The sequence below is a fragment of the Lampris incognitus genome, chromosome 20 (genome assembly GCF_029633865.1).
Source record: "Lampris incognitus isolate fLamInc1 chromosome 20, fLamInc1.hap2, whole genome shotgun sequence".
NCBI lineage: Eukaryota > Metazoa > Chordata > Actinopteri > Lampriformes > Lampridae > Lampris > Lampris incognitus.
The window spans coordinates 20,230,206-20,362,083 of record NC_079230.1 but is presented as its reverse complement, the minus strand read 5'-3'; the positions used below and the strand labels follow the sequence as shown (position 1 = coordinate 20,362,083).

General features: G+C 44.4%; 3 protein-coding genes across 5 annotated transcripts in view; all 3 read right to left on the bottom strand.

Moving 5' to 3' along the window:
* Positions 1-11,324: 11,324 nt before the first annotated feature.
* Positions 11,325-64,559, bottom strand: LOC130130696 (inactive ubiquitin carboxyl-terminal hydrolase 53-like). The gene is made up of 16 exons (XM_056300474.1): positions 63,941-64,559; positions 61,019-61,111; positions 60,411-60,545; positions 58,247-58,357; positions 57,118-57,200; positions 56,735-56,819; positions 52,301-52,447; positions 49,903-50,052; positions 41,976-42,144; positions 36,659-36,805; positions 31,272-31,418; positions 26,658-27,453; positions 24,331-24,398; positions 14,551-14,617; positions 13,703-14,457; positions 11,325-12,778 (listed from the first exon to the last, which is right to left on the bottom strand). The coding sequence occupies exons 1-16, from the start codon at positions 64,082-64,084 to the stop codon at positions 12,702-12,704; spliced, it is 3,174 nt and encodes a 1,057-aa protein (XP_056156449.1). The 5' UTR covers positions 64,085-64,559; the 3' UTR covers positions 11,325-12,701.
* A 19,157-nt stretch (positions 64,560-83,716) lies between these two features.
* On the bottom strand, positions 83,717-96,206 carry LOC130130804 (myozenin-2-like). Its single transcript, XM_056300635.1, has 6 exons — positions 96,024-96,206; positions 95,037-95,126; positions 93,665-93,831; positions 91,830-91,974; positions 85,926-86,109; positions 83,717-84,306 (listed from the first exon to the last, which is right to left on the bottom strand). Exons 2-6 carry the CDS (start codon positions 95,116-95,118, stop codon positions 84,081-84,083), a joined length of 804 nt encoding a protein of 267 aa, XP_056156610.1. The 5' UTR covers positions 95,119-95,126; positions 96,024-96,206; the 3' UTR covers positions 83,717-84,080.
* A 1,804-nt stretch (positions 96,207-98,010) lies between these two features.
* LOC130130623 (synaptopodin-2) overlaps positions 98,011-131,878 on the bottom strand; it is a 34,355-nt gene continuing 487 nt past the window's right edge. The window contains exons 2-5 of one of the 3 annotated variants that reach the window (XM_056300369.1): positions 121,292-121,443; positions 115,536-116,302; positions 110,445-113,410; positions 98,011-101,691 (exon numbers count right to left, since the gene is read on the bottom strand). In XM_056300369.1, the coding sequence (XP_056156344.1) occupies positions 101,104-101,691; positions 110,445-113,410; positions 115,536-116,302; positions 121,292-121,443 (4,473 nt within the window). In that variant the 3' untranslated portion in view covers positions 98,011-101,103. Of the gene's footprint in view, positions 101,692-107,907; positions 113,411-115,535; positions 116,303-121,291; positions 121,444-131,878 lie in introns of those variants that run through there. The other 2 variants (XM_056300370.1, XM_056300368.1) reach the window with 2 other exon arrangements.

Here is a 131,878-nt window from a genome sequence, read left to right as displayed (position 1 = left end):
AAACCATTTTAAGGGCTAAAAAAAATCCCCTGAGCGTGTAAGAAGAGCAAATTTGCACGCACGAACAATTGATGAATGAGGCCCATAATGTTTTCTGAAAACCATTTTGTTTACAGTATATATTTTGCCATCAGAATACACGGTGCTCTCTGTAACATACGTATTTGAGCCAGGTCAACCTTTGCTGCTATCATTACGACAGTAGATGGTACTATCTGCGTCTGTTTCCACTGCCTTGTAGATTTGCCTCTTAAAGCAAAGGCTATGAGAAGGTAACTCAATTCAAATCCAAGAAGGCGCTGGCTGCAGGGCGCCCGATGGTGTTTGCAGCAGAAGAGCGCAATAGGATCATGAGCCTTATCGGACCAATGGCACAGACATCAGATGGCATGCAGAGGAACCACTCTGTTGGTCAATGGATGGCATCACTTGACAAGTAAGCCGTCCCTGCGGGGCAACCTCTTCATGTACTGAGCCCGCCGCACTACAGTGTACCACTTAGGAATGGGTTCTGAGGTCCAGAGAGAGACTGTTGGGTGGGGGGCACGACACCGACTGTCTTAACTACTGTGCAAGGCGTGAGGTGAGGAGAGCTCGATGGGGGAAGCACCTGCAAGAAGAGCTGGTAACAGACCAACTCAAGCAGCCTCCGTCTGTGACAAATAAGGACGATACTGTCGCTCTAATGCGGGCCTGATGGCCCACAGGCGCGCTTGCCAAGCTTCAACTGCATCACAGTCATCATCGTTTTTCGACGGACTGCCGAAGCAACATATTTGATTGTGAATTTATCTCATGTGGATTCGTGTCAGCGCTGCAAATAAAAAGGGGGGGGCACACTGCATTTAGGTGCGTTTCTCCATTACGCCACTGTTAACCTAGAAGGGAGGACAATGTCACGCAATACGACACAAAGGAATTTAAGAACAGAAATGAGGGGAAGCGCAAGAGCTGCATTACCGATATTCAGTGAGCAGATACTGGGTCCTTATAGCAACATGTCTGGGTGCAAGTCATGATCAACCCTCCTACTGTCACTAATTTCAATGCAAGTCCTGCTAGTGTGGCATATACCTCCTCCATTTTAGTCCTGCCGGCGGGGGGGGGGGGGGGGAGAAAGGCAAATATGGTGTCGTGTCTTACATTTCTTTTCAAATGACAGCTCTTCCCTCAGAGTCTTAAGCCGCTGTTTCTCTGCACCATGCAGTCATTACAGTGATTCTGTTTCATGCAGGCGAGCGGAAGAGGCACAGGAGTGGAAGTGGTGGCTCTGCCAAATAGCCTCCGGTCGCTGTGTTATAACACGTAACACTGCAATGCCCCCTAGTGGTCGATTGGGATAACGTCACAGGGACCTTCCTTACATTTCTATTTTCCTTATGTCAGTTGTTCGTTGTGCTTTATTATTTGCATAGATTGGCTGAATTAGTACAGTCGTTTTGTACAGGTAGCTTTCATAAGGGGGCAACAAGACGTGATGTAAAGGGTAAAACAGTCTACTACGCGACATGGCCCTAGCATACTCTCTGACCTCAAGTACCTTATTATCACAAAGCACACCACCCAGCGAATTAACACTGTTACACTGACAAACATTACTTCTAAAATTTGATGCTGGAAAACAGCAACTGTTGCCACCTATAAAGCATGCAGTCTCCTCTCTCCTCTCCCTCTCTCACCCTCTCTCTCTCCTCAAATCTCAAAATTTGGCAAATCCCTGCAACGGAATACACCTGCTCATATTTAGGATTCTACCGACCTCGCAGGCTGCTATATTTTAAATCTTCCAAAGCAATCAGATTTCACACTTTCTTCTGCCCCACGTTCAGGGGGCTTCAAACCATAATCCTGTTCCCACTGCTTGTCAGGATGACAAGGCGAACAGCAGGCTGTGGGCTGTGTGTGTGTGTGTGTGTGTGTGTGTGTGTGTGTGTGTGTGTGTGTACACGCTCACACATCAGGCGACAGGGTGCACTGCTAAAGAGGCAACATAGAAACCAAACCAGGAAATTCAGAGGACATGACTGTTATAAAAAACAACAACAGGGGAGAAAAAAAACAGGAAAACTTGAATCTTGTTCAGCGAACAACGACAATTGCCCTGAAATAGTTGAGAAAACTGGTTTTGTTGAAGGGTACCTAAAATATTTGGATGACCTTACATGGCAAATAGTGTGAAATGTATACAGTGTGCATTTTATCTTTCCATTTGTAACCCACTGACCTACTGACTCTGCAAATTAAATGCATTGTTCATGCACGTCCCTTCCAAGTCCTGCACTCTGCAGCTCCTACAGAATAGCTGCAACCTGCCGTCCACCCGCCCTGTAAATATGGACTCAGTGGAAGCGTGCCATTTATCCTCGTTCCCTGGTGGGAGGCTTTTGCCCGTTCTGAAAACGTAAAGCTTATAACTTTGCACACCTTTACCAAACTCTGTGAGCCAACAGAATAAATGTTATATTCACAGCAACCCGGGGGCGTCGTCAGCGAAAACCTCCATCTCAACCACAAAGACACGACACGTGTAATACCGTGTGCTGCTGAGCCACGGATGAATTACTGAACAGACCTCGCTTGCAAAGGCCTCCTCAAGGGGTCATCCAGGGGACCTGAGGAAGGACCTTGGCATGAGGGCGCGGTTACTGACTCCTGTCAATAACCGCATCCTGTAAATCCTGTTGAGGTACATGTGAATTCTTTGTTCATGTGCTGTTTGCTTCAATTGAGTATCTGTGATAGTGGTGGTAGCGGGGTATGTGTGCGTGCGTGTGTGTGTGTGTGGGGGGGGGGTTGTTTAGGCATCCGAGCCCAGGGGCCCAATGTCTTATAATCTGTCAACGACTGCAGCCATCGGAAGTCAGCATCAACATGATCACCTCAAGAGCAGGGTTCTGCTGGACCAGGCACCGCTGGCTGTCTTTTCAAAGTACACCCGGCTGTAAATGGCCTTGGACCCACTCACTTAGCCTCTCACAGTAACTTGAATCTGGAGGTCTTGCTTCGGTATGGAAGCTCCAAAACAGATGTGCACCACACACCACATCACATGTAGTGGTCAAAGGCAAAGCAGCCGCACAAGCAAATCACAAATGGCAAAACAAATTAACAGCATTACTCACCATTAGAGCAGCTGAAAGCAGCAGAGTGTCTGTGTGCGGGGGGGGGGGGGGTCTCTCCGGGACATGGTGTTTCCAACTCATCACTGTGTTTTTCGAAGACCAGCAGAAGCAACTGGACCAAGAGCAAGCTGTGGCTTCTTCAAATGGTGAAAAGTAATGACTTAAAACGTCAATATCAGTTCCCCCAAAGGTCAGCGAATAGGCCTGCGTCCGAGGGTAATCGATGGCCTCAGCACGGTGCAGCAGATTACTTTGAGGGGTTGAGCTCCTTCACAGTCACATTTCTGAACGCCCTTATCTGTAAATCGTCCATGTAGATGAAAACCAAGATTGTGACATTTACGCTCCCAAAACCATTGAAGGTAGTTAGTTGCCTGTGTAATCACTGCTCTCCCCCAGTCAGTTTCAGTCAGTGGTGTCATTAACTTCCATGAGTGTGTTGATTTTTTTTTGTACAGCTGTCCAGGCAATGACAAAGCTTTGTGCCCGTGACTGCGTTTGGGGTGTGGAACAAAACTTTCTGTCCTTAGTTAATCAGACTAATCAGCACAGCTGTTCCACACCCTACTTTGCCAACCGGTAGACGGAGAACACCTCCAACTCCTCCCACCACCTCCCAGAGGTTAGGTTAGGTTAGGTTACAGGTTAGGTTAGGTTACAGGTTAGGTTAGGTTAGGTTAGGTTAGGTTAGGTTAGGTTAGAGGTTAGGTTAGGTTAGAGGTTATGTTAGGTTAGGTTAGGTTAGGTTAGAGGTTAGGTTAGGTTAGGTTAGGTTAGGTTAGGTTAGGTTAGAGGTTAGGTTAGGTTAGGTTAGGTTAGGTTAGGTTAGAGGTTAGGTTAGGTTAGGTTAGAGGTTATGTTAGGTTAGGTTAGGTTAGGTTAGGTTAGAGGTTAGGTTAGGTTAGGTTAGGTTAGGTTAGGTTAGGTTAGGTTAGAGGTTAGGTTAGGTTAGGTTAGGTTAGAGGTTAGGTTAGGTTAGAGGTTAGGTTAGGTTAGGTTGGAGATTAGGTTAGAGGTTAGGTTAGGTTAGGTTAGAGGTTAGGTTAGGTTAGGTTAGGTTAGGTTAGGTTAGGTTAGGTTAGGTTAGAGATTAGGTTTGAGGTTGGGCTAGGTTCGGTTAGGTTAGAGATTAGGTTTGAGGTTAGGTTAGGTTAGAGATTAGGTTTGAGGTTAGGTTAGGTTAGGTTAGAGATTGAGTTAGGTTAGGTTAGGTTAGAGATTAGGTTTGAGGTTAGGTTAGGTTAGGTTAGAGATTAAATTAGGTTAGGTTAGGTTAGGTTAGGTTAGGTTAGGTTAGGTTAGGTTAGGTTAGAGATTAAATTAGGTTAGGTTAGGTTAGAGATTTGGTTTGAGGTTAGGTTAGGTTAGAGGTTAGGTTAGGTTAGGTTAGAGATTGAGTTAGGTTAGGTTAGGTTAGAGATTAGGTTTGAGGTTAGGTTAGGTTAGGTTAGAGATTAAATTAGGTTAGGTTAGGTTAGAGATTTGGTTTGAGGTTAGGTTAGGTTAGATGTTAGGTTAGGTTAGAGGTTAGGTTAGGTTAGGTTAGAGGTTAGGTTAGGTTAGGTTAGGTTAGGTTAGAGATTAGGTTAGAGGTTAGGTTAGGTTAGGTTAGAGGTTAGGTTAGGTTAGGTTAGGTTAGGTTAGAGGTTAGGTTAGAGGTTAGGTTAGGTTAGGTAGGAGATTAGGTTAGAGGTTAGGTTAGGTTAGGTTAGGTTAGGTTAGGTTAGGTTAGAGGTTAGGTTAGGTTAGGTAGGAGATTAGGTTAGAGGTTAGGTTAGGTTAGGTTAGGTTAGGTTAGAGGTTAGGTTAGGTTAGGTTAGGTTAGAGATTAGGTTTGAGGTTGGGCTAGGTTCGGTTAGGTTAGAGATTAGGTTTGAGGTTAGGTTAGGTTAGAGATTAGGTTTGAGGTTAGGTTAGGTTAGGTTAGGTTAGAGATTGAGTTAGGTTAGGTTAGGTTAGAGATTAGGTTTGAGGTTAGGTTAGGTTAGGTTAGAGATTAAATTAGGTTAGGTTAGGTTAGAGATTTGGTTTGAGGTTAGGTTAGGTTAGAGGTTAGGTTAGGTTAGGTTAGGTTAGGTTAGAGATTGAGTTAGGTTAGGTTAGGTTAGAGATTAGGTTTGAGGTTAGGTTAGGTTAGGTTAGAGATTAAATTAGGTTAGGTTAGAGATTTGGTTTGAGGTTAGGTTAGGTTAGAGGTTAGGTTAGGTTAGGTTAGGTTAGGTTAGGTTAGGTTAGGTTAGGTTAGGTTAGAGATTGAGTTAGGTTAGGTTAGGTTAGAGATTAGGTTTGAGGTTAGGTTAGGTTAGGTTAGGTTAGAGATTAAATTAGGTTAGGTTAGGTTAGAGATTTGGTTTGAGGTTAGGTTAGGTTAGATGTTAGGTTAGGTTAGAGGTTAGGTTAGGTTAGGTTAGGTTAGGTTAGGTTAGGTTAGAGGTTAGGTTAGGTTAGGTTAGGTTAGAGATTAGGTTAGAGGTTAGGTTAGGTTAGAGGTTAGGTTAGGTTAGGTTAGGTTAGGTTAGAGGTTAGGTTAGGTTAGGTTAGGTTAGAGATTAGGTTAGAGGTTAGGTTAGGTTAGAGGTTAGGTTAGGTTAGGTTAGGTTAGGTTAGGTTAGAGGTTAGGTTAGGTTAGGTTAGAGGTTAGGTTAAATTAGGTTAGAGGTTAGGGATATAAATAACAAGAGTATAGATGATCACCAACTACTGTATCGGTGGTGAGTATGAAGATTTGGGAGGTGGTGGGAGATGTTACAAGATATGTGGAGGAGTTGGAGGTGTCCTCAGTTCACTGCCAAAGTGCAGAGTATTGTTGTGAGTCAAGTACTTGACTTGAGTGCGGTGATCATGTCACCATCTATCCAAGTAACAACAAACCTATACACAGTCGACAAACTTATATAAACTTATTGTGACGTGTTGCACCACCTCACAATTACTTCTCTTTAGTGTTTTATTTTGAACACCAGTGTGCAGCGCTGTATTTTCTATTCTATTTTATTTATTTATATTTTGCCAGATGTAATATTACTATCACTGCTTTTGGGCCACGGCTTACAACTCTCCGTTCCCTGTCCTTTGAGTAAAGCGCCGAGTGTTTGTGGAGGGAGCATGGCCACAGGTACCAGTTTTCTTGTACACAAAACTCACAGCAGTGCCCTCTAGTGAAATGATGGATTTATACATATTTTGGAGAATTACACAAGGAATGTATGGAGGGAAGTTGGGTCACAACGACAGATTGTCTATCTGTCTGTCTGCCTGTCTGTATCAAACAATTAATCAGATAGATAGACAGATAGATAGATAGATAGATAGATAGATAGATAGATAGATAGATAGATAGATAGATAGATAGATAGATAGATAGATAGATAGATAGATAGATAGATAGATAGATAGATAGATAGATAGATAGATAGATAGATAGATAGATAGATAGATAGATAGATAGATAGAAACCTGCAAAACTTACCCTAGGATCACACAAATCCTGCACCTGAAAAATGGAAAATAATTGAAGAGGTTGGCTGAAAACATCAGGGAGGAAGGATGGTACACAACCAGGACAAGGGTAAATTTAGCAAGGAGGGGAAAGATTGAGGCAGGTTGACAGAATGAGAAATCACATGGAGAAGGGAGAGTGAGAGCGAGTGAGGGATGTTTTGCGCGGGGTAGAGAAAGAAAGAGAGGAGGGGAAATAGAGAAGGCGAAGCTTGACTCTGACAGTGCACTGAGCTCAACTGATGGCCCCTAATGAGGTAAGCCAGTTGCGGAGGAGGAGCCCACGCTGACAGGCAGAGTCCCCCCTCTGACGGATGGAGGAGAAAACACACATAGACATGCTGAGACACACACACACACACACACACACACAGAGCAAAGATTTAAGCATGCAAACAGTGACAGACGTCCCATTACAGTGAGCACAACCACCTTGACGGTAGAAGAGATAGAATTGAGCAAAAGATAGATGTACGGCGAGACGTGTATTTCCCCCTCCCACACTAATTTTCCATTTGTTTAGTGTTTACTGTTTTAGGAATGGGGTGTCCAGGGAGCGTGGCGGTCTATTCCGTTGCCTACCAACACGGGGGTCGCGGTTCGAATCCCTGTGTTGCCTCTGGCTTGGTCGGGCGTCCCTACAGACACAATTGGCCGTGTCTGCGGGTGGGAGGCCGGATGTGGGTATGTGTCCCGGTCGCTGCACTAGCGCCTCCTCTGGTCGCTCGGGGCGCCTGTTTGGTGGGTGGGGGGTAACTGGGGGGAATAGCATGATCCTCCCACACACTACCTCCCCCTGGTGAAACTCCTCACTGTCAGGTGAAAAGAAGCGGCTGGCAACTCCACATGTATCGGAGGAGGCATGCGGTGGAGGTTATGGTCTGCAGGCCTCCCCGGGTCGGCAGAGGGGGGGTGGAGCAACGACCGGGACGGCTCGGAAGAGTGGGGTAATTAGCCGGATACAACTGGGGAGAGAAAGGGGAGGCGGGGGAAATCCCCAAAAAAAGCAATGGCCATATCTCCATTTGGTGTATTATATCATGCACTCACTTGCCGTTTTAGTAAAACATGTGAACTGAATATATCTCCCACACTGCAACTGGACTGGTCTCAGAACAGTTTTGTCGGGATGTCGTCTCCGTGAGGCGGTGACACGCGTATGACAAGGCAGGCCGCTCCGTTAAGATGAATTCACTGCCATGCTTGTGGAGCCATTGGTTGGACGATTTCGGCCTGGTGGTAAATCGACGGCACGCCATGCTGCTGCGCTGGAGGGATGCATGGCTGTGGTGGCCATGTTCAGATAACCTGTGTGCAGCCAATCACTGCGCCACTTTTATCAGGGAGGTCCCCAAGTGTGCCATTTAAACACACACACACACACACACACACACACACACACACACACACACACACACACACACACACACACACACACACAGACGCTGCCATCATCCCCCTGCAGTTGTTGGCACATGACATGATGGATGCACAGACTCAGGGATTGCCCCCATAATGCAATGCTCCCATCAGCACCAAACAGGACTGGGATTCATCCGGCTTGGCCACGTCTCCCCCACATCCCTACAGCTGACAGTGTTTTCAATGCTTAGTCTGTGGACTTGTTTTTCTTGTTTTTTTGCAGGAAATTATTTCGCCTGCTTTCAATTTTGATAATGAAACTCAGGAAAAAAGAAAAGAAAAGAAAAAAGCTGGCGCCTAGTAATGAATAATCTTTATAGTTACTGTCAGAGATTAACTGTTCAAGGAATCATGCTAAAGTCAGTGTGCTAGAAAATGAAAATGTGCTAAAGTGAAATGTGGCTTTACATCACATTAAAGTTCCATCATTTTTTTATGACTATTATTATTTCATCAAAACACAGCCAAGAAAGTAAGTGAAGCATTTCATTCCCCATCCCGTTTCCCTCGTACGGACAAAGCTGTGATCTGTATGCCATTTCGCGAACAGAAATTCTGCAGGGAGGGCGCTCGTATTATTATTATAATATCATATACCTAATTTGTCAAGCTGCTGTCGAGATATTTGCTACAACGGCTCGACTAATACGCGAGGAAGGGTATTAAAATGCAATGCAAGATGGATCTCTTGATAAAGTGTCTGACTTCATAAGTTTGCTCTGGCTGAAAATGTCTGTGCGAAGTTGTTGGATAAAGGAATAACGTTTTGTTATATCCAAATTTAGAGCGTCTGGCCCTCGGTAGCAACATACTGGAGTCATCTACCGCCCTCTTGTGGACAGAGAAGGTATGAACATGTTATCTTTTAGAATAGAGGGCCAGAGAAAATATACTAGACTTTCAGATTGTTGAACGTGTGCCTTTACTACTACTACTACTACTACTACTACTACTACTACTACTACTACTACTACTACTACTACTACTACTACTTTCGGCTGCTCGCGTTAGGGGTCGCCACAGCTGATCATTCGTTTCTATCTCTTCCTGTCCTCTGCATCTTCCTCTGTCACACCAGCCACCTGCATGTCCTCCCTCACCACATCCATAAACCTCCTCTTTGGCCTTCCTCTTTTCCTCTTCCCTGGCATCTCCTATTCAGCATCCTTCTCTCAATATACCCAGCATCTCTCCTCCACACATGTCCAAACCATCTCAGTCTTGCCTTTCTTGCTTTGTCTCCAAACCGTCCAACCTGAGCTGTCCGTCTAATATACTCGTTCCTAATCCTGTCCTTCTTCATCACTCCCAGTGAAAATCTTATCATCTTCAAGTCTGCCACCTCCAGCTCCACCTCCTGTCTTTTTGTCAGTGCCACTGCTGGTCTCACAACCATCTTGTAAACATTCCCTTTAACTCTTTGCTGTTACCCTTCTGTCGCAAATCACTCCTGACACTCTTCTCCACCCTGCCTGCACTCTCTTCTTCATCTCTCTCCTCCACTCCCCTTTACTTTAAACGGTTGACCCCAAGTATTTAAACTCATACACCCTCGTCACCTCTACACCTTGCATCCTCACCATTCCGCTGTCCTCCCTCTCATTCACGCATAGGTATTCCGTCTTGCTCCTACTGACTTTCATCCCTCTTCTCTCCAGTGCATACCTCCACCTCTCCAGGCTCTCCTCAACCTGCACCTTACTCTCGCTACAGATCACAATGTCATCCGCGAATATCATAGTCTACGGAGACTCCTGCCTGGTCTCGTCCACCAACCTGTCCATCACCACTGCAAACAAGAAAGGGCTAAGAGACGATTCTTCATGTGCCTTTACTGTTATTCTTTAGTTATTTTTTGGGGGGACGGGGGGGGGCGTTTTTGTTTTCTATGAATGTCATTAAACAGGCCTAGATTGACTTCATTGTACATTTAATCCATCCTTAGGATAAACACTAGCATTTGCCTTGAATTTAGCGTTGGTGTAGCGTGGTTCACCCTCCTCTCCTTTCTCTCTCTCTCTCTCTCTCTTTCTCTGACGACATCAGACTCAAATGTGATCTGGGAGGTCTTGGTCTCTAGTCATTAACTACAGGTCCACATGTTATCACTTTATCAGGAAGGGCCTTTTCTTTGTCGAGCGTTTAAACCAGGTAACCGGAAGTGAGGTTTTCCTCATCAGGCGACTTCCTGTCTGCGTGTTGCCCCGCCTGTAAAACGGAAGGATGCGAAGCGTTCGCAAGTCTCACCCTTCCGGTTTACCACGGGCCCGTGACGGTTGCTAGTTTTACACACCGTGAGGTGAAATTATGGCTATAAACTTCTCACAGTGGCGTAAACCTGGCCATTAGATGTACCTCCGTGTAAAGCACGTCTATGTGTAGTTCCCTCCAGGTGTTTATTGATTAGTGGAAAAATATGAGGTTCAATAGGCGAAATAAGACAATATCTACTGCTACTTCCGGCTGCTACCGTTAGGGGTCGCCACAGCGGATCGCTCGTTTCCGTTTCACTTCCGCTTTTTTAATAAGACAACATGCTAACTGGTAAACAATCAAGGCCGCGCAGGTTTGAACGCAATTCGATCGATCGGCTGCGTTTCTACTGGGTGATGCAAATATCGACTGAATATCGGCCCAAGTGCACGCGTCAAGGTGGCGTGACTATCAACCCAACGGAAGCATTAGTGAATTGCGGGATTTGCTCCAGGAAAGATGCCCCAGGCAAATATCGAAAAGAGCAACCGTGGTGATGTTAAGTGCAACGAGAGTTCCCCCCCCCCCCCAAACCTGGAATGAATTGCAGGTGAATTTACCACAGTGATGCAATGTAATACACCAACCCCACATCTCATCCCCAATGCATTTAGATATTTGGGTCCGTGTACTCCTGCAGCCCTCCATCTCTTCCGGTAAGATGAACGACGTGTTTTTTTGTTTCACGTTACCTAAATGCAATGACCTTTGCCCCGCCAAACCGCCCAGCATCCACTGGACAGTATAAGGATTACAGTAATCCATTCCTTTTTTTCTAAATCCTATTTGAGACGCCACACAGTAGATGGCAGCCTAACACCAACTGTCCCCCAGAACTCGACCCACTTCACCATGGTGCTCCCATTTCAGGGCACCGAAACGTTACCAAACTTGGTATAAATACTGAACATGGTTCATATTTTTGCGGCTGTAAATATAACTGCAGGTCCAATGATCAGTATTCCTGTTGTATGACATTTAATCTGGGCCCCGAATGACGTCCCACACACTGGCACGGTTACATAAAGTTGTTTATTAAACAATTTTTATTAACAAAAATGAAATTAAGTGTTACAAAATAATCTCAGGAATGACAGAATTGTACAAATCACGGTTCCTATTTAAACTCATCTCGACATAGAAAAATACAAAGGCACTGTGCAGTCAATTCTGCTGAGGAAGATATAAAAAAAACACATTTAACAAAAATACAATATAAAAAAACAGCAATGAGATTGACTATTGTTTGCCAAAACGAACAATAACACAGGGCTGGGGTTCAGCAACTCAATCTGCTAAAAACAAGGCAAGCCTGTCTGCTGAAAATAAACCGTGACATTTCCGTATCTCGCCAGCGTGGCGTGATTTTTGATAGCCGATTCTGCAGGAGTGTGTTTTGACTAAGTGGAAAAGGAAAAGGTGATAAATGTCCCAACATTTGAGGGCAGACCCCAACATAAGCCGGGCAACAAAGGGAACGCCTATAACAGGAAGGAGTGTGAAGAGGAGACCGACTTCGAAACTCTGCAAGACACCTTAAAAGCCAAACACATCAAGTGTTGGGATGAGTGTGTGTGTGTGTGTGTCCGGCATTAGGAGTGCAGCAAGTCAATGTGCCAGATACTTGTTAACCAATGGAACAATAAAATTCAACACATTCGCCCACCACCTTGTACCCACGAGGACCCTTGGGATCCATTTTATTAAACTAGTGCTCACATCATAGACATATCCAATTTGTAGAATAACAGCTGAGAAACATTTTTTTTAAAATTATCTTTAATTTCAAGAATATTTCAGAATTTAAAAAACCTGCTTACACTGAAAAATGTTAAATAGGCAGAATGAGGGCCTTTGACACGGAAACGAGAGTAATTCACCAAAGAAAAAAACTAGCATTTCAAAGTCTGTGAGAACAGCAGGTTAAGAATGGGTTATTTCTATGTTATGTGTTCTTCTGTTAATCTCATCAGGGTTAAAGTGGCTTTTTCGGAGACATTCTTCACTAATCCAGCCCACAGATCACTCGCTGGCTTTTGAGTTACGCGACCTCCAAGCATTCATTAGCAGCAACCATTCTTCTTGTGTGCGTTTCTCCCTCCACTCTTTTTTTTTTTTTTGGCTTTTCTTACTGTGCAAATTCAAAAGTTCAGATGCTACCCGGCAGCTTAGGCAGCCAAACAGTGTTGCTGGGAACCTCCGTCCACATTCTTTCAACAGTGTTTCAGGACCAATCTCTTTGGCATCCAGATTTATGTCCCGACTTCATAAACTGACAGCTCTGCAAGTCAACAAAAACGCCCATCAGAGGGATTTGAATTGGCGAGCAGGCATGGCAGATAACAGCTGGTTTTGCCAATCCACTCTCGTAAAATCTCACGAGCTTCTTCAGAGGCTTTGCAAAAGTCATAGAAACCCATGTTCATCGAGTCCTTTCGGGGTGACGGGGTTCCACTTCACTATAGGCTTGCTGGTAGAATAACCTGCAAAATAGAGGAAAAAATGTGAATATTGCAGTTCAGTAATGTGATCATGAGGTTATGCGAGTACAAACCATTCTTATCCCATGGTGTCATACAACAATGCTTTTGAAAGAGTCAATATATAACGGGCAAGATACCGTTCTTAGAGACGCGCCGGGTGTTCAACAGACTTCGCCATTAACCGTTTTGTGGCAGTGTTGGATGCCCACACGTTTTACACGGCCACAATTTTTCTCATTACAATGGTTTGGCCTATTACATGAATAACAATGGCAAAAAGGTAGTGGTGGGGGCATGCGGGTAGTGCAGCGGTCTATTCCGTTGCCTGCCAACACGGGGCTCACCGGTTCGAATCCCCATGTTCCCTTCGGCTTGGTCGGTCGGTTGGCCCTATAGATATAATTGGCTGTTTCTGTGGGTGGGAAGCCGGATGTGGGTATGTGTCCTGGTCGCTGCACTAGCGCCTCCTCTAGTTGGTCAGGGCGCCTGTTCGGGGGGGGGGGGGGGGGATAGTGTGATTCTCCCACGCGCTACATCCCCCTGGCGAAACTCGCGGCTGGCAACTCTACGTGTATTGGAGGAGACGTGGTAGTCTGCAGCCTTCCTTGGATCAGCACAGGGGGTGGAACAGCAACCGAGACAGCTCGGAAGAGTGGGGTAATTGGCCAAATAGCTATAATTGGGAAGAAAAAGAGAGGAAAGAAAAGCCGCAAAAAAAAAAAAAAAAACTCAAAACAACAAAGGTAGTGGTGAAGTTTAGGGTTAAGGTATACGTAGTGGTTAACCTGGCACATCTCCATACAGACATGGAGGGTTACATTATTCTGACATAGACCGACACTGGCAAAATGGTCAATATGTGAGGCCATGAGATGAGAATGGACTCAACAGTACTATGGCACAAATTTGTATATTTTTACAAACCTGATTCTGATCTGCTTTTTGGAGGCTCTGGTGGTTGGACATCTGGTATTGGAAGCCCCTTCCCTTCAATATCGCTCTCCCCCGACGAAGTATCTTCCTTTCCTTTGGAGTCTGTCATCATGTACAAGGCGGGCCTTTTGTGGTATTTGGCCCGGTACGTGTCCGTCATACAGCTGTCCACAGAAAAGTACGTTGTGGGCAAAACCATTTCGGATGAAGCGGTGGAGTCTGAACTGCCACGGTCCTCAGGCTTTGGACTGGGAAACCTCTCATCGCTCTCGCTGGCCGACAGATCGTTCCTGTCCTGGTCTGAAGAGCCGGACTTGGAGCTGGTATCAGAGGAGAGCTTGTGCTCGGTGGGTGCCTCAATCCACCGACGGAGGGCAGTGCGCGACATGGAAGGTGGGCCGTTTTTGGAATCACCCCGTGGGCTCATCCGGGATGGCACCTCCAATTGTTGGGAATTAAAGCTGGCTGGGTCAGTGTGCCGCTGGCTATATGTCTTTGGTGGTAAAGGTGGGACGAGTTGAGGGTAGTTGTGCATGGAGGGGTCTCTGTTGGCAACGGTGGTAGTCTCTTCTTGTTCAGACAGCGGCCCGGCAAGATCATCTGAGCTGTTCCACTCAGAGCTGCTGGTCTTTACCAAGTATGGCGGCACTGGACTCACGGGGCTACCGTCTACATTTTCCTCTCGTTCACTATCAAGGTCAATGTTCTTCTCCAGGATGCCAGGAGTGTATCGGAAAGCTCTTCTTCTGTTGCAAAGCAAAGGCACAAAGATCAACATCACAATGGCTCACATGTAATTTCAATTTAGATTAACATATCTATTTTATGTATTGTTTTACCTTTGTAAACATGAACTAGCATTCACATTGGCATCTTGAAGATCCAAATATTCCCTTGCGTGTTGACCTGGAGGACACAGATGAAGCCCGGTGAGTATTTCACACAGCAATGCACTCTCATTTGCACACTAATGGTCAACACAGTCAGACAAGTCAAAAAAGAAGACTGGATAACATCTGTCAGAGGCTTCCATTTTAACGGGGGTAGCATGTTTTTTGTTTTTTCTGTGTGTCTCTCCAGCAAAGACATGTTATCTAACAGGGGTCACGGTGAGGGCCCTAGCCTGGCATTGGGAGAGGAAGTATCAAAGCAGATAGTCAGTCTGGCAGAGCGCCCTCAGGCCTCCCATGTACCAGCCTGACTGTGATGCAGCCAGAGAACAGGGCCCCTCAAAGGGAGGTTGGGTTGGCGTCCAGGCGCCGTTAGCTTTGAGCTAGCTAACAGTGCCAAAGATAAACACACTGGATGAATTCTCCAGCACGGATGAAAGGGAGCGTTGACAACGTCACGAAAGCAAAGCAGAAATCTTCGTCTCTTCTGCGATTTCACAGGGTTAATTTTCAAATTCAATCAATCCATTGAGCTGTCTGTGTATATCCGTCTATCTCTCTGTCCCCCAGTCCTTCTCTAGATCTGTTCATCTGGATAAATCAGCACTTTACACTAGATCATTCAGTAATGTTTCAACCATGTTGGATGCAACCATGTTGTATGCATGATGCAAGAAGAACGATGCACTTGTGACTGTGCAGACTATAATCAGGAATCTGGAACATTTATTTGTCAATATCCAAACTACAAAAACAAAAACAAAAAAAAACAAAAACACATATATCCAACATAATAAAAAAAAATGAAAAAATAAAGGATTCACTGTCCAAGAGAGCGAATGCCAGCATGTCTGTCGGAACTGCCAGTCTGCACAGGCTAGCAATTAGCTTAGCATATGTAATGGAGATGTTTATTCACAAAATAGTGTTTTGAAACAACACAAAACCTCAAAGTTGACCGGACGGGTGTGGTTTACAAGTGCTTGAGACAGACGACAGTTGACTAACAACACAGGAAAGGGAGAGAGTAGCAAAGGACCATCTGTGATGCGTCAGCACACCCCCCCCCCCACTCTCTCTCTTTTTTTTCCCGCTCTCTGGGAGCATTAGTGGCTAAATCCTTTGTGCTGGCATGCAATTACGCGAGGGTCCGACTCCAGACTCCCAATTCCTCCTACTCCCAAGCCACCACTGCGTGTTTAAGCCTCTAAGTCCATGTGGCAATTCACAATTTGATGCTGTTGATTTGCAATGTTGGCAAAGCAACTACAACAATATCATTCTCAAAAAACAAAAAACAGGGCGAGGTGCAGTTTGCAAGCCCAGCTACATTGCAACCGAGCAAATCCCCCTCGGTCTTTATGGCTGTGTGCACTGGTGCCAAGAGAGAGCTTGAGGGAAAGAAAGCAGTTGGATCATGACGAGAACTGGGACTATGCCGTATAAAGTTGGCATACTCTCTTACTGGAGAATTCTCTTACAGTTGAAATAGAAATATTCAGCCATCAGTAATCAAACATCTAATAATTGCTGCAATTTATTCTTAATTCGGTGCAAGTCACAGATATGAATTTCAAAGCTGCAGTCGGACTAAAACCCACAGCAGATACAGTAACTTCCCTGCTGCTGTTGCCAATGTCAGCAAAATAAGACCTACTCGGTGTATATCCTGCTGTTTATATAAGCTACTGTGCTTCCCTGCAAAACGCTGCAAGTTCTGGGATTTTGGGGGATTTGAATACGGTTTCATCTCATTATGATTCCTTGTACCAGCAAGACTAAACATGTACTTTACCGAGTATGACGTGTGGATTTTACAAATTACTCGATCAAACGGTCAGCTACGGCTTACCGACATGTTCACTACCGTGTTTACGGTCAAGTTGCATGACAACATGGAAAGTGAACGTGGATGACGAAATTTGATGCCGAAAATCTGTGACAGGCACGTCAATGCACTTCTGTTTTCCGGGGGGTCTTTTCCAGGGTTCCTACTCTTTGCAAGGAAATCCCTTTCAAGGACTTTTCCATGATTTTTGCTTGGATATACATGACAGCTGTTGCTGTCAGGTGATATGATCAGTGGAAGTCTCAACAGTGTCTAAATGGATTGTGTAACTTTTAGCTGGTCACCGAACAACACACCACCCAAGCTTCCAGCACTGATGTGCAATGAAATGTAACTAAAAATATACAATCTCAACGGAAAACTACACTATAAATATGGACAATCAGCAGGTAAATATACAAAATTATGGCCTAATGTTACAATTTTCCATGACTTCATTATCATTTCCAGGACATTTGACAAATTTCCCAGCTGTTTTCCATGAGTGGAATATTAAGTCTATAAATTTCCAGGTTCTCAATGACACGCGAAGAACTCTGCTTTTCATACACCATATTTCATCAGACCGCGGCACTTTGAATAGTCGTGAGCAACCAGTCAGTGGTTTGATTGACGAGGGCCCCCCTATATGTGCTGCTGCTATATATTCAGCAGCTAAACAGCCAAGGGGTGTAAAGATACTGTTTCTGTTGATGTAAATCACTGATAGGACCATCTCTGGTTCCGCTCCAGTGCGGAGGACTACTCGGAGCGAGCCAAGGAGGACACCTGTTTCGCGGGCTGCTAAGATACGCTAAAGCATCGTTCAGGTCACTTAAACGATCACAGGGAGGAATTAAATCTGACACCGCGTCAATTATTTCCTCTGCTGGGGGTCTGAATCTTTCAGATGGTGTGGAAAATTTGCTGCCGTGCATCCCCTCGGGGAGCAAATCTCGTCAGGGGTTTTTGGAACAATGACGTGAGCAAAATCCGTTTGACGGCTTTTTCATGTTTCGTCATGCGTCGGTCAAGGCAAGCACAACTTTCGCACGTTTCGGCTCCGAGGCTCCTGAGCAAAGGTTTTGCAGCTCTCCGCTTTCTGCTGATCGCGCTCCTTGAAAATTCTTGATCATCAATCACGGTAGCATGAATATTTGCAATTCATTTCCACACACGGGACCCTGTCGGGGGTGCACAAAGGGAGCCGAGGCAAGATGTCAAGCTCTCAACAAATTTAAATTCGATATGTTGGTGGAAAAAGCTCCTAAAATGTCACAAATTATTAACATCTAAATATATATATATATATATATGTTCACAGGATGTTGCAATGAAACCTTCGATGTAGAAAAAAAGAGCTCAACCATTCAGGAAAAAAAAAAAATATATATATATATATATATTAGCAGCTGATGAGTGCGCGATGCACGAAACAGGCCTGTACTGCAATTTTTTTCTTATATATATAATTTTTCTAGAGGATAAATAAATATATATGAATATAAATATAAATCAGACCCCCCCCCCCCCAAGGCATGCGATGCGATAGCATACAGGTCAGAGGAATGTCACTGGCCCTAGTGTCTCAGGGTATTTTGAAACACTATAATGCACCAAAGCAAGTATATTTCTAATCTTAAAATATTTGAAAGTTTTAAGAGGAATTAATCTCAAAACAATATATTCCTATATATCTACAAATATTCTTCTGTTATTACAGGAGCACCATGTTCGCACCAGCTTGTCTGTGGCGCTATCGCGCAGGCCTGGGGACATTAAGCCCAAAGCCACAATAAAATGTGGATTTATCCCGAGGCATTAGCACGTAGGTTAACACATCAGTCACAGGCCTGTTAAGTGGCATCAATAGACTAGCTCGGCCTGGCAGCATTATAGCATTATAGTTCAGCTTTCAACAACTCGCAGGCAGACACGCACATCAAAAGTCGCTTGTGTGCATATTGTACACATGGTCATGCAATGGATATCATAACCATTCATTCTGCTTACAGGGGATCAAATCCCTCACAAATGCTTTTATGCAGCTGCTGAGTCCTCCACATTGGCGGGCAGTTAGGCCTAGATCTGACCGTAGCAGTCTTAGAAGATATATTAAAAAGAGACGGGGGGGGGGTAAATGCCTGTGCTGTGCTGCTCAGTGGATGTCAAAGCAACTCTATCCAACAATGAGAGAGTCACAGTCAGGGTGTATCCTCCAGCAGCTGGTCTATCTGCAAACATCTGCAATTTCCCATGACTTTGCAATCTTCAGCATAATTTTCGCCTCTTTCTATTATTGTGTTTTTAGGGGAAAAGGTTCGCCTGTTTCCAGCCCAACCTTGCATGTCCAATTCCCACTTCTCCCAAGATTCAGTCATTGCACAACACGTAAGAGCGTCTGCTGATACACACGGAGCCAGCCGACCGCTTCTTCACGCCTGCCAGCTGCAGGCTTGTCCGGGTCGTGACTAGATGGTAACCCTAGATTTGCAAAACTCGTGCAGGATTCTTAACCTAACCTTAACCTAACCTTAATGCTCAGCTTGCGTGTGTGTGAGTGTGTGCAAGAGTTTCGCATAATTTTCTCCAAATCTGCACGCAGCCGCGCACGGCACCCTGCCACCTGTAGGAGTCACTGATAGCAATGTCAGGATACATTACCTCGACTCTGGCTTTCCAACCAGGACACGGCTGCCAAATGTGCTCCCTGCAATGCCCGGCCGAGCCAAAGTCAACACACCAGGGTTTGAATAGTGAACATGAGCTTGCTGTTATTGCATTTTTATTCGTTTAGATGGAGGGGTGAGAAGGAGGCCGAATTTCTTAAAGTATTCATCTTTCATTTGGTTCAAAATTCATGTTAGCCCTCACAAATATAGCTGAACACACACACACACACACACACACACACACACACACACACACACACACACACACACACACACACACACACACACACACACACACACACACAAACACACACACACACACACACACACACACACACACACACACACACTTTGAGGTATGGTGTAAGGGTTAAATAAACCACTTCCTCATTTGGGGACCCGTTAATTGATGCGCCAATGTGTTAAGAGAGCAATAAGGACCTCTAGAGTTTACTTTTACACATTTCTAGATGAGATCAGAGCTATGGGAGCCAGTCGGGACAAACTGAGCGAGGGCGTGATTTACTGACTGGACAGAGTAGAGCCACAGCATGTTTTACTACTGCCCATTTAAAGCCTACCATGGTCTGCAGAATACCCTCTACAATGAAGATCTGTAATTTGGAGCAACCACATCTGGAAATGAGCTCTTAAACTGAAAATGAATCATGCAGAACCAGAGGCAACCGTTTTTAATTTTATTTTCTATGACACAACTGAGGTGAAAGGGACACAAGAAAAACTGAGTTGAATATGTAAACTGTGTTACGGGCACAATGGCGCAAAAAAAAAAAGAAATAAAAAAGAAATTAGATTCAAAACCAGACTGTAAACAGATAAAAACAGGAATAGATATTTTGAGACAAAAGGTCAGAAAAAAGGGAAAGAGAAATAGCTAGTTAAGTAAATACAAAAATGTAAATGCTACCATTTGTTCCCCTTTATTTTCTATTTATTCCTCACTCAGCTCATCAGACAAACATAATTTTTTTTTTGGACAACCCCCCCCATTCAAAGTTGACCTCATAACCCCTAATACGCACATGGGACCTCAAGAATGACCTAAAAAAAACTGTGGGGGCATCCGGGTAGCATGTAGGTCTATTCTGTTGCCTATCAACATGGGGATCGCCGGTTCGAATCCCCGTGTTACCTCCGGCTTGGTCGGGTGTCCCTACAGACACAATTGGCCATGTCTGTAGGTGGAAAGCTGGATGTGGGTATGTGTCCTGGTCGCTGTACTAGCACCTCCTCTGGTCGGACGGGGCACCTGTTCAGTGGGGAGGGGGAACTGGGGGGAATAGCGTGATCCTTCCACGCGACGCGCTACGTCTCCCTGGTGAAACTCCTCAATGTCAGGTGAAAAGAAGAGGCTGGCGACTCCACATGTAATGGAGGAGGCATGTGGTAGTCTGCAACCCTACCGCGGATCGGCAGAGGGGATGGAGCAGCGACCGGGACTGGATACAATTGGGAAGAAAAAGGGGGACAACAAACTGCAAAAGGCTGAAAAGAGATGTGGCAGCACCCAACGTCTTTTTTATTTATCTATATGTTTGAATGCTTTCTTTCGACATGCCCCGCCGTGGCCTTTTCTGCATGGCCGGGCACAGTTGGCAGGCCCTTGCAAGCTCGCTCATCATCCCGTCTCTGTGAGGATAATCTCGTGTTTTTCAATGCTGGGAGTTAGTGACGCTATCCCCCCCCCCCCGCCACAAAAAAAAAAGAGGTTGCTGAATTCAAAACATATTTGTTCATCTCTTTCAGACTGGTCATACATCACTCAGTGAGCGAGTGTGTGTGTGAGCAAGAGGAGACGGGTGAGAAGGTGAAGGACGCCTGGGCTTGCTGCTACTCGTGTCATCTGATCTACCTCCGTATACTGTCTAAAGTTAAAAACAGCTAATGCAACTTGTCACTTTTATGGGGTGTTTTTGGTCCCCAAATATATTTTCCAATAAATATAGACCCAATTTCTCCTCGGGGATGAATAAAGTCTTCTGATTCTGATTAGCTTATTTTATTACATCCTGGTCAGGATGAGGGGACGACAACCCAAAATCAAAAAAATGTTTTTCATTTCTAGACATTCCAATGGCAAATTGCATAATATCAATAATTGACTGATACTATAAGTGGAGAGCCTTGCACTTGTTTCTATTCTACTTTTTTTTGCCCCCTCCTCTTTTTCTCCCCAATTCTACTAGGCCAATTACCCACTCTTCTGAGCAGTCCCGATCTCTACTCCACCCCCTCCGCTGATCCGGTGAGGGCTGCAGACTACCACATGCCTCCTCCGATACATGTGGAGTCACCAATCACTTCTTTTCACCAGATGAGTTTTGCCAGGGGGATGTATCACCACTGATCTAAAAGAAAAAAGACTGGATCACGCAACCCATAATTCCGTGCCACCAATTTATTTATTTATTTATATATATATTTTATTTATTTCTGATTTTTCCCTTTTTTTCTCCCAATTTAGTGGCCAATCGATCCCCATTTTAATTTAAACACCCACCCTCGTACTGCATGCGTTCGCCAACTGCATCTCTCCGGCCGGCAGTCTCGAAGGAGACGCCTCCCCACTTTCGTGACAAGGCGACTCCAGGCCGAACCACTGTTTTTTCCGACACACACAGAGACGCATTCATGTGACAAACACAAGCCGACTCCGCCCCCCTCCCGAAGACAGCGTTGCCAATGATTGCCGCTTCATCGAGTCCGGCCATAGTCGGATCTGACGAGACCGGGGCGCGAACCCCAGTCCCCAGTGGGCAACTGCATCGACACAAAGCTGATGCTTAGACCGCTACACCACCGCGGACATCCGTGCCACCAATTTATGAAGGCCAACTGAACTTGATCGGCGCCATCTTAGGTAAAGCAAAAAGCGATCAAACTGCATTAGAATTGCCAGCTAAAATGCTGAGTTGCGGCGCATACAAGTGCTCTAACCGCACAGGGTCGAAAAAAGTGGCAATTCAGATAATATAACATTTCACAAGTAAATACCCTTTTTTATTTGACTCTTGCATTCAAGATGCCATAGCAACTGCTGATTTAAGATGCCTTGATTTGTCAAAAAAAAAAAATTCCCGAGCTGGCTCCTCACATGTTCGACACTGCTGTCACGGATAATCATGTTTTTAATCTTATAAAAGTAATCTTGTAATTATTGCAAGATACGACTGCATCATCTTGGCAAAGAATGCACTGCAAAGCTAGCTGGCAAGAAGCTGCGAAAACAGCTGACAACTTCTAGATGTAAATGTAAGATCATGATTGCAGAACATGAGAATATGAGACTCTGTTGTTTACAAACAACAGACTCATTGGAAAGTTTAATAATCTTGCTTGCACATATCGTAAAGTAGCCTAGTATACTGTCATTTTCTTAGGTAGCGAGCTAGCGTGTTGCAGCGATGGCGAGCAACGGCCTGATGAAGCCAGGACGCACCGCTCTCTCCCTCGCGAGCGGCACGCTCTGTGTCATTCTTTCATGCACTCGTCTGAGGAGCCAGCTCGGGAAAAACATGTTGACATATCAAGGCATCTTAAAACAGCAGTTGCTATGGCATCTTAAATGCAAGAGTCAAATAAAAAAGGGGACTTACTTGTGAAATGTTATATTATCTGAATTGCCACTTTTTTTTGACCCTGTGCGGTTAGAGCACTGGTATGCGCCGCAACTCAACTAGCTGGCAATTCTAATGCAATTTGATCGCTTCTTGGTCTACCTAAGATGGCCGCCAAGTCGCCCATGCCGGCTTCACTTCATATCGAGAGTTGCTCGATCCAGTCTTTTTTTTTAGATCAGTGTGTAGCACATGGGAGGATCATGCGATGCCCCCTCCCCCCGAACAGGCACCCCGACCGGCCAGAGGAGGCGTTAGTGCAGCGACCAGGACCACATCCAGCTTCCCACTCGCAGACACAGCCAATTGTGTCTGTAGGGACGGCTGATCAAGCTGAAGGTAACATAGGAATTTGAACCAGTGATCCCCATGTTGGTAAGCAACGGATTAGACCGCTACGCTACCAGGACGTCCCACTTGTTTCTATTCTACATGTAGCCTTGAATAAGACACCATCTCCGAGAACGTCATGAGTAAATGATGTTTTCGCTTGGCACACAAAGTATATGTCGAAATACAGCACCGTTTGTGTTCGGGTGGTGTGGTGGTCTATTCCGTTGCCAACCAACACGGGGATCGCCGTTTCAAATCCCCGTGTCACCTCCGGCTTGGTCGGGGATCCTTACAGACACAATTGGCTGTGTCTGCGGATGGGAAGCCAGATGTGGGTATGTGCCCTGGTCACTGCACTAGCTCCTCCTGTGGTCGGTTGGGGCACCTGTTCGGGGGGGGGGGGGGGAACTGGGGGGAATAGCGTGATCCTCCCACATGCTACGTCCCCCTGGCAAAACTCACTATGAGGTGAAAAGAAGCGGCTGGCGACTGACTCCACTTGCATCGGAGGAGACATGTGGTAGTCTTGCAGCCCTCCCCGGATCGGCAGAGGGGGGTGGAGCAGTGACCGGAACGGCTCGGAAGAGTGGGGTAATTGGCCGGATACAACTGAGGGGAAAAGGGGGGAAAAATCCCCCCCCCCAAAAAAAAATACACAGCACCTTTTCTCCACCCTTGCAAGATTTTCTGTCATCTCAATACCACTTTCTAAAGCTTGTGACAAGTTGGAGTTTATCCTTCTGTAAGACCATGTACATTTCTTCATGTGCTGTATGACACATTAACTTTCTTCCGGAAAAAGGTCAGGGCCAGTAAATGAGAAACCAGCGCATACATATTTCCACACAAATTCCCTTCCATCATACTGTGACCTTAACGCTACTGAGGGAACCATAAATCAGGGGAAATACTCAGTACTACCTTCATGTTTCAGGTCCTTACCATACACAAAGTCCACCGGGCAGAAGAAATGTAAATTTATAAGGTGACACATATAAGCTTTGTAAAATAATCTTCAGACTCTTTCATGCCATGGGCATTGATTTCAAAATCTTTGCAGTAACCTCTGTCTTGATGATACCAGAGCATTGTTTCTAAAAACTGTCGCAAAATCTCCACCCTTGCAAGTTTTTAAATATTAACTCCGTCCGATGGTATACATTTAAATATGAAAGATGCTCACACATGAATAAAAATACAACATAATTAGAGCCTTTCAAATGGGAAAAGTCATTTAAGAGCAAAGAAGGTGTCTTACCATAAGAAAATGAGGAGTTCAAAATGTCGGCCTGTGATTCGTCACATCTTCTCTGAGGGTTTAGATCCCTGGAATAAGGAAACACAAATTTAGCTCAAGTACTTCTACAGTTTGTAATGGCATAAGAATAAATTCTCTGATCTTCACTCGTGCCTCAACTCAGATTTCCCCCCTACCAACCTCTGAAGACATACATTTGAGTATGTGTTGCCAGCACAAACAGATTTTAACATATATTGTTTTAATAAATTATGTCTATGGTTATATCTGACAAGAGTTAACATACTATACTGATACGAAAACATGATATACTATCTGATACTAAAGCATACTATCTGATACAAATACATAATATACTATCTTATACGAATACATAATATACTATCTGATACCAATATATAATATACTATCTGATACCAATACATAATATACTATCTGATACGAATACATAATATACTATCTAATACTAATTTATAATATACTATCTGATACCAATACATAATATACTATCTGTTGTGAATACATAATATACTGATAACAATACATAATATACTATCTGATACCAATATATGATATACCATCTGATACTAATCCATAATATACTATCTGATACGAATATATAACATACTATCTGATACTAATCCATAATATACTATCTGATACGAATATGTAATATACTATCTGATAATAATCCATAATATACTATCTGATATGAATACATACTATCTGATAACAATACATAATATACTATCTGATACAATATATCATATACCATCTGATATTAATCCATAATATACGATCTGATACTATAATATACTATCTGATACTAATACATAAAATACTATCTGATACCAATCCATAATATACTATCTGATACCAATACATAATGTACTATCTGAAACGATTCTGTTACAGATTTTCTTCTTTTTGCCTCATTATGTTTGAACACTTGCAGCCGGCATCTCATTGACAGTAGTGGTAATTTTCAAGTACGAAAGGGATATCTTATGACTAATAAATTATAGATTTCATATATAACACCCAGAAACAGAACGGCGTCATGGGATACATGGTGAATAATGAATTACTGAGCTCCACTTGAGCCATGTATTGTCAGGAGAGAGGCTTGTGCAGGGAACCGGTGGTTGAACCAAAAGTCGGCCGCCAGCCGTCTCTCTCTTTTCTGAGCAGAGCAATTGTTGTCAGCAGATAGGGATCATTATCTACAAATGAGACCTGTACCGCTGCACCGACTAATGATGGCCTGGCAAAATAACCTCAATTTATTTGCCTCGTGTGCATTTATGACAAATGGGTATCGCTATTCTTAGAAGAGATGGTTTGTGACATTATTCAGAAATAGCAGAATATTACACAAGCTGTGCGTTGGATGACTTGAAGGAAGGATTTTGACAAACGCTATTTACTGACCAGCAAATGACAAAAAAAAAAACATCCTTTTGTTGGCCTTTAAAAATGTTATTTATCCTGTACAGTAGTGCTGGGCGATATGGAAAATATTATCAAGATCATCACTGGAATTTTACACATCAATAAACATCATGATATCCGCTTACATACTGTAAGCAATAATACCATGTTTAAGAATCTAATATGGGATCAACACACTGATCTCTTTTGTACTACTACTACGACTTTCGGCTGCTCCCCTTAGGGACTGCCACAGCGGATCATCCATTTCCATTTCTTCCTGTCCTCTGCATCTTCCTCTGTCACACCAGCCACCCGCATGTCCTCCCTCACCACATCCATAAACCTCCTCTTTGGCCTTCCTCTTCCCTGGCAGCTCCATATTCAGCATCCTTCTCCCAATATACCCAGCATCTCTCCTCCACATATGTCCAAACCATTTCAGTTTGCCTCTCTTGCTTTGTCTCCAAACCGTCCAACCTGAGCTGTCCCTCTAATATACTCGTTCCTAATCTTGTCCTTCTTTTGTACTTTTATTAAAATTTAAAATCCTTTATTTTAAACATTTAAAATCTTATATAAAAGACTGATCTCTTTTGTACTGTTAAGTTTTATATCAAACTAAAACTAGTTTTAATCATTTAGGATCTCATTTTGCGAAAAACTCTAGGTAATCGACTCTTCTCATCATCAGTCTAGACAACAAATTTGCGCGTCATGATATGATACCTGAATTTCATCTTGATACAATACCACTGGAAGACAATAAGCGATCATTTCGACTAATCCCTACGGTCCTACTGTACAGTACTCAGATTTGCATCAAGTAAATACATTGTTAAAGAGACAGTTGGCAGATTAAAAAGATTAATCTAAAATGTAATCAACTATTCAACCTTGCCAGATGGAGTTCAGGGATGGGCCTCAGCTCTTTGGAGGATAGGTTCTCCACTATGGGTGAATCGAGGTTTGCTGAGCCATTGCTTAGCCTGTCGCTGCTTTCATATCCCGACTCGGTTCGCTGAATCTTCCAGTTGTCGTTGCGAACTTTCAGGGTCCCCGAACCCTTTGACCTATCCTTGTCACTGTGGCCACCACGGCTGTCCGAATCCAGCGAGCTATGGCTGCCACCGATCTCGTGCCTCTGTTCATCCTCGTAAATGGTCATAAGACTCTTTGGCTTGCGCTCCTCTCGGCCTCCCCACGTGAAGTCCCTGTCCCGTTCTCGTTCGCGGGAGGGCGACTGGCTACTTGGCCTCCTCCTGGGGCTGTGCTGCCTTCGCTCCTGACTTCCCGAACTACCACCGCCAGTACCGACGCTGCTTACGACACTGTCCACATTCAGCACTTCCCGCATAGGCTTCCATGGTCGAGTAGGCCTACTGCTACGGCCGTTCCCGCCGTTTCTGGGACGCTCCCGCGAATCTTGGCTGCTGTCCGTGTCGTATCCGTTGGAGATCTGGTCCTGCTTGCGGCTGTGGTGGCCACCGCCACTGCTGGTCATGTTGGGCAACACCTGCACCCGAGAGTGAGAGCGGGGTGGTTCGTGAGAGGACCGTCCGCCTAGGTGGGGCGTCCGCTCAGTGCGTGTGGGTCCTTTGCCCTGGCTGCTGTACAGTCGGGTCTCCAGGTATTGCTTGAAGCCATTCTCTGGAGGGGAGGCAGAGCGGGACATCCTGTCTTGAACTGGATCTGAGGAAGAAGTTAAAAGAGTTTGGTCAGAGGTTCATTTGGAAGTAGACTTTGCTAGTCGACATAAACCACGGATCATTGATAGAATCACTATAATAATAATATCAATAAACAATATAGCACCTTTCAGACATGAAATGAAGCTCAACATGCTTCATGTTAGAGAAGCAGAAAAATTTGAACCTTCACAAGCCGGAAAAAACAAATACAATAAAAAAATTTCAAATATTGTGTTTTCTTGTTTGGTCAAACTAAGAATCAAAAGAATTTTTTTTTCCCCAGATGCCCCCCCCCTTTTTCTCCCCCGCTGTATCCGGCCAATTACCCCACTCTTCTGAGTCATCCCAGTCGCTGCTCCAGCCCCTCTGCCGATCCAGGGAGGGCTGCAGACTACCACATGCCTCCTCCAATACATGTGGAGTCGCCAGCTGCTTCTTTTTACCTGTCAGCGAGGCATTTCACCAGGGGGACGTAGCACGTGGGAGGATCACGCTATTACCCCCAGTCCCCCCCTCCCAAAACAGGTGCCCCGACCAGCCAGAGGAGGCGCTAGTGCAACAACCAGGACACATACCCACATCCAGCTTCCCACTTGCAGACACGGCCAGTTGTGTCTGTAGGGATGCCCGACCAAGCTGGAAGTAACACACGGATTCGAACCGGCGAGCCCCGTGTTGATAGGCAACGAAATAGACTGTAACGGACACCCTAAGAATCAAAATTATACCGAGAAGTATGTCAAGCGCAAAAGCACCCACGACAGCATGGCAATACATGACACAAGGTGATAGTTTTTTACCTTGAAAAAGTTCAGTATGAAATACCTACTTAAGTCAGTTAATTTCATAACTTAAGAGACTTTTGTGTGTCAAATAAAGTGCGGCAGCATCAGAGTTGATTTAATTCCCCTTTAGACAGAGAGTGAAGTGTGAAAAAGAGGAAATCTGCAGAAGTCAAAATAACAAGTCCAGATCGCTGTGACAAGGACAACCACTTTGTGTGCAAAACCAACTCCGTTTCTGACACAGCACTTCAGCTGACGTTACATCTGCACCGGTACCGAGTGGCCGTGCTGTGCATCCTGTTGCCCAAACAAATTAAAAATTGACCTTTAGCACCACCTTGACTCGGATGCAAAATTTCACACAAGAGTCTGGCAGCTGGGATAAGAGTGGGGATTCGGAAGGGGGGAGGGGGGCTGGTAAGGGAGGGGCACGGTGAAAATGGGGTTGCTGGCGTTACCCCCACAATGTCTGCAGATGAGAGGAAGGTGTGAATAATGAAAACTCGGAGTCCAATTTATGCCACGGTGCATGCACTGAGGTTAGCGGGCTCACGTGATGATGTCCATGTAGATATGAGTGATTTAAAGAAGCATCGCTGTGCATGCGCGTTTGCTTTTGCACGCATTGGATGTAAAAAATGCACGAGGAGCATGCACGCATCATGCTGCACAACAGATGCAAGGACACCACTTGTCACAACAGCCACAGTCTAAATATATGGGCAGACAGCTCTCCTGATAGAGTCATATGTAACTGCAGGCAGGCAGGCAGGCAGGCAGGCCATACAGACACACTTTATTCACCAACTCTATGACATTCAACTGCAGAATATATTTTCAAGCATGTACATCTCAGAATACAAGGTGTCATATTCAAACTGACCATTTTGTTGAAAAAGGCAGGAATTGTTTGGTATCAACATTTTCAGGACATGATGTATACTCTTCCTGGGTGATTTTTTTTTTCTAATTATTTCTAAGCTCGGTCCAGGCTAATTCACGCAATCTATCACCACTGGCCGACAGTGGTTGAATCGACAGTGAATGAATTTGTAGAGCGTAGGTCATGTGCAGCACACAGGCAGTGTCGTGTAAACAACAGCGGCTCGTGATCTACTGTGAGGTTAAAGTCAAAGCTCTGCAGAGTGAATTATGGGATATCGTTGCACCGGCCCTTGGCAAAAAAAAAAAAATGTCATGAGAGATTGAGTTACCACTGTGATGGATTCTGATGACTGTCAGAGCTAACTCGCGTCAAACCTTATGTGTACTTTCCAAGTCTTTGTCGCCGGGTAAGATGTTGGGATTGTGTTTTAAAGGTTCTTGCTGTCAGTGCAGTGATGTCTGGATGCAAAAATGACTCCCAAGTGCATTTTGGCTGGATGGGATAACATGTCCAACTTCAAAATCACAGGAAACAATTCTGAAATACCCTGAGGAGAACCCCTAAAATCCTTCACTCCGACATGAGCCACCAAGCCTCTAAGGAATATTTCTTTTGGAGTAGTTCAAGTTTTACTGGAGTAGGCTCTTTAACAAAGTGCCATCCTGGGCGTGAGCAGCACCGGGGCAGATTTATAATACTTACATTAACTGTAGTTGTCACTTCCATGCTTGCCATCTATCACGGCAATGATGCAAGCCTCCTTTGGCCAGCTGCATTCAATCATAATGGGACGTGAGCCTGGTGCTCACCAGAGCTGCTGCAGTTTACACGCTGGATTTGGGAGTGTGTTACACTAATGTACCATAATCCCTACAAATCTGAGCAACTGGAGGCACTAAAGCTATCAATAAAAGAACAAACCAATCAAGTATATTGATCAGGGGCATCCGGGTGGTGTGGCGGTCTATTCTGTTGCCTACCAACATGAAGATCACCGGTTCGAATCCCCGTGTTACCTCCGGCTTGGTTGGGCGTCCCTACAGACACAATTGACCGTGTCTGCGGGTGGGAAGCCAGATGTGGGTATGTGTCCTGGTCGCTGCACTAGCATCTTCTCTGGTCAGTTTGGGCACCTGTTTGGGGAGGGAGGGGAAACTGAGGGGAATAGCGTGATCCTCCCATGCACTATGTCCTCCTGGTGAAACTTCTCACTGTCAGGTGAAAAGAAGCGGCTGGCGACTGCACATGTATTGGAGGAGACGTGGTAGTCTGCCGCCCTCTCCGGATCGGCAGAGGGGGTGAAGCAGCAACCGGGATGGCTCGGAAGAGTGGGGTAATTGGCCAGATACAATTGGGGAGAAAAAGGGGGGGGTATATTGATCAGAACTACTACACATGTTCATCCATTACTGGTGAGGTAGCAAAAATTAAGAGGTTCACCTGTTGTGGTGGGTAAATTTTAAGGTGAACAATTCTGAAACTCACCACAGGAGACAGAAATATACAGAAAAAAGAATCCGCCTTTACATTGACGAAACAACAAACATATGGGGAGAATGCAGGGAGGCACTTATGCATTCCTTTTGGAGTTAAAGGAAAACTAAGCTTTGTTTTTTTCTTCTTCTTATTCTTTTTTGGTTTCTGGCATTGCTTCTGGACTTAGTTTGCGCCCATGCATGCAGATCACAGAGGAAGAGCACCAACGGCTATGATTATGAGCAAGAGGGATGAAGGCAGGCTTGAACAGACATCAGCACTTAATCCCCTTTCTGACACTTTGCTCCCAAACCCAGAGTTATGTAAGGGCTGGTGGTGTGGAAGGCTAGCCTTTTGTCTCATTAAGCCTGGCGACGCTCATCTATGTGTTTATGCACGGCAGCGTTTGCGTGGAGCGCTGTTTAGATGTCAAAGGCTATCGAGTCTTCTGGTGCCGTATGCGTGCGGGTGCGTGTGTGTCAAACTGTTTATCCATAGCTAGCCAAGAATGGGTTTGTCTTTTTTTTTTCTCCCTCTCTCGCTCCATTGAATATGTTTGTGTTATCTCTCTCAACATGTGTACAGATGAATACTTATCTGAGTGCAATGTGAAGGCTTCCTTACAAATGAGAGAACTGGTCGAGGGTTGGTTATTCACGATAGATGACCAACCTTTGTAATGTGACTCGGGCCTCCGCTGGCCGCTCCTATCAGGCTCCCTTCTGGATGGATGCATCCCCCGGACCTCTGCTGCTCTCTGGGCAACTTCTCTGGAGATGTCCCTGATGCGGCTCTTGGGGTCGCTGGAGGCTATCTTCACTACAAAAGCAAAGGAGAGGGTGAACAGTTTACCATCAGCCATTTAGCAGAGCGGCTTCTTCTGAGTGAGTTTTTAAAAAAGAGGATAAAAAGGGGACACCAACAGAGCTGAATGCTGAATTAATGCAGAAAGAAACAGCCCAAACAAAAATGCTGAGCTTCAGTGGGGAGTGGAGCAGGAGGGTGGGGTGGATGTACACAAATCGGTCTTAATAGAATAGAATAGAATAGAATAGAATAGAATAGAATACTCTTTATTAGTCATTTTGTACATACATACAAATTAAATTCACTCTGCATTTAATCCATCCTAGCAGTGTAGCTAGGAGCAGTGGGCAGCCGCCGTGCAGCACCCAGGGACCAACTCCAGTTATTTCTTCCTATTTCCTTGGTCAGGGACACAGATAGTAGTATCAACCCTAACATGCATGTCTTTTTTGATGGTATGAGGAAACCAGAGTGCCCGGAGGAAACCCACACAGACACAGGGAGAACATGCAAACTCCACACAGAAAGGACCTGGGACAGCCTGGGGGTTCGAACACAGGACATTCTTGCTGTGAGGCAACAGCGCTAATGCCTGGGTCACCGTGCCGCCCTTAAAATCCATGGCTGATGTCATGAGTGTAACATAACCCTTTCTACATCAGCAGTTATACTTTCATTCATTCTCTGGGTTTGACTCTGCTTCATCAATCACTGCAAAGTGGAAAAATATCTTTACCTATTATGGTCATGAGATGCCATTCTCTTTTTCCTTACGAACACTCTCCCTCTTCTCTCCCTCTCTCTCAGCTTTCACCTCTCTTGTCTTTTGCCCCCCCCCCCGCCCCACCCCATCCCACCCACCTACCCGACCGCCACCTTTCCCAGAGGCATTTAATAGTTGCTGAGTGTGTCGAAGAGAGCGGGACTGATCAATGCATGCATACACGTGCCAATTACTGCTAGGTGAGGGAAAAGGCACCGAGGTGGAACAACGGCTGCGCTGCAGCCACATCTCCACGCTATGCGTTATCCCCTGTGCATCATCTCCCATGATTCATGATGCCCTGAGATGCAAACAAAAGAACTGCACGTCGCAATATTCTAAGACACAAATCCGCAGCCATGCAAACGTGACAGAGTTACACATGGGAGCGGCAGACACATGCGTCTCTGGGACAGACATGTCAAGATTGTGCAACACTACCTGATACCGAACCATTAAATCTGAGATGAGTACATCAAGCCCACATTAGAATTCATTCAATAAATTATATTTACCACTACCACGAGTTATGTATCAACAATAAACTTGTTTTGTGGAGTTGAAATTTGATCAGAAATGTTCCGTGTCCATTCAGCCTATCTAAATGTGAGACATCATGACTCAGAACGGGCATATTTGATTGTTATATTTCTAAACCGAGATAATGGGTTGCCATGGCGCTGGAAAAAGATGAGCAGATTTCGGTCAGCTGGTTGAAGCACAATAGGGACTGGAAGACCGTCAACAGCTTCCTTATCAAAAGACTATTCCATATTCTCTGCGGCACTAAAGCTGGTGGAATGATGTGCAATCCCATTTCCGCTAATCACCAATCCTGCCCCCCCCCAGACGAAAGATGCAAAACTGAAACCGGTGAAGACCAATTAGGTCATTCGACATGCCACTCGCAGTTTCTCCCCTCCTATCTTCCTCTGTCTCTATCCCTTCAGTGTGGTTTTACTATTTCTGAAGGCTCTGAGTAACCAGTAACCTTATTTGGTTGTACTAAAAAATAAAAAAAAACAACTCACACACAGACGCACATATAGAACAACACAACATCAGTCTGAGTTCATAGCCTTTAACCAAGAACCAGCAACAACAAAGGGATCAGGATCACAAGGACACATGCAAATTTGCACGGCACAGTGATATAACAACACAGGAGTGAGTAATGAGCCCAAATGAGTCACATATTCACTGATGGACCTCGAGACACAAACTTGACCCTGCTCCTCCCACCGCTCCTTCCTTTACTCTCTCTCTGTCTACTCCTTCTACAGTATATCTTGCCATCTTTTTCTTTCCTTTTTTTTGGGGGGGGGGGGTTCCCCCTTTTTCTTCTCAATTGTATCCGGCCAATTACCCAGGACCCACTCCCCCCCCCCCCCCCCAACTCTTTCAAGCCGTCCTGGTTGCTGCTTTACCCCCTCTGCCGAGTCAGGAAGGGCTGCAGACTACCACATGCCTCCTCCGATACACGTGGAGTCACCAGCCACTTCTTTTCACCTGACCGTGAGAAGTTTCGCCAGGGAGACGTAGCACATGGGAGGATCACGCTACTCCTCCCAGTCCCCCCCCCCAAACCCGAAAAGGCGTCCCGACTGACCAGAGGAGGCGCTAGTGCAGCAACCAGGACACATACCCACATCCGGCTTCCCACCCACAGACATGGCTAATTGGGACGTTCAACCAAGCCGGAGGTAACATGGGGACTTCAACCGGCGAGCCCCATGTTGGTAGGCAACGGAATAGACCACTACGCTACCCAGACACCCATGACACACAATTCTGCCATCTAAATGAATTACAGTGATAATCAATTACCTGTTTTCTCTCACAAAATGAGGTGTGAAATATTTGAGGGAGCATTATTTGAAAAGTAGTTTTGGTTTGATATTATGCTTAACATTACCAAACCATTCAATGTGATGAAGCTCAGATCGATTCTACAACATAGGACAAATATGGTGAGATATATATAAGATTAATATTCTTAATATTCTGCTCCTCATTTGTTGAGCACTTTTATCTACACCACTGATGGTTTCTGAAAAAAAAAACCGGTTTATATATATATATATATGTGTGTGTGTGTGTGTGTGTGTGTGTATGTTTATATGTACACTACCGTTCAAAAGTTTGGGATCACCCAAACAATTTTGTGTTTTCCATGAAAAGTCACACTTATTCACCACCATATGTTGTGAAATGAATAGAAAATAGAGTCAAGACATTGACAAGGTTAGAAATAATGATTTGTATTTGAAATAAGATTTTTTTTACATCAAACTGCTTTCGTCAAAGAATCCTCCATTTGCAGCAATTACAGCATTGCAGACCTTTGGCATTCTAGCTGTTAATTTGTTGAGGTAATCTGGAGAAATTGCACCCCACGCTTCCAGAAGCAGCTCCCACAAGTTGGATTGGTTGGATGGGCACTTCTTGCGTACCATACGGTCAAGCTGCTCCCACAACAGCTCAATGGGGTTCAGATCTGGTGACTGCGCTGGCCACTCCATTACCGATAGAATACCAGCTGCCTGCTTCTGCTCTAAATAGTTCTTGCACAATTTGGAGGTGTGTTTAGGGTCATTGTCCTGTTGTAGGATGAAATTGGCTCCAATCAAGCGCTGTCCACTGGGTATGGCATGGCGTTGCAAAATGGAGTGATAGCCTTCCTTATTCAGAATCCCTTTTACCCTGTACAAATCTCCCACCTTACCAGCACCAAAGCAACCCCAGACCATCACATTACCTCCACCATGCTTATGATGGCGTCAGGCATTCTTCCAGCATCTTTTCATTTGTTCTGCGTCTCACAAACGTTCTTCTTTGTGATCCAAACACCTCAAACTTGGATTCATCCGTCCACAACACTTTTTTCCAGTCTTCCTCTGTCCAATGTCTGTGTTCTTTTGCCCATCTTAATCTTTTTCTTTTATTGGTCAGTCTCAGATATGGCTTTTTCTTTGCCACTCTGCCCTGAAGCCCAGAATCCCGTAGCCGCCTCTTCACTGTAGATGTTGACACTGGTGTTTTGCGGGTACTATTTAATGAAGATGCCAGTTGGGGACCTGTGAGGCGTCTGTTTCTCAAACTAGAGACTCTAATGTACTTATCTTCTTGCTCAGTTGTGCAACGCGGCCTCCCACTTCTTTTTCTACTCTGGTTAGAGCCTGTTTGTGCTGTCCTCTGAAGGGAGTAGTACACACCGGTGTAGGAAATCTTCAATTTCTTAGCAATTTCTTGCATGGAATAGCCTTCATTTCTAAGAACAAGAATAGACTGTCGAGTTTCAGATGAAAGTTCTCTTTTTCTGGCCATTTTGAGCGTTTAATTGACCCCACAAATGTGATGCTCCAGAAACTCAATCTGCTCAAAGGAAGGTCAGTTTTGTAGCTTCTGTAACGAGCTAAACTGTTTTCAGATGTGTGAACATGATTGCACAAGGGTTTTCTAATCATCAATTAGCCTTCTGAGCCAATGCGCAAACACATTGTACCATTAGAACACTGGAGTGATAGTTGCTTGAAATGGGCCTCTATACACCTATGTAGATATTGCACCAAAAACCAGACATTTGCAGCTAGAATAGTCATTTACCACATTAGCAATGTATAGAGTGTATTTCTTTAAAGTTAAGACTAGTTTAAAGTTATCTTCATTGAACAGTACAGTGCTTTTCCTTCAAAAATATGGACATTTAAATGTGATCCCAAACTTTTGAACGGTAGTGTATGCATTGTGTAAAACACCCTATGATTATCCTATGATAAGATTTTCTATATAGCCACACACAAGTGCCGACTTATCTAAACGTATCTCTCAATACAACCTTCTCCCGCTATCTGTATCAATTTGCATGTGGACGAGTGGCAGTTGTATGTGACCTGTCTCTTTCACAACTGGCCCTAATCTCCTTGTTTTTTTATTACAAACATAGATTTATTTTTACAAGGAAGACATTCAATCAGCGCTCTCTCTTTCTCTGGCTCTCCTGTCCCGTCATCTCTCGTCGCCTTTCTCTCTGTACACAAACATTTATTTTATTCCTTTCCAAGTTTACTTAATAGGGACGGTGTACAATAAAAAAAGACAAACTTCCAAGAGGTCTGACGCATTATACACAGATATAGCTTGATGGCTAATTTTCATCCCAAGTCCCTGAACTGGTGATGTGAAATACACACACAAACACACACACATGCACACACACACACACACACACACACATACTGCATGCATATGGTGCATATAAAACCAATATAATTTACATATTATATGCTTGAGTCTTATAAATGCCTATGACAGCCCTAATACATATCGACTTGTCACTTCTTTGCACATTTCATACTCTGTCCTCCCCGTTTCAGCGCCTGTCTATGATCCCAACCCTTCATCTGGTTTTATCCTGTGGAACCCCCACTGTGTTTGTTCCTCCTCCTCCTCCTCTTCCTCCCCTTCCTCGTCCAGCCCTCTTTCTTACCTGGTCCACGGCCACCGCTGGTCTGCCCGCTGCCCCGGCTGAAAGTGGAGGGGGTGTTCTGTTTGAAGGAGCCTTGGCCCAGCACCGCGTTCAAGTTTTCCCTCGTCAGGTTCAGCTTTCTGGGTGCCAGAAGTGGCGACTCTGGACCTGAGTGGTGCAGCAAAGCGCGAACACAAGGTACTATCAATTTAAAGTGGAACTCTTTTTTTTTAATGTCAGCCCATAATTCAGCCCATTCTCCCCCCCAATTCTCCAATCACATCGCACGCACTGAGATAACGCCTAGGTCACACTGCAGAAACATGGTAACACACCAACACCACAAACACGGCGTTTGAAAAGAAGAGCGACAACGTATGCATGTACCTCACCTGAAACTCAGAAACAGATAAGTTTTAAAACAAGAACCGCGGGTAAATTTCTCCTTTGTTTTGGGAGGGTGGTAGCGGTTTGGTCGGACGCCCCGCAGGCTCTGACCGGCAGTCAGCAGCAAGCAGCCACCGTGTGGACCTGGGGCACGGCCAGTGTGGCGCGTTATAGGAAAATCTGTCAGGGGGGATAGAAAAGAAAAAACCCCACCCTACCCAAACAAATCCAGAGCTTTATAATCCGCGCTGCAGAGATGGTTGAATGTTGTCATCAACAAATTGTCACTGCTGCCAGCAAAGGCGACTAACATAGACTGGGGGGATTTTCATGTGGGACAGCGGAAAGGGAGAAAAAAACAAAAAACAAACATCTCTACGCCCACAACCAGATTTTTGATGTCTCCCCAAAATTGATTTTAAAAGTCCAAGAGATTAGTGGCGGAAATGATTTCATTTACAGCTAATGAAAGCTGTGTAATGAATGGGTATTACTGCTGCTTTTACAACAGAAAAATACTGTTGGCCACTATATATCTATATCATATTACATAATAAATATTATTAGGGGTAGGGTGTGTGTGTGTGGGGGGGCTGATTTGGTGCAAAACTGTATAATAATAAATATTATTAGGGGTAGGGTGTATGTGGGGGGGCGGCTGATTTAGTGCAAAACTGTATAATTATTATATTGTTATATATATTATATATCTATAATATATTGTATTATACAATAACTATTATTAGGGGTAGGGTGGGGTATGTGTGTGTGTTTGTGTGGGGGGTTTAATTTAGAGCAAAACTGTATAATTATCATATTATTATATTTATATAATAAATATTATTAGGGGTAGGGTGTGTGTGTGTGGGGGGTTAATTTAGTGCAAAACTGTATAATTATTATATTATTATATACAAATTATATTATATAATAAATATTATTAGGGGTAGGGTGGGGTGTGTGTGTGTGTGGGGGGGGGATTTAGTGCGAAACTGAACAATGTTGTATGACCATTTTAATATTGCAGTGTTTGCCCTGAAGCACAATGTTAAAGTACAATGACCAGATGCTGTGAAGAGACTCGATGTCATGACATCTGCATCTCTGAATGATTGAATTTGAAATGTTTGAATGTTAACTCAGGGAAGCACACTCATGTTTTAAGCTTTTGTAACACACGGGGTATAAAAGAAATGCACTTTGTTGTATACTTGATTTGAATTATCGATAATAATTGTCAGAAAAAAGCTGATAGAGACTTGAAAATAACATACCATCGAATCGTAACATTTATAATATTGTGACATTTGAAAAATCAGAACATGTATCAAAATCTTCAAAATGTCACAATATTGAATAAGGAGACAGCCTGCTGATTCTCAGGCTGAGCCAACAGTGAAAACAAAATACTCCAGAATCCACATCTATACAGCGTCTGACATCTGTTTTTCCAGTCAAACATCAAACTGTTTGGATGTATTGGGGCAAACGGTAGGGGAAAAAAACAAAAAGGGGGGGAAAAAAACACATCTGTGCACTCGACCTCACTGGCCACCCATTGTACTCGCACTCCAGATTGAGATTGCCTCGGGTGCATCTCAGGACAACATACTTTCAGTTCAAAACACCAGACAAATCACCGGCTCGTGCTGAACTCGCTTTAGGTACATCCAGCCAGCTGAGATCAAACCCATTCTTCACTCCACTTCACTTCCTGTCTCCCCCGTTACAAAGTCCAAATGTGCTTTATTGCTTAAATATAGCATTGGTTAAATATAGCATGAATTAAAAAGGGGAGACATGAATTATGAATGCAGTGTGGTTCTTGTGAATTGGCACAAGAACCGGGGGGGTGACGATGGGCTTTCCTGGTTGCCTGTAAGTGGCTGAGGAGGCAGTTTTATTTCTTGGCTCGCTGAAGCAGGAGTATCATAATCTACATACACCGTAAGGCTCAGCTCCAAAAGCCCAAAAATCAACACCATGACAAGGGGTCCTTTCGGCTACTAAACAACTTGGTTACATATAAAATGCTGGCCATTAATTTCAGACTAACGAAGGGGATGATCACTTTCAAACATTCGACATTAAAAATAGGGCAAGTTGTCTGGGTGGCATGGCAGTCTATTCCGTTGCCTACCAACACGGGGATCGCTGTTTTGAATCCTTGTTACCTCCGGCTTGGTCGGGTGTCCCTACAGACACAATTGGCCGTGTCTGCGGGTGGGAAGCCGGATGTGGGTATGTGTCCTGGTCGCTGCACTAGCACCTCCTCTGGTTGGCTGGGGCACATGTTCATGGGGGAGGGGGAATAGCGTGATCCCTCCCACGCGCTATGTCCCCCTGGCCAAACTCCTCACTGTCAGGTGAAAAGCAGTGGCTGGCGACTCCACATGTATCGGAGGAGGCATGTTTTAGTCTGCAGCCCTCCCCGCATCGGCAGAGGGGATGGAGCAGTGACCGGGACGGCTCGGAAAGGTGGGGTAATCAGCCGGATACATCCATTATCCAAACCACTTATCCTGCTCTCTGGGTCGTGGGGATGCTGGAGCCTATCCCCGCAATCATTGGGCAGCAGGCAGGGAGACGCCATGGACAGGCCACCAGTCAATCACAGGGCACGCACACGTACACGCACACGCACACGCACACACACACTTGCTTGCTTGCTTGCTGGTTGTCCATCGTGCCCGATGATGACCATCTTCTTCTATTTGTGGGTCCTTTGGTGGCTGAATAGTCCGATCCTGGATGCACAGTTGCGGTTGCAGACCGGGCATGTAAAAGTGGTGCTGGAGGGGGTAGTGGTAGCTTTGCGAGCATGCCTCTTTGCACGCTTTGCTACACGGTGTTGTGTGCGCTGGTTTTCCATGTACTTCACTCCCTCTGAGATGTGAGCGCCAGGTTGTGCGGCAGAAAGCAAGTTCCTCCAAAGAAGAGGGGTTGATCTGACATCTTTTTAGTGTGGTCTTCATTTGGTCTTTGAACCGCTTCTTCTGCCCACCAGCAGTGCGTTGACCAAGGCGTAGTTGGCCGTAGAGGACTTTTCGTGGGAGTCGTTCGCTGGGCATGCGAATAACATGCCCAAGCCACCTGAGTTGATGGTGTTTTAGGGTAGACTCCACGCTGCAGCTGCCTGCCCGCTCCAACACCTCTGTGTGTGGCACCCTGTCCTCCCAAGTAATGCCAAGGATCCTCTGGAGACATTTTACATGGAAGGCCTCCAGGCTTCTGAGATGGTGGCTGTAGATGGTCCATGCCTCACATCCATAGAGTAGTGTGGAGATGCACACTGCTCTGTAAACAAGCACTTTAGTGTGGAGATTGAGGTTGCTGTTTTGGAAAACCCTTCTCCTTAGACGGCCAAAAGATGTTGAGGCTTGTTTGAGGCGGTGCTGAATCTCATCGTCTATTTTGCAGGTGTCGGATAGCATACTTCCCAGATATTTGAAGGCAGGAACAGTGGCCAGTTGTTGCCCTTCTGCTGTGAAGGTTGTTGGGTGGTTTGGGAGGCCGGCAGTCAACTGACAGATTACCTCTGTCTTTTGGGTGTTAATAATCAGTCCCATTCTCCTGTATGCAGTTACAACTGCCAACAGAGTGTTTTGTAGAGCTTCTGGTGTGTGAGCTACCAGGGCACAATCGTCGGCATACTGTAGCTCAATAATGGTCTCAGAGGTCAACTTGGTGGTTGCCTGAAACCTCCTGATGTTAAATAGGTTACCATCAAGCCTGAAGTCAATGGTGACTCCAGCCTGCTTCTCCAGCCTCCTTCGTAGCAGTGTTGTAACAGAGACTAAGAAGATATTGAACAGGACTGGGGCTAGCACACAGCCTTGTCTGACTCCAGTCTGCACACCAAAGGGCTCAGAACTGCGGTTCCCCACTACCACTCGGGCCATCATTCCTGAGTGAAACTGTCCAAGAATGGTAAGAAACTTGGGTGGACATCCAAATTTCTTCAGGACTTGCCACAGCAGGGCCCGGTTAACTGTATCAAATGCCTTTGAGAGGTCTATGAATGCTATGTATAAATCCTTGTGCTGTTCTCTGCATTTCTCCTGGAGCTGGCGTGTCACAAAGATCATGTCAATGGTCCCTCTATCCTTTCGGAAGCCGCATTGTGACTCTGGTATGACCTGTTCGGCTATTGCGAGTGTTAGTCTGCGGAGCATGATCTTGGCTAGAACCTTTCCAGCAATGGCCAGCAGTGAAATACCCCTACTGTTGGAGCAGATGGATTTGTCTCCTTTGTTTTTATAAAGACACACACACACACACACACACACACACACACACACCCCTAGGGACAATGTAGTATGGCCGATTCACCTGAACTACATGTCTTTGGACTGTGGGAGGAAACCGCAGCACCCGGAGGAAACCCACGCAGACATGGAGAGAACATGCAAACTCCACACAGAGGACGACCCAGGACGACCCCCAAGGTTGGACTACCCCGGGGGCTCGAACCCAGGACCTTCTTGCCGTGTACCGCTGCACCGCTGTATACAATTGGGGAGAAAAGGGGAGAAAATTCCCAAAATAAAATAAAAAACAGGAAAAGTTCATGGATAAAACGATGCACACAAAAAGCAATTTTAACTGCTGAATCAGGACAACAACCTAACAACATCTATCTCACAGGAGCTGGTTGTTGTCAACACCAGATAAGGACACTAAAGCATCATTTAATCTTATCCGACATAATGAGACTGTGCTGTCAACAGAGTCGGGGTTAGTAATGATGCCACCGACGCTAATTATGATGGTGATTTTCACTTTCATCACAAAAGCCCTTGAACCATTCTGCAGCCGTGAAATTCCAGGGGAAGGGAATCAACAAAAGCAGTCGAAACCAAAAGAAACTTGGACGATCCTGAGACATTAAGGGGGTTTCTCATGCTACACCCAGTCGCCCCGGGGGCCCTGATGGACAAACACATCATACCTTGGACGTCTCCGTTAACAGGTATCTTGTGGTGGACGTGGCTGTTGTTTTGGCGTGAGGCGTCATCCACAGTGATGGCACTCCCTTCGGGGTTGGAGTAAAAGAGGAGGAGAGGTTGGAAGTGACCTTTGATGCATTTGGTGACCACATCCTTCCACCTGGAGCCAACCTATGAACAGAAACAGATGGAACGAAATTAAATTACAAGCTGTCCCGATGCACGTCTAGCCACTAACCCATAAATCTATGCTCACACACACACACACACACACACACACACACACACACACACACACACACACACACACACACACACACACACACACATAAGCCATTGCGTACAGGGGGTGTATGTGACTGTATGTGGGAGGAAGAGAAACCAGATGGAGATTTAGTGTATCTTACAATGAAATAATACCTCTGACTTTGTGTTTCAACATCAATCAATCAATAAATCAAAATAAAATCCAAAATGTGACATTTTACAGCCGGATCTAGTTTACTACTTTGCATGCATTTGCAAGCTAGCACAGCCTGATCCAATTTAGAAAAGTGAATTTAGGGGAGGGGGTCCCGTTGACAAAGAAAAAATGTTCTTTGTAACTCTGCTCTCTTGATTTACTGGCTAAGTTTTTATTTGAGAGAAGATGTAATGCAAAAAAAAAATAAAATTATTGGGTAACAGTTTCTATGAAGCTTGCATCTACGTATAACGGCCTATAAGTGTAGCTATAAGTCATTGTAAGATTCATTATAACCATGTATACGTCTTCACAACACCTTATAGCCACCTTTATGATACAGTATGTCAATTTAAAACGGATTTATGCATTATGAATATGCCATCATTAGCCTGTTTATCTGTCAAATGTCATAATGCATCATAGCCAACTTGTTTTGCTGAAGTTTTGTAGAGATGCATAATGACACTTCATTGCTATTTCACAGTCTTCAGCCATAGCCGTTAGTCATTGTGCTACACGTTATAGGAAAGCGTGGGCGTTATAGATGCTTATAGGGTGTTATAGATTATTAAAGGGCGTTATAGATGTTTACAGAGCATTACAGATGCAAGCTTCATAGAAAGTGTTACCAAAAACTGTCTTAGAACTGGCATCCACTGTTAAGTATTCAAATAGGTGTCGATGTAATCTCTCAACTGAATACCAGCTCCCTTTTGTATCCCCAGAACACCACAACACGCCAAAATCACAACAGTTAATCTGTAAACCTGAAATGAGATAACGGTGCATTTCAGGGTTATTTTGCGTTTGTTTTTTTCTGCAGAATTTAATGTGTCTTGGATATTTGAGTGCATATCACACACACACGCGCACACACACACACACACACACACACACACACACACACACACACACACACACACACACACAGGGGTAGAATCTCACAATCACATTAGCTAAGCTGGGTTAGCTGGGTGTCGTGCTGCAAAAGCGCCGCACAGGCAGGCTGCAGGCTAACAGATGCTCCTGCGCTCCTTAATTAAGCAAATGAAGGAGGGGGGGCAGGAGGTGGCAAACCGCGAGGGGAGATTGCTCGGGAGTGACGAAGGATTGTTGGATGCAAAGAAAAGAGTGGAAAAAGGAAGGCTTTAAAACAAGGAAAAGGGAGGATATATGAAGAAAAAAAATGAGATGAGAAACAATGGTGGTGTGGCCGAGGGAGCTGAAGGAGATACGGTTGGAAGAGATGATGAAGCGGGCAGAACATGAACCACCTCCATGAGAGCCATAAATGAAACCATCATGGCATACTGGTCTGTGTGTGACCCACTTCAGAGCCAGTGTTATGGGTCAGTATAATTACAAAGTTGAGGTACTCCTATTGAGATGCTGAGAAATAAATAATGTCGGGAAAACCTCTATTAATACTCATGTGATATTGTCAAGGTCAAGGCAAACGGTTTTAATGCTCAGATCGCCAGTGCCACCCGAGTGACTATTTGCTCATGTGTAATGCATGTAATTTTTTTTTTTGTACTTGTCCAAATAACCCCATTCTTCTGAGCCGTCCCGGTCGCTGCTCGACTCCCTCTGCCGATCCGGGGAGGGCTGCAGACTACCACGTGCCTCCTCCGATACATGTGGAGTCGCCAGCTGCTTCTTTTCCCCTGACAGTGAGGAGTTTCACCAGGGGGGAGGATCACACCATTCCCCCCAGTTCCCCCTCCCCCCTGAACAGGCGCCCCTACCAACCAGAGGAGGTGCTAGTGTAGCGGCCAGGACACATACCCACATCCAGCTTCCAATTCGCAGACACAGCCAATTGTGTCTGTAGGGGTGCCCGACCAAGCCGGAGGTAACACGGGGATTCGAACGGCTAATCCCCTTGTTGGTAGGCAAGGGAATAGACCACTACACTACCCGGATGCCTTTAATGCATGTATTTTTGTTCAAATAAAATCTGTGACGTGCCCAATCCATTAATTTTCCTAAATAAGTATGTCTTGTTTGTCTTTTCACAAAGTAATTAGGTTGTAAAACAAATTTCATTAGAGAGCTCCGAGCGTTTTACCAACCACTGCCAAGCACAGTCACAAACAACACTACAAAATAAAACATATTTCCGTTTTTTGATTTTGTGCCTTTATTTATACCAACCCCTTCCAATTATTCACTTACTCTGTTATGTGTTTGATGATCCTACAGCCTAAGCCTACCATTCTTTGCCCTACAACTGTCTGTGCATGCCAAATTTCCATTTTAGGCATGATCGTCAAGGCCACGGCAAAGCCTTAGTGTGTTTCCCTGTGTTCCCCGCATTCCTCGAGTTTCCCCGTTTGTCGCTCTGTGTCCAGCATGAGCAGATCTGCCTCTCTCCTTCTACCCTCTGGTTCCTTGCTCCACCAACACACCCGTCACTACTCATCCCTCATCAGCTCACCTGCCTGCCATTAGCTCGTTGACTTCATCGTATCAGAACCAGGCTCTCACTCCCAGACTTCAGGCAGGTCGTTGCCTCTGCTTCCATGGTTGTGATCAGGCCCGCAGTATCATGTATACTGCCCTAAATTCAAGTGATTCTCTCTCGTGCCAGTGAACTCACTGTTGTTCTTCTTCTTTGCTTCAGTTATCCTCACACCTGCCCTGCCTCGTCAGCCTGCTCACCGGTCTGCCTGTCTGGCCGCCTCACCTACTCGCTGGCTTGCCTGCCTGTCTGCACAACTTGTCTGTCTGCCAGTCCTTCTTGCCTATTCGCTGGCTCGTTCACCTGCCAGCCTTGCTGGCTCTCTGGCGCATCACTGGGCTTGTCTTCATCTGGCCTCCTTGCCCTCCCTCGCCCGCCGGTCCGGTTTTACCTTCGCCATTCCCTCTGCACTGCTTTTCTGGCCTGCCTCCATAACCCCCCCCCCACTGTTTTTGTTTGGGGGGGGGGGAATTTCCCCCCACATTTGTCTCCCCAATTGCATTTGGCCAATTACACCACTCTTCCGAGCCTTCCCAGTCACTGCTCCACCCCCTCTGCCGATCCGGGGAGGGCTGCAGACTACCACATGCCTCCTCCGATACATGTGGAGTCGCCAGCCGCTTCTTTTCACCTGACAGTGAGGAGTTTCGCCAGGGTGACGTAGTGTGTGGTAGGATCACGCTATTCCCCCCAGTTCCCCCTCCCCCCCAAACAGGCACCCTGACTGACCAGAGGAGGCGCTACTGCAGTGACCAGGACACATACCCACATCTGGCTTCCCACCCACAGACACGGCCAATTTGTGTCTGTAGGGATGCCCGACCAAGCTGGAGGTAACACAAGGATTCGAACTGCCGATCCCCATGTTGGTAGGCAACGGAATAGACCACAATGTTACCCGGATGTCTCATAAATCCCCCTTCTTTCTTATTTACCATATTTCTGTGTCTGAGTCTTGCATTTGGGTCCACAAGTCTCACTGTAACAGAACATAACAATTATGTGTGTTTGTTTGTGGTAATAACTTTTGTCTCTGATTTAATTTCATTAAATAACATGAATTAATTTTTGCTGTTTATATTACATTGATTTCGATGCATTTTTGATGACAGTCTCACAGGCTGCTGTGGTGGTAATTCCAGTGGCATGAATGTTAAGAATGAGCAAAGGAATCATTTTATTCTTTTTAAAGAAAAAAACACACTTTGTATTCTACTTTTTATGCCTTTTTTTTGCATATGGTCCTGTTTTGATAAGCTTAGAACATCAGGGTTATTTAGCAGGGTTGGGACTTGGGGTAACTGTGGGAATGGTGCCAACATTGGACCCAGGTATGGAGACTTGGCAGACGCTGGGTACTGTAGCCCCACCGGGTTGGATGGAGGGATGGATGGAGGGATGCACACACAGCACAAGCTGCTGATGGATTGACACTGAGCCAGCCAGCCACTGCACCACAGAACAGGGTTGATGTGGTGGAGCACACAAGTGCCATGCTTACACATATACACTCCATCAAAGAAAAGGAAACAATTTTTTTTTAAATCACCTCTGGATGATGAGCTGTAGCCTACACACATGCAGCTGGCCATTAACATTCATAATGAATACTAACATGCGCACACACACATATTTCATGAATGTCGAGTTCCCCGCATAAAACGGCTTAGGAGAACCGAGAAGTTTAATTGGCACCCACGTAAGTTTAACCAGTAAAAAAAAAAATCAGTTATCAGAGAGAGAAAAAGCACAGCGGAGCAAATTAAAGTGGTACACTGGAGCACCGCTGCAGTACTTTGAGAGACGCTGTTGGGGAGCTGCAGAGGAAAAGGAGGAGGGGAAACCACACTTTTCCCTTCTGTGTTGGCTCATGAAACCCTGGCACTCGCCGGGGCCAATCGATGGGGCTCTTACTGGGCGATAAAGAGAGCGGTGATGGGGGTAAAAGATGGAGCGCCGCCACTCGTGAAACTGCAAAACTGCCCACCACTTTCCCACTCACATGAAGCCGTTTTTATGCACTGGCTTTCACAGACCTGGGAAACGTCATGTTCAGCTGTCAAATTTCTAAGATGTGAGATGTGGCCATTGTGTACAGTAAAACACCAGGTGGTCTAACGAACACACACACAAACACACTCACACACATATAGATAGATAGATAGATAGATAGATAGATAGATAGATAGATAGATAGATAGATAGATAGATAGATACACACTGATGAGCAAAAACATTATGACCACCTGCCAAAAATGCTAGTCATAATTTCATCAGTTTCATCAAATGGCAATGAGCCCATTTTGGAGTCAAACCCACTGTTATGTCTTCAACAGCTTCAAGGCCATCATTTACTGCTAACAAGGAGTGACAGGATGAAGGATGAAGATGAATGTACCTATCAGTGGCCTGTGACATCAGTCAGTCTAAGAGGAAGAAAGTGTGTGGTCTCATGGTGGTTTTAAGTACACCAACTAACTCATGAACATATGCTTCCATGTGCAAAAGCTCACAAAACTTTAAAGTAAGTAAACAGTAAGTAGCAAGTAACTAAGAAAGTAGCCAAGTAACTAGGCAACTAAGTAACTGGGTAACTAAATAAGTAACTAGTAAGTAACCAAGTAACTGGTAAGTAACTAACTAGCAAGTAACTAACGAGTAAGTAAGTGACCTACTGCACCCTGCCTGAACTTTCTTCTTCACCTCTCTTCCGCCATGGATCCCGTCAGTCCAGCGCATCCCACAGATGCTCAATCAGATTGAGATCTGGAGAATATGGAGGCCAGGGCAACACCTTGAACAATTCATCATGTTCCTCAAACCATTCCCCAACAACAGAGGTGTAAAAACCAGGTCCAGAAAGTAAATGTCCAAACCGTGTATTTGCTCCAACCATGTTACTAAACCAGCTGATTTCATTAGCTAGTTTTCCCTACCTAGTTGAGGAGTGGTGTTGACTAGAATCTGCTGGTGTAGTGCATGAGTGGAGCAAATACATGGTTTGGACTTTTACTTTCTGGACCTGGTTTTTACAACTCTGCCCAACAATGTGTACAGTGTGGCAGGGCGCATTATCCTCCTGAAAGAGGCCACTGCCATCAGAGAACAACATTGCCATGAAGGGGTGAACCTGGTCTGCAACAAAATTTAGGTAGGTGGTACGTGTCAAATTGATGCCACATGAATGGCCGGACCCAGAGTTTACCAGCAGAATATTACCCATAGCATCACACTCCCTCCTCCAGCTTCATCCCCCCCCCCCACAGTGCATCCTGGTGCCATGACTTCCCCAGGTAAATGGCGCACACATACACAGCCATCCACATGATCTAAAAGAGAAAGGGATTCATCGGGCCAGGCGACCTTCTACTGCTCCAAGATCCAGTTCCGACACTTGTGTGTCCATTGTAGGCACTTTCGATGGAGGACAGGGGTCATCATAGGTACTCTGACCAGTCTGTGGCTAGGCAGCCCAATACGCAGCAGGGTGCAATGCACTGTGTGCTGTGACACATTCCTCCAGTAACCATCATTAAAATTTTCTGTAACTTGTGGCACAGTAGACCTTCTGTTGTTTCGGGGCAGACGGAAAAGCCTTCGATGCCCTCGCACATCGATGAGCCTTGGCTGCCCAACTTCCTGTCGCCGGTTTGCGGTTTGTCCCTCTTCGGACCACTGTCAGTAGGTACTTACCGCTGCTGACCCCGAGCACCTCACAAGTCTTGCTGTTTCAGAGATGCTCTGACCCAGTCATCTGGGCATAACAATTTGGCCCTTGTCAAAGTTGCTCAGGTCTTTACTCCTGCCCATTTCTCCTGCATCCACCACCTGACTACAAGAACTGATTGTTTGCTTACCATCTAATCTACTCAGACCTTGACATGTGAGCTTGTTTGGAGATGATCACGTTATTCGGTTCATTGGTCATAATGTTTTGGGTCATCAGTGTATATTCATTTATGCGGTTGGGAGATAGCAGGTAACCCCCCATTCCATATCACAGAGCTGTTCCAATGCTGATTCAATACAAATTGTAATTTATCAAATATCACAATATTATAAATATAGCAATTCAATATTGTGATTTTTTTTTAAGACTCCATCTGCTCTTTAAGTGGTTTGGATAATGGATGGATGGATGGATCTGCTCTGGTCCAAAGTGAAATGTGAAAACTGGAATAATCTGAAGAAAATACACAAAATGCATTTATTTTAATATTGTTATGTTGCACTCAATCACCCACACCGTATGGATATTTGTGTTTGTGTGTGAGAAAAATATTTAAAAAGAAAAACTGCATATTATCATAAGTCATATGATGTAAACAGGGGTCTTAGGCTTGATCGGCAATATTGAAATATTAATACAGCCTGAAGCAAATCAGTGTTTGTGCCATTCAATTCTTAAGATGCAAAATGGTCGATTCAATATTTAAACGGATGAACAGCTCTGAAGCTTTTTCAACACACCGCGAAGTACTTTATTTATTTATTTATTACCCCGCCCCCCCTTTTCTCCCTAATTGTATCCGGCCAATTACCCCACTCTTCCGAGCTGTCCCGGTCGCTGCTCCACCCCCTCTGCTGATCCGGGGAGGGCTGAGGACTACCACATGCCTCCTCTGATACATGTGGAGTCACCAGCCGCTTTTTTCACCTGACCACGAGGAGTTTCACCAGGGAATTGTAGCGCGTGGGAGGATCACGCTATTCCCCCCAGTTCCCCCTCCCCCCTGAACAGGCACCCCGACCAACCAGAGGAGGCGCTAGTGCAGCAGCCAGGACACATACCCACATCTGGCTTCCCACCCACAGACACAGCCAATTGTGTCTGTAGGACGCCCAACCAAGCCGGAGGTAACACGGGGATTCGATCCTGCGATCCCTGTGTTGGTAGGCAACGGAATAGACCGCCACACCACCCGGATGCCCCACTGTGGAGTACTTTAAACTGCTGGATGCATGTCTTGCTTGATTTAAAATGTTCACGTTTCCTCACCTCTTTCACCGTGGCGTCGTCAAAGAAGACCCATTTGGAGGACTTGGTGTGGAAGGCAAAGGCACAGTAGTGGCGGCTGGAGTAGCAGATCATCCCGACGAGCAGCAGTTCTCCCTTTTTGGCGTGCTCGTCTGTTACCCTGTAGAAAAGCTTTATGTACATACGTTTGCACATACATGCACACACACACGTGTACACACACACACACACACACACACACACACACTGATTACTCATGAGTATCAACCCTCCACCAGTGAAGTGGGCAGGCCAGTGAGTGATGTTAATAGCTGTTGGAATCAGTAACTCCATCTGTTTATAGATTCAGCTTGAAGAGAATGACCCACTGATTGATCCAACAATCAGCACAAATAGAGTCTGGTGTTAAATCACAGCTGTCATAGCTTAATACTGACACCATCGCTTGGCCACCGCGGTCTACAGAGATACCAGAAACGGCCTTTGTACTAATATAAAGTAGCTCTCGCTTGCTTCCCATCTGCAAAAAGGCAAAATACTGACTGCTATCCTTCGACCTGAGAAGCAGCACTGAAACTGACGGTTGTCTGAAAGCGGTCAACTAATAGAAATGAATGCACTCCAAGTTTACTTTACTTATTCACAAAAAAACTGCAGAGAGGCAAAAGCAACATGTGTCTCGGAAACCTTCACGTTTCTATCTGTCGTTTTATTTCCATCCCTCCTCTTTAACTTACTCTATCAAAACACTCCCTTCTGTCCATTTCTTCCGACTTCGTTTCCCCAGCACTGGTCAGCATGTTGACTAAACGAATAGAATCCAACAAGGGCATTTCTCGATAGAAAAGGAAAAGGAAAAACTTCAACAGAAGTTATGTAATGTGTTGTGCATGGAAGTTTGTCCTGCTCTGAACCGCACCAATTGATTCTTTTTTTCCTCCCTTAAGGCCCATCCAATACACTGAGCTGAGGTGAACCCACTAACTTGTGTTGTCTTTGATCATGTATTGCGTTTGTGACTTGAACTGCATCGTTAATCGCGTATTCAGTTCTCGTCAACGCGAGTACTGCAATTGACCTTACTAAATACATCTTATTGCAAAACGTGACTTCGTGCACGGAGGAGAAAACGGGGCAGCTGGCAAAAACAGTGCTGTGTCGCACAATTAAAAAGCGTACAAACACCATAATCACGATTATTGTGAATCCAAGCACAATCCTGTGTGCTTGTGCGCAAGTGGTTTTGAATATAAACAGGTCAACAAACACAGTAAAGGCCGCAAATACAAAGATAGCTCAATGTCAAGTACTCATCCCAGATGGTTACCGAGAGAGACAGACAGACAGACAGACAGACAGACAGACAGACAGACAGACAGACAGACAGACAGACAGACAGACAGAGCGAGAGAGAGACAGAGACAGAGAGAGCGAGAGACAGAGAGCAAGAAAGAGACAGAGAGAGAGACAGAACGAGACAGAGCAAGAGAGCAAGAGCGAGAGAGAGCGACAGAGAGCAAGAAAGCGAGACAGAAAAAGAGAGACAGAGCGAGACAGAGAGCTAGAGAGTGAGAGAGAGACAGAGAGGCAGACAGAGAGAGCGAAAGAGACAGAGCGAGAAAGAGAGAGACAAACAGACCCACACACACACACACACACACACACACACACACACACACTCTGAGGGTTTTAGACAAACTGACCCAGGCCAGAAAGGGCTTTTTGATCAACAGCGTGGGCCAACTGGGCATTGGGTGTTGGCCGCTTACGCAATGGCCCCTACTTACACAGCAACAAATCCCTACTTTATGTCCCACATATGCTCTGTTGCATCAAAATAAATCAAACCAGACATGGCAGGTCAAGAAACAGCAGCCGTACGGCAGCAGTCGTATTACCAAGCACACGACAGCAGCACAGGAACAACACAAGTCACATCCGGAGGCAGAATCATGTCAATCACGTCGGCCCTTCTGGATTGTTCATCAATCCCAGAGACAAATCATTTGGGGCTTACTCCATTCCTCGTTAAACGAAGGATGCAATGTTCCAATTTTAAATCAATTTCGGGACATTCGGCGCTTTCGCAATTTAGGTCTTTAATCAGACTATTTGACTGAGCTGTGTGGTGTTCGGGTGACAGGCCAAGATCACTGAGTAAGAGCTTTGCACAAAACTTCTTCTGGCTTTCCAACTCAAACATGCCTCTGTTTTAAAATATACAAACTACAATCGGGAAAAATCCACAGACCTGAAAAGTCTGAACCAGGATAAGCCATGTAATAAATGCTTGTCAGGGATTGACAGGAAACAGAATTTAAAAAAAAAAGAAAAGAAAGTAATAAAAATAATGCAAATTACAGTATGGGATCTGTACGTGAATGGCTGGTAATTGCATTGGTGCGTCAAGCATGCTTACCCCGGCGAGGCTGAGATGAGGCCCCAGCGAGCGGATCACCTCCTCGGTGAGGTCGGACTGCTCCGTGTCCCAGACAAACCCGATGGTAACTATCTCTGGAGAATTCATGAGGACCCGACGGATCTTAATCCTCTGGCCACAGTTACTCTGGATATGGGGGAGTCAGAGAGACAGAGAGTGAGACAGAGACAGAGAGTCAGAGAGACAGAGAGTCAGAGAGAGACACAGAGAGAGAGAGAAAGAGAGAGAGATAATATCACTCAAGCGCATGGGCACCCAAATAGGGCTGGGCAACTCAATATTATCGTTTATCATCTTTAAATGTGAGTGGCACAGTGGTAAGCACTGTTGCCTGACAGCAACAAGGTCCTGGGTTCGAACCCCAGGGTAGTCCAACCTTGGGGGTCGTTCTCTGTGTGGAGTTTGCATGTTCTCCCCGTGTCTGCGTGGGTTTCCTCCGGGCACTCCGGTTTCCTCCCCCAGTCCAAACACATGTAGGTCAGGTGAATTGGCCATACTAAATTGTCCCTCAGTGTGAATGTGTTGGCCCTGTGATGGCCTGGCGGCCTGTCCAGGGTGTCTCCCCGCCTGCCACCCAATGACTGCTGGGATAGGCTCAAGCATCCCGTGACCCCAATTGGTATAAGCAGCTTGGATAATGGAATGGATGGATCTCTAAATGTTATTGTATCAGGATGAAATTTGGATATTGTCATAACCTGATACACAACTTTGAAGCTTTCTAAATCGGCGGTTTTCAAACTATGGGTCACAGCAGGCAACCGAGCAGGTCTCAGCATGTCCACAATAAACACAATTTGTTTGGGGACAGAGGGGAAAAAGGTTTAATTTTCATCTTTGCGATCAAATATCTTTTTTTTCTTTCAATACAAAAGAAAAAAAAACGTCATACTTTTTGAGTCAATGCAAAAAAATGCAGTGATTTCATGGTATCCCAACATGTCACTTAAATAATGTTTAATGTTGCGTCCGGGTGCTGGCTAGACAGAGGGACCAAGCTGGGAAGGATGTGCAGCAGGTTAGGGTGATGAAGGATAGAGATGGAAATGTGCTGATAAGCGAGGAGAGTGTGTTGAGAAGGTGGAAGGAGTACTTTGAGGGGCTGATGAACGAAGAAAATGAGAGAGAGAGAGAAGGTTGGATGATGTAGGATAGCTAATCAGGAAGTGCAGTGGATTAGCAAGGAGGAAGTGAGGGCAGCTGTGAAGAGGATGAAGAGTAGAAAGGCAGTTGGTCAGTTGGTCCTGATGACATACCTATGGAGGCATGGAGATGTTTAGGAGAGATGGCAGTGAAGTTTTTAACTAGATTGTTTAACACAATCTTAGAAAGTGAGAGGATCCCTGAGGATTGGAGAAGAAGTATATACCGGTACCGATTTTCAAGAATAAGGGCGACGTGCAGAGCTGCAGTAACTACAGAGGTATAAAGTTGATCAGCCACAGCATGAAGATATGGGAAAGAGTAATAGAAGCTAGGTTAAGAGGAGAGGTGATGATTAGCGAGCAGCAGTATGGTTTCATGCCATGAAAGAGAACCACAGATGTGATGTTTGCTTTGAGAATGTTGATTGCGAAGTATAGAGAAGGCCAGAAGGAGTTACAACGTGTCTTTGTGGATTTAGAGAAAGCACATGACAGGGTCCCGAGAGAGGAGGTGTGGTACTGTATGAGGAAGTCGGGAGTAGCAGAGAAGTATGTAGGAGTGGTGCAGGATATGTATGAGGGAAGTGTGACAGTGGTGAGGTGTGCGGTTGGAATGACAGATGGGTTCAAGGTGGAGGTGGGATTACATCAAGGATAGGCTCTGAGCCCTTTCTTGTTTGCAACGGTGATGGGCAGGTTGACAGACGAGTTCAGGCAGGCGTCTCCGTGGACTATGATGTTTGCGGATGACACTGTGATGTGTAGTAAGAATAGGTTGCAGGTGGAGGAGAGCCTGGAGAGGTGGAGGTATGCACTGGAGAGAAGAGAAACTAAAGTCAGTAGGAGCAAGACGGAATGCATATGCGTGAATGTGAGGGAGGACAGCAGAATGGTGAGGATGCAAGGAGTACAGGTGACAAAGGTGGATAAGCTGTACAAAGTAACAGGGAGTGCAGGATAGAGGTGATGAAGAGAGTGCAGACAGGGTGGAGTGGATGGAGAAGAGTATCATGAGAGATTTGCGACAGAAGGGTACCAGCAAGAGTTAAAAGGAAGGTTTACAAGATGGTTGTGAGACCAGCTATGTTATATGGTTTGGAGACAGTGGCACTGATGAAAAGACACGAGGTGGAGCTGGATGTGGCAGAGTTGAAGATGCTAAGATTTTCATTGGGAGTGATGAAGAAGGACAGGATTAGGAACGAGTATATTAGAGGGACAGCTCAGGTTGGACGGTTTGGAGACAAAGCAAGAGAGACAAGATTGAGATGGCTTGGACATGTGTGGAGGAGAAATGCTGGGTATATTGGGAGAAGGATGCTGAATATGGAGCTGCCGGGGAAGAGGAAAAGAGGAAGGCCAAAGAGGAGGTTTATGGATGTGGTGAGAGAGGACACGTAGGTGGCTGGTGTGACAGAGGAAGATGCAGAGGACAGGAAGAGATGGAAATGGATGATCCGCTGTGGCGACCCCTAACGGGATCAGCCGAAAGTAGTAGTAGTAGTAGTTGCGTCTGGGTGCCGTGGTGGTCTATTCCGTTACCTACCAACACGAGGATCGCCAGTTCGAATCCCCGTGTTACCTCCGGCTTGGTCGGGTGTCCCTACAGACACAATTGGCTGTGTCTGTGGTTGGGAATCCAGATGTGGGTATGTGTCCTGGTTGCTGAACTAGCGCCTTCTTTGGTCAGTCGGGGCGCCTGTTCGGGGAGGAGGGGGAACTGGGGAATAGCGTGATCCTCCCACACGCTACGTCCCCCTGGCGAAACTCCTCACTGTCAGGTGAAAAGAAGCGGCTGGTGACTCCACATGTATCGGAGGAGGCATGTGGTAGTCTGCAGCCCTCCCCAGATCGGCAGAGGGGGTGGAGCAGCGACTGGGATGGCTCGGAAGAGTGGGGTAATTGGCCAAGTACAACTGGGGGGGAAAAATAAGTTTTACTGTAATGGGGAAAAATTAATTTTTAAATCTATGTAATCTGCAACAAGGGACTCTGAACCTCCTTCTGAGGACAGTAGCTGATACTCATCGTGTAGAACATGGGATGGATCAGTAACTATCCTACTGGCTTACCTTAGAGTAGCCTGTTCATAAGTAGACTGTGCAAGGATGAATGTTGTCTTACCCCCATAATCTTCCATGCAGTCTGCATCAATAGGACCAGTTTAGAATTTAGTTGCACAGAGAGGTTACTGCAGTTACAAGCTGTAAAATGTCCTATCTGAGACGGCTCTCTAAGACTGCCTGATAAAAGACTAACATAAATGTTTAATCAACACCGTGAACTCTCAAGTCGAGGCAGGACGTGCAGTCGTTGTTGTGATCTACAGAGACTGTCCACATGGCTGTTCCAAGTTAATAAGTTGTCAATAAAAATACCAAGGTAGGGCGTCCGGGTGGTGCAGCGGTCTATTCTGTTGTCTACCAACACGAGGATCGCCAGTTCGAATCCCCGTGTTATCTCCGGCTTGGTTGGGCGTCCCTACAGACACAATTGGCGGTGTCTGGGGGTGGGAAGCCGGATGTGGGTATGTGTCCCGGTCGCCGCACTAGCGCCTCCTCTGGTCAGTCAGGGCGCTTGTTCGGGGGGGGGGGGGGATAGCGTGATCCTCCCACATGCTACGTCCCCTTGGCTAAACTCCTCACTGTCAGAAGAAAAAAAGCGGCTGGCGACTCCACATGCATCGGAGGAGGCCCGTGGTAGTTTGCAGCCCCAACCAGATTGGCAGAGGGGGTGGAGCAGCGACCAGGATGGCTCAGAAGAGTGGGTTAATTGGCCAAGGAAAATTGGGGAGAAAAATCTAATGAATGAATGAATGAATGAATGAATGAATGAATGAATAAGGTATTCATATGAGGAGAACTGTGAGAAGGTTTCATCGTGGATGACCACAGGCCTGTGGACGCCAACCCCCCTGGGGTTGAACATCATCCCCTCACATTCAAGACAAGGTGGGTGTAGTCACACCATTTTACAAACCTCTATGTCCAAATGATAGTCAGATAAATCGCTATCTTTTTTCATTAGAGCCAAGCTTCATCCGAGAATTTAATGATGTTAATGTTAGGGTTATAGCTTCTACATTTGTTAGTGTGTAAGATAAAAAGAGCAGGTGAACTGACACGGCCCTGGGGGGCACCTGTGCTCACGGTTCGAGGTTCTGAGAGAGTATTTCTGCTGTAAAAATGAATGACTTCTTAAAGTGCATGTGATAAGGCTCCCTCTGCAAAGCTCATATTCTTAAACGCCAACTTGCAGGGCTGCTTACCGGACAGTTGCGAAAGTCCCCGATGGTGCTGGCAGCTTGTAATAGCTCCCCGAAGGACTCGTCTCTCCTGTGATACACCTGGTGGCTGAAGAGGAAGATGTGTGGAGGAGAAACAGGTTGTCAGCAGAAATGGAGGAAACAAGGAGCGGCAGTGAGACAGGGACACAGAAGCAGAGACAAATGGGCCATGGAGAGGACAGGCAGATTTAAAATGTACAAGACTGTCGGGTGTGTAATGTTGGCTACAAGTGGAAGCGATAGCCCGTTCGAGGGCACCCGGTAAGAGGTGTGAAAAGGGGGAAAGAAAAACAGACAACAGATGTGAACAGGGAGGGTGGAGCATGGTTCATATTGACAGTGGAAACTAAAGTATTTTGCCTTACCAGAGGGCAGTGGTGGAGACATAATGCACAAGCTCTGTGAATGGCAGGGGGTCTGAAGATGCCCCGCAGCTACGACACACAGACTGCAGAACGGAGAGAAAAACCAAGAGAGAGGGGGGGGGGCAACAACAACCATAATATGAGCGTTAGTGAGGCACTACTTAGCCACTGCCAAGTACTAATTATCTAATTATCAAGTCAGCATGTCATTTTGGAAAGGGTGGGTCTGGAGATAGACATAGCCAAAGGACCCATTTGGACTTGCTCTGTATAAACTGTGGAAGGAGATGACAGACTGCAGATAAGCAGCAACGGCGACAAGTCGACTTCTTAATACTCAACTGCTTCCATCAGTTGTGAACAGTAACTTCTACACGATTCCGTGGCTCCATAAACCTAATGACCCACATACAATATGTGCAATTTGCTTCCGAAAGTTATCCATCTCATATCGACTGAGATCTTCCCACATCCAGAGGAGCGAGGGCCTAGATAATGCAGTGGCTGTTTTCGACTGGATGCCGTGGCACTGGGCAGAGACAGATTGAATGACTACAGCTCTGGGGCTTTAGTTGCTTTTGCAGTCGTCCCATGAGAGACTGTGTTAGATTGGGAGATAGCAGAACTGGTTTGGGACTGGGGTGGATAGGGACTTGCTGTCAGCCCAGCTGCAGGGCTGGGTGGTGCACGGGTCTGTCCTGGAATGTATTTGTGTATACTATCAATGATTCATCTTGTGCCGCTTCTCTAAGGAATCTGATGAGATACACCCTCCCCGTTTCAGTGGGGTAACCCAATCTCAAAACATGATGGATTAGATTGCTACAGTCTCAGACAAGTGATCCATGTGCCAGCCTGTGTGTGTGTGTGTGTGTGTGTGTGTGTGTGTGTATGTGTGCATGCATGCGTACGTGCGTACGTGTTTACATCCACTTGGTTTGTGTGCATTCAATTTTCCAGAACATTCTACATGAGAGTCAACATTGGGTATGCACTGAATCATCTAAAGCAGGATTGTGGAGGCGCTGAGAAACAACATGACGATATTTTATTTTCGTGCAGTGTTGCGAAACAGTCCTTCATTAAAAGGTAAATGGATATGCTAATGAGCACACTCTGCTCTGTTTACCTGCTCATAGACTGACATGGCAAACTTCTGGTGCGTGATGCAGGACTTCGAGGTGCAGGCATCTGTCTCCTCGGGTACGATGTGCAGGTGGATCCGCTCCAGGATGTTTTCCTGTGAATTAGATGGTTGGGTACAAAACAAAAAAAAGAAAGATAAATTTGTAAAACTTTCTCAGCCTGGACAGCATACGTCTGAGTCAAACAAGGAAGGTGTTGAACCCCCATGGACGACAGCGAGGCCATCTGTGGCTTCACAAGCATTTGTCTTTTTACCCCAATTTTACCTTGATGCAGGCATCACTTTTACCTGGGTTCTTCTTTTACTTAGTACATTTCTTTTATTAGTAACACTTACCTAATGTTACTTGATGACTCACATAATTACACTTTATATGCTTAACACAGAATATACACCATATATACTAACACTTAGCAACAAACTGCCTGGCAACCAAAAGTTATTGCCACGTTTTATTTTCAGCTCATACTTGTGTTCTGTTACTGTGTATTGCCATGTAAAACAATTCTCGGTTCAGTTTAGGCCAGCTTCTTCTTCTCTCCCTTCCTTCCAAAGTGAAATCAATTCTGAATTACGTGTCACGTCAACGTGAGGAAGTCACCGATTACTCCAATTTTACAGGACGAGTAACACCGGACTTCCGCGTTCCCCTCTACCAAATCTTTGAGCGATTCCTTTCGACAACTTGCAGCAGGTAGCAGACGACACTCTTTATTTCTACCCACGAGGTTACACAAGGGAAAAATGGTACAGTGATGCACCGCAACACAGTCACTCGGCACTCGACCTTTGGAGACGTGCTGTAAAGCTGAGCAAACACGCAATTTCAACTCTTTCTTGAACTTTTGAAATGTTCCTGTTGCTATGGAGTCTTGTGGATATGCAAAAGGCCAAGGCCGCTTATAGACCTGGAAAGGTTACGGAAATCACTTCGAAGCCGCCGAAGCCGACACTGGAACGAATGAGTGTTTCGGATTAAGCAAGAAGAGTCCCGTAAGATGAGACAGATACTGGCAGGCACACCTTAATCTAAGTTTTACTGGTTTTCATGTATAAGGAGGCACTTTGGGGGAAAAAAAACAAGGAAAAAGAAAACGAAAAAAGAAAAAAGGAGAAAAAGAAAAGAAAAAAGAAGAAAAATAAAAATAAATAATAGAAAATAATAATAATAATGATGATGATAATAATAATAATAATAATAGAAATAGAAAAAGGAGGTAAATACAAAACTTCATAAAAGACAAGAGATTTGTCTGTGCCATTAATGTTTCTGAGGCACTTGTTTAAAAAGACATCTGCATTTAGGAAAACAGCTCGTGAAAGAGTCGGGGGGGGGTTATGCATGCACACGGCAGAGCTCACGTTGTGGAGCTGCTATACTTTACTGCAATACTTACTGTTTGGGCTGTCTTCGACCCTCGTCCTCTCATTAACCCCGCGTTTTAAATAGCAGCATCATTCTCTCTGCTGTTCATCCAGTTTGGTGTAATAAGAAGCCCTAAGTCAGTCAAGTCTTCAGTTCAAATGTGCTGCGCTACACAGAATTAAACAGCACACATCTGCGCTCTCTGCCAATTACATTAAAGTGAGGAAGTAAGCTTGTTTTGGTACGTACGCAACACGCGGAATAAACTCAATTAGCCTGATGAACAGCGAGGACCATGACTGAAAGGTCAGGTAGAAAAGAAGGTACGACTTTGTTTGTTTGCTCAAAATAGAACTCGGGAGTAAAAAAAAAACAACATTAAAATATAACACTGCAGCTGGCAAAAAGAAGTCTGGAACCTCAACACACCGAATACAAAAATTGGAAGATGTAGTAGAAATGACTGCAGACCCTTGAGGGCTACAAAAAAAAAGAAAAGAAAAGCGATGCAACACACTACAGTAGCACATAGGAGAGGGGTCCAAAGACAGCCCTGGTTCTTATATAACCTGCCACAATAATATTCGGAGGCAGTGTGGCGGGGAGCTGATGGGAGGGACAGAGGCTCTTTCACTGACCTCGCCAAACAGTTTGTTACAGTGCATTACCCTGACTGCGTGGCGGGGGTACCACACAAACAAACACACGCATTCCTTCCCATCCCCCCTCCCCCCTCCCCACCCCACCCTGAGGAACAGCCGGGTTACCACAGGAACTTACAAAGCACTCCGCCGCGTCGTCCATGAAGCCCAGCTGGAAGCGCTGCTCGTCCTTAAAGGTCTCTGCCAAGGCGTGACGAAGGTTATCCGAGGGCAGAGCACGCTCCCGACTGTGCTGAAACTGGGAAAAGATCCCCTGCAAAACATGAGAGGGACACGTAGTGTCATAGATGCAACTAGTGTTGCCGACCTCCACAAATGAAGATATGGACTGAGAATAGGAGGAGGGGGTATTGGTACCGATTCTCAGTTACTTGACTAATGATGTTGTGAAACACATTTACTTTCCTTAACATTATCTGTGCTGTAGGCCCACAAATACAGTTTGACTTGATTTGCAGTGTTATTAAGATTATAACCTACAATCAGAATGCAACGCCTCAAAGATGAGTTTTTAAATGAGTTAGAAGCCGGTTTCATGAGGTGCTTGGCATCTCAAAAGAACCTGCAAATGAATAATTGACTAGTCTCTGGCGCTGCAGTTCTCGATATCTGCAGTCTGGTAATTTAAACTGAGCAGACGTCATATCGAATCAACAGTGATGACCAGCAGCAAGTCAATGACAACAGCGTTGGCTTTCATCGACCACGCTGTTCACTGCCACTTACCTTCAGTGCACAGAAGATGCATGACTCTCCCAGACAGAAGTGACCAGGCAGCTGCCGCAAGCTTCGCCTGAAGATGTCCAGTTGCCACAGCACCTGAAATATGGGTTCGAAGAAAATCACCACGTCATAAAGTCTCGACCATTTTGCAAAGCATGAACTACTTTGCAAATACAGTATTTCTTACGGAGAGGCTTACTGGGAAAAGGAAGCACATTCAAAAACATGAAAAGCCTTGGGCATAGCTAAACACGATTATGAGGCGAGGTACCGTGAAAGAATTCAGTATCATGAAGCGGTTTGGATCGCAATAACCATGTGTAGAGAATTGGGCAAGGTCTGAGGGTTTATAAGCAAAATGTTACAAATCCATATTTTTAAAAAAAATTAATCACATATATAATTCAATATTTCTTAAACACAGTGGATGCTTGGTAAGCTGCCATTATTTTTACAACCAAGGAATATTTACCAACAATGATTTCATGAAGGCAGGTTCCACTTTTTTTTTTCTCCCCAATTGTACTTGTCCAATTATCCCATTCTTCTGAGCCGTCCCGGTCGCTGCTCCACCCCTCTGCCGATCCAGGGAGGGCTGCAGACTACCACATGCCTCCTCTGATACATGTGGAGTCACCAGCTGCTTCTTTTCACCTGACAGTGAGGAGTTTCACCAGGGGAAAGTAGCACGTGGGAGGCTCACGCTATTCCCCCAAGTTCCCCCTCCCCCTGAACAGGCGCCCCAACCGACCAGAGGAGGCGCTAGTGCAGTGACCAGGACACACCCAAATCCGGCTTCCCACCCACAGACACGGCCAACTGTGTCTGTAGGAACAGACACAGCTAGCCGTGTGTGAGGTGAGCAAGCCGGAGGTGACACGGGGATTTGAACCGGCGATCCCTGTATTGGTAGGCAACGGAATAGCCCACCACCTGGATGTCCCCTTTTTTTTTCTTTTTTAAATAATACCGATTATGTCATTTTGGGACAACCCATTAAATGTCCTTTAACATGCGGGCTCGATATGAGGGAGAGAGAAAATAGCATTGTGGTGTTTTCATTTTTTGCGATATGTATCACACTATTAAAGGATAAAAAGGAGTTGTAAAATGTCATCAGATAAAAGCAGTTTTTTTAACTTTCAAAGCTCCATTTGCAAATAATTTGTCACTCGAAGAATGATTAGAGGGACAAGTGCAGTGGAAAGTTTTTCTTGGAGGAGGCATAAATAAGCAGACCTTGCTCGATTTCCTTTTCTATCAAGCAGTAAAAGTTTTAAGCTAACGTGAAGGAATTTGCATGACATTGCCTCCTTCGCAATCTGATAGTTGCATGTGTGTGTATTGTGTCAGTTCTGAAACGATATACTATAGTTCAGACCCATTTGATGCTTTTTGCTGTCTGTGCTGGTTATTGACATGGCATAAGGATAAAGTCTGTGAGTTCATGTCAAGGACAGTGATTGGACTCCCTTTCCAGAAAAACAACGCCTAAGGTAACCATCATCTTCAACTGGCATCTTCATCGGCTGTTTTCATGATCTGAGTCACAGACCCAGAGTGACCTCGCTGTTGGGCTGACTGCCACAATAAACCTGCTTGTCTTCCACATCCCACTTAACAATAACAGCATTTCAGTAAAAACCACAAAAAATTATGTAATACATCAGGCGATTCGGACATATTTGGAAATTGGCAAAGATTTTGAATCTCAACATTAGTCATAGTCACATTTTTCAAGAGGACAAACTGTTAAGCTGCCATACAATGTCAAACCAATATATGCAAGTAATGTGGCACCCTTGACAGACAGACAGACAGACAGAGACACAGAAACAGAGACAGAGACAGAGGGACAGAGGGACAGACACACAGACAGACAGAGACAGACAGAGGGACAGACAGACAGAGACACAGAGACAGAGGGACGGACAGACAGAAAGACAGACAGACAGACAGACAGACAGACAGACAGACAGACAGACAGAGGGACAGACAGACAGACTGAGACACAGAGACAGACAGAGGGACAGACAGACAGACAGACAGATTCTTAATGGGCCTTTACATCAAGTTCACCTGTGCACATCCAAACACAATTTCATCACAACACAAGTTCACCCCTATACATATCATGTATGCATATATCCCTCCATACACTGGATGACTTATTATGATAACCCTCATTCTACAAAAAAAAAAAATTACTCAAACTAAATATTTTTTTTCCAAGAAACTTATTCTTTCCTACGTCAGAGCACTGACTGAATGCAGGGTCAAACTGCAACTTCAGAGGATGCCAATCTCAAGTAGACAAATGATGATGGGTTTAGCATTTGTCTGCCTTTGTCCATTCAGTGAATGGTGATAAAAAGGTAAATTGAACCGTGTTGTAAAAGGAAAATAACTTGGAATGCACTCCCATGATATCCGCAGCATAGAATTTGATGACTCCCATAGAGCCCATACTTATTTACTCTGCAACGCAGAGCCATGTTACAGGTAACCAAATCAATGGGACAACGCTTCAGGCTCCCTTTTTTTAAAACCAAAAGATGATTACAGACTTGCTTTGCTCTACTATTAACTGAGATGCTGTTCGGTTAAGTTCAACGCAGAAATCATTAATGCTACAGCAGCAGCAGCCTCAGAGTATTACAAAACAAATTCAATTTTATTGCATAATGCGGCTTGCATTATGCAACTAGGTTATGGAAAATAATTATAAAATCAAACTCATAAAACAATACAATCTTAAAGGGAAGTTGGCACAGACATCCCAAATTCATTATCACATTTGGCATGAATTTAACAACTGATGGCTTTTCCCAGAAGACCTTGAGGACAGTTCAATAATTCTACATAGTGACACTCAATTATGTAGACACTGGACAAAATAAAATGGTCGCAGTGTGGTGAACCTACCTGCACAGCACTGTTGAGGAAGCAGCTGTTTTGGCCTGGCTCATTCAGCAAGCCTTTGGTGGGCGCCAGAGACAGCATGCTCCCCGGCTGGTAGGACTTGGCAAGATTGCCTCCTGGCTTCCTGAAGAACTTGACCCATGCCATTGGATAGAGGGGTCTGCCTTTTGCTGAAGTGGGAGAGTCAAGACCACACGGCTAGTTGGCGTTGGCAGTCCGAGGCTACGTTATCCCGCCGGCTGCAGCAATTGTCTTGCAACACATGGGCCTCTACCCCTCCACCTCCCCGACTCGAAAGGAGGCCGTCTCCTGCCTCGTCTTTGACTTGGAAGTATCTCAGATGAAACTATAAACACTTAACACACAAAAATAAGCTAATTCACGGTGTAAGTCCAGGTTAGGGTGATCCTTTGATATCCGCCGGTCGGATTGTCCTTATGATTTGCTTCTTAACCATGAAGGAATACGCTCTATTCATCCTAGGGTCTTGACGGCATGAGAAGTAGGTTTACGAGGGAGTGTGGTCTCCCATGCAGCTCCAGGGGGATTGCCACATGGCATTGGACTTACTGAGGACAATCGCTTTCAATCAACAGATCCACTCCGAGGTTCATCATCTGTAAGGAAGAACTATCCAGCCATCTTTAACCATTAGACGTCAACACGGCCAGACTGTGAAAGAGGAAAAAGAAAAGAAAAAGATCTTAGGACAACATCAAATTAAACATGAAACTCATGTTATTCTGATGACATTTTTATGGTAGATTTGAAACTGAATCTCAGCTGTTTTTATTCCACTAATTTGACATTTTTCAATATCACTTATTTGGTAGTTGAATTGAGAATTTTTTCTTCTTTAACAAGAGCATTAACAGTGTAGATGTTCACTTATTTAAATGGCAACAAAGGATAAACAATATACAGAATCTATTCAAAGCAGAGCTCATTGCATAGGCGTGTTAAATGCATTACAACCAGCGTCTGAATTCATGTGAAGATTAAAAAACACAAAGAAAATGTGACACTAGTAGTAGTAGTACGAGCAAAGGTCCATGAAATATTATTATCAATGGGATAATGCCAACACAAACTGAAATTATTGGAATTTTGTTTGTTTCTTTTACGTTACAATTACACTATATCTCACTTTAAATCATGTTTTTGGCACATCCATAACCACTGAAACTTGGTCTTTTTTTTCCCCCCCTCCTTTTTCTTCTCAATTGTATCCGGCCAATTACTCCACTCTTCCGAGTCGTCCCAGTCACTGCTCCACCCCCTCTGCCGATCCAGGGAGGGCTGCAGACTACCACATTTCTCCTCCGATACATGTGGAGTCACCAGCCGCTTCTTTTCACCTGACAGTGGGGAGTTTTGCCAGGGGGACGTAGTGCATGGGCGGACCACGCTATTCCCCCCAGTTCCCCCTCCCCCCCAAACAGGCGCCCTGACCGACCAGAGGCGGCGCTAGTGCAGCGAAGAGGACACATACCCACATCCGACTTCCCACCAGCAAACACAGCCAATTGTGTCTGTAGGGATGCCCGACCAAGCCGGAGGTAACGCGAGGGTTCGAACCGACGATCCTCGTGCTGGCAGGCAACGGAATAGACCGCCACGCCACCCAGATGCCCCTCAGGGTCATTTCATCACTGAAATTCATGTTCAGCTGTTGAATCTCAAACGCTTAAAGCATGAGCTATCGTATCATCTCTGACATCATCCCACATCGATTTAGCAAGAAAACGCTGTTTCGCAAGAAGAATGTCTCCGATGAGAGGGGGGAGGTAAAAAAACCCATCACCTACTGAATTAATGGGTTGAAAAAACAACAACAAATGATTTCATGTGTTTAAAGTAAGATTTTCGGCCATGCTTTAAAAACACATAAAAGTGAGCAAAGGTGACCATGGCACTGCAGAGTCCAGACCAATATTTATGGTTGACTAACCGTTCAGGAATTTCATTTAAAGAGCCTGCATGGCCTAAAAAGTGGAAAAGCTCTCAAAATGAAATACGCGCATATACACCCCCCCCCCATCTCAGTTTGCCTGACACATTAATTCTTTCATCAGCTCAGCAATATATGACCAAAGAACATCTGACCTAATTTTCATAAAACATGACAAGAACAGCGTGGCATACGACAACAGACCGCTGAAGCTGCAGTCAAATTTACGACACTTGATCGCAATCCAATCAACACAGAGAGGAAAAAAAAAGGTAAATAAATATAAAAAAATAAAAATATCTGCTGTGAACGTGCAGTGTACTACAATGAAAAGGAGTTTGGACTGCAGAATAATTTGTGCTTGTTTGCACAGTCACATCCGTGTCAAGGTTATCAGGTCAGTAAACACCATAAAGGGACATCCACACAGTCTGGCGCGCTCGCCCTCTTCATATCAGACAGTTCTGATTTTGAAAGAGACATGACTCTTTAACAGCCAGTCTTATGATAAGAAAGCTGCGCTCATAACTAAAGTAAACAGGGAACGAGTACTTCTTGTGCAAAAAAAAAAAAAAGACTGCGACAGCAGAAATAAGAGCTATCCTTTCCTGTGCGGTATGTGGTGATGCGCCCTTCTTTTAACAGCAGACACCGGACAGATAAGCTCAGTGAGTCAACTTAACCACCCTTCATTCAGTGTCAGCGTATGAAAACTGCCCCACTTCTTGACAAACGATGCAAAGTCCCTTTTTGTAGCACTCTGCAGGATCCCGTACGCCAAAACCAGTTGGACAGCATGTCACCTTCTGGTATTTCAGTTCATCCTCAAAACATTCTCACTTGCAACACGACAACTCGGGGAAAGTTAAGTTCAATGGTGGAACCAGAAGTTGAGCATTTACATTCGCCTCTCTCCAACTTTACTAAACATGCACCAATGTAATGGCCTCGCCGCTACATTTCTAAACTGTGCTCCATAGAAACTGGTTTCTAAAGGCAATTTGATGATGCTAAAAGACCTGCCATCTTTTAAATTCACTTCAGTACAGGTGGGACGGAAGAAACCTGCTCATTCCTTTGCCATCCTATTGTTTTCTACTTGGGCAAGCTTTTGACATGTTGCAGCAGCACGGCGGCCCAGTGGTTAGCACTGTTGCCTCACAGCAAGAAGGTCCTGGGTTCAAACCCCAGGCTGTCCCAGGTCCTTTCTGTGTAGAGTTTGCATATTCACCCCGTGTCTGTGTAGGTTTCCTCCGGGCGCTTCGGTTTCCTCCCACCATCAAAACGACATGTATGTTAGGGTTAACATTCCTGTCTGTGCCCCTGAGCAAGGCAATGGAATGAAGAACTGGAGTTGGTCCCCGGGCGCTGCAGCTGCCCACTGCCCCTATACAATAGGACGGATTAAATGCAGAAGACAAATTTCATTGTAACCTGTACAATGACAAAATAAAGTGGCTTTCTTTTGTCTAGCCATCTATTTCGTAAACCAGATGTGACCATACGTGCCCAGTTTCCAGTTAGGTGTTTTGGCATTGCAAAGCAAAATCATTACCTACATTGTAAGACTACTCTATACAAATAAAATTGACTTGACCTTAACACTTTTTTTTTGTTAAACCTTCAATACCACTGTGTCCTATATGCCAAAACAAAACAAACACCAACACTCCTCCTGGTCAAATCATGGGGAATCTGCACAACAAATCCTCCACTGGATTGGCATATTAACCGAAAGTCCGCTTCTAAAAGCTCATTATCACACAAACCTCTATTATTACTGAAGTGCATGTACAGAAACTGGCAACATCATAAGAAAATACAGCACTCAACCACAGAACGTAACAAACATGTAAAGTGGACCGTTGCCAATGGCAGCAAAAGTAAAGACGGCTCTGCCTTTCTCATCATAGAAACTCTATTGCATTATGGTACTCCATTTGAAAAACTGCCAACCCCACTTAGCTCAAACGATCTCTTACGCTGAGCTGAATTGGCACTTGCTGACTATGACTCGATGACAAGATAGAAAAGACGTGCGCCATTTCTAAGGGCGAGCGGTGGGGGGGGTGCTGGAGGGTAAAGGTCATCTCTGTTCAATGCAGGGCAGTAGCACTGCGTTGAATTCAAGCAATTCCCCCCCCGGGTGGTTTGACCTACTTCTTTGAAAGACATTATGATCAACACATTGCAAACGGTTTCAGTTCATTTGCTTAAATGCCGCTTTTCAATTTTAACCGCTGAGGTGACGGCGAGTTGTTTGAAACTTTTGTTCTCCTCACCATCTCATTAGTTGGACAAAGTAAATGAGTAATGTATCCAGGCCAAGTCTGTCAGTAGCACAGCAGCACCCTTTGACCAGCAGACACGCATGCTGAGAAAGGCATTGCAGCACACACGGGCATTATTCAGACTCGGACCGGCTGAGTACCAATCCAAAGAAGATAAAGTGACACAGACCGGACTACTTCTTGTGTGCAGGAGTACAGAAGGAAAGACGATAAGTTTGACTGGTGCCGTTTGTCTAGGTGTCACAGACAAGTAGCCAAGGTCTTTATAATTGCCACAGCAATCTATTTCATCTGAATGAAAACATACCAGGGAAATAGCGTTGCCCGGTACCATTAAAATCATTCCTCCTCTTTCAGGAGCTGCAGAAAATTCGTTTACGCCTCTATCTCCTGGTCGTTGTGTCTCGGTACCAGCCAGCTAACCACGTCCTACCTCCAGCCTGTGCTGAACGCAGCTGCCAGGCTTTTGACCGAGTCTAAAACAGGAGGGGATGTCTCTTTCATACTCGTTTCTCTCAATTGGCTCCTGGTGCACTTAAATAAAAATCTAATTTAACATCTTGATGTTAGCTGCCAACCGGCTTCTGGGCACATTTCTGACCTCACACCAACTCCTGGGACTAGTTCTGGGTGATATCATCACAATAATCATAGGGAATTTTGCACACACACACACACACACACACACACACACACACACACACACACACACACACACACACACACACACACACACACACACACACACACAAATAAATAAATAAATAAAAATAAAAAAATATATATATATATATATATATATACACACACACACACACACACACACACACACACACACACACAACGATATCTGCTTACATGTGCAAAAATACCATATTTAAGAATCTAGCTGAGGTTCATCACATTGAACTGCTTGGTAATGTAAAAGTATATTATCAAACCAAAACCAGTTTTCAAATAATACTGACTAAAATATTTTGGACTTTATTTCGTAAGCTATTTTAGGTGACAGATTCTTGTGGTCATTAATTTAGACCATGAAAGTGCACATCACAATATATGGCACAATCCCAATGTAATCCCGATATCATACCATCGAAAGATGATTGGATCCTTGTTCATCCCCAAACTAGACGGCATCGATGTTTTTGTAGTCCCACTGTCCTATTAAACTCAGTCAACCCATGCCTAAAAAAAATTCGCTTTTACTCATTCTCCAGCTTTTGATCCTCCCTGACTTGCATTCCTTAACATAATTTCATTTTTCTTTGTTGCCTGTTTTTTTTAAGGATCATTTTGCACTATTTCCTTCACAAAGTCATATGACTTGAGTCATAGGGGGGTGGGGGGGCTGCACTCAATGGTCACCATTTTGTAAATAAGTTGACTTATGTCACGGCACCGTACACGCCAAAGAATTTGCCCACACCCAACCCCGCTCCAAATCTCAAGGATGAATCACATCATTGAAGTCAGGCAGAATTGCTCCATATAAGGTATGAACACTTTTAAACAGACCCAAAGTATCTTCCAAATAACAAACCCTCTGACTTATATTAGAACTGATGTTGAATTAGTCGCTCCCATCCTCAAGGAAATGCCTCGATGAAAGCAGGCTGAGTGAGTTAGCACATGGACCGTTTCAAGTCTCTACAGCTGTGATCCAGTCGCTCCCATCCTTCAGACTTCATTGGCCATATCAGACAATTACACGTTAGTATGAATGATTATGGACAGCAAAACGGAAAAAGGGAGCTGCTTTCCAGCACATGTGAAGTTTTGTGACGACATAAGGCCGACACAAAGTCAGTCTTATACGTGACGTCTTGGAAAAAAGACTGACTGTCACGGCCTGATGAAGACCACTTTAATTTAGACACATCTAGAGCTTAGTGTCTTGTCTTTGCTCCCTCCCCGCAGGTCTTGGACACAATTATTAACAGAAAAACCAAAAACAAAGAGAAGAAAAAAAAATCACCAAGGTTCTGCAGTTTGCAGATCTGCGACACAGATTTCAGTGGGTCTACCAAACAAAAGACCAACCATGAGTCATTTCACGTTTCACACCGTCGGAAGTGGCGTTGTACAGGAAGCCCCGAGTCTTCCTTTGTAAACAATGACTTTCCAGGTCTTACTGAGCGAAGTCCTGGACTGGGTTCCTTTGCTTTGTTGTGTTTTCTTGTCAAATGGAAAATGCTAAGGCGAGCACCTTGGAGCAATCAGCCAAAGAGTCTGTTGTGCATCAGCAGCTTTGACAGGCCGAGGCAGGCGCACAGATATGGACATCTCTCATGTGAAGCCACTTTAATTTACCTATCAGTGATCTGTTGACGGATAACCTCATCATTTCACCGATTTCTTCTACGGGGTGATGCAAACCACCTCCTTTGGATCAATCTGCGGTGAACTGAACCACAAAAAGAGCAATAATAAATGAATTTATCGGTTAATTTGGACAGATTCACTGCAGCAAACATGGAAATTATGTTGTATACAAGCTAGCATGAGTTTATTATTACTGAGGCTGTACGATTACGTGAAAAACAAAACTTTCCCATCTGCTCTCCGCCCCTGTGTATACGAGTCTATTCTACAAACCAAGGAAATGTTTGACAGCTGTCCAACAGGAGGCGCGATGCCAAATTTTTCCTGGAAGCACACTTCACCAAAATTATCTCGTCTCCTCTCTTTATCAACCTCAGAACACTCACACCATCATTCATGAGTCATGTGTAGCCTTAAAATGAACAAGGAATGGACCCATCTGAAAGTCCTGCTTCGTATTGCAGATAACTGCCAGAAGCACGGCGGGACTCTCAGTCTCCTGCACATCTGAGGTTTTAGCACTTGAACAACGGTGCAATGGGCTTTTTTCCTCTACGCGGACCTATACATCATCCCCATGTGCTGGTACATTATACACCTGCATGACAGCTGAGAGAGTCCCTAACAGCTGCTCATCTCTCTCTCTCTCTCTCTCTCTCTCTCTCTCTCTCTCTCTCTCTCTCTCTCTCTCTCTCTCTCTCTCTCTCTCTCCCTCCCTCGCTCGCTCTGTGTTGATGGGTGACTTTCCTGATTGGGGACAACAGACAACAGCAAAATCTCCTCCTGTGGGTAGTTACTCTCCTCCGCACTAGCTCGTTTTTATTTCCTCCTCCACATCGGGTTGTAGTATTCAAGTACGGACTCAGTCTCTAGTCCCCAACTAGACCTCACAGCATAATGACTTGGGACTCGACTCGGTCTTGGACAGTGTGGACTCGAGACAATTTATCAAGACCGGTCGAGGACAAGACTACTAGTTTTTTCGTTTTTGTTTTTTAATGAATATCAAAGTTCTACTAAAGAGATCAATCACGTGCAATCTGTTTCTTTTTTCTTATTCTTAATTCACACGACATCAATTTTTGACCTTTTTTTCTTTTTTTGCTGATACCGGTTCCAAGTCTTTGGGCCAAGTATTGGCTGATACCAGGAACCAATCCGATCCCTTACTTTTACCCAACAGTGCAGATTAGAGTGGAGTCACTTGGGTAAAATAATGGAGAGAGAATTGAGTTTTTCTACCAGAAAAGAAATACAGGCTTTTATTTATGACATGTAACTTTTTCTTAACAATATGGCTTTTGGTATCAGATTTCAGTCTCGAGTAAAATCTTCAATACAGTTACTCCATTTTAGCCCAGTAATGGCCCCATATCAAATATCTGTACCAGTATTAGTAATGGTGCATCCCTATCAATTTATGTATCTAAAATATTATAAAATTGGAATGTGAAACTTTTCTTCCTTGGTGCAAAAAAAAAAAAGGCTGAATAAATGTTATAGTGTCGTGACATTTCGACTTTTACCATGATGGTGGACTAATACGGTGTTTCACTGGACTCACACTGTTATGGTGTCAGTCTTCACACAAGACTTCACCCCATAAGGCGGCAAGTTGAACTCGCCACCTTAAAGACTTGGACTTGACTCAGACTCGATAAGCTTCAGTCTTGGACTCGACCCCCCCCCCCCAAAAAAAGACTTGGTCTGGACATGGGTGGTCTTGACCACCAGGCTAGCTCCACTGCTCACGTCTCTATACTTGTGGTTAGTGCCCAGTTAACAAGACTGGAGCCAAAAGTCTGATGACAAGTACGAAGCCATTGTTTTAATTTTTTCTCTGGTAAATATTCCCCAAGTTTTCTCCAAAGCGTTTCATTTTGGGCGTTTTCAAGCACGGGGAATTCCTCACTTGCCGTGTTTTAAGTTTTGCTTGGTAAAAATTGATGGCTGGCTGAAACACAGATGGTATGAAAACACCCACTGGCGTGATCACAACGATCCACTGCTTTAATGACAAGAGGGAAGATGAAGCGGGCAGCCTGAACACTAGAGTCCTGAAATAACAGCTAAACTTGAATAAAATGAAATAAAATAAAATTGGGCCTCATTCATCAATCGTTCATAAGTTCTCAAATGTGTTCTCACACATCCATGGGATTTTTTCAGCCCTGAAGTTTGTCTCAGTGCAGAACCCAGGTAACCCCTTAATGTAGACATCAGTTGTCTAACACTGTTGTCTCTGCAAGCCTGGATGATTGCTTGTTGCAAAAGGTAGACAATAGACGTTAGGGGGAAGGAATTACCATCAGGCTTTGCTTGTGACTGTCAGACAATCCTGGGTGCTAAAAATTTCCATGGGTGTGTAAGAACAAATTGGTATGGGTGAATGTGATGGATGAGGCCCACTGTTTCCTGTGTAAGGCTTCTTGCTGAAAGGCTTTCTGCTCTCCAGCATGCGGTCACCACATTCAACACTGTGAAACTGAACAGGTCACCCGCTGCTCTGAGTCATCCAGCATTAGCCTGCTCTCTCTCCATAGCAGGACAAAAAAAAGCATGTGTCCCCGGACCATGATAACCGAAAAGAAAATGACTGAAATACAACATCCTCCTTTCCACACCAGACTACTTCCTAAAAGTCCCCCCACACACATATTCACACACACACATATTCACACACACACACACACACACACACACACACACACACACACACACACACACACACACACACACACACACACACACACACACACGTACGGCCTTCACAGCAGCCTGCCAACAAATGTCAGCAGCATGGTGACGCTGGCAAATAACTTACTTTACCATGTTTTTCCGGACGTCTGAATTAAAGTATTCATCCCTGCAAGCTAAATGTAACAGTGGTAAACCACAAGTGGACAGATTTCACCAAAAAAAAAAGCCAACCGACGGGTTATAAGAAGACACTTGGTTGTTTCCATCCTTTTGCCGTCCCTTGTGAGGACTTCTTTCACGCCTGAGCACACAAAGGTGACACAGAAGTATCCTGTCAAAACTTGTTCTCCCGCATGCCTCCGTTCTAACTTTATCTTCCTGGTCCTTGAGGAAATATCCCACAGAGATTTTAATAAGATGGGTAGGCATGCGTCTATATCGGGGTGTGTTGTAAGTGTCCGATGATCTCACCCTTCCATCATCAAAATGTCTTGTGCAAGAATCTCATCACGGGAAGTAATGCAATTAAATTGAAATATAATTTTCATAGGATGTAATTTATATATATATAGTCAGTAATTTCAGGTATGAATGCATTGTGTCAACTCAATATGTATGAAATGACTGTAAACACAACCAAATAAATCTTTCGATTCATACTGACCGCACCTCCCAATTTTAACAATTTCCACCCATGTTAAATGGATAATAAACTGCTGCGTGCATTTTGCACTTTTCGTGTGAATGTGCTTAGTACACCACAATTCATTCAAACTTCTTAACGTTGTGGTCCAATTTGCTGCTGCTACAGATGCATTCATGCATGTATAAATGCATGCATGCATGTATGGTTGCAAATACAAGCACATTGAGAGCAAGCAAAGACAAACTCCTCATATGTGCAAAGCATACTCAGCCCATAACGCCTGATTCGGACTCCCTCACAGCTACGTATATTGCATTTAGCAATACAACGTGAGGAGTTATGAGTGAGATAGTGGTGGTTGTCAGGGGGGGGGGTGGATTAAACTGTAACAACAACACCTCACAGTGAACTTAGACAGGGCTCAACTGTCTGACGGTGGAGTGTGAATTGGTGAACAAGTCATCATCAGAATAATAAAGTTGACTTCTATAGATACAGCACTTCTTACAGGGGTGCCGTCTTGAAGTGCTACACGTCAGACAGAGGCAGACAACTTGGAAAAAGAAAAGAAAACAAGGCTACATGCACCATACTAAAGGCTGCTTAGAAGTATATAAACGGAGGAATACAGCCTTCGTTGCAAGGTGGCAAAACTTACAGGGCTTGTGTAGACCGCCTTGTTTACTGACGTGCTCGGAATGACAACAAATCCCTTGAGATTTAGCGCGCGTTGCCACATGCACATAAAACTATAGTAGTGCACACGGCATCGCGGACGCGTCACGTTATGACAGAATTCGGTAGCAACTTAGCAATTGGGGAGAGGAGCGTTAACGACTTTTCGTCTTATCTTTCCCGTTGAGGAAATATACCTCGACTCCTGCTCGGAGTCTCGAATTATAAAAGCGACAATGGGCTGATCTCTAACTAACAAAAGACAATAAGAAGAACTTCAGATTTATATCGCAGGCACCTGGGCTGAGCCGGCGAGCTAAACTACATGTGCCGGACGCCCAACGGGGCCTCGTTCACTTACCTGAGTTTCAGGTGAGACGACATTTCCGCTTGGCGCGGAGCGGTGCGAAAAGTTTGCTAACTCGCCTCGGACGGGACGGTAAACTCCAGCGTGACACGACGTATATAAATATAAAATACAGACAATATAGATCTACGCCTCTATATCTGTGTCCGTTTGTGTCGAGGCATTCCGCTTGCGTTATTTCGATCCGATCCGATCGGGTGGGTGGGTTGAGTTTCGATGGAGGAAGCTGAGAGAGGCAACGGCGAAGCTCTCTCCTGTGCGTGCTCGGAATTCTCTGGGGAGAAGAAGAAGAAGAAAAATAACACCACAGAAGAAAAAAAGGAAAAAAGTGGCGGCACTCTGCGGGCGCAACTTCACTACGAGTCGTTCGCAGTTTCTTCTCTTTTTTTGTGAGGAGGAGGAGGAGGAGGGGGGGGGGCAGTTCGGGTTAACAGCCGTCTCACTTTGTTGACTTGCAGTATTCCCTTCTTTTTCTTTTTCTTCCCTCAGGCGTGCAGAAAGCGTAGTGGTTGGTGCGCGGCGGTAGTGAGCACTGCTTGACTCCGGCACCTGAAATACTGGATTAGTGATGTTTTCAGAGCTGCGAGGTCAAACCCCGCCTCTTCCACACTGTATTTACTGCAGTCTGCCGTATCCAAGCTATACTGTACACCGCTGCCACAGCAACACACACACACGCACGCACACACACACACTAAAGTGAGCGGCTGCCTGGTTAAGGTTGCAGAGGTTTGTTGCGCTCTTGCGCAGCCTGCACTGCATCTCTCCATCCAAGGAAGGGAAACGAGGTTTTGTCTAAAGAGAAAACATGAAATTCGACATATATTGATTTTCTAAACTGTAAGGCGGTGTTTTTTTTCCAGGTGAGAGCTGTAAAAAGTGATCCCAGCATGCTTTTTAGACGTATATGCCCTGTTTGCTGCAACGTGGCAACAATTACAAGTCGGTGGCCGCAAAGAATAGAGAGCGAAGGAGTGTGATGTAAGACTTTGTTATCCAAACACCATCTGCCCTGATCCCGTTACATAAAGAAAGCCATGAAAAGGGCCCACAATTAAAGCTTTTCTCCCCTTTTCAGTGACGAGGGGATTATTGACTGTGTAGTTCTGTGCTATCAATATATGCGTCTGCTAGATGGATGCCAACAGGTATGGGGGGTGAACGTGTGTTTTAAGCAGGACAGTAAAGAGTACCCATCTCTGTATAGCTACCTGGGTTGTATTCAAACAGGTTGTCCGCTTATTTGGGAAAAAAGTCACTGACTGGTGATTCTTGATCGGGAATCCAAGTGGAAAATGTTGGAAATCTTCTTAGAATAAACTCTTATTAGACGTCTTCAAACACTGTTTCCCCCTTTTAATGACATGTTAACCACCATGATAACACCAGGTTTATTGAGGTCATGCGCTGCTTATCAGAAAGAGGAGCATAGGCTGTATCCTGGAGATCAGTGTTAAGAGTAAAAAACACGTTTGATCGTTTTATACGGCTAATGTTCAAATTATGTGCTTTGTTTTAAGTCATGAAAACTTAATGTTTGTCGCTGCTGTGCTATAACAAGCACTCTAGTTGATTTTTCAAAGGTCGCGTCTCATTTTCAACCATTTGGATCTCTCCATGACTCCCAAATTTTGAACCCCTTGTTTCTAAGTACATGTACTAGTGTGTCAGAGACTTTTTAGTCTGTGCTCTTGCAGAGTTTAGACCAAATGTCTTCAGAGGAGATGTAATCTGTGTGGCTTTGGGGGTCACCTTTGTTCATTTAGTTCTGGGTCCTCGTTCAGCTGCGCCACCCACAGTCCCTTGCAAGATCCAGTAGTACGTCATTTTTCACCCGAGTCAAAGGTCCAACGAGCTTTGTTTTAGAGATAAAACACCGGGTTTAAAAGGAATCTGCACAATCGCCGAGTGTGGCGGAGGAAATCAGGTGCAATGATCAAGTGTGCGGTGAGAGGGGTCACGGTGTATCAGAGTGGCCCAGACTTTCCCCAGGAAGTACTTGAAAGGGCCCATCGAGGAGACAATGCCTTTTTCTCTTGCACATATTTCCTCATGGGACATATAATGCTTCCTCTCGAAATATGGTACAAGTCGAGGAGTGTGTTAATCATGTGAAATGATGTGATCTTAAGGCCTTTGCTATGAAAACATGACACTTTTCCGTTCATTAGTAAATCAAAAACCGATATACAGGAAATCGTATAGATTTGTTTTTTGTGGACAGTTGGCGCTACAGTAACTAAATAATGCTAATTTTGCACAGTCGGTGTTGTTGCAGAACACTGATCCAGAAATGACTATCGCTGCAGTGTGTGCATTTACAATGCACTGTCAGGCTGGCCGGTATTATGAGTGACTTATGCAGGAGAATGGGTCATTGGTTTCCTATTGTCTCTGAATGTGATATATATGCCTTATAATCCCCAGATAGTCCATCAAGTTTGCCCCTCGGGTTTGCAACTCACCAAGCCCAAGCTTGCATTTGCAACTTTGCAAGTTTGTGGTGTGAATATGAGCTACCAATACGGGAATATACCTCGCTGAATGTCAGAACAAACTGCTCTCGATCACAAATCTAACACCCCAGCAAACCACTGATCCTGTACAGCTTTGAACGGATGGAGAAGGGCATTGGAAATGCAGGATTTTATAAGCAAGAGTTTGTAAATAAACTGGTGCACACAGTGACCGGCCTGCTGAGAGTTGGTGCCATTTGCCCGGCCTCTCACCTTGAGAAATCCCCAATGAACCGGGAGAGATTTGCTGAACACAGTGGATGAACAGCAGACCCAATGACAGAGCTGTGCCCTCTGTCCACCTACGCAGCAAGTTCCAGCACAACCAATAAAAAAATGATGACTAGAACAAACTTTCTTGACGAAAATAAGGGACAAACATGTTTGTTTCTTGTCGTTTCGTTATTGTTTTCCCGATTTTAATCGCTAAGCAGCCCCTATACCCCCCGATTAAAGATAGCACATACAAATAAAACCAATTTAGCAAAAATTATGAATTTTTTTTTGTTTGTTTTTGACTGATGTATTGATTCATTGAAGATGTTTATTGGGTCAGCAGGCGGCTCATTCGCTTGTCAATGCAAACGCCCTTTGGAGGACATTGTGCGGTATTTTTAGCACCACTGTCTGGCTTTTCAATCCATACTTGCTCTATTATTGGTGGCATTGAGACACAACAAGCAACATTGAGACACAAAAAGCAGGCAACTTTTAAAAAAAAAGCCTCCACACCAGCCATCTGGTGCAAGGCAAACGTAAACGAACACCATCGGTTCATGCACTGTTAAAGAAGGGGTGCAACATTTTAAAGGTTTAAATATTTCTCTCATTTCACCAACCCTTTCCTATTAGTGGGCATATAAAGTAAATTAACATAAAGTACAGTGAAAGAAATAAACAACGGCTCCTTCAGGCTCCTCCTGTAGTGCTAATAAGCAACCATGTCATTTAGGGGGCCTCGGAAAAAATGTAAACTTAATCTGCTCCTTCGCTGAGCTCTGGGTAATAATAAATCCTCGTGTGTGTGTGTGTGTGTGCGTGCGCGCATGCATACTTGCATATCGTGTCATGAGAATTGCAAACACTGCAACTGCAACAACCTGCATTAATGAGGAGCTGTATAAAGAAGTTGTCTCAATCAACCATGAACATACGCACACAAACTGGCACCGATTATAAAAACTGTGTGCATGCATGTGTGTGTATGGAAATGAGCATGTTGCTCTTCCAAAAAAGGTGTGTGGGGGGGGGGGGGGTCTGCTACAACAACAAAATCTAAGCTCCTCTTCCTCCATGATGGATACGTTCATGGGTCCCAGGTGGTGAGTGAAACAAAATGGAGTTATTTCTTGTTTTTTTTTCTTCTGTGAACACCAGGCATTCTTATTGTACCTATTAAATTACTACTAATGAGGAACCACGCCGAACATGAATGCCCTGTTGTTAAGAGAAGAGATTAGACACGCTTGAGCACGACAGCGGAGGCCACGGGAGCCAGCACCTCCGAAGCAAATCGTGCTATATTTACCAGGGGAGGAAATGTGTTTAAATATGAGCCTTGGAACCAAATACCATCCCTCAGATTTCTGAGGACTGGTTTAGTCAGTTGCACTTGGGTGTTTTGTTTCGTTAAGTTAGTGGACATTCTCCACTCGTATTGCTTGCCGTTTGTGGTCGATAAAATCTGTCCATTCATTCAAGTTCAGCAAAATACGCACTGATTGCTTTACACAAACAAAAGTATTCCTTACTGGGGTGTACGGGGTGCGTGGTGTGGCGGTCTATTCCGTTGCCTACCAACAAGGGGATCGCCAGTTCGAATCCCTGCGTTACCTCCGGCTTAGTCGGGCGTCCCTACAGACACAATTGGCCGTGTCTGCGGGTGGGAAGCCGGATTTGGGTATGTGTCCTGGTCGCTGTACTAGCGCCTCCTCTGGTCAGTTGGAACGCCTGTTCCGGGAGGGGGGGGGGGGAATAGCGTGATCCACCCACGCGCTACATCCCCCTGGTGAAACTCCTCACTGTCAGGTGAAAAGAAGAGGCTGGCGACTCCATATGTATTGGAGGAGGCATGTGGTAGTCTGCAGCCCTCCCTGGAGCGGCAGAGGGGGTGGAGCAGCGACCGGGAAGGCTAGGAAGAGTGGGGTAATTGGCCAGATACAATTAGGGAGAAAAAGGGGAAAATATCAACAACAAAAAATCTTATAGAACAAAATCCGCTCAATCTCATTAAAAATATGCACACACTTCCAGTTTAGCACTCTGGGAATAAGTTGCCCGCTTTCAGGAAATCCCAACCTGACATTTCAGGGGACAACCATCATCCAACCAAGAAAAACAAAACAACAAAATTTCATAAAACAAAAAACTTAATGCAATGCAATCATGCTAATGTGAATATGATCATCGAATAGAACTGCACTCATACCCCTACTGCTGAAAAAGGGAGGGAATGAAAAAAAGGAAATAACATAAGCGTCCTTTCTTTCTTTTTTTTTGGCAGTTGACCATGTTACGGTATTTCTGGAGCGCGGCCAAGGGGTGACGATGATGAATTTTGCTGCTCTGTGTGCCCTATCTGTGTTCGCCGAGACACCCTGAATAAGACTGCTACCGCCTCACCGCTGTCTGTTGAGGAATCATCCCCCTGGGATAAGACACATTCACCACCCCCTCCACTGCAAAACTCAGCAAACATATCAACTACCTACCGCCTCCCCATTCTCATTTTACTGATTTGCATCGACGTGACTTGATCCCCCTTTTTCCCTCACTTGTTTTGAAGGAGAGGAGCATCTCTTTGTCACCTCAATCAATCCCAGGGCACTACATGACTTTTTATTGATTTATAGGGTTGTCGACTGTATGTTCAATCCTCTTTGCCCATTAGCCACCGAGAGAGGTTAATATGTATATATATTGGCCACTCAGCAGGGGGGGGGGGAGCTATAGAGACGAGCTCCCCGAGGTAAAGGTCAGGGGCTGGTTTACTGGGAGAACACGCAGATTTAATTGGTCTCGCGGGTCCTCGCACATAAACAAGAACACAATCTTGAATATCGGTCATCCAAACGGGGTAATCATGAGCCCTGTCTTTGCTCTTTCCACAGTTTTTTTTTTTAATGTTAATGCATTTTTGTGTGGTGTATTTCCCCCGCACTTTCTACAACTGCTGCACAAATCTCCCAACAAGTAGTTAAGGTGCCGTAATTTGCAACAGAGGGTCGCAAAACATTCCTGGCCGGACATGCACGCATGCATACGCATACATGTTTGTGCACTCGCCTGCACATGTGCATGAAACTAGTTATACCCCCCTGTACTGCACTACAGCGCTGGAGGGGTTGAACACTGTCACAGTGCGTAACACAGTTTAGCCCGTTGCATCATCTCATCTCATGTCATCGGTGGAATGTATGCCTAACCTTAACTCGATCACCTTTCACCCCTACCTCATCAGTAACCCCACACCGAGCTCTCCCACCCGCGGGGATACTTTATTTTTCGCCCATATCTTTCGGCGTCTCGCTCGGCTTTGCAGCTCCCAGTGAGGATGACCACCTGCCATGAAATTCATTAGGGGGACCTGGTGTATGCGAGTGCAGTGTCATCAGCTGAAAAAGACATAAACATACAACCGCTGACACGCTGTACGGTGGCACTACCTCTTTCGCTGTTATTTATGGACTCGTGTCAGGGAGATAAGTAGCATACGGGCAAAGGCAGTGACACTCTTCACCGCGAAGGCTGGCTGTAAAACTTTGCTTGAGTATATCTAAATGCTCTCAGTGTGCTCCCGACATGCATTCCTGGCTATGATATGACCGCGATGAAGTGCTCTGAGCTAGTCGGAGACAAATCTATCCGCTCATTGCCGACTCCTTTGTAAGTTCCTCCGGATAAGAGCATCTGCTAAATGAGAAAACGAGCGCGTAGTGGAGGCAAGGCCTTTGAGATAAGTTGTGCATTTAGGTTTCATAACATCTCCCTCTAGCTACACCTCAGTGTCCTTGCAGCTTTTCCTTTACACATTTTTATTTTTTTACCGAGGCATGCAAGTGCTTAGGGAAATCCTTGGGGGGGACCTGTGTGCCATTCAACCTTTTAGCGATTGTCTGTGTCAGCAGCATGCTGAATGGTGCTACGTGTGCAGTTCGAAATCCAAGCGACTGCGACTCTTTAACATGGCAGTAAGAGTGGAGTTCATAGGCGAGCCACTCAAAACATTGTTGGCCGATTGCTTAGTTAGAGGCTGGGCCCTGTCACAAGGCGGAACATATTTTTACATGCATACCACTTTTTTTGTTTTTTCGTGGCATTTTTCTGCCTTTGTTGGATAGCGACCGTCGAGGGAGACGGGGGGGGGGGGGGGGGGGGGAGATGACATGCAGCAAAGGGCCCCGGCAGGATTTGAGCCCAGGCTGCTGCGGTAAGGACTTAGCCTTATGTGGTACACGGTCTACCAGGTGAGCCACCGGGGCACCCCCAAGCATTCCACTTTTAACTGTACTTTCTAACCTGCACACTTCCACCATCTCAAAAACACAAACAACAGATGCTTTTGCGTTCCTACGTCCTCAACTTCCTTGCGTAAATACATTATGTAACGGGCTCTGAGTCACCCCACACGCCTCAGATACACGTTTTGTTTGCCATTTCTTGATCTCCACAAGATTGTTTGTTTAAGTTTGAGTCACATGAGAGTTCACTGCCCTCTAGAGTGTTTTCTCGCGTGCGCTCCACTACATCAGCGGCCTATAGTCTGCTATTTCCACTTCCTGTGCCATCTCACGTCTCCATACACTGATGGAGGGGGGGAACAGGTGGAGACTGAATATAAAGCACCAAATGCCACATAATGTCTGGCTCCCCTAGCCCTCAGCCCTGCACTCCAGACACTGACAATAATATTTCCATTCCCGCAGTTTGATAACGGCTACAATCAAGGTTCAAAGAGAGTTCATGCCCACCCTTGATAAACAGTGCTCCACATTAACTGCAGTCCTTGGCAAGAGCTTGAAGTGTCAGATGCTGGGCGATGTGCTCCGCGCACCGTTCTACTGTGGGGACTGATAAAAGCAGGAATTCAATAAGACTGCACGGGAGGGGCAATGGGAGCTGTGCATTCCATAGAGCACTCAAACAGAGGCCAGAAATGCCGATGCTGGACTCATATGACCACAGGAAATATTAGAAGAATTTGCCGTTTCATGTGGGGGGAAGAGAGAGAGAGCGAGCAACAGGGAGAGTGTGAGAGAGAGCGAGAAAGAGTGAGAGAGAGAGCGGCAGAGAGAGAGAGAGAGGGGGGGGGCAAGGAAAACAAACATGATTATCCATAAAGGAGCCCACAAGCAGTTTCCATAATATAATAATCTCACCACAAATGTGTAAATCAGATATAGTAGTGACTGCTTGCACTTTAGCAAAACAAAGTAGTTTGGGGGCCATCCCATTCAATTCAAAATGTGACTTGAGAGCTGGCCCTTCAATATTTCCTGGAACTGATTTCATCTAGATTTGCTTTTAATTTCTCAACAAACCCTCCCAAGAGACATGGGAAACGCATCAGGAAAATGAAATAATACTAACACATTGTTCAAAAACAACAGTACTGACAATCTAGAAGTACAGTCACATGCAAACTCTATAGTCTACAGTACTACAGTACCTATTTGAATGTAAGCATAACCAGATTTTTCTGATGGCAACTTTGCAAATGCCGTTTAAAATAGGTTCTTCCTGTTTACTTAAGCATATTACTGCTAACACAAATCTCGGATGACCGTATTGATGAACCGAGAGACAAAGCAGGTGTGGGCGCAGTTCGTCAACCAGCTCTCCCATCAATCCTATTCCCCACAGCCGGTGACTTCGGCATTTCTGAAAGGTGAGAGACACATCAGTCAACCCACGCACGTCTGTGAGGCAGATTTGATTTGTCAGGCTTAGCGCCATAACCTTGAAGTGCCTCACGGTGTCTTACATGTATCTTTGGCCTCTCGTAAGTTGTGTTAAGTGATGGGTTTACATAATACCAAATACACAGATGCGGCATCATGCAGTCAGCATGTACTCGGTGGCGGTAAACCTAAAGAAGGCCCACTGTGAGTTTATCCGTGCATTATGGGAAATACTCCTGGTGGGGGGGGGGGGCACTTAGGGGAATAGTTGTGAAATACGTTTGCATTAATATCCATAAAAAAGAGAATATCATTGAAGTCCAAAATGTTCTTTCTTTAAATTTTGCTAACAGCAGGAAATCCTTTTAAACATAAACACTTAAGAAAGACTGAAAAGATGTTGCTGTTTCTGTTCAATACCATTTTATTTGGCTTATAAATTAGTATGAGCAAAGACATGTTGGGAAGAAAAAATACTTTTTACACATTAATATACAGTGAAGCGTTTATATTCTAATTGGGATTCTGTATCGTACACTATACTGTACAGGAGGATTCATTAACTTTTGAGTGCATTGAAATGTTTCAGAGGTCTGGAGATGCAAGGGAAATTGCCTCCCATTACATTTGTGGTGACTTAAATGCAAGCAGAGACCAATGGGATGCTTTCTCTCATCCTGACCCTACTCTCAGCTCAACCTTACCCAGCCCAGGGCAGCCTTGGGCAGGACAACCAGACAGACGGCATCTCTGTATGACATCATCAAGGGGTTCAAAGGTCATCTGACTCAGGGATGAGCATGGGCTCAAGGGCAACCGTAGGGAGAATGGTAGGGTTGCCTGTTGATGCCCAACCCAGAGCTATTCTGTTGAAGGAGGGGCGTTTCAGCGCAGTGTCCCCCTGGAGGTCAGGGTACTCAGGGAGGGGTTCCACTTCGGGGATCTTGATGGGAGCAGGTCTGGGGGACTTGCTGAAGCCGCCAAATGGCGTTGCCACCCTGGAGGTGTTGGATGAACAAAGTTAACAGCCGCAGTCATGCTAATGAGAGGAACTGAGGTGATGGTTGAACTGACTTATACTACTGAAGTGAGGATAAGACTTTGACTGGGGGAGGTGTTCGAAGAATGACAAGCATGTTTATGATACATTATGAGTAAGATGAAGGGCGGTATTTGTTTTGCTCATTCAGCATTTTATTAAAAGACAAAGATTTAAAAAAAAATACGGATGAACATTAGAAAAAAAAGACACAAAAATGCAAAAAAGTGCGCAGTTCAAGATAAACATCAGCTGGGCATTTCATTTTGTGTGTTTCTTTGATTGGCTTAATATGCAGTCCGTTAAAATCTTAACATAAAGGTCAGAATTAGGTCAAGTAGCGTAAAGCCCCTGACTGGCGATTTTTATAATTATATCCAATTCTGGAGTGTGAAAATACAAGACACCACAAACGTAACAATTGAAATTTGTATATTTGTAGTCGTCCCAATTTTAGAGGTACACACACTTAAAGGGACATTGCAAAATTTTTCTATTGATTTAGCAAAACCAGATATGATCATAAAATGTGCAATCTATGTCTAACTGAAAAATATTTTATCATTTGCAAACCAGAAATGCCCACATTGAATAACAGGAATTAATTGGCCAGCAGTTGCAGACATAGATATGAGCAACTATTTTGTAATTATAAATAAATCATGCCAATAGACAAATACCAACCCTCTCCCCCCCCGTTGAACCGTTAGCGATCATGTGTTTTTGAATTTTTGAATGTTGCACCTCCGTTAGCGATCACATTTTTAAATTTTTGAATGTCACACCTCTCCCTTCCCCATTGGACGTTGTGCACGTGATGTGCATGACGAGGCAGTAAATGGTATGTCCTTTCCCGAGTAGCTTTATTGACAGCTGATGATTACTTATGGCATGAAACAGGCTTGTACTGTCTCATAAAGAATTTACTTGACTCAATGGATATGATAATTTCTTCATTCATAGAAGACACTCGCTACGAGGCTTGATAAAAATGAATGCAGGATTTTAGATCTTAATAATCTTATGTTCAGCAATGGAGCACACGTATTTTGCTGCAATCTCTACCTCCAACAAGCCATGTTGAAGAAAAAAAAATCTAAAATCCCCTGTTTATTTTTATCATGCCTTGTAGCGATTGTCACTTCCTGTGTGAGAAGTAAAGGATCACATCTTGTTTGCTGGTATTCAATTTTTTTGTGTTGACCAGCTCACACTGTACATGAGCATGGCAAAATTTGTTCAGATTCCAGTTTTAAATATCAAAAATGTTTGATCGTGACCGCTCCAACTGGTTGAAAACTTGATCCGGATGTGAGCAGTTTGAATTTTAAAACACCACACTGTACAAGATGTCATGTGTCGACACATCCCTGGTGAACTGCCCTATTTATTGTAGACGCTTCACGATTTTGAAAATCGGTCATCATTGCCAAATCGGAAAAATAATCCGCCTTCAAATCGTCTAGACTTTTCACTACATAAGACTGACACTTGCACATTTTAGTAGAGATTATTCAATCAAACTTTCATGACATAATGACATAATACCTTCGCCCTGTAAGTGCAGTATATCCCTACCTGTTAAAGCTCTTGTACGATTGTAACTCTGCTCTGGGTCCAGGCTCTGGCAAGTGGGTCATGATGGTGTCTGCCAGGGCAGGGTCACTGATAATGGCCTGGTCCCAGGGTGAGTGGTAGGACTTTGGGACTGCCGTACTGTTGAACTTCTCTGGAAGGATGTCTTTCAACGGACCTCCATATCCTGAGGAAACAGAGGCGGGTTATACACGCAGTGATTGTCTATGTGGATTATGAGTCAAAACTTGAATAATTTGATCTTTTTGGGGGGGGGGATTTCCCCCCCTTTCTCCCCAATTGTACTTGGCCAATTGTAATTACCCTATTTTCTGAGCCGTCCCAGTCACTGCTCCACCCCCTCTGCCAATCCAGGGAGGGCTGCAGAGTACCACATGCCTCCTCCGCTACGTGTGGAGTTACCAGCCACTTCTTTTCACCTGACAGTGAGGAGTTTCACCAGGGGGAAATAGCGCATGGGAGGATCAGGATCATGCTATTCCCCCCAGTTTCCTCTCCCCCCAAACAGGTGCCCTGACTGACCAGAGGAAACACTAGTACAGTGACCAGGACACATACCCACATCCGGTTTTCCACCCACAGACACGGCCAATGGCATCTGTAGGGACGCCCAACCAAGCCAGAGGTTACACGAGGATTTGAACCGGTGATCCCCGTGTTGGTAGGCAATGGAATAGACCGCTACTCTACCCGAACGCCCCGATTTGATCTTTTTTTTTTGTTTTTGTTCATTCATGCCAGGAAGGTACACTGAATCATCTGAAATAAAAAATAATTTATTCAGTAAAGTCAAAAAGAGAGGGACTAAGAGAGAGTGGGTGAGAGAGAGAGAGAACGAGAGAGAGAGAGAGAGAGAGAGAAGATGACACACAGAACTGAGTACTCCTTAGGTATTGCAAATCAGCATACATGACAACAGGTTAGTTTTCAAATACTCAATTTTATATACACTACCGTTCAAAAGTTTGGGATCACCCAAACAATTTCGTGTTTTCCATGAAAAGTCACACTTATTCACCACCATATGTTGTGAAATGAATAGAAAATAGAGTCAAGACATTGACAAGGTTAGAAATAATGATTTGTATTTGAAATAAGATTTTTTTTACATCAAACTTTGCTTTCGTCAAAGAATCCTCCATTTGCAGCAATCAATTACAGCATTGCAGACCTTTGGCATTCTAGCTGTTAATTTGTTGAGGTAATCTGGAGAAATTGCACCCCACGCTTCCAGAAGCAGCTCCCACAAGTTGGATTGGTTGGATGGGCACTTCTTTGAGCAGATTGAGTTTCTGGAGCATCACATTTGTGGGGTCAATTAAACGCTCAAAATGGCCAGAAAAAGAGAACTTTCATCTGAAACTCGACAGTCTATTCTTGTTCTTAGAAATGAAGGCTATTCCATGCGAGAAATTGCTAAGAAATTGAAGATTTCCTACACCGGTGTGTACTACTCCCTTCAGAGGACAGCACAAACAGGCTCTAAACAGAGTAGAAAAAGAAGTGGGAGGCCGCGTTGCACAACTGAGCAAGAAGATAAGTACATTAGAGTCTCTAGTTTGAGAAACAGACGCCTCACAGGTCCCCAACTGGCATCTTCATTAAATAGTACCTGTTAGAGCCTGTTTGTGCTGTCCTCTGAAGGGAGTAGTACACACCGGTGTAGGAAATCTTCAATTTCTTAGCAATTTCTCGCATGGAATAGCCTTCATTTCTAAGAACAAGAATAGACTGTCGAGTTTCAGATGAAAGTTCTCTTTTTCTGGCCATTTTGAGCGTTTAATTGACCCCACAAATGTGATGCTCCAGAAACTCAATCTGCTCAAAGAAGTGCCCATCCAACCAATCCAACTTGTGGGAGCTGCTTCTGGAAGCGTGGGGTGCAATTTCTCCAGATTACCTCAACAAATTAACAGCTAGAATGCCAAAGGTCTGCAATGCTGTAATTGCTGCAAATGGAGGATTCTTTGACGAAAGCAAAGTTTGATGTAAAAAAAATCTTATTTCAAATACAAATCATTATTTCTAACCTTGTCAATGTCTTGACTCTATTTTCTATTCATTTCACAACATATGGTGGTGAATAAGTGTGACTTTTCATGGAAAACACGAAATTGTTTGGGTGATCCCAAACTTTTGAACGGTAGTGTATCTGTCCCTATTCAAATAAACATTGAACAAAAAAAAATAAAGATGAAGAAACAATACATAAAGTCAAAAAGGGCATACAGGAAATAAAATAAAACCTTGAAATAAAGTGCTTAAATCCCTTTGAATTCCATTATGTTCAGCGTTATCTCAAGGTCTTTCTGTATATGCGTGTGTGTGTGTGTTTCTGAGTGTGTACTGGTGCGATGCGTGTGTTGACAGCGGTGGCCTCTCCAAAGGAGTATTCTTCAGAATAGGGCTTCACTCGGAGGGGGGGCGGGGCGGGGGGGGGGACTGCAAGATCAAGCATTACATAATGTGGACCTCATGTCACATCCTACCCTCTCACAATGAACAATCCTTTTTCCTGAGTTCGTGTCTGGCCCCAAGAAGGAAGCAGGAGAGACCAAACACAGACCCAAGGGAAGTTTATAGTTTTAGGGGGAATCTATTACAAAAATAAAATACAGTGTAAAAGATTATTTTTGGGCCACTTAACGATTTACATTTGGTTTCACTTCGGCTGAGTCAAGGTTTTTTTTTTGGGGGGGAAAAATACTTGTCCCACAATCGGACACACCCAACCCTTTATACATATAGATAAGGGACAACACCAAAGAGCTTCAAAAGAGGGAAGAGCAAAGGACAACATGTCAGCTTCATAGACGTTAAAACACAGTGTTCCACGGTTAAATGTGACCTGACAACTTTCTGAAGTCAGCACCGCCAGCTACACTGTGGAGACTTTTGAGGTCTTTCCTTTAAACTGTTACTCAGCAGAATATGAAAGGGTACAGTGACGGCAAAACTGAAGACGCAACAAAGAGTTTGGGATTTTTGTTGACTTTGCACGATGCTGTGCAGTGTACGGGACGCATGACTTCACTGTTGCAAAGACCTTCATTCACCATCCGGTAGCTGGTGCTTTTGTTTTGAAGGGAATGGTGAGTGATGTGGTGGTAAAAACAGCTGTTTGCAAGTCATACAGTGATAAGGTGACTTTTTTTGTTTTCAATTTCTCCCCTTTTTCTCCCCAATTGTATTCGGCCAATTACCCCACTCTTCTGAGCTGTCCCGGTTGCTGCTCCAACCCCTCTGCTGATCCAGGGAGAGCTGCAGACTACCACATGCCTCCTCCGATACATGTGGAGTTGCCAGCCGCTTCTTTTCACCTGACAGTGAGGAGTTTTGCCAGTGGGACGATCACGCTATTCCCACCCAGTCCCCCCCCCCCCCCAAACAGGCACCCCAACCGACCAGAGGAGGCGCTAGTGCAGTGACCAGGACACATACCCACATCTGGATTCCCACCCGCAGACACGGCCAATTGTGTCTGTAGGGACGCCCAACCAAACAGGAGGTAACACAGGGATTCAAACCTGCAATCCCCGTGTTGGTAGGCAACAGACTAGACCACCATGCCACCCGGACGCGAAGTCACACAATTTCTAATTGTGGCTCCTATGTCTCCTGTCTGTGTGCCGTAAATCGTTTCATCAGATGTCATTGGGAATCTGACCTGGAGACAAGCATTACGTATCATCATACGGCAAGAGGTAGTCTTCTCGCCGATGGTCATATTTGATTATATCAGTCACATAGAGGCATCAACAACAGTTTGACACTGACGAATAATCAGTGAAAATCTCCTCAGAACAGCTTTAAGGAGCGGTTTACGTTTGAAGACATAACAGCGCTTGTATTCAGATACAAGTTTGGATTAATAAATTCAAGTCAATTAGAGTATCAAACTATTTTTGACATATTCCCTGCTGTTACAAAGCCAAGAGATGAGCCTCCCTGGCTTATTTAATAGCTTCGTGGCCAACGATGATACGCTCACCTCTCACACCTGGGTATATGGCTAAACTATTTTAAGAGCTGTTACCCGTTTGATACCCAATATGCCCCCCCAACCTAATTTCTGCTGCAGCTGGAATCGCCACATCCAATGACTACTCTCAGAGGAGGGGTAGTTGTAAGCTCCAGAAATAACGCTACATGCTCGGACCATGTGCTCATCTTTAAATCCATATTGGTTTCGTGTCAACTGGGCAGAATTGAGAAGCGAGGGAGGATGTGAGCGTCGAGAGTTTATCAGGGTATCAGTGGCAGCAGGCGGAGCAAACAGGAAATACTCTGTGGACTTCCTGTGGGTAAAACTGGGCAATTATTAAGGAAGATCTTAAAACGGGGGGGGGGGTGGACATAAAGAATAGGTGGAGAATATAAATAGCAGAATGCTAGGGAACGCAGTGGGGACAAAAATGGCAGTACAAAGTCAGAGAAAGAGAGATGAGATAGAGAGGAAGACATAAGTAGAGGAATAACATAATGTCGTGTAGTCTGGGGGGAGAAATTTAAAGAAAGAAAGTATTATTTCCCTGCCAACGTGCTGTATAATATCAAAAAAGCGGAAAATCACACAAAGCATTCAGTGGTGGACGAGTTCATAAGTTCAACAAAGGCAAACATGCTAGCAGTGCAGATATACACAAGCACTCACACACCAACACACTAACATATGTAGGCACACAACAGGAAGATCATACAGATTCAAATACTAAAGCGTAGAAATGGGATTTGAGGGGGTGTCCGGGTGGTGTGGCAGTCTATTGCCTACCAATGGGGATCACTGGTTCGAATCCCCGTGTTACCTCCGGCTTGGTTGGGTGTCCCTACAGACACAATTAGCCATGTCTGCGGATGGGAAGCCGGATGTGGGTATGTGTCCTGGTCAGTGCACTAGCGCCTCCTCTGGTCAGTCGGGGTGCCTGTTTGGGGAGGGAGGGAAACTGGGGGGAATAGCATGATCCTCCCATGCGTTACATCCCCCTGGCGAAACTACTCACTGTCAGGTGAAAAGAAGCGGCTGGCGACTCCACATGTATCAGAGGACCAATGTGGTAGTCTGCAGCCCTCCCCGGATCGGCAGAGGGGTTGGAGCAGTGACCGGGATGGGTCGTAAGGGTGGGGTAATTGGCTGGATACAGTTGGGAAGGGGGAACTCCCCCTTTTGAAATTTGGATTTGAATGTGTCCATTATTGGAGGAAGACCTGAGCCATGTTTGTGGCAACACACACACATATAGTTATATAGTATAGTTTTATACATACATATATATACATACATATATACATACATATATACATATATATACACATATATACATACATATATACATATATATATACACACATATATATATATATACATACATATATATAGTTGATGTAGTATATATATATAGAGTTATATATATATATATAGAGTTATATATATATATAGAGTTATATATAGAGTTATATACAAGGAGCAGCCTACATAGCACTTTTTCCACATCCAGTTTACTGCAGGTTAAATATATCGCCATGATTTATGAACGCGAAACTGAAGCATAAGTTCTGTTTAGCCGAACCATAATGAACTTGCAAATAAAGCTAAACGTGTACGATAACTTTTGCCCAAATAAACTTAACTCCACACAGTCTTGCCTGCACAGCCTTCAGTTGGCAAGACATTATGCAATCTGGCAAGCCTCTGAGGACCACACCATGTTTTCAATATCTGGCCACCGTCAGGGCTGCGACAAACGATATGCCGTTCCTATTGTATTGTTTTATTAGATCACACTGCGCACGTGAGGTCAAACGGGTTCACCTGAGTTCAAACTTTTGGCCCTGGAAAGTGTTTCGGCTCAGTATGACACCATCCATTGTATCTCCAGCGTTACCTACCGGGGGCGATTCTCTCCGGGTCCGGCGCCGTGCCGCCGTCCGGCATATCATTTGGTGTTTTAGGGAGTTGGTCGATGGCCAGGCTTGTCTCGCCGCTTTGGTTTTCCACGGCATCACCACCCTGAGATTGTTGAATGATGTCACTCTACAGAACAGAAACCAATTGGAGGGGGTGAGTTTGACTTGGGGGAAACAGTGATTAAGGGATTATGTCTTGTGTTGTGGTGCGCTACAAAATAAATGAATGACAAACAGTTTTATCCTGGATTTTACGGGAACTGAAAAACTACACTCGTTCCCGTGTCACGCCTCAGTACTGCGGCTTTCCCAGTTTTAATCATCGCCTCGACTCCAAGTACATAATGAAACTGTATTTTGCACGTTTTCCAACAACAACAAGCAAGCTAACTAACAAAATACGGCTGCTCGTATTCCTGCAACATGAGAAATTTTCTTTTCTTATTTTTTCCCGGGCAGGAATATAATACGCTCCAGCCCCAGCAAACAGCTTTCATGCCCTCAGAGATATTTGTCATGATTTACTCCAGGACTTCCTCAGGAAATGTTGACAAACTTGAAACGAAATTCCTCCTTTCCCCCAGAGCTGTAAACAAACCAAAAATGTGGAGTCACTCTCACTTATCAAGAAATAAAGAGAGAGAGAGAGAGAGAGAGAGAGAGAGAGAGAGAGAGAGAGAGAGAGAGAGAGAGAGAGAGAGAGAGAGAGAGAGAGAGAGGAATAGCGAAGATTGCCCGGGAGCTGTAATATTATTTCATCCGTGTAGTTTGTGGAGGCAGTCGCCACATAACACAATGAGAGGACGCAGTAGCGGCACCGGGTAATGACTTTAAGGCAGAAAATTTTCGACTTTGTGTTGGTTTCAGTGTGAGTGAGTTTGGCATCGGCATGAAAAGAAAAATTATGACTTGGCACACAGCCCATCTAAACACAAAGGGACATTAATAAACTTTCCTATGGCCGTGCGTAAGTCTCTCACACCTACTGTGTTGTATTGTTCCAGTGGAAGTACTTAATCTTTCCCACAAACGCTTAACCAAGACTGAGTATTGTCCGACTCTCAAAGGCAGTATTTTTTCACATGAGGGACAGCCACGATGAGGTACGAGTGAAATAAAGGGGAACACATCTGCAGACAGAAAAGAGACATCTCCAGCCAGCAATGTTCAAAACACGCCCAAAACTAAACTGTCGCCCCTTCAAAAACAGAGTTAAGCTGCATTTGTTATTTGATAAAATGTGAATGCGATTTTTCTTTGACGGGGATTCCCCCCCCCCTTTTTTTCTTCCCAGTTGTATCTGGCCAATTACCCCACTCTTTGGAGCTGTCCCGGTCGCTGCTCCACCCCCTCTGCCAATCCGGGGAGGGCTGCAGACTACCACATGCCTCCTCCCATACATGTTGAGTCGCCAGCCGCTTCTTTTCACCTGACAGTGAGGAGTTTCGCCAGGGGGACGTAGCGCGTGGGAGGATCACGCTATTCCCCCCAGTTCCTCCTCCCCCCTGAACAGGTGCCCCAACTGACCAGAGGAGGTGCTAGTGCAGCAACCAGGACACATATGGCTTCCCACCTGCAGACACGGCTAATTGTGTTTGCAGGGACACCCAACCAAGTTGGAGGTAACACGGGGATTCGAACCAGTGATCTCTGTGTTGGTAGGCAACTGAATAGGCCGCCATGCTACCCTGATGCCCTATAATTTAAAAAAAAAATACACAACTGAAGATAAATGATTTACTCTTGGTGTGACCTGCCTGATGTGTGCATGTGTTCCTGTTTGGTATTCATTATTTCCATTCACGTTTTCAACTCACGTTGATCTGCGTGTTGGCTTTATTCTGGATTGTCTCAAAAGTGTACTTCTCCGAGCGTCTCTGGCGCATTTTGAAGAGACGAGAGCCCCGGTTGGAGGCGAGAGACAGCTCCTCCAGCATGATCTCCTTAGGTACGCTCATCTTCTTGCCCAGGTCCATCTCTATATCTGAACACACACACACACACACACACACAAAACTGAGGTAAGATGGAGTGTATATATTGTACCCATACTGTATTCCAATTGGTTGTAGCTGTGTGTGTGTGTGTGTGTGTGTGTGTGTGTGTGTGTGTGTGTGTGTGTGTGTGTGTGTGTGTGTGTGTGTGTGTGTTTGTGTGTGTTTGTGTTTGTTTGTGTGTGTGACTTTACTAAGGCATTATAGAGATCCTGAAATAAACATGTGAGTTGATGAAATATGTACTGTATTGAGTACTGTGTGAGCCCCACATGTACTTTATTGTATACATATATCTTTCCCCCTATATTTTCCCCTAATGGTTCTGCGCACATGAACTCTTCTGACATGATGCGTATATTTCAGTATACTACATTCACCGCTGTCAACAATTTTTGTCAGCTAATTGAATTTCACAGATAATCCATCACTGCAAAAAAAAAATCTGAATTGCTGACTTGGTCTGACCGTCAATATGATAAATGAGGAATTATCTCTCAGCTTGTCACAGACTCGTGTCCAGCACCCTTTTTGTGGTTAGAGCTGCATGCTGGCCAATGCATGCTGATCATGGAGATGTCACAGGCCTATATCCAAGAGGGAGAAGCCAGATATGCCAGAATATCTTTCAGCTGTCAGTAGCCTTCAGACCCTCCCCATCCCAACGAGCCACACAGTTGTCCTCACCCAGAAATAGCGTGTTCAAAGGACAACGACAAAGGGATTAGTTACTTTGGCCAATAAAAGTTCTCATTTGCTTATTTATAGCTGGGTCTGGTCTGCTGGAGGAGGGAGAGTTGGCGGGCAACCGGTGCAATGGCAGCGGCGAGTTGATACCGTCTACAAAATGAATGTAGCAACTGTATGTGTGTGTATGTGTGTGTGTGTGTGAGGGGGGGGTATGCATGCATGCATGCATGCGTGTGTGTGCTCATTCTGTGATTCCAATTACATTGTTTATAAAGAGGGCAACTCCACTCATCGGGGACATAGGACATGATTGTGAGTGTATATATGACATGCGACTGACGGCATGGGCAGCAGGTGATTTCATGTTATACACTGAAGGGAAAAAAAGAAAGGGGGTCGAGTTAAAGGCCCAGGGATGGAGTGATAAGGAGGGCGCTCGAGACATAAACATGACCAAGGGGGTCGCACAACACGCAAGGAAAAAGGAAGTCGCGCCAGTCACTACCTTCTGGACCTTGGACCTCCCTGCAGATCGCCGCCGCTTGCATTTTCCTCTCCCTGGTCGTCATGGTGGAGAACTGTGACATGGCTGCCCCTGGGAAAGGGATGGGGGGGCAAAAAGTCACAGGGGGTGGGGGATGGGGGGGCAGTTCACATCAGTACACCCAGTTCCTGTTCAAACATACAGCAATGCACAAAAGGAGGACGTCTTAGCGGCGTGTTGGCCATCGATTGGCCAGCGCCAAGCTTTCCCACTGCGCACAAACAACTCATTGAAGCAGGTAGAATTTATTGGGGCAACGAAAAGGGCAAAGCTAGCACATCCCTTTAAATAACCTTGGGCTGTTAAACGCCAAGCACATGCTCTTCAGACGTGGCAACCAGCTGTGTCAGGGGAGTGGAAATCAATATGTTTGAAATTACCCAAGTGGGCTGAAAGGACACAGTCAGAGAACATGTCGACTTCGCGGCAAGCAGGTGAGACGGTTGATGGAAAAAGGGCAGAGGAAAGTTCACGCCAATATGAGTTAGACTAGGGTCAACAGGCACGGCACATTTTTTTCCAAGATAAATCAGCATCTTAATGCTTTCCAAATCGTCCATTTACTTTAAAACTGTAACACCAAGCAAACTTCTGATGAAAGCGTACTGTAGTAAGTGAAATAAGTAAAATGTGTTGCTTAAATAAGAACAATGGAATTTATCAATGCGCGTGTCAATAAGGACATTGCCCATAATCATCATCAATCAACCACAGGAGGTGAAATAGAAATCACACAGATTAAATTAACTTCACCATACACAAAATAGATTGTAATTATGTGGCAATGGCAAGCTGGGTGATTGACAAGAGGAGGAGGACACGACTATAAAGCCATCAGAGCTGGTGTGAACCATCTTGGATTTGGATTTTGAATATACCATTGTAAAAAAAAATGTCACCGCAAACCAGTGGGCGCACCTGTGAAAGTGGCCCCAACTGATGGCTTACCTGTCCAGAAGGTCCCGTAGGGGCGTCTCAAGTAGTGCCTGTCTCCTCCGGGCGGCGCGTTGGGAAGGTGAGAGACAAAGACGTCAGACTCGGCAGTGCGACCCGTGTGCGGGTCCTAACACTCCCCTGGCACTGAGGCCGCTGTGGGGAGGGTGTGGAGTGGGGGGGTGAGGGTGAGGGACGTGAGGGGAGCTGCGGTGTGGGAGGGGTGGAGGTCAGCCACTGAGTGAGTGACTGAGTGAGTGAATGAGTGGATGGGTGGGTGTCAGTTTGTCTGTTGTCATTGGTATTTGCTTCACAAGTTGAGAAGGGACTAAATTTAGAGCACTACTGCCACTGTTAAAGCGCTCTCTCTCCTGCTCTCTCTCCTGCTCTCTCTCTCTCTCTCTCTCTCTCTCTCTCTCTCTCTCTCTCTCTCTCTCAAACTCTCCCCCCTACCCACATGGTCAAGTGTTAACAACTAATGTCAAGTATATTTATTTCTGAAGCATATCAAAAAAAAAAATCAAAATTGACCGGAGCACTGTATACTATCAAAAATGCAGAAAACGACACAAAATGCTTCATAGCGTTCAAGTTTGTAAGTACGACAACTGCCAGCGGGACAGATGCACACTGGCACTCATACAACAATATATACAAGTGGATATCATATGGTTTTAAATATCAAACAGTAGAAATGGGATTCGAGAAAGGATTTGAATACGACAGTGGTTGTTGTAGAGTTTAATCTCTCTCTCTCTCCCTGTCTCTCTCTCCTTCTTGCTCTCTCCCTCTCTCTCTCCCTCTTTCCACTGACCCACATGGTCAAGTTTATACAACTAATGCTTGTAGTCCACTATGGCGCTTCACCCACACTGACTGCAGCCGCTGGAGAACATGTGTAGTTTAGCCAGTTGGGAAACGAAAGACAACAAAACTCTGGCGTCTCCTCGACACTTCCTCGCTCACCTATAAACCTGTTAACCCTGCCCGAGACCCGTGCAAACCTCTGCTGTGGAGTCTTTGTTTACTCTGCCTCATCAATAAATCAGTCAGTAGGATTTATCTAACCCTGCTGCACATCTCCAGTTTGTTTGCTTGGTAGTATAAAAAAGAGAAGGGTTGGATTTTAAGGTGGGATGTTAGCAGGGCAGCTGGCTGCAGTGAGGACCCCCCCCCCCCGGTTTCTTGCATGGCATATAGAAATCCGTTAATCCAAAATATATGTAAAGCATATTAGTTCCAGGAATCACGCTGTTTTTTTTTACATCTCATTATTTGGAGTGTTACTCCAAATAATGAGATGTTATCAGTTCTTTCTAGCTAACAGCGGTTCACCTGATGTCACTGATTAACGCGCTAGCGCATCTGGTGTACACAAAGCAGATGTTTTAACATATCTGTTGTTTTCTCCTGATGGCGGCTTTGAATTAAAATTCGATAACTAGACAACTGATCATGTCTCACTCATTATTTGCAGCGACTCTCTTATTAGTTTCAGATTTTATACATCTTTTTTTTGTTTTTTTTTGTTCACCCTACAATCATGCAACCTAATTTAATACAAGTGTTGGCTGCTCTATAACGTCTACTGTCTCCTCGTTTTTATCTTTTGCTAATAATTCAGCTACAGTAGGTACCCACTGTTATTATGTAACAGGCTGTCTCCATGGAAACACCCCCCTCCCCCGAAAGACACACACACACATACACACACACACACACACACACACACACACACACACACACACACACACATACACACACATACACCCCCCCCCCCCCCAATGTTGGATATGGAGCATGTGACCGTTCAGGACAGCCCGTCGTACACAGACCTTCATGGGATGGTACAGCAAGCAACAAATGGCCTGGAGGACAACATGTAGTGCTTGAAATAGATCTAAAAAAAGAAGAAGAAAGAAACGAACCAAACAAACAAATTCAGCAATCTACAAAATTAGGGTGTTGAATAATCTTCATTTCACAAGACGCTTCAGGCTGTGTCACTCAAAAAACGCCCATTAGTTCTGAACAAAGACTGCTCGTTTGCGTTGTGCCCCATCGATGGCATGTGTGGTAACAACCAGAGATATACTGGATGTCAGTTATTGCCCCGCAGCGTTATGAGCAGGCGCAGACTGGGACGCAGCACAACACAACACAACACAACACAACACAATGTCATATGAGTTTGGTAAGAATCACATAGGGACACAACTAACATGGGGTGAAAACGCTGACTTTGCTTTAATCTTTGGAGATGATTACAAATCGGCAGTCTACGTCATGCCAATACTCAAAAAAACGCAAGAAACAAAAAGCGTAACACATTACATACTGTATGCAATTTGCTTAATCTATGCCAGCATAAAACAAACATTTCAGTTAGAATCAGGAATCATCAACCTCCTTTTGATCCGCATTTCATTTGCAAGAGAGGTCAAACAAACATGACTCAATTGTATCTTTTAAATCTAATAAAAAAAAATCCACATCATGCCAGTACACAGCAGGCTGCATTGTGTCACATGAGTTATGCATAACACCAGGATCATTTATTCAGGTAGCCAACGAAAATCATTTGCCAGAAAATAAAAAGGGGGATCTTGTTTGTGGCTTTTTGTCTTCCCTTTCTCAATCTATCATCAATTATTTGCCACACGCTAATGTACCAAATAATAATAATAAAAAACACACCAAAAGAATGAATCAATCTCTCTAAATTGAAATTATGTAACAAAATGTCGCCTCCCGACCCAATGTGCCTAGTTATAGATTTAGCCTTTCTCCAAGTTGTAAGCCTTGTTTTAAACCCGTGCAGCATCACCGGTTGCAAACGGACAGCGGAATGATCAAAAGATCTGCTTGGAAAAACACAAATCTGTCACTGGAGCATACATACTGCCTCAAGTTTTACGGACCAAAAAGAACAAAACAAAACAAAAAAAGTAGCAGTCCCCACAAACAAAACAGCACGCTAAATACAAATCCCACATGAAAGTATTGTAATGTGCATGGATAAGTAGACTTCTGACACCGATGTAGCGAATTCGGGGGGCAGTCCGGGAACCGCCACAGCCGGGACGCGAACCCGTAACACCCACTCCGCAAGCGACAACGTTAACCAGTCGACTAAAGAGTACGACTCGATAGTCAAGAACCAACGTGTCTACTTATCCATGCACGTTACAGTATCATACCCGGATGAAAATCAAACCCACAAACTGTCAAACTGAAACACAATGCACTGCTATTGTAACGTACAGCTGGATCCGGAGAAACGGCCTCTTTGACGGCTCTTACCTGTGCAGAAGGTCATTTGGAGGCGGGGCGTCTCAAACGGCCGGATCCTTCCTTTTACGCGCGGTTATTGCGAGAGGTGAACTGTACTACGCGCGCAACATACGTCAGCAATTATTTTCTCTCGACATCTCGATCAAGTCATCCAACTCGTCTCAAGTTTACTTGCGCTTCTTTCTCTTCTTTTGTTCGACAAACTTTACATTATTCTCTAATATCTACTCTTAATAACATACTCGTCGCCTTCTCTGACAAAGTGAAACATAATTTCATTTAACTTTCCAAACTGAAAATGCAACCAGTCGCAAGGAAATGTTAGGAACACAGAAACTGAATGAGTGTAGAACATTTAGCTGTTTGCCGTGGTCAACTGAGTAGTTCAAATGAAAATGGCGACTGAACACGTCAGTGGGGCCCACAACAGCACCCGTTAACACTACGCCACAGCTTGTTTGGCCGTAACTGCGCAACCTCCCTTCTGCTTCTTCTTCTTCTCCTTCTATTTTATCGGCGCGCAACCTTCCCTCAGCGAGTCTGCGATTTAAACCTGCAGTGCGGAAGTTTTGTCTCCCCCTTCTGGCAGTGAAAGTAATTATTACAGCTCATCTTTCAGCGCTTTCCAACGAGGAAAAGTTACACCAATGGCTATCCGTGTTTGTCCTCGCCGTCGATCGCTTTCTTTTGTTGACTTCAATCCGTCCCCTGAACGCCAAGTTTCTTTTTGCTCTGGAGCATCAGAAACTTTTCTTGGACGCTTCTTAGGTTTTTTTTCCCGCCATAGCATCCAAGCACGGAAGCTTTCCGGCAGGGAGCCAATCAGAGGCATGCGAACGCTTTCGTCACACGGAGGTTCCGTTCTGATAAAGCGATCGTTGCTGGTTGACGTAAAATTTATCACATGCATCACTTCCGGTGCACTAGCGCGGGAATGCAGCGTGGGGATGTCGTCCCAGACACGATTTAAATCTCCGATATACTGCAAAATACAGAGAGATTTACCTTACCTGGTGGTGACAGACTTAGTCATCGTTGTGTGAACAAGTTTGGCAAAGGCTTGAGTGTCACGGACATTTATTTATTGCCTAAATCTCGCATTTTAGCTTTACCAAAAACAAAAAAAGGTCTACGTCTTGCTGCAAGTTAGGCGGTTACAGTGACCACAGTTCTTTGTAATGGCAGCGGTTCAGATAAAAATGGCCGCCGCTGTGACCGTCCTGCTATGTTGATTTGATTGGGAATGTCCGTTCTACTCATCCAATTTCTATGGATAGCAATTAGAGGGTTTACAACAAAATTATAAGGGCTGATATGCTGGCAGAATAATTGAAAATGTCCAGCGCTGCGTGTTGATAGCATGCAAAGTAAATAATTTCAGTTAAGCTGTACTGTTACTTTGTGTTGGAGACAGGGGAGTAGAAAGTTCTGCGAATAATAAGGGTTTTTTCCCGTTAACAAACATTCTTTAAAGTCTTTTTTTTGTTTTGTTAGAATATCCACCTGTGCCTATTTAATGTCAACCTACCTTCTTTAAAATAGTGTTTTATTTCTCGTTCTCCTTTTGTGTATATATTCATTGATGACTATTTCACTTTTCTCAAGAGGCTGATAATGCATATACTCAAAAGTATTCAAGAGATACAGCCATTTTAGTTTGGAAACATAATTTGGGCTCAGAAATCAAAAGATGATCTTAATGGGTTAACAAAAAAAGCTTAATTTGCAGTTGAATCTAAGACTGGATATTTAGGCAATGGGATTATTTTCATTTAAGGTCACGCAGGCTTTAGTATGCAGCCTATCGCTTCCAAGTCCAAGTGGTGTTGCTGGTGCACACAGCCTTGAAAGTTGGCTTTGCCAAAGGCCTGTTATACTCAGTGGACCTGAGGTTTGCATCTGTCATGGACCTCTGCGGCTGCCACTGTCTAGGCAGGGATCTGTAACCAGCAGGACTGGCAGGGGCAGAGGCGACGCTCTTGGTCGGGGATGAAAACGATGGCAGAGGAGCCTGACTTGAACCACGACTTTGGCTCCAAGTCTGGCTGCCAGTTTTCTGGTGGGGCTGGTTGGACACCCTGGCTTTCCACTCTGGTAGCGGCTCTGGGAGAAGTTTGCGTTGTGCCGCCTGGTGGACATTGGTTGCGATGGCCTGCTGAAGGTTCTGGAAGGCGAAGGCTTCGTCCACTAGACCCAGGGGGTGGCGGGAGGCGGCCTCCCACGGCGTCGGGGGTTTATAGCCCTTTGCCAGCCAGGATGTCCGCCTTTCCGGGGGAGCTGTGGAGGCTCGAGCTGGAGGCTTTAGGGAAGAAGAAGAAGCAGACGTCGATTGCTGGCTGAGAGACTGTGCTCTGGCGGGTGGAGAAAGGGAATAGCTTCTGCCAAATGCCTGCAAAGAAAAAATCCAGACATGTTTACTTTTAGCATGAGTTCGTTTGAGTTTAGATGTCTTTATAGCCCTCCAGCAAAAACAAATCACAGTGCCAACTTAAGATTTTTGAAAGATGCAGCAGCTCTTCCCCAACACATTTGCTTTACACTTGCATTGTAATAATTTAATGTAGCCTTTGCCAATTCTCTGTAAAATATTTCAATGCAAAAAGCATCTGATGGACTACAAGGTGAATTATAAAATATCTAAGCCAAAAGCTTATCTTTAAAGTTAAAAAAGGTAAAATATAGCCTGAAAAACATACTGGCCTTAACGTACAGCCTTTAACATTACATACTGTATATATGGCAAATACAAAAACTTTGATACATGATGAGAAAAATAAAACATGCTGACATATGTTTGAGTATCTAAAGGCCGACTAATGTGAGCTGGTGGAAACTTGGCCACAATCCGAAACGTACAACCTGGCCAGCCACTCCAGTCAAGACACTGTTCACTTGCAGACTGCTTTCTAGTTCCTCAGAACAACCATCTCAGGAGTCATGCCTGAGCCACATTTAGGCTGTTTGAACTGGCTCTTCCCTCTCTGCTTTGCAGATTAGACAGCGACAATTTTCAAGATATCTACCAAACAGCGAGTTGGAAAAAAAATCTGCTCAGTGGTTGTTATCCAGACCCTTTTAAAGTCTCCATTAGCGGATGTCCCAGACAGGGAGGGAAGAGCAAACCGCATCTGCACATTAGCCCAAATTGATTCAATGGACATTCTGATGTACAGGGTAGATGTGCAATGGAAAATGGAAGTGCTGCCACCATCTGGTGAAAATCTGTATGAGCAGCCATGAAAAATAAACAAAGCAATAAAGAAAAAGAAAACATTAGCAACTGACAACATGAGGAATGGAACTGAATGAGGCTTTAAGATGTGTATAGCTCGCTGGCTCTATAATCTGGTATGACCTGGGGTAATTGTAAGACGTATTTGAGTTGAATTGACCCTGTTGCAGCAAGTAGGGATAGATGGATTAGTTAACAGTCTGAGATAATGTTTTAATTCAAGAAATAGGGACAAGTAGAGTTGTCTCCATGAATGCAGGTTTGCACTGACCTCACCTCTGAATATGGGAGATGAGATTTAGGGGTATAATTCGGGGCAAATCGATTAATCGGTGTATTTGATATCTAGATGGGTTAAATCAGTAGTTTAATAGAGAGATAATGTATATGGTGATGACTTTAAATCACGTCCATTTCCTTTTACAAAATTATGGCTGGGATGAAGGGGATCATCAGGACAATGCCAATTTCAAAAGGTGATTTTTTTAAAAATTGGACATGAATCTGAGCAGGTCTTTATTTATTTGTTTGTTTTGTTCAGGCTGATGTTTGTTTGCCTTATTGTACATACAGTATAATACATCCGTATTATGAGCCTTGAATTGTAAAGCCTCTGCAGCTTCTCAGAAAGGATCCTGACTGTTTGGGGTTGGATGAGGTTGGTGGGAGTGTCAGCTCTGGACTGGATGTTTCAAAATCATGCCTCGAGCAAGTGTGAATTAGTCTCTGGGTGGAACAGAAAACCTAATTAGATACTTCAGTGTCTGACCACAATATTTTGAACATCCAAGTTTGCTCTTGATGATGTACCATATGTGCTACATTAGATTTTTGTACTAAAATCTCACTTGCCTGAGAATTAATGCAGTACATAATACAACTGCTGACAAAGATTGTGTGCAGTATTATTGCATCGTTAACTCTAATTGCGGTGTTCAAGACATATTCAGCACTGCAGCTAGCCCTTTTCCACAAGCTCTGACCTTGTTTATGGGCAATGATTAGTTGGCCTGTTTATTGATCTATTTTTTAATTCTATTTTTAGAGTTGATTTAATTTAGTCTTATGAATATAAAATACATTTAATTTTGGGGATAAGAAATTTAAGTTTAAATTGATTTTTAACAATGCAAACATAGACATTTTTGTCTTAACTGAGACCCAGGGAAAAATACGTTTTTTTAATTTCTATTTTTTTACACAAATTAAGTGTTGGGTGGTAAAAAACACATTGCAGAGAAAAAAATGTTAAAATTTGATTTTACTCAAATTTTACAACATGACAACAGGATTTAACTGTTCTCAAGCATGAAACATTTAACAGCTGAGTATGTACATGGAAAGATCCACTGGAATCATCCAGTAAAATACAACACCACAAACAAAACAAACAGCAAATGTAGATTTTCCATTCTTATGTATTAACTTCACCATTTTCATTAGACGTTTGACTCTAGATGGTATTTCATGAAGCATTCTGACTTTTTGGAGACACAGAGGAACATGTTGCACTTTAAGCATCTCACAAAGGTTTTGCTTTTGCATCCAGGGATTGTCTGTGAATGTTCTCATTCATCCAGGTCATGGTTATCCAAAGGAGTTGAATGAAGTGCAACTGGACTTGGTATATATCCGTGAAGACGTTTCGCCTCTCATCCAAGAGGCGAAACGTCTTCACGGATATATACCAATATACCTTGGACATCCAGGGATTCTGCATCTGGAAGCATTTGGAATGTTGAGCATTTGGGGCAAATGGATTGCACTGTATTTACATATGCTCTCATCTGGGTGGGGCTTCTTTTTCTTCATTTCTGGAGAGAATTCTTCGTCACTTGAGTCATTTTCATCTCGTTGACATGCCTGTGCCTGGGATATCAGTTCCTCAGCCAAGAGGAGTTTGAACTCCAGGTATTGGGAGGTTTTCTTTGCAGGTTGTTGCAAGGCCTGGCTGTCTTGTTGGTACTGAATCCATGAGTTGGTGATGGCTACATCAGTGAAGTGGAGCATGGTATGAACAGTCCACTTCTTGGTGTGGCTGGACATTCTGTAGTAGCTGAGCATGCAATCGCACATATCAACCCCCCATGTTGCTGTTATATTCCGCTACCACTGCAGGTCTTGGGACTTGGACTTGCTTGTCTTCTTTTTTTGACCATCTGGAACAGGTGTTCTGGGGCTCAATCCCATGGATGGTTGATACCATGACAACAGGCTTATTGTCCACCCACATGGTGAGTGCAATTTCATGAGGTCCCCATACAATCATTTCTGATGACCCTCTTCCTTGTTTGCTCGGGACCTTGTCAGCAGTGAAGTGGCACTGCTTTGGGATTCGATTCTTCTGAATTGTTCCTGTAGCAGGAAGGCCCCTCTCCAGAAGAGCCTCCTGAAGCTTGATGGTGTTTAAGTACCAGTCAAAGTACACCGGTGTTCCTCTGGGAACCATCTCAGTCAAACGCAGGACTGTATTTGCACCTATTCCCATTTGCTGGTCTTGAGTGTAGGTGTTCTTTCCCTGGTAGGTCTCAAAGTCCAACACAAGGCCACTTGGCGTTGCGAGAACAAACACCTTTAATCCTGTTTGATTTGGTTTGCCGGGAACCATTTGTTCGTCAATGCAGACCTTTGCTGGCCTGGGCGGACTGAGGTAACCTTGGAGCATTGTCTTGAGGAGTGGTCTTACTTTCCAAAGCAGATCCTTTTTCTTCTCATCTTCTGGCACATCCAGATCATTGACCACTTTGAGGGAAGATCTGATCTTTTAAAAACGATCTTATGTCATGGAGTCATTTATAATTGAGACTCTTGTTTTGGCGACCCAATACATTTTAATTCTTGGATATCCAAGGCATGCCATGTACACTGAGATTCCTAAAAAGGTCTTGATCTCTTCTGGTGTTGTGGTCAAGCTGCAGCCTAAATCCTGTACCATGCACTGGTTGGTGAAGACAGACAGATCCTGAATTAGCTGCTCATCGATGTACTGCTGGAAGTACTGCAGTGAGGTCCAGTCTCTACAGCTAAGGGCAGCATCACCTCATGTAATTCTGCATTCTTCCAACACAGGCATGAACCTTAGGAGAAAGACAAAGCACAATCAATAATTTAGCACAATTTACAAGGGATAGTTCACTTGAGAACAATTTTTCACTGTTTTATACGTCCATCCTTCTAATAAATGTCTTAACATTTTTTCCTCATTGTTTCATTAGGTTCAAAAATAAAATGTTGGGATCTATTTCCTGGAACACATCTCTGTAGGTTATCTGTCCATTTTTGCACTGGTTAAAAACCTCAGACCCCGTCGTGTTGGTTTTTGCCCACCTCTTGGTCCACCTCAACTGGGTCCTCCTCATTTGAGCTTTCACCCCCCCTCTTCTGTCTCATCCTCTCTCTCTCTGGACTCTCATACTCTGATAAATCTATGTCTGAATCTCCCTCGATGATTCTGTTAAGAATCCTCTCTTCCTCCGCCATAGAGCTGTCTACTAAAAAAATGTGAAACAAACAGAAGTACAAAGTCCTGACGTCCACTACAGAGTACATTTATAAATTAGCGTTTTTCAAATGAAAATAAATAAGCTCAGTTCTGAAAACTCCCTCAGATATTCCTGAGATGTTTACTTACTCGAAACAATCGAGATATAACATTTTTTTTTCATTTATGACTATCATGCTTACCTTTATTTTTCCATAAAACGTGCTCGCTGTGATGGCAGCCATTTTGAAAAGACAGGCACAGGCAAGGTGGCAAGGTCACCCCCCACGTGTACACACACACACACACAAACGCGTAATGTCATTTTAAAGCCCCTGTTGTCCTCTTTAAGGAACAACAGGACTTAACAGAGTGGCATGTATCGTATGAGAGATGTGAGCAAAAACGTAATGTCCACTCTAGTGGACAAAAATGAATTACTGGGTCTCAGGAGGAGCCTGCAGTAGCTAATACTGAAAATTAAAATGCAAATCCTTCCGCCCCTCTCTCTGCTACCTCGTATCACTCCGCTAAAGCCCCTTCCACCAAATAACACACGCATCGCTCTTCAGCCCCTAACATTCGTGTACAACTGGGAATATGGCGAAGTGGCAAACGTGTATCGTAGTTGATAAATCTGTTTATTTTTTCAGCAAATCTCTTAGTTACACTAATAATGTTCATGTTTATTGTAAAGCGACTTTGAGTGTTAGAAAAGCGCTATATAAGTTTGATTTATTATTGTTATTGTTATTTCTTTCATGTTTCCTGTTTTACATCCTGTAGAGCCGGGTCCAAACTATGGACCAGAGGCACTATAGGACAGATGTCACTTGATTGACAGTACGCATCGTATTATTATTATTACTATTATTACTGTCTGAAGTAGGGTTAGGGTTACAATAACGAGCGACCAGCAGGGTTTAGCGAACTGACAGCGTACACGAGTATCTGCATTTGGAGAACAGCCAATAGGAACGCCCCCTCTCTGAACTGACCCATGATTGGCTAAAGTCTTCCGTCCCGGGTTTTTTTTTATATACTTTATCAATTCCCAATTAATTTAATTGGGGATTATTATTTATTAATCCCCTTGAGCAAGCCCAATAATTAGATTTTCTAAAGCCTGAATACAGAGCCAAGAGGAGGTGCCGAAGTCTAGTTTGCTCTCAGACCACTTGAATTATATTATGCTGAATGGTTATCATGTAATTTTTGCCCAACGACTCCATAAAAAACTACCTACCCCAGCTTTAAGTGATATTCTGGGGGGACAAAACATTTGTCTGAGATTGAGAAGCAGGTGCCAGCAACCAATAAGATAGTAGTACGCAAGTGATTCGAGTGGGGATCAAATTCTGCCAAATATAGCTGCAGGCATTTGCCAACTGAGACGTCCAATTGATATTAAACATCCACCTAGCTAAAAACTGACCCCTTTTGCATGATGCAATATAGGTGAACATTTGAACCAGAGCCAAATATTCCCCCCCAACAATTAGCCAATGAGGCTGCTTCGATCTAATGAAGTCACCGGTTCAAATTTAACTGTTGTTAAATGCAGCATCAACCAGTCATTCTGCAACAATGTGCTTTCCAAGCACATAACTCTGTTGTTGAAAAGACGACTATTTGGAAGCTTACAGATTCTGGCCCACTTCTGAGACACTAAGCTGTAACAGTGTTCATCAAACCAGAGTTTAGGGTGGATAAAAAGTGTTTAGCGTTTTTGTCCAACTAACTACACGATAACCTCTTGTCTTTATTTTAGGCAGAGGAAGAGAAGTTGTGAAGTTCAGCAAGCTGTGAAGAAAGAAACAAAAGAGAGCAGGACAGACATACAGAGATAATGTGCATGCTGAAGTGACAAAGGAAGGAAAGACAAATGAGGAGAAAAGACATTTTTAATGGCACTGTGGTGAGTTATACAGAAAGTGCACAAGAGAAACACAAAAAAAAACTAAAGAAAAAGAAAAAAAAACAGAAAACGAAAAGAAGAACATGAAGAAAGAGAGCAACCCCATAACGACATTCAATGTGTTGACTCTACAAGGCTGTTATCTCTTTTCATTTCAAATCATCATTTTTTGGTGAATCCTTTTTCCTCCACCCATATAAAACCAAAGCAGATGATGTGTGGAAAATAAAGATGAAAGCGTGAGCAACGATGTTTTATTTTTTTCTCGAAAAGAATAAACCATAACCTGTGAGTTTGAGAAGCAATGTTTTGTTGTTTTTTTTTATATTGACAAAAGTTGAAATTCAACACTACTATCTCTAACCCCCTCTCGGCACTCCCTTGCTGAGAGGGGGTAAATATAGGACCTAACATTACCAGCGTAACAGCTGGTAAAAAGTTTAAAATACAAACCCTAAAAATGGAAGGGAGACAAGTCCCTAACAAAGATATGTCTTTAAGCAAGATCTCATTCGAAGAGCTTTGATAAAATAAAGCAAATGAGCATTACTTTTAAATATAAAGCAGGATTGCTGTATCCTCCATCTGGTACTAAAAACTGCAGTAATTTACAATTTCTGAACTTGTGACTTTACATTATGTAGACTTTCAGTTTCTGTTTAGTTATCCACTCCCACATATCCCAAACAAATCCCCATTTTCCTACAACTTCCTTGGCTTCTAACAAAATATTGCACATAGGAAAACCGCTTTGGTTATTATACATGAGTTAAAATGTTGAGCAGAATTTTTCTTTTTCTTTTTTTTTTACCTTACTTCCTTTTGAATCTCCTTCCAAACATCAACTTCCTATTATCTTTATCCAGTATCAACCATCTTCTTTGATATTTTTCCCCTCAAACTCCTCTATATATTTTTTTATTAGATATTACTTTTCCCTACTTTCATAAATCACTGCCATCAGATTTTTCTTATGTCATTTAAATTCAAACTGATTTTGTCAATAAACTTTTCATATGAATCACTCCTATGACTCACTTTATATAAATCTGTTAAAATATACATGCTCTATAAAAATATAAACATAATTTTTCCTCTATCTGTTAAGACATCCCACAGTTATTCTTATATTAATGTTTTGACTTTCAATTTCAAATCTTTGATCAAAAGATGTTCTGATGCTGACCAAACTAAAACATGGAAGTGGGGTTTCTTCATTTCAACTGCCAGCTATAATGCACAAGATGTGCTGATGATCTGTGTGGTTGTAATGTTTAAAGCTGCAAACAAGGAGTATTGAATTTTGTTGACTTTGTGCACCCTTGTGGACAAAAGTAGAAATGTTTCGCAGAAGAATGACATCGTTTCGCGTAAGCATTGCGTCTTGTTACAAAGATCTATATTCACCCACTGGTAGCTTGTCCATTTGTTTTGAAGAGATTTTGAAAAATAGCTGTTTGCAAGATACACATCAATGACGTCATGTATCCCTAATTGTGGCTATGTATTCCCTCTATATGCAGTAAATCCTTTAATCAGAATGCACGTGGAATCCTACCCAGAAACGAGCATTTGGAATTTATCACATAGTAATATCTAATCTTCTTGCTGATCATCTCATGTCAATCATATAGAGGCATCAAAATTAAATTGAGACTAAATAATTATCAGTGAAAACTCCTCGTAGCAGCTTTAAAGCAAAAGAAAAATACATAATGTCTATTGAAATCACTCTTTATCTCCTGCTGTTGGCTTCCAGACCTGAGCTGAACTCTTTTTAGCTGTAAACTTTGGCTTTGGAGCAGCTACAACATTGCCACCTGAGGCAGATTCAGGCCTTGCAGCCATTGGGAAACTAGTTGCAATGTAGGTACTGGGAGGCTGTGGTTGATAAGGGGCTGTTTGGGCTGCTATGTAGGGAGCGCTATTGGCTGGTTGGTAAGGGGCTTGTGGGGTTTGTTGGTACGGCTGGTTAGGGGACTGGGGAGCTGCAGGTTGGAAAGCAGCTGGGGGAGTTTGCTGATATTGTGGGTTATATGCTGGCTGGTATGGACCACCAGGTGCTTGCTGGTAGGGATTGGCCTGGGGGTATGAATTAACAGGGCCTTGCTGGTAGTGGCCATCATGCATAAGAGGTTGGGGGGCCATCCCATAGGGCTGTTGGGGATATGGGCCATTCATTGGTCCAGCCGGCTGGACAGGAGCCATTTGCTCATATCTAATTTGTTGGTTTTGAATAGGGGGGTCAGGAGTTGCAGGGGCAGGCTTGGGTGCAGCGGCCTTGGAAGCCTCTACTGCTGGGCCATAAGTAAAAAGTGAGGAGTTAAGTTGATAGGGCTGATGCTTCATGACATCTACAACATTAAGGGGTTTTGGGGCAGGCTTTGCTTTATCTTTGTCTTTCTTCTTGGCTTTGACTGAAGGACTTGATGGAGGGGGCTGCTTTATTGCTGCTGGTGGATAGAAAGGTGAATGGATGGGGTTGTATGCTAGTGGTGGGGGAGCTCGTACATTGGGAGAATATTTCCACTCATTTGGTAAGGAAGCAGCAGGTGATGCAGTCCGGCTTGCCTTATTCGCTTGCACAGTTTCAGAGTCCACAATAAACTTCTCCATACGAGACTGCCTCTTGGCAAATAGATCAGCTCCTTTTCCCTTGACAGTGGGCATTTCAAAAGCTGAGCTGGATCCAGATGGATTCAAGATGGTTGCCATTGGGTTGATAGGGGATGACGATCTTTGACCAATGGTATAGGAGTTGACTCGCTGTGGGGGAGTTGGAGGGGTACGGTTACGTGGAGCATTTTGTGGTGTTTGCCAAGATTTTGGGGAGGGTTGAGCCACTCTTGCATTCACCATTGGAGCTGAGGTATTCAAAGGTGTTTGCTGTGATTGTGGAGCCCAGGCATTTACAGGCCCCTGGGGTTGTGTCTGAGCTGGAGACCATGCATTCATTGGCAGCTGCAGTGGCATCGGTTGCTGTGGAGGGGGAGGCTGGTGCCAGTTTGGCTGAGGTGGAGACTGGGCTGGGACTGGTTGAACCCAAGGTGGTTGAGGATGGGTTTGATTCTGCATTGGCCCCCATGAATTCATGGGAGGCTGAGTATGTTCTGTAGGCTGCTGGCCCCATGTTGGCTGGGGCTGGGTGGGTACCGGAGCCCAGGGGTTCAGAGGGGCTTGAGACTGGGATGGGGGTTGGTCTTGAGTGGATTGGGCCCAAGGAGGCTGCGCCTGGGCCTGTGTCGGAGGCCATGTATTCATTGGTGGCTGCTGCTGAGGAGGCTGAGGTGATGAGACCCAAGGTGGTTGAGGCTGAACCTGAGCCTGAGCCTGAACTTGAGCTTGAGCTTGAGCCTGAGCCTGAGCTGGAGGCCAGGCCTGCTGTTGAGCCTGATGCTGTGGTTGCTGAGCCCACGGAGGTTGTGGCTGAGATTCTGGCTGAGTCGGTTGAACCCAAGGAGGTAGGGGTTGGGACTTTTGCTGAGGCTGTTGAACCCACAGTGGTTGAGACTGAGAATCTGTTTGCGGCTGTCTGACCCATGGGGGCTGCTGCTGTTGGACTGGTTCTTGTGACTGAGCCCAAGGTGGCTGAACTTGCTGCTGTGACTGCAGTTGTTCTTGATGCTGAGCCCAGGGGGGCTGAACATGTGCCTGGGAGTGTACTTGCTCTTGGGGCTGACCCCATGATTGCTGGGGTTGTGGCTGGGCTGAATGAGAAGCCCAGGCATTTGTGGGGGGTTGTGGCTGAGCTGGGGGCTGGGTGAGTTGAGGAGTCACCCAAGGAGGTTGTACTGGGGACTGATTTGGAACTGGCTCCTGAGGCTGCACCTCAGCTGGAGCCCAGGAAGTTACAGATGGCTGCTCTTGTGTTTGTGGTTGTGCAGAAGCCCAGGAACTCACAGGGGCAGGTTCCGGCTGTAGGGGAGGATTTGTGTTATTGTTTTCCTCCCAAGATGTCGCTTGGTGGGCTTGTTGTTGTTGTGACTGAGGCTGTGGAAGACTCCATGTGAGCTGCTCTGCGGGATCAGTGTTGGCTGGGGCCTCTTGGGGGGCAGGAGGGGGAGAAGGCTCAGCAGCAGGTGCAGGGGTCGGCTCCAGTTCTGGTGCGAGGGTAGGCTCTGTGGTTGGGATCACAGCAGGGGCAACTGCACTATTTTCAGCATGCTGTGGCATTTCCTGGTTGGTTACTTCAATCTGCTGGGACCACAGAGTAGAGTTGGGGCTGACGACAGGCTTTGGTGCCACTGGAGGAGGGGTTTTGTGTTTAGCCGTTGGAGTTTGAAGGAAATTGCAGGCCTCCGCCCCCAAACTTAGGTAATCCTCCTCAGGTCCAGATTCAAAACCCAACTTCTTGTCATTCCTATTGAGGAGGTTGAGCAGCACGGGGTTGGGTGATACTTTGGGAGTCTCCTTGAATGTGAACATAGGCTTCCTGGAGTTTCTTTTCTTTGTTTCCTCCAAAAGACCAGTTCTTATTGCAGGAGTAGATATGCGCTCATCACGAGAGGCAATCTGCTCTCCCTGGCCCATGGCATGTTGATTCGTCCCACTTGTTACAGGAGAAGATGGGGTTGGTGCCATGTTCTGTACTGAGAAAGGTTTGGCTGTGCGATTGCTGAAAGAACCCTGGGCATCATTTGTTTGATGGTTGACAGTGCCATTCATGTTTGCGTTATACTGCTGAATTTGCTGTTGTTGGTGATGATACTCCTGTTGTTGCTGATACGTTGGCTGTTGCTGATAGTGCTGTTGCTGCTCGTACTGTTGTTGGTACTGTTGCTGCTGTTGATAATGCTGCTGTTGCTCATAGTACTGTTGCTCTTGGTACTGCTGATAATGTTGCTGTTGCTGAGTTTGTTGGTGTGTATTCACATCCATGTAGGCACGGCCCTCTGTCGCGGCCTGCATGTATGAGTGCTCCTCCACCTGCTGGTATGCTGGTTTCTTCTCTTCCTCTGGAATCCCCTCCACGGGTATGCCCTGGCGCCTGAGCTCCTCATGCTCAGCAGAAATCTCGTCCATTCTCAGGCGCCTCTGAGCAAACATTACGGCACCTTTGCCCTTGGTCTCAGGCAAGCACTCCATCTCTGCCTGGTTGTTTAAACTGCGTTCAATCTCAAGGAGACCCTTGTCCCTGCTGATGGTTAACACACCTTTGGCACCGTGGGCATTCGTGAGGAAGTGCTCGTCGAATTCTGAGTCGCTCGGGGCCACAAGAGTAAATTCAATAGTGTGTGTGTCTTGTTTGTTGTCCTCTTCGTCGTCGTCCTCTTCGTCCTCGTATTCTGGTTCGCTCTCTCCTGTGCCGTAGCTCACAAGTGTGTATTTCTTGGCCCTCTGCCGATGTTTCTTGAACATCAACACCCCCTTGTTGTTGGGGTTGGGTGGCGCAGCAGTGAGAAGGAGAGCAATGCGTTTACATTTGGACTTGGCCTCCTTCACCTGCTTCTCAGACAGACTCTCACTGCGTCTGAGCCCTGTGGAAAGAAAGAAAAGAGACAGGTTCAGTTTTCATGGCAGAAGCACACAAAGAGGGGGAGCCACATAATTGCTTCTAGTTGGCTGCTTCATTCTACTTCACATGAGGCGATGGGTATAAATAGCTCAGGGTGCAGCTGAAACCACCCACAAATCAGTCAAAATCTCTGAGGTATGTGTCAGAAGAATTACACTGATTCTTGAAAGAACTTAGATATCCCAAATGTGTTTCTTTTAAAAAAGCATTTTATTTGTAATTTTAGCTTCTTTGATTAATGACGTCGGCAGCATGTTGAAATTAGCTTCAATGTGACACTGTTTTTGCGCGGTTTATCTGCATGAATTGTATAACTGCAATGAGCAATGTTGGTTTCATTCCAGTCTGTAAAACTTTGCTTAAATTCTCACCTGATTCCTATTGTTTTTCTCATTATCATAGAGCTGCAATTGATTTTTCTATTTCATTAATTTGATCTCAGATCATGACATTATTAAAGTTTTTTTTAAATTAGTGTCTACAAATCTAAGATACTCACACTAAAGTAAGAATCAGTGTAGACAACAACCAAACGAACAGAAATATACTGTAAAAGGCAGAGCTGGACAGATGCCAACCACACAACAAATTCGAACAACAGGTATTCCCTCATTCATTGGTTGATTGAAAAATTAATTACAAGAAACATTTCACCTTGTGTTTTTCCAGGTCCATACCGCAAACAAATCTATCTATCTAACAAATCTATCACAAAACAAGCAGTTTACAAATCAGTTTCGTCACAACTCTGATTGTATCACCACACATTTTCTCATTCGGTTAAACACGCATCAGCAACAATACCCCATAAAGCAATTACCTAATTCTTTGACCCATATCTAATATCCTCATTTGTTCAGAGATAATACCTTACACTACCACAGCTGTCACGGTCTGTTCGCCTCAACAATGCAGCTCGTATGAGGAAATGGGAGAGATTAAAAATAGCCTGCAGGCAATACGTCCACCAGCACAGAGAGCATCTTTACCAGTCCTTATCTGTAAGTCTGCAACTTGTCCACTTAGAAACCCTACGGTCCTCTTGAACGTGACACATTTACCAACACCTAAGGCCAAGCCGATGACAAGACACCGCACTCACCACAACTTCTCTCAGGGGCCCGATCCAGTCATCAACACAAAACTGTAATAAAAATCAAAAGGACCCCTTCATTTTTATAATGGTCTGAGACTAACCTCAAGGTGGAGGAGACAGCGGGACTGAGCAGCGGACTCACTTTTTTAGTTCAGTCAAGACACCCACTTTTAAAGGATCAGGTAACAGAGTCGGGGAGCACATGCTGGTGTCTGTCAAAGGGCCACTTCTGCAGGCATCATCAGCGGGCTGCAGTTTTATTTATGTCTCCTACACAGTTCATGAGAATGTGGTGGGAGCCATAGTCACACTGAGCCGCTCCAGGTTGATGATTTGACACAGATCGATAGAACAGAAACTTCATGAGAGACCTCATTAAAAAGGAAAGAATGGCTTTATGTTGTTTCCCTTTTGCTTTTCACTCCCTCTTATTTGAAATCAATTTTGTTTTTTTCCCCCACCGTCACTATCCCATCTACGACAAATCTGATACGCACTTGTAATTCAGGCTCAAAGGGAACTTATTTGCCTCTGTACAAAGCAATTAATATACACACACACACACACACACACACACACACACACACCCACCCACACACACACACACAAATACACACTCCAGTAAGAGTGGTGTTACACTATTTAAAGGCACTGTTTCAGCAAACACACCGGATATTAGGCTTTGGAATAGACAAATGTTGTTGACAAACACAATTTAGTACCGAGATGTGCCTATTAGGTATCAACAGAACACACCCATATCCCCACACATTCAGACACACACACACACAGGCACACACACACACATTTTATATACATATATATATATATATGCATGTAGACACAGACGCATGCATACATGCTTAAAATGCAAACAAACAGACATAATACACCAACTAATGCACACTCACACACACTCGCACAAAGCACATAAACATGCACATCATAATTCTTCAGCATGGTAAAAATGGAAATGGTTTAGATTGCTTACTGGCGTGCCTTGCGTGGTGCTTGTTGGGTTTGCCCTGACACCCCTCAGAATCCGAGTCCCACTCCTCAGCGGGTGCAGCCTCCTCTGTGGGAGTCTGAAAAGCGACAGAGAAGGAGGCAGGAGGTCCCTCACTACTGTGCCCTCCTCCCCCTCCTTCCTCTTTTCCCCCTTGGGACCCGGCCACAGCCACACCCTCACCCAAAGTCAGAATACCCCTCCCAGCGCCGGATGGGTGCTGGAGAGTGACCTCCACCTGTCCCAGCATGGACGGTGAGCTAAGAACCACACCATGCTGGCCGAGCGGCTGTCTGACGGAGCAGGGGATGAAGACCGAGTGGGTGGCGGTGTGGAGAGTCTCAGTGACCTCTCTGTCTGGTGGGAAAAACCCCTCTATCCCGCGAGCGCTTCCCAAAGCCGTGGTGCTTGTGTCTTCAAGGGTTTGCTCTGAGAGGGACACCTGGAGCTCCACCATGGCCCCGGGGGAGAAGCTCCGCCGTGTGCCCTCATCTCCTTCCCCACGAGGTCCCCTGGGGTTCCCAGATGACGGGGGTGCTCGTAGCCGGGTGCAGCTGACAGTGACCTCTGCCTCAGTGCCCGCCTCGCCGTAATGGGCCTCGTCCTGGGTCTCAGATATGTAGAGGTCTCTGGAGCGCTGGGACTTGTGTTTGGAGGCTGGGATGTGCAGGGTGGTGCTCGTCAAAACCTCTCCTGCAGACGAACTCTCCCTGCAGTACGTCCCTTTTGATTCAAAGTGTCCAGAGGTGTATCTACAAGAGGTGAGAGGGATGTTAGTGCGCAACATTTTGTAATTCCATGGGAGCTTTTAATGCTTCCAAAACTTCCATGTTTCATTGATATATTTTGGTTAATCTTTATGTTGCATGGGTTACAAGTATTTACAAGTGGCGAGGGACATAAGCCACCCTGCAAAGTGTTTCATTTCAGGTTGTTGTACTGTACTGTATTGTGCTGTAGTACTGGAACACCATTAGGAGTCCTCCAACTTGAGCCAGCTCCACAGTGGGCTATCATACTTCATCAAACCCGTTACAAAACACTGCTAGGTCGGATTTTGTCACTCGAATAAAAGACAGACGCTCACCCAAGTTCTTTTGGGGACAATCAGTTTTCATTAAAAGCATTTAAAATGAGCTATACATAATGAGCGAGGGAAAGAGCCATCTGATGGCGTGGTGAGGAAGACCCGGCTCATCTCTGGGTCGTCATGCAGTCAATTTAATCAAGCCACTTCCATCTGCATCTCTCAAGTTAAGTGACTGGACTGAAGCGCCGACATGGAAAATAATCACATTTCAATAGAGTGCCACTTAATTTCATCTTTCAAGGTCACCAAGGAATGGAAAGAAAGAGAGAAAAAATAACAGAAAAGCCATGATTTGTGAGTACAATCAAGTTGAAGTCTATTGGACTTTATGTTTTGTGTGTGTACATATATATATATATATATATATATATATATATATATACACTTTTTTGGGGTCTTTTTTTGCACTGTTGGGAAAAAATGGAAGAAGGAAGAAAGAGGAAGGGGGAAAGAAAAATCAAGCAACTATAAATATAATTTTTAACTTTAGATATTTTACACACACACACAACACATTTTATATTCACACACAATATTTTCGTCCATCTTCCCTGATAATATTATGAAATATGAAATACTGCATGACAATATTATATTGTGATAGAGGAAAAAAATCTGAATCACATTTGATGAGCCTTTTTAAAATAATAGATGACAATATAGATCTCCTCTAACTTTAAATAACCAGAGGGTAAAAAGTATGCAGATGAAAAATGTTTTTATTGCGTAATTCTTGTTTCTCACTTCTGAGGTAGAATTTGGTGCAGAGACACAATGTAAATGTATGTTAATCGCATAAAATATAAATTTAAAGGAGAAAATATTTCAAATCCTCAGGAGATGAAAAAATTAAAAGTATAACTGCTGCATGAAAGTCAAAAAAATGTCCTCCAAAATTTTAAAAGTGCAGCTCTTTTGCAGCATAACTGCTGCTACAATGAATTCAAATCTGTTGCAAACTGTGAATTTAGACCCATGGAGAAACACGGTTGTCAGTGAACATACCTTAAGTTAGATATACAACAGAAAGGATTTACATTGAAATTTGGAATTTTTTTTTGTTGCCCCTTTTTCTCCCCAGTTGTACTTGGCCAATCAACTCTGTAGTCCACTGACTTCCGGTTCTACTGCAACGGTCATACCAGCTTCCTGTTTGTTGGCGTGTGCTAATGACAATGGCATATTTTTTGCGGTGCCTGCAAGATTCACCATGGATAAATGTAAACGACATGCACAGAACTGTTGACAAACTTTCACCTGCACCTACCAGCACACGGGTGAAAAGTTTCAAGTTGTACATATCAAGTTACATCCACAATTATGAGGATGACGATACTCATCCTCATATGTCCACAACTATGAGGATGAGGAAGAGGATGAGTATCCTCATCCTCAGTATGAGGACCCACAGTATGAGTATAAGGATGAGTATCATCATACTCATATTTATACTCATTCTCATAATTGTGGACTTATGAGGATGAGCATCCTCATCCTCATAATTTTGCTTGATATGTACAACTTGAAACCTTTCACCGGTTGGTGCAGGTGAAAGTTTGTCGGCAGTTCTGTGCATGTCGTTGACATTTATCCATGGTAAATCTTGCAGGCACAAGCCAACAAACAGGAAACTAGAAGTCAGTGTGAACTACAGTTATGCACAGAACTGATTCCCCCACTCTTCTGAGCCATTCCGGTCGCTGCTCCACCCCCTCTGCCGATCCGGGGAGGGCTGCAGACTCCCACATGCTCCCCCGGATACATGTGGAGTCGCCAGCCGCTTTTTCACCTGACAGTGAGGAGTTTCACCAGGGGGGCTAGCGCGTGGGAGGATCACGCTACCCCCTCTCCCCGGTTCCCCCTCCCCTCGACCGTGCAGCGACCAGGACACATACCCACATCCGGCTTCCCACCCGCAGACACGGCCAATCGTGTCCGTAGGGACTCCCGACCAAGCCGGAAGTAACACGGGGATTGCTAGGCAACGGAATAGACCGCTACGCTACTCGGACGCCTACGCAAATTGTGAACGTAGACCCATGGGGGACATCTGTACAGTCTGAGAAACACACTGTTCTCGGTGAACGTACCTTACGGTAGACAAACAACAGCAAGGATTTACTGTGTGTATCACTAGCAGTAGTGCAGTATCACGGCATATTGAAAGTCACTTAACCTGCCTTCAAAACAACAATGTGCCCTACATATTACCTTTAATGTGGGTACGCGTCGGCATTCGGGGTGACATTTAAGGTCGTGCCATCCTGATATGGAGAATGGAGACCGACACGCAATGCTCGCTGAGTAATGGCCGAACAGCTGCTTGTTGATCGGACACACAAATCTGTAACAGCTGGTTTGATACTTGCCAGGCCACTTGGAAGGTCAACGACATGGCTGACACATATTCCCTCGTAAAAAAATCACATACGCACGGACGGGCACACCAACGCACACGTACACAGTCGGCGGTTCACTGAACTATGGACGAGGCAAGGTCATAAAACCACGTGCTATCTAAATGCTAATATGATGGCGCAGTAATGCTTTGACTTGTTGTGTATAGTAGACTAGACCGTGTATCACCCGGCCCACTTCCGTTTCGCCACACACACACACACACACACACACACACACACACACACACACACACACACACACACACACACTGCACTGTGGGTAATGCAACGTACCATTACAATATTAGCCAATGGTTTCTTCAGTTCATGTGATCAAATATCTACAGTTCATTATTTTTCTAGCTGGTTAGACGGGAGACAAACTGTGTGGCCTTTGACCAGGATGCACGGATGTTGTTGTTGTTTGTTTGTTTTTTTCCCCTTCACATAGCTTGTGTTTTTTTTGTTGTTGTTGCCCCCCTCCCCCTTTTCTCCCTACTTGTGTACGGCTCAAGCCGTCCCGGCCGCTGCCCCACCCCCTCTGCGGATCCGGGGAGGGCTGCAGACTACCACGTGCCTCCTCTGATACATGTGGAGTCGCCAGCCGCTTCTTTTCACCTGACAGTGAGGAGTTTCGCCAGGGGGGACGTAGCGTGTGGGAGGATCACGCTGTTCCCCCCAGTTCCGCCCCCCCCCCCCCGAACAGGCGCCCTGACACCGACCAGAGGAGGAGCTAGTGCAGTGACCAGGGCACATAGCCACATCTGGCTTCCCACCCACAGACACAGCCAATTGTGTCTGTAGGGACGCTCGACCAAGCCGGAGGTAATACGAGGATTCAAACTGGCGATCCCAGTGTTGGTAGGTAACGGAATAGACCGCTACGCTACCCAGATGCCATAAATTGTGGTTTTGTGACATATTACACTTATGATGGCCTGGCGGCTTGTCCAGGGTGTCTCCCTGCCTGCTTCCCAATGACTGCTGGGATAGGCTCCAGCGTCCCCACGACCCTGAGAGCAGGATAAGCGGTTTGGCTAATGGATGGATGGATGGATGGATTTCTCTTTGTCTGGCTATGCACAATACAAGAGTTTAATATTTCCCATCTGGCAATGCTGCACACTGTGCAAACCTCTGCAGGGCACAAATACAAGGGAGGCCTATATGCAAATTTCTTTCCAATGTGAGTGTAACTTGGCCGAACAATCAAACAAGTTTTTTCTTTCATTGTTAGCAATATTTGGATGCTGTATGACTTTTCCTCATTAGTCAGTGACACGATCATCATCGTCAGATAATTTTCAGCCAAGCCAGTTTAAACATTAGCATGAAGACAAAGATGTCCTTCTACTCCAAGTTCAGCATATCAACCTATCTGGAATCTGATAAACTAAGACTATTCAATTCAATTCAGTTCAATTCAATTTAATTCAAAACATTATCGCAGACTCAGGGTCCATAACAAACAAAGACACGGGGAAAAAAAACAAGAGAAGAAAGAATAAAGCCATAAAAGATAAAAACCATAGGTAAAAGATAAACCCTAGACAATACATAAAGTAAACACAACAAAATAACATAAAAGGAACAAATCAGTGTCTTATAAGAAGGCAGCTATACCAATGGTGCCGCTGCCGGGAGCGTGTGGCACTGAATCTAATATTAGTTAAAACTCTTGATGATTACATTATCAGATTCATTGAGCTGGCAAATAACTTTATACATAAGATTTCTTAGAACAGCCTGAAAGGTATTGACTCCTGCAGCCACAAACATTTCACTTGCACTACACCATCTAGGGCTTTTTAATAGTATCCTCGTTGCATCATCATAAGCTATTCGAAGCCTCTGTAAGTTTGCTTTTTTGTAGTTTGACCACAGGTGTGCAGTATAAAGAATATGGACTGCATTACATATATGGATATGAATGATAAAAATGCAATGCAATATTAAAATGTATCGACAAGTTTTAATCCTCGTATTCATGCAAAATAACATTTAATACTGTTATCGTTAAAGGCCCGAGACACTATAGATATAGTCTATATTATAGACCCATATACTATTTATGTAACAAAATACTCAGCATGCATGCACACTCACCAACCCCCTATAAATCTGGGCTTCCCTACCTCAAAAATCCCAATTTAACCTCTGACTGTATGCCCTTGATACTTGTAATACAACCAGTGATAGATATACCATACCAGTGACACCTCTTCAACGAGACCCGAGTTAATGGTTGATACCTTTTGACAAGTAGCTGCAGGCAGTCAGAGGAGTTTTGGATGAGGGCAAGTGCTTGCGTAAGGGTGAGCTCAGCACAAGGCTCTCCATTGAGTGACACCACCTCATCACCATCCTGCACGCCTGCCAGGAAGGCCCGTCCTCCGGCCTCCACCTGCAAATGACAACATTACAGTTCGAAAATGATGAACAGAGCAGGATTACACATGACAACAAAGAACAGAATATGACGGCAGGTTTGGCGTTGCAGAATTGGGCGTAGCGCTGTAACCAAGCGTCCCACTTTCATAGCGAGGACGGTTGTGAATTTACAATGAGTCATCTCGCTACGTCTTTGCGATATAGCATTACAAGCCAACGGCATATCAAGCTTTGGTCATTGGCAGGACTTGAGATTCTGTTATGGCTCTGCTAAGTCCGGGCATTAACTGTGAGATACAAGGCTTACAGTTAAAGTTACTGTGTCATCCATTTACCATGCCTCTAAATCTGTCAGCGGTGCGGGCAAAATGTCTCACACTTTTCCCTCAACGAAATGCTATGTATTTCTGCCTGCTGTGACCATACAGTCCTGTTGAGATAGCATGTCCCATTCCTTGAACACGTTTCCACATCTTGACCCAGTATAGTAGAAAAAAATAGACATGTAAAATTCTGGGTAAGATTACGAACTTCCACAGTAGAATTAGACTCCGTAGACTACTTACTCTGTAGCTATACTGCCCAAAAACAAAACAAAACATAAGGAATGGAAACATGCATAGCGAGGGCGTCTCAACGGTGAGGATTACCCCTGACATTCACACACAGCTTAGCTAAAACAACACAACTCTGTATGGCCAGGCAACAGGAGCTGCTTGTGAAATACTGTCAATTGCCATATAATTCACTGCCATGATTGCACCAATCAGTTTTGTCAGCACTGATTTCAATTTCCATTGGACAAGTCAAAGAATAATGCATTATATTAGGTGAAAAATAGAGCCGGCTAATGCATTGTGCATTCTCATATGGGAATCGTGAGAGAAAACCCACTGTTATTTCTTAGTGTGGCTGAAATATAATAACACAATTTTTTTTTTTTAGGAATTTTCCCCCTTTTTTCTCCCCAATTGTATCCGACCAATTACCCAACTCTTCCGAGTCGTCCTGGTCGGTCCTACCGCCTCTGCAGATCCTGAGAGGGCTGCAGACTACCACGTCTCCTCCGATACATGTGGAGTCGCCAGCTGCTTCTTTTCACCTGACAGTGAGGAGTTTCACCAGGGGGACGTAGCGCGTGGGAGGATCACGCTATTCCCCCCAGTTCCCCCTCCCCCCTGAACAGGCACCCCAACCAACCAGAGGAGGCGCCAGTGCAGTGACCAGGACACTTACCCACATCTGGTCTCCCACCCATAGACACTGCCAATTGTGTCTGTAGGGACGCTCAACCAAGCCAGAGGCAACACGGGGATTCAAACCAGCAGTCCCCATGTTGGTAGGAAATGGAATAGACCGCTACACTGCCCGGACGCCCAGTAACACCATTTTTGACTCAATCAGTTCACAAATAGTGGTGGCAGCTCTCTGCACATGCACAGATAAAGAGATTTGCTTATGCTTTGCACCAAGTCAGATGCCATGTGGGAGGCCTCGACAGATCAACTGGAGGCTCCCTGGAATGTAAAACGGGCCAGGGAATGGCAAATAATTATTTCAGAGGAGGGAAATCCAGCATGCAGGAATGTCGTTTAAGCTCCAACTTGAATCAGAATCAGAATCATGTTTATTGGCCATGTAGTTTTGCACAAATATGGAATCTGACTCCGGTTTCATTGCTCTCTCAGTGTACTTAACATAGAATAACAACACTACAACACAACAATCTTCAGATATATACACAAGGATTGATTATATACTACAGGCAAAATAAGAGGTGATAAAGTGCAATGGTGCAGAGGATATACCAGAGGTTACTTGCACACATGAGAAACCAATAAAACATGTGCAACCTGAATCCTTAATACTTTGCATCAAACCCAATCCACCAAACCAAATTTCAGATAATGCCCCCCCCCCAAAAAAACTGCATGTAAGGTCATGAACCCTCATCGTTACGCATATGTGTGAAATGACTTTTTATCTACATTGCACACTTACTGAACAGGATCTGTGAAATGTAAACAGCGGTAACCAGAAACCAGTTTTCACTATTCACATTGTACGACAACGGAAAAAGCAAGCCTCTATACTAACCAAGACTTTCTGTACAAGAATAAAAAAAAAAGGTCATGCTAGATGTAATTGTAACCATGCAGCTGCATATTAGGGGCTGTAGCTCCTGTAAATGTAAACAGCGGTAACCAGAAACCAGTTTTCACTATTCACATTGAACGACAACGGAAAAAGCAAGCCTCTATACTAACCAAGACTTGCTGTACAAGAATAAAAAAAAAGGTCATGCTAGATGTAATTGTAACCATACAGCTGCATATTAGGGGCTGTAGCTCTGCTCTCTGCAGAGCCGTTCAAAAAAAGAGCACTTCTGTATACAGCTAAACTAATGGCTTCATGGTTTCATTCTCTTGTAATTGGGTATTGAGACCAATAAAACGGTTCATTAACAAGAGGATTTAGTAAGGAGAGACATGTCATGAATTAAGCACAAAAAAGGGCCTTTTATTATAGCCGGAGGATAAACTGTTATTTCAGAACACTGCAATTAGGAGACATGCATGCAGAGACTATGTCAAGGCATGTTGCCAATACTACAAATTGTAAATGCTTCATAGAGGAGGTGAGGAAGGTCAGCGCTGGCTGGCTGATCTCTCAACAATGGGACCGTTTCAAAATCCTGGCCATATTAGTACGCGGTGACTAAAGTCCCTGTTTTATTCTTACTAAACCTCTGTAATGATGCACTTCGAGGTCAGCACGGTTGTTAACTTGATAAATATATATATATGTAAATATGTGCATGTGCATGGAAACATGCACATTAATGACCTACAGTTATCAGTTAAGTTAAGTGACCTTTCAGCCACTGTCAAACAAATCAGCCTCCTGCAGCCACAGCCATGATAGAAAACACTTTCTACAAGGTGAGGTCATCTCATAAAATAAAAACCGTCCCCCTGGATCCTTACATGGGTAATTTTTATATGCTTCTTTTTATCCATGTCGACACCGCTGGCTAACCGAAAAACCTCATAAATCAGGTAAATAGCTCTCAGTCTTACATTTAGCCATTAAAAACAAGAAAGCATGGCGCTCAGTTTCTAAGGATGTCTCTTGACTCTTCAAAGAGCACAGCCCATTATCTAAATAACACTATTCCATGCCTTTCTAGATTCCTATAGGAGATCATCAATCATACAAATCATATATATGTATATAATATTGTATATCATATATTGCAATGCTAGTGGGGGCCACTACCTTTGCAATTTGCAATCTGGTTTGTTGGTAATGAGGATAGAAAATTGTGACTCTCATTCAGTTGTAATTACTAACTGCTCTTGTTTTTTTCCTTCTTTTTTCATATATACTTTCCCTTCTTTTTAATTGGTGAACAAACAATGGAGCTGCTTAATAATGAAGTATATAATGAAGTATATTCAGCTCCTCATTTGTTGAGCACTCACAACACCATTGACGGTTGCAGAAAAAAACGTTATATATATATATATATATATATATATATATATATATATATATTACAGTTCCACACATCAATTTTAACCCACATAGACATCCTCCTCTCTCTCCCTCTCTCTCTCTCTCTCTCTCTCTCTCTCTCTCTCTCTCTCTCTCTCTCTCTCTCTCTCTCTCATTAAAAAAACACAAAGAAATGATATGCCACTATTTTTTTCCAAGTCATGGTATTGATGGTAAATTTCAACGATACGTGTTAAACAATCAAAAAAAAAACAAACAAAACAAACAGTAGGAAGCTCCAGGATCAAAAATTGTTAAGAAAAGCATCAAAAGACGTTTTCATCCTGCAAACGTATCACAATTTTAACAGCATCGTTTCTCAACAATGCAAATTGGTGCTGTCTTAACTTTCCAAACGTTCAACTTTGTGCAGGATATTCATATAAAGATCTGACTCACATACTCGCTCATATAAAGTGCTTGTGACGTTATCGCACCATGTCTGTGCACGTCATCGTATCTGCAGTTAAACAACTCTGTCGCTAGAGGGCAGTGTGTAGCCAGTGTAAGAATATTACAATAGACATTAACGCACTGATCCCTTGTTCCAGGGCACAAGAGGAGAAGAAAAGTCCTACATGCAAGTACTAAAATGATTGTAAACTAATATTTCTCTGTTAATCATTTTTTTTCTTCTTTTTTATCACAGAGGTCGAATGTAATGGTGAATCAGAAACAAGCAGGAAATGTAGGTAAGGTCAATAATCGAAGTTGTCAAAGTAAAGTGATTCATGGTCCCGGCTCATGGTCATGTCTCAGCTCAGGGTTTTGTTTTTTTTATGCAGCCCTTTTGTCATGGCTGGAACAAGAGATAGTTTTAAGTTATTTTTGGATGTTTTAAGAAGGCTGTTCTTCAGGGACATCCATCTAGCTCTTAAGTGTCTCTGGTGTAACTCGGGCCATGACCTCGGTGACAAAACAAGACACTGCACTGGTGTGTGTTTATATACACGCTATACATATAAAATAACTTACGAGCCACTTTTCCGTGCTAGTAACTTTCAGATAAAACCCTCGCCGCTCCAGCCTTAGGATTTTAAGCTTCAGCTGCGGGCAAACAGGCCGTATAAGGCCTCCTGTGTGGCCGTGTATTTGGACTCGCACTTCGCCGTTGGGGAAGAAGGTTTTGTCCGGACCATCACAGTTACCACTTATCATCCAAAAAAGGAGGGGAAACATTGCTTATCCTCTTCCCCTTGAGCACAAAGATACACAGATAGTCGAGCAACGTTCAAATTAAGCAGATCCCGCCTGGAACTTCTGAACACCAGCTGTCCCGCATCGCTTATCCAAACATAACAATTGTGCTATCTAAGGTGTGTTTTAATGCAACTTCTCTAAAATGGATACCTCAAATCAAGCAATCTGATTGGTTGTTAGCCGTGATATATTAACTGTATACAACGGCGATGATGTCTAATTCCTTTACACAATTCAGTATCACTCCGCTAGTACGTTGCATAGCAACCGCCTCGCACTGTGTGCAGGCAGCCAGGAGGGCCTATTTCTTTGCAAGAAAGATGCTTTATGAATGCTTTATGAACATGTTGATAAAACCGGCTTTTCATAATGCCATACTTGGTAACTGTTTTATAAAAGTCCAAGCTTCACGTCGGGCCGAACAAAGGCCCTTAGCTGTGATATAATCCCAATATACCAGGGCCTGTGGCGAGCGATTGCTTAATTCATCCACGGACACAGCACACACTAGGTGGGAGATCCTAAAACAAGGCAGCTCTTAAAACCGTGTAGCATTTAATCTAACAATTTACCCATTATGGTGTGGCCAAAATGAGACAACATTTTTCAAACCTATGTAATGCTTGGCTAACACCTACAAATTTCCCGAATTTTCCATTTAATAGACTCGAACACAACACAAAGTCGCAGGAAATACAAAAGAGTGTAACGCCCTCACACAGCCGCCACCGGTTCCTTCTCTGCAGCTTTGACCAACTGTGTGTTTAAGTTGCAGGCAAACCACCCCCCCCCCAATTTGTTTTACAGGTAGCAATCACACGGCGAGGGGTAGGTAGCCGCTACCTCCTACTGTCCTCCATCCTCCGTTTTCAGCTCGGTTTATTAGTGTTAACCTGTACTGCTAGGAGAGTGAGCTCTTTCACCACGTATTGCTATAATTAAAGGTAAGGTAAACCAGCCATGAAATGAAAACATGCCCCCCCCCCCCCACAGAAATGGGAAGTTGATGCCTTGCTGAAATGTAGTGGGCATTGCCAGGGCTCAAATGACGATCGATGGAGGAGCTTTGTTTGCCCAGGAAGCGCTGGTTTGAATGGCACATTATGTGCCTTAATGGGTTTCCTATGGTGCACTATCAGGACTGGAAATCACGAGCAACAACAGCCTTCTTTGCTTGGTTCGAGACAAGACAAGCTGTAGTATGCTCTCTAAAGTCAAGTTACAACGGTGCCGTTGTCATAATCACTACTTCTCTTTTCCAAATGCTGATTCACATAGCTCACCAGATCTTGAAAAAATAAGTTTTTGCTAGTTTTTTTCCCCCAGCACACCATATTGGACTTGATGTATTTCATGCTATATTTTATACTGTGATGACAAAACATCCACCTTTTGCCCTATGACTGCTGGGATAGGCTCCAGCATCCCGCGACCCTAATTAGGATAAGCGGCTTGGAAAATGGATGGATGGATGAATGGATGGATGACAAAACACGGCAACGAGGGAGCCAAAATGGAAGACCTCTTCATTGGAAACAGTTGTGAGTTCATTAGGAATGGGAACAAAACGAAGCCTTTTCCAGTTTTATTGAAACATGCATGTCTACATCATACTGAACAGGATCGGGGGTAGGCCTATGCAGTGGAACCATTGCACAAAACATATTTGCCTGATTAATACCAAACTTCCACACACACACAAAAAAAAAATATGCTGACTCAGATCACTTGGTGGATGAAGATTGGTCAAAATCTTGTATTAAGCCGTTTCTGTAGCTTTAAAAAGGAAGTGGGTCATGACTTCATCCACTTTGTACTCGTGCCAGAATTCCCAATAAGAGGAAAAAACAACTTCCCTTATATGGCTGTGAGCTTTTGAAAGTGGATATCTCGTATTATTGCACCGGGCTGCTTGTCAGTGGGCTGATCAATCACGTTCTATCAAGAAACAGATCCCTCTTTGAGAAACAAAAAAACCCTACATCTTATCAGACGCAGGAGTGTCTCCGCCTCAGCAAGTATTTCTCATGATCTTGGTATGTTTGCATTTTGACCGTCTACCTGACAGCCTTTACTTTCTCTCCTCCTCACTGAACGAGTCTGGAGCATGTTCAGAGTTATGCTTTCCAGATGAGTTACTGTAGCACGGGGTCAAAACCCGTTATGTCTTAAGACCCAGGCGCGCGCACAATGTTTAGCCGTTGGAAGCAAATATTTGTGAGCTGTGCTGAAGCTGGCTTTCACAGGACCCTTATGTAGAAGAAAAAAAAGGCAGGGGGGCGGGGGGCATTTTTTTGCAGGTATTCCCCTTCTAGTGCTAGAAAATCCCCCAAAACCCATCAGGGATTTAACTCAACATAGTTTAACGGGACAGTTCACCCCCCCCCAAAAAAAAATCCTCTTACCTGCAGTGCTATTTATCCATCTAGATAGTTTTGGTGTGAGTTTGCGAGTTTTGCAGATATCGGCCATAGAGATATCTGCCTTCTCTCGAATACGATGGAACTGGATGGCACTCGGCTTGTGTTGCTCAAAGCGCCTAAAAAAACATGTTTGAAAAACTCAACAGCAATGTCTCTCTCCAGAAACCATGACCCAGTTACTCGACATAATCCACACACCTTGTTGTGAGCAGTTCCATGTAGGAACTATTCTCTCAGACCAAACTACACCTACATGAAACTGCTCACAACAAAGTGTTCGGATTATCTTGAGTAACCGGGTCATAATTTCTGGAGGGAGATATTGCTGTTGAGTTTTTCAAATGTATTTTTTTTGGGGGCTTTGAGCAACACAAGCCAAGCGCCATCCAGTTCCATCGTATCCAAGAGAAGGCAGACATCTCTACGGCCGATACCTGCAAAACTCGGCAACTCACACCAACACGATCTAGATGGATAAATAGCACTGCAGGTAAGAGGAAAAACAAGCAGTTTTGGATTTTTGGGTGAACTATCCCTTTAAATTATGTTGTTAACTTCAATCCCTGATGGGTTTTGGGGATTTTCTAGCACTAGCAGGGCAGTACCTGCAAAAAATGTCCCCCTTTTTCTTTTTTCTTACATAAGGGTCCTTGATTTTGGGGAGAACTGCCCCTTTAAACTAATGGAAATCCAGCATAGTACCCCAAACCCCGTGTGGTGTCATGGAGTCGATTCACTGCCAACTAAAACTGTTCTTTACTCAGTTTCATGACCGTTACTACTATAATCTGAGTCTACCAACATTTTCCTGAAATTGCATCGTTAGACTGACCTCAGCTCAATTAATTGTGCACTTTTAAACAAACATTTCAATTTCCATCTGCCTTGATAAACTCACAACAACAGTGCGGCAACTTCAGACTTGTGCAGCTACATATGAAGCAAGTGGCAGCAGGGTAATTTTCCATTTTTTTTCTTTTCTTTTTTACCTGGAGGAGAAAGAAAAGAAAGAGGGATTCCTTTTATCTTAGACCATGCCACTGACCGAATGCCAGGATTATAAGGTCAGAGATACGTAAACGGTCTCTCCCTCTCTGAAAACCAACCCCATAGACTTTTATGAGCTTCTGCAACAAGCATGAGCTGTGTAGCCTGTTACTCAATTAAATAAAAGAAAAAAAAAAGAAAAGCCCACAGTTTTACACCCAATAACTCAGCTAAAGAGAATCCGCTGACAAACTTTATAGGACTACGTCACCAGATTGTTAAATAACTCATTTTGTGCATTAGCAAATACAGCGACATGGTCTCAGATGGGGTTTTTCCCCCCGCGGGGAGGCTTTGATACAACTGGAATGCGGTGTAGGAAAAACATTTACTACTTTCTTACCATCTCAACGACAAGTTGACGAAAGATTTCCAAAACCTTCCAGAGACTTGTGACCGTTCCCTTATGGGGGCCACATTGGGAGTGTTTGGAGAGCTGAGCATTTTGCCGCACGTCTCTCGCTTGTTTAAAGTGCATGAAACTTGGCGAGGAAAAAAATAAAAAATAAAAAGATCATCGTCATCTGCAGATGTGGATAGTTTTTCAAGTCTGAATCTTACAAATATTTTTTTTTGGAGATAAACTGAAAAAAGCGTGCTGAGATTGTATTCATGATGATTAGCCTGCGATAAGTCACAAATTGAATTCACATATACATCACTCTTCGGTCAACTTAAACAAAGGACTGAAAACCTGGAGGTTGTTGTCTCTGGGCTTTGTTCTTATGCCGCGAGTGCTTCTGAACATGAACTGTAATACTTTGCATATCAAACATGAAGCATGTTTCCTCTGAAGATAAGCTAATGCACTACAGGTGTAAAGGTTTTACAGCATGTAGGCCTATTTGGTAATTACATGCAGCATCGTTAGTGTTCCAATCAATTTCAATAGCAGTAAAGCATGCACATAAAAAAACTTGCAATGTGTCACAACACAGAGAACACTGTGTTTGACACAGGCCAAATCATGTGTGTGTGTGTGTGTGTGTGTGCGCACATATGCGTGTGTGCATGTGTGCGTGTGTGCTTGCGTGTGTTTCTAATTTCGAGAATTGAAAAACAGCACGACTGCTCTTAAAATGTGATGGAAAAATGCTTCCATGAATGAACAAACGGTGTGTTGAGGATGATGAATATGCTCTCTCCTTAGAATTGGCCATGACAATGTTTGTGAACTTCCATCCATCCATCCATCCATTATCCAAACCACTCATCCACCCCCTATCCCAAGACCCTCGATGTGGACGAGGAAAAACTCCACAGAAAAGAACTCGTAATTTTGATGTAACTATAAATATATTGGGTGGCATGGTGGCCGCCTTCAGAGATCCAACTATTTGGGATGACCCGTGTGCACCGATAGGTCTTCATGGGGGCAGCTACAGCACAGCACCTATCGTCACCTGCATGCACCACTGGGTGTCTAATACGTTCCTGAATCCCGGAGCAGAACACAATTTCCCACTCATCCTAAAGTCACATCTGACTTAGGTAGAACCTCTTCATGAGGTTCCCCTGGTTAATCCTACACAGCATGCAGAGAAACAGCTCACTGATTATACAGAAAGGTTTCCTTGAGCATGCATCGAGACGTTTCCTTGCATGGCCTTTGGAAGTAGTTACGGAGAGAAAATCAGATGCTTTGCAGGGGGGAAACAGACACGCACGGTCACTTTGAATGTTTGTACGGATGTGCACTCTGTAACAAATATGCACACTTGAAGTTATCTACCACACTGCCCGCTGCTTTTGGTGTCACGCTGATTAAAAAAAAACAACAACAAAAAGAAAAAAAAACAAGTAAGACCTCAATGGCAATTGTAGGCTTTTTCCCTTAACCTTAGGTCTGTAGGCATGTTGGGTAGGCCAATTAGCATAGGCTCCTGCTGAAATCCTCATGGGTGATAAGGGATCACGGTGCCCTTAGTTTAACACACGGTCCTTGACCATATAAGGGTCCCAACAGGGAACCTCACACAAAACAGAACCGACGCGCAGAAAAATGTGGGACACGGGCTGTTCCAAAGAAACCCTCTGCCAAGTCCCTGTCTTAAACGACGAGTTATCCAAACTCAAGATAGCGTCAGTTGATACTTGGGTAGTGTGGGCTACAAGCCAAACGGATAATCAGTCTGTTATCTGTAACGTGCCATCCGTGGCACCCAGAATCCCCATCAGCACAGAGAGAGAGATGCTGGTTCAAAAACCACAACCAACACT

Coding starts and splice junctions, on each gene's coding strand:
- LOC130130696 (XM_056300474.1), bottom strand. CDS start 64,084: ATGGCATGGGTCAAGTTCTTCAGGAAGCCAGGAGGCAATCTTGCCAAG. Junction 50,053..52,300: donor CTCATCTCAGCCTCGCCGGG/GTAAGCATGCTT, acceptor ATGTACATAAAG/CTTTTCTACAGGGTAACAGA. Junction 14,618..24,330: donor GAACTCCTCATTTTCTTATG/GTAAGACACCTT, acceptor TGTGTCCTCCAG/GTCAACACGCAAGGGAATAT.
- LOC130130804 (XM_056300635.1), bottom strand. CDS start 95,118: ATGTCACAGTTCTCCACCATGACGACCAGGGAGAGGAAAATGCAAGCG. Junction 93,832..95,036: donor GGAGGTCCAAGGTCCAGAAG/GTAGTGACTGGC, acceptor GTGTGTGTTCAG/ATATAGAGATGGACCTGGGC. Junction 84,307..85,925: donor TCGTACAAGAGCTTTAACAG/GTAGGGATATAC, acceptor CAACACCTCCAG/GGTGGCAACGCCATTTGGCG.